The sequence below is a fragment of the Vipera ursinii genome (assembly GCF_947247035.1).
Source record: "Vipera ursinii genome assembly, chromosome: 1".
NCBI lineage: Eukaryota > Metazoa > Chordata > Lepidosauria > Squamata > Viperidae > Vipera > Vipera ursinii.
Genome location: NC_139512.1, coordinates 45,068,145 through 45,212,323, shown reverse-complemented (window position 1 = coordinate 45,212,323; position 144,179 = coordinate 45,068,145). Strand labels below are relative to the sequence as shown.

Here is a 144,179-nt window from a genome sequence, read left to right as displayed (position 1 = left end):
ATGGTTGCAGAATCCCGGGGTCACGTGATCACCTTTCACAATCTTTCCAGCCAGCTTATGAGAAGCAAAGTCAACGGGAGAAGTTGGATTTGCTTAATGGCTGTGTGATTCAGTTAACTGCAGTGATTTGCTTACCAACTGTGGCAAAGAATGTAAAATTTGGCAGAGCTCACTTAACAACTGTTTTGCTTAATAACAGAAATAGTAATCGGAATACATCCAGTACTGAAAATGTGGCCATAATATAGGTTTATTTAAGGCTATTACCATAGTAGGTCATTTTATTTTCTCTTACTTAATAGCTTTCATTTATTAAATTAACACTTACGCTGAACTTCCCACCATAACTTCAAGATCTGTTTACTGGTCAGACATGGTACATGCACCTTATGGAACAGGAGCTGTTACTGTAAGGCATACACTTTTGAACTGGCTTACATTGACTTGTTTTTATAATTTTAAAGCCTAATTTGAAAGGCTGTTATACAGCTCTTCAAAAAAACATCTTTCTGATGTAAATACTCTGATTAACTATAGCCTTGGCCACCCTACTGGTCACCCTAGATTTCACAAACATGTTCACTTACGAAGAAGTTAAACACACTGATTCCTACCTAAATCTTTGGAGGGGTGGTGCTTTGATCATTTTTCCACAGTTCACTTATGACACTTGGCATCCCTCCCAGGTGAAGGCATCCCTCACATTCATACGATGACAGAAGAATGTTACACTTGAAACTACTCACAGTTTAACATTTTAAAATAAAGCCTATTTATTTTTTATTTTGTTTATCTAATTTATATACCTAAATTGCTACATCCTACTGTAAGTTAGATAGATGGTATCTTCTCTGAAATAATAGGCTGATACGTGTAGAGTTCACTCTTTGTCTTGTCAGTAGCAGTAGAAATAATAGTAGCAGTAATAGACTTGTTTTAGTGTTTGATCTATTAGCCACGTATACATAAGATGAGAGAGAGAGAGAGAGAGAGAGAGAGAGAGAGAGAGAGAGAGAGAGAGAGAGAGAGAGAGAGAGAGAGAGAGATGTTTAAATCTCCATAAACTATGCAATTATTGGGACAGTGTTGTAATGTATTGGGCTTTTACTTGAACTGTTTTCACGTGTCTCAATGCTGCTTAAGGTTGCTTAATTAGGGTGTCTGTGTAACGGTCACTGACTACCCAGACATGCAGTCTCCAGGAAGATCATTGGTTGGCTCTGGGGCAGGAATGGGTTCCTTTAAACCTATTGGCTGCTGCCTAGTGGCCAACTGTATAAGTAGCTGCGCAGAAGCCTCTGATTCAGTTTTGTTCCTGTTTGCCTCAATAAAGAAATGTTCCTGTTTGAAACCTCTCATCTTGCTTCCTGCCTCCAAAGAACTCACTACACAAGTGTTGTAATTATCATTTACAAAATTTAAGATATTCTAAAAAACATATTATAACATTTGTAAAATCATAGCTATAGCATAGATAATATACTGCACTAATAAATCCTAGTAATGTGCAAGGATCATTTAATCCCTAATAAAATGAGTGTCCCTATGGAGGATTCTTTTCTGTGAAGTCTTATAATAGATAAGCAATGTGTGCATTTGACTCACAATCCATGTGCATGTTTTCTTAAGAATAAATCTTGCTGATTTCTGTGAGACTCATTCAAGAGGCACACATAGGATTGTCACCCAAGATTGCAAATCACAATTCTGTCCTTTGAGACCAAACTGATAATACTACAAAGAGCATTAAAGACTTTATACTTGACATAAATAGACAGTTATCTTGTTTTCTTCATTGGAATAATTTGTTCAGACTTTTGTAAAGCCACATTTATCCTGCAGACATAAAGTGGTTAATAGCAGTTTTCTCTTCTTAAGGAATCCTGTGTATATGCCTGTATGCCAGTCTATGAGGCAGAGATTCTTAAAAGAGAATCTTCAACAATTCACCAGACTGGAATAAACAGGATTATTTTTCAGTGAACCACGTTCACTGAAGCAGTATAACAAGATAAATTATTATAAAAAATGTATATGTTGAGAAGTAAGTTAACACTTAAAAAAAATGTTGATTCATATGACCTAAATATGCTTACATATCTTCACCGGCATAACTACAATCAACATTTTTGCCTCTGTTTTTCCTCTTAACCGGGCATCTCAAATCAAGAAGCAATCAGTGTGGCTTGAACAAAAATCCGAACAAATGCAGAACAGAAAATGGCAGCAGCAGTGAAGGTCAATATTTGGACATTTTTTTAGAACACATTATGATTCCTCACCTTCTGCCAATACCAAAATGTCTCCTTTCCAGCTGTCAAATCACAAACAGATGCCCCAAAGAAAACAATATTTGCTTGAGCATTTCCTGAAATATGTTCATATTTCAGAGCTTTCAAAAAGAATTTGTACACATTTAAAACAAATGCAACAAATAAGTTCTGCTTTCTTCTTGAAAACTAATGTTAGGATGCCTTTGGCATGCGTGGGAGTAAGATAAGATTTTATATTTCAATCCAGTCTGTCTAGCGGGGGGGGGGGGGAGAAACTAGTGTTTTGCACTCTGGTGTTCCGGTTTTAGTTTCCCATGGGGCTGTTACAGAGAAATTCATGGTCTTTCCTTATCTAAAACCTAAAGTAAATCCAGACAAACCCAGACATCATCTGTACTGCAAAAGGCCCTTTTTGACTAATCACTGCTGTAGACCATTCCAATAAACGTTGGTGTTATTCATGCATGCTGTACAGCAAAAGATAGCACGTGTCTAACCTCTGATCTCTCAGCTGTCTGGAACAAACTAGACCTATGCTGACCTGCCTATATCATCACTTCCTTTCCAAAGCTGTAACAGATGAATATCTTTTCCTAAGCAAATAGCAAAAGGCCTGACCCTTCCACCATCACCACCACCCTGAATCACTCAGTGGTTTCGGGGGTGCTCCATTCTCTATTTTTACAGCTTGTTTCAAGGTCCTTTGAATTCAAAGCAAGGAAGGTGACCAGCCAAGTTAATGCTAATAGGCACGTCATCTGATAAATCCAAGTGTGTTTATAGAGTTCTCTTAAGCAGTAGAGATTTACTTTTCCTGAAATGTTTTCAAAAACTTTGTAAACAATCCATTGTGAAGGTGTCCCATCGATTTCAGCCGGGGAAGCAAAATGGGTCCATCAGAATACAGAGTAAATGATTTCTCAGGCACCATTGTATTGAAAGCAATGCAACAAGGCAGATTTATAGGATCTATGGATATGGCACAAATGTAATCTTAATAGACTACAACAGGTCTTCATCAAGATACTATTGTTTTATCAGGAGTGCAAGACAGAGAGGGGAAAAATGCATTTATAACCTGAATGTAGTGAGTTCTTACATTTTGTGCTGTGGGAAATTTAGCAAAGAGGCTAGCCTATAATGAACTATTCTTTATGCAAAACAAATGGACAGTATATTTAATCCCAGAAACAAGAATCTAGAAAGTCTGCTTAGATAGATAGATAGATAGATAGATAGATAGATAGATAGATAGATAGATAGATAGATAGATAGATAGATAGATAGATAGATGAGAGCGGGGAGAGGGAGAGAGAAAAGAAGCTAATTGTACAATGCAATTTTTTCAGTAAGTACTATACTTAGAATATATACTCTAAGGTAGCAATTATACCCTGGTTTTTCAACTCAAAGTGGAGAAGGTTTATCTTTCTTATTAAGACAGAGAACAATCTACATCTGTTTATTTTCTGGATAACAAGTTTTTTTTACCACTATGAGAATTAACTCTCACAAGAGACCTATGCCAACCAGTCAATTAAGTGAATATTAATGACCTTTCAAATGGTAACAAAGGCACATGACATGCTGCTGACTGGAAATTCAGGTAACTAGAAGTGAATCATTTGATTGTTTATGCTATTTAGTTTAGAACTGGTGTATGAACATCTTCTATCTATACATGCATGCATATAAAGCCACACATACATATGCATATAGTGTATCTTTGATTGGCTTCCCAGCCCACTTGACTTGAATGTAAGGTTCTTGTAAAAGAACCCAAAGCTCCTTCTATCCGCAACACTTCCTGTAGACATCTCTATTCAGATTTCTCCTATCTGCTACCTCCTTTTTTGGTGAGTACACTCAATTGTTCTTGTCTCTAAATTCTGAATTAGAAATCTCACCCACACCCCCCCACACACACACAGTTACATGCAGTTCCTTTAATCCTTTTGTCTCAGCTCTTGGAATCATCTTACTTCTGTGTTTCACCACAAATATATTGGGTTTTGCACTAGGAAAATTATTAGCTGTCAGAAATTTTAATGAAAAAAAGAAAGTATTGCATGACCCCTAGATGGATGTAGTTTGCAGTTTCAGTGTGGCATTGTTCACACTTCTTTTCACTACACAGTGTAGCTTCTAAGTATCTGTTGCTGAATCCATGGCAGATACAAAAAATATTTAACTTTTTACTGCTGACATAAATGCAAGCCTTGGAAAATTGGAACAAAGCAAGATAACTTTGCTTCTATCTAGATTTGTTAATCTCAGTTTGCAACATTTAATGGTCACGCTGACTGGGAAATTCAGGAATCTGAAATCTAAGGATGTTTGAGAAGAATTATAAGGAAGGAGGAGACAATTACAGATCAATCTAAGGCAGGGGTGTCAAACTCAATTTCATTGAGGGCCGCATCAGCATTGTGGTTGCCCTCAGGGGGCCGGGTGGGTGTGGCCTGGGTGGGCGTGGCCTACTGTGTGGGCATGGCTAAAGTGTGTATGGTCTACTGGGTGGGCATGGCCAGCTCTACATCGTTTGCATCAAGAGTGCCTATGGGGGCCTAGGCAGGATTGGGACAGATCTGAGGGTCTCTGGCAGGAGGAGGGTCTCTGGGCCAGGGCCAAGGCAGTGGGGGCCGTTCCCTCACTGTTTCCAGGATGGCTTCGCAGTCCGCATGAAACCACTTCGCAGGCTGGATCTGGCCCCCGGGCCTTGTGTTTGACATGTCTGATCTAAGGGTAATCAGGACATTTTATCATGATCCTTCCCTCCCTCCTTACATAATCAGTCTGAGGATGTAATTTTCAGTGCAAAATGGCATCCAGCACTACAAATGATTATTTTTTAGATAAGATAGTACCAGTTTCGATGATATTGTGGACTTTTGATGACCTGCAGAAACTTAAATATTTGTTTTGAAAAACCAAATCCCAAGGTGCATTGTCATTGTATTATTTGCTATGGCTGTTAAAGAAGCGTGGCTCAAAAAACTGAGTATAAATCTTGGACTATTGTTATTTCTGCTTATTAAAAGATGAAACACAGTTTCACCATCCATACATGCAGAATAATTTATAAGTTACTGAAACAGTTCTGGCTCCAGGTATTGTTTTGCGAGTTCTAAAGTTCTTGTCATGATCTCTCACCACATAAAGAGTTGTTTTTCCTCTCTTAAACATGCATAAGTAGTGCAGCTGTTACAGAAATAGGTCTTCTTAATTCCTCCTCCCCAATCTTGTATTAATTATATGTATAAAGTGAGGGAGGATGGGCCCTCTATTTCACCAGTGGACAAGAAGCCAGCTATGTTGTGAGAGAGAAACAGATAGCCTTTTCCTTATTTGTAAAAGAAGAATATAGAATGAAAGTTCTTAGAGCTCAATTATAAATTCAACTTCAATGCAACAATGGGAACAACTTCAATGCAGCTCAGTGGTGAGAAATGTAATGTTCTGCACGTAGATAAGAAAGGTCAAATGCACAGATAGAAGATAGATGGTACTAGGTTTGGCATCTTGGTAGACTACGGATTAAGCACGAGTCAACAGTGTCCTGAGACTGCCAAAAGGCCAAATTAGCCTTGGACTGCATCAACAGAGTTTGGTGTCAAGATAAACAGGAATACATAGTTCCATTCTATACTGTACTGCTGCAAGCATACCTGGAATACTGTATTCAGTTCTAATTGCCACAATACAAGGATACTGAGGAAGTGGAAAGAGCAAAGAGAAGATCAACAAAGATGGTGAGGAGTTTGAAAGCTAAATCCTTGAAGAACATTTAAAGAAACTGCATATATTTAACTTAAAGAAGAGAAGGCTAAGGGGGGAATAGCCATCTTCCAAAACTTGAAGGGTTGTCAGAGGGAAGAGTATGGACCTATTTGCTGTAGATCTTGAGGGTAGAACAAGAGAAGTATAGGTTTTACAGAGGGGCATCTGAATTTGAAATAATGAGGCATTTCCTGATCATGAAAACTATTAGCAAATGAAACAGTCCTCCATACTATGAGTCTAAGTAAAAAAGGAAAGTATAAAGATAATAAAAGCCGTCCCCAATTAGTTGAAATGCCAAAGTTTAGATGCCAATGTCCAATGACATCAACTCTTACACTTTGGTTGAAGATGTCTTGTCCTTCCTTTGCACAAACAAATTCTCAACCATGCCTACAATATTGATGATTATATTTTTTTCAGATATAAGTATTATATTAACAGAAATATGATATCTTTAATGCAATCAAACAACAACATATGGCTATCCCAAGTCTTTGGGAAGGACTCACTAGATGGATAAAATGCCAAATCCAGGCTAAACATCTCACCTCCACTCTCATCACCTCAGATTAAACAAATATCTCTCAAACCATAGCAAACCTCAATGAACAACTGGAACAGACCATCACATTAGAGCATATGGACAGACTGACCACTACCATCATGACTACTTCACAGAGACATGAGAGAAAAATAAAAAACAAACAAACTGCAGAGTAAATCCCTCAAATTCAACCCTCAAATCAAAGAAGCACCAGAGCCTGAATGGATACACTGATGGTGTTACATAGTTTGGGTAATGAAATGTCTGCAAAAAACCAACTAAGATCAGAGAGCACCAAGGACTTCTCATTTCAACCCTAAGCTAAAAATATTATCCTTTATTAGTCTAAAAACATCTGGCTGACTGTATGACCATTTGTAATCATTCATTAAATATATATACAGTATGTTGCCTGAGTCCCAACAGATTTAGGTGGTTTAAAAATTATTTAAATTAAATTAATTTTAATTTTAATTTAAATTAGTTAAAATTAATCATCATGAACTATAATTTTTAATTATTTTATAAATCAAAGCCTTGTTGGATCCATTATATTAATCCAGCAAAGTTTGTTAAGATAGGACAAACATTTTCAATGCCCTGTGGAATTTTGGACACTCATGGATGGGATTTATACACTTTTTGTCCTCCATCATTGCATAGGTAAGTGGCATTATAAGGTTCTTATATTAAAATGGCCATATAACTTTTAGCTTCTATACACTATCTTTGCCACACACAAGCATATTCATTGCATATCATTTCGAAGAGAGCATTAACTACAGAACTCCTTCCACTAACTCCAGTCTCCTTTGTCAACCAACATCTGTAAAAAATACCTTTGGAGCCTTCCTAAATAAATACCAGGTATTAATGAATGTTTAGGTCACAGTTGAAGGTCACTTTGCCCCATTTTCCTACTCAGCTGTGCCTGAAAGATTTGGCTAGACTCACTGTACACCTCAGTCCTGTCGGTTGACAAGACTGTAGACACTGTTATCCAAGATAATCCCTTTTCCTACATCATAAACATGCCAGGAAGGGAGTATTGCTCCAAGAGATTGCCACCAATTGTACAAGTTGTCAGGCCTGTTGTCACTCCATGGGTAGCTGAAATAAATATGCTGTAAAAATATGGATAATTGCCATGAGCATCAACAACAAAAATAGAGCAGTTAACAAACACATCGTTGTGAGCAACCTAATGACAAAGTGGGTATATTTAAAATATTTGATAGGTTTTCAACAGTTGCATAGAAAACCATAAAGGGATTGCTGAGTTCTCTTATGTTATGATATTTCCCACTTAAAGTATAAGACACTTTTGTTCATATCTTCTTGTTAATAATCATTGATGAATATCTGGAGAGTGCTAGCATCCTGGTGCTTACGCAAGTACAAAAAGAGGAGATTAATCAATTGATTACAGAAGAAGAAATATTCACAGCAATTAAGGAGTTGAAGGTCGACAAAGCGCCAGGTACAGATGGTTTGACTGCGGCCTACTACAAAAACTTACAATTAGAGATGGTTAAACCGTTAAAGGAATTGTTCCAGACAATCCAGAGAGGGGGAAAGGTGCCTCCATCTTGGAGAACTGCCTTTATCTCTCTGATTCCGAAGGAAGACCAAGATGCTACTCAAGTAAAAAACTATAGACCGATATCACTATTAAATACAGACTACAAGATATTTGCTAAGGTGTTGGCTAATAGATTGATGAGGGTTCTGCAACGGGTGATTCATGGGGATCAAACTGGGTTTATTAGTGGTAGGCAAATGAAAAATAACGTGAGGCATATAGTTGATGTGTTGGAATTTTTGGAAAGGAACAACCAGATCCCTGCGGCGCTAATTTTTTTAGATGCTGAAAAAGCTTTTGATCAATTGAATTGGCAATTTTTGATGAAAGTTTTAGATAAAATGAATTTTGGGGATAAATTTTTGCAACCAATTAGGGCATTATATCAAAAACAAACAGCTCGAATAATAGTTAACAATAGTTTGTCAGAAGTATGCAATATTGAGAAGGGTACAAGGCAAGGGTGCCCGCTATCGCCTTTGTTATTTGTGTTAACATTGGAGATACTATTGGTAAAAATACGAAATTCGGAAAGAATTAAGGGTATACAGATTAGAGATCAGGATTACAGATTGAGAGCGTTCGCAGACGATCTGGTTGTTACAGTGACCCAGCCGGAGAGCTCTGTTGTGGACCTGATGGAGATAATAATGCAATATGGGAAGGTTTCTGGATTTAAAGTTAATGTACAAAAAACTAAAATTTTGGCCAAAAACATGACAGCATCGCAAAAGGCCCTTTTAGAAGGGTTAACTGGATTTGAGATTGTTAAAAGGGTCAAATATTTGGGGGTGTTTTTGTCGCCCTCTAACACAAAATTATAAAAGAATAATTATGAAAAATTATGGGGAAAGATCCAAAAAGAAATGGAGAGTTGGGAAAAATTGCAATTGTCTTTGTTGGGGCGGATCGCAGCAGTAAAAATGAATGTCCTGCCTAAATTCTTATTTTTATTTCAAATGATACCGGTTCTTAAGAAAGATTCTAACTTGGAGGAATGGCAGAGAGGTATCAATAAATTTGTTTGGGCAGGGAAAAGGCCACGAGTTAAACTTAAGATTATGCAGGATACTCGTGAAAGAGGTGGTCTTAAAATGCCTAATCTTAAATTGAAGTAGCCTAAGGACCACTCGGGACGACAGGCTAGTTAACAACAGGGTTTATTTAGAACAAGGCAAACATAGAATAACTTGTCCGGCTTTTATAGCCGGCAGCTGTTAGCAAGAGCCAATCAGGGGTGTTCATTTTGGCGCCGCATCTAACCGGGACCAATCCGCGTCGTCTTCTGTTGACAGCTCAGGCTTCCGCATGGTCCGGTGTTTTGACAGCCGCGAGCTGTCAGTGGCTGCGCCTGCGCTGTGCGGGGAACTTTGACAGCTGTCAAAGTTCCCGCGTGTTTTCCTGTCAGACTGTTTTCCTTACTTTATACAATCTGTTAAATGAAGTATATGAGCTGTTTACATATATAACACACCCCTTACCCCTCCCCTGGCGTGTTTCCTCCCCCTTGGGCGTTGGAGCCTGCCCACTGATAGTCTTTTAGGTAGGCGGGGGCTCTTCAGTTCCTGTTGGAGCGGCGGGGGGGTGGGGGATTGTCTGGTTCTGGTAGTTCGTTCCCCTGCTGTTCTTCTTCCTGGTTTGGTATAGGAAGTATTTCTGGGGGTGGTTGTAGCTCGAGTTCCATTGGTTGCTCTGAGTTGTGTGGCGGTTGTCTGGGTCTGAGTTGATCTATATGGCGGCGTATGTTACCATGGGTTTGTGTGGCTATAAGATATGAAATGGGTCCGGTTTGTTTTAGTACTGTCCCCTGGACCCACTTGTTTTTATCCGTGTATGACCGTGCCCATATCAGCTGTCCTGGGTTAAGTGTGCGGGTTGGGTAGGGGTGCTCTTTCTCTTCCGGATATGTGTCAGGGTGCAGTCTGTCGAGTCGTGTTATTAGCCTCCTCCCCCATCTCAGTTCCGCTGGTGATTTGCCCGTTGTTGTGCATGGAGTTGTGTGTTGTGACATGAGGAACTGGCTGAGACGCCTCTGCCAGTTCCCTTTAGCGAATTTTTTCAAAGCTTCTTTTGTGGACCGTACCATAATTTCAGCCATCCCGTTCGGCGATGGGTGGAACGGTGCAGACGTGACCAGCCTAATACAATTCTTCATAGCGAACATCTGAAATTCACGAGAGGTGAATTGAGGTCCGTTGTCTGAAACTATGGTGTCTGGAAGGCCATGTGTGGCGAATATTTTTCTTAAGGCTTGAATAGTGGCTCCAGATGTTGTTTTTCTAAGGGGAGTGACTTCTAGCCATTTAGAATAGCTGTCCACTACAATTAAGAAACTTTGGCCCTGAATTGGTCCTGCAAAATCTAAATGTATACGTGACCAAGGGTTCCTTGTAGTTTCCCATTTGTGGATTGGTGCTTGGGGTGGCTCGTTTCGGGTCGCCTGACAGGTATAGCACCCTCCCACATATTTTTCTATTTGTTTATCTATGCCTGGCCACCATACATAACTTCTAGCCATCGCTTTCATCTTTACAATGCCTGGGTGTCCTTCATGTAAAATGTGTAATGTTTGGTCTATGTTTTTTTCTGGTATGATGACCCTATTTCCCCACAGCAGGCATCCCCTATGGGTGGAAATCTCATTTTTCCTGTTAAAATATGGTTGGAATTGGGGTTGTGGGTTTTGAGCTGGCCACCCTGTTGTGGCCCATTTGAGGATTCTGCTAAGTATTTTGTCTTTAGCTGAATTGTTGGCTATAATGTTTGCAGTCAGGGGGCAATCTGGAAGTTGGGAGATTGCTAGAATCAGACCAGCTGGGGCTGGGTCTGAGTCCTTGTTTTGCATGGGCAGTCTGCTAAGGCAGTCTGCGTGTCCTAATTCTTTTCCTGGTTTATGTATTAGTTGATAGGAATAGGCTGCTAAGAATGTGGACCACCGTAATATTCTCGGAGAGAGAATTTGTGGTGTAGTTTTATTCCAAGTGAATATGCCCAGCAGGGGTTTGTGATCAGTAAATATAGTAAATGGCCTCCCATAAAGGTAGTCATGAAATTTTTTGACCCCTGCAACTATTGCTAGGGCTTCCCTGTCTATTTGTGCGTAATTTCTTTCTGCTTTGGTCAGAGTGCGTGAATAGAAGGCTATGGGTCTTTGTGTACCATCCTTGAATAGATGACTTAACACAGCCCCAATTCCATAGGGAGAGGCATCGCAAGCGATGCATATTGGGGTGTCTTCTCTGAAAAGGGTGATAGTTGAGCTGTGACAGATAATCTTTTTTAATGATTGGAAACTATTCTCATGTATCTTGGTCCAGGACCAAACAGTACCCTTGTCCAGGAGCCTATTCAGGGGCTCAGCGATAGTGGCTTTATGGGGGATGAAGGCATGGTAAAAGTTTAATAATCCTAAAAAAGCTTGAAGCTCTTGTTTATTCCTTGGGCTTGGTGCAGTTTGAATAGCCCTTAGTTTTTCTGTGGTGGGGTGGATGCCCTGGCCATCTATTTTGTACCCTAGGAATTCAGTGGATGTGACTCCAATAGAGCACTTTTCTCGCTTAAGTTTGAGGCCGGCTTCTCTGAGCCGGCTCAGCACAGCTGACAGCCTGTCAGCTAAGTTTGCTTCGTTTTCTCTGGCGATGAGAACATCGTCGAAATAGGGGCAGACCCCGGGTATTCCTTTCAGGGTCTTCTCCATGATACCCTGAAATATACCCGGGGCCGCCGATATGCCGAATTGGAGTCTCTTTACTTTAAAGGCACCGCGGTGGGTGACAATTGTCTGGGCTTCCGCGGTGTCATCAGTGACAGGCAGTTGTAAATACGCCTGCGTGAGATCGAGTTTGGCGAAAATGGCGCCAGAACGGATGGAAGCAAATACGTCCCTTACCGCTGGCACCGGGTAAGCGTGGGGGCTGAGGGCTAGGTTGACTGTCGCTTTATAGTCTGCGCACACTCTCACTTCTCCATTAGGTTTAATTGGGGTGACAATAGGGGTCTCCCAGGTCCCCCCCTCCGTTGGTTCAAGCACCCCGAGGCCTATGAGGCGATCAAGTTCGTTTTCTATTTTTTCTTTTAGGGCAAAGGGTACTCTCCTAGCTCTTATCTTAATTGGTTGGATTGCTGGGTTTAACTGTAAGGAGATGGGGGGTCCAGTGTATTTTCCTAAAGTGCCATCGAAGACGTCTGCATATTTGTTGCAAACGGCTTCTAGGCTGGGTGATTGAATTGTGTTTACCCCCGTTATGGCGATCCCTAGCGGCCCGAACCAGTTTAACCCTATCAAGTTGGTGCGGTTCCCTGGTGTAACTAAGACCTCTAAGGGGCCCTTGAACCCCTTGTACTGCACTACGACCTTAGCCCTCCCTTCCAGAGGAATAGGGGTTTTCTGGAAGTCAGCTAGGTGTACCTGGGTTTGCCTCAGGGGAATTTGTCCCCTGCCTTGCCGACAGATCTCCTGATACGTTTTTAATGAAATTAAGGAGACTGCTGACCCTGAATCCACTTCCATGTGGCAGGGCACCCCCTGAATTTCTACCCAGATCTTAACCTTTGCACTTAGGCTGTTTACCCTGTCAATTGTCTCTACCAGGGGCCCTGGCGGCTTTTCTCTGCTGGCCTGGGTAGCTGGCCTACCTGGGGAGTTTGCCTCCAGATCATGGATGTTGTCACGGCCCTTGCTGCGGCACACCGGTTTGATGTGGCCGGTCTTTCCGCAATTGTGGCACTTAGCGTTTCTGAATCGGCAGCTTCCTCGGGCATGGTTGCCCCCGCAGCTGGCACAGGCGGCCCGTTGCTCATAACGTGGCGGCGGCGGAGGGGGGTTCCTGGAGCTTCGGCGGTCTGAAGTGTCGCCTCTCCTTGGTTGCCTGCGTTCCATTCTGCGCTGCAGGGCTTCTCCGTCGGTGAAATCCACCGACTCTTCGCTGTCGCTGAAGGTTGCGCTCTCTTGGAAGACGGTCGCTGGGCTCTCTGGGGTCGAGGTCGTCGGCTTCTTCTTGTGGCTGTGCTCGTAGGCCATGATTTCTCTGGTCAGCTCTGCCAGGCTCATGTCGGTTTTGGATGTTAGCTTCTTCTGCAGCTTCTCGTCCCTCAGACCGATCACCACCTGGTCTCTGATGCGGTCCTCCAGGTCAGGGAAGCAGCAGTTCCGTGCGGCGTGTCTGACCCCGGCGATGAACTCGTTGGCGGGCTCGTCCGGCCGCTGTTTCTTTTGGGCGAATTGGACCCGCCAGTACAGTTCTGAGCGAGCCGGCATATAGTACTTGTTCAGCTGGTCCACCAGGTCCGCGTAGGAGACTTCTGTGATGGGCACCGGGCTGAACAGGCCAACGGCGGCATCATACACTGGAGGTCCGCTGATGTATAGTAGAGCGGCGGCCTTTGCTCTGTCGTCAGTGATTTTACTGACGAGGAGGAATCCCTCGATCTGGCCTAGGTGTGATTGCCATCTCTCGGGATGGCGGGTATCAAATTCCCTCACACGCCTGAAGTTTGCCATGTCGTCCGGTCCTGGGTTGCTCCTATGGAAGTTAAAACTTCCCGTGACAGCTCTTGCCGGGAACTCTCTTCCTCGGCCGTGACTTCAGCTCCGGAGCGATCCCACCTTCGTCGCCAGTGAAGTAGCCTAAGGACCACTCGGGACGACAGGCTAGTTAACAACAGGGTTTATTTAGAACAAGGCAAACATAGAATAACTTGTCCGGCTTTTATAGCCGGCAGCTGTTAGCAAGAGCCAATCAGGGGTGTTCATTTTGGCGCCGCGTCTAACCGGGACCAATCCGCGTCGTCTTCTGTTGACAGCTCAGGCTTCCGCATGGTCCGGTGTTTTGACAGCCGCGAGCTGTCAGTGGCTGCGCCTGCGCTGTGCGGGGAACTTTGACAGCTGTCAAAGTTCCCGCGTGTTTTCCTGTCAGACTGTTTTCCTTACTTTATACAATCTGTTAAATGAAGTATATGAGCTGTTTACATATATAACACATAAATTATATTATGAAGCTGCTGCGTTAGCAGGTATAAGTGATTGGATTAATTTGACACAAGAGAGATTATTAAATCTTGAGGGCCACGACTTGTTGTTTGGCTGGCATGCATATTTGTTGTATGATAAGAAGGTAGATAATGTGTTTAGAGTGCATATTATAAGACAGGCATTGCTGAGAGTTTGGAAGAAGTACAGACATAAGCTAGACTGTAAGATACCATTGTGGGCAATTCCAAAACACGCAATAGAAAATATACATGCTGGTTTCAAACATGATGTGACTACGTACAAGGAGATTTTAAGCTTGGAAAGAAATGTCTGGTGTTTGAAGCCATATAGTCTCCTGCGAGACGAGAAGATTGTTCAGAATTGGTTTCAATATACTCAGCTACGGGCCAGGTGGAAAGAAGATCAGAAAAATGGTTTCACAATGACTGATGAAAATCTGATAAAGCAAATAAGAAATCAGGGTCCAGCACATATTAAACGGATATATCTTGCATTGATAGAGATTGACTCAGAAGCAGAACTTGTTAAGGATTGTATGATAAAATGGGCCCAAAATATTCAAGAAGTTATTACAATGGACACGTGGGAAAAGATCTGGGTGAGGAACGTAAAATTTACACAAGCTCAAAATCTAAGAGAGAACTTTTATAAAATGTTTTATAGATGGCATTTAGATCCTAAAAAGCTTGCAAGTATGTATCCGAATTATCAACCAAAATGTTGGAGATGTGGTGATGAAGATGCAACATATTTTCATGTATGGTGGACTTGTAAAAAGGTTAAGGTTTTTTGGATAAAAATTTGGTGGAATATGCAGAAGATTTTCAAGCAAAGGATAAAGTTTTGTCCGCAACTCTTCTTGTTGGGAATAATTACAGATGCTATGGTTGTGGACACTAAGTTGATGTTAAATTTAATTACGGCAGCAAGACTTTTAATAGGTCAGTATTGGAAGAAAGAGGAACTGCCGACCATAGAAGAATGGACTTTAAAGGTTTCCGACCTGGCTGAGATGGCAAAGATTTCGGCTTACTTGAAAGATCACTCGCAAGAACGTTATATTATGGAATGGAGAAAATGGATTGAGTATATCCAGAACAAATATAGGGTTAAGAAGTTTCATGTAGCATTTGAATAAGTCTTCCTTCTTTTTTTCTTTTTTTATTTCTTTTTTCTTTCTTTCTTCTCTATATACATTTAATATTACTAAGGTTTGTATTATCTTATATAAGCTAGAGAGTGATGGATTTTAGAGCTTATGGTTGTTAGTATATGGTTGTTTATGATTGTTTTTTTTCTATACCTTGTATTTAGCTCTGGGAAGTTGGGGGGGGGAGGGGGGAGGGGTAGGGAGGGAGGGAGAGGGGAGGGGGAGGGGGGACTGTTAAAGATAAACTGTATGTTAAAACTTTTCAATAAAATAATAATAATAATCAGTGAGTCTATTTGTTTTAATTTCAGGGTTCCAAAAGGTCTGTCTTGTTTAACCAAGATGCATGCATTAAACACTTCATAGATACTCAAATTATCTTTTCCTAAGGGCTGATGCAGTTGAGATAACTTCTTCAGCACCAGCAGCAAAGAGATTATTCTACTTTGGAGAGATGCCCCAAATATAAAATCTACAATCCTGGCTCTGTCATTATCAGTCCATTTCCTTTTTTTATTTTTATTTTTATTTTTGAAGTTTTATGTATCTAATTTTAAAGGCTAGTTATGTAACAATCTCACAAGACATTTACTCAAAATAATCAAATGGCATACAAGCAGTGATTTGGGCCAAACCAAAAGAGGCTGGGGAATATCCCATTTTTCTTCAATGTATTGTCTGATTTTTGTGCTACTCCGTCCTCTTTTATCTCTGAAACAGCCCACAACAACAAGATGCATAGCTTTTACAAGAGGTCTTTTCAAAACAGGTTGAGGGCTACATAAAATTAAGCCAAAGATCTAAACAGTATAATTTCTGACATAAAGTAGGCTGCTGTTGGTACAGCTGCTACTTTCCAGAGCACAGAAGCTCACCATGACTTTTCCATGTGTAATGATATACTTGGAAAGTTTGCATTATATGAGTATAAGTGGCTTTTCCTAACACTGATGATGCCAAAATGATGAAATATGCATTGCAATACTGCAACACTGCCTCTGCCTTTTTTGTATTTGTGACACATGTGGGTTGTATGTATATAAGATATGGTGCTTCTATCACACCGCATTGCATGTTTTGTCCCTTGACATTCATTGTATGAATTAACCAGCATGAACTTGGGAAAGAATTATATGGGTTGCTCCATATTAGACAGGGATCCTCTGGCCTAAACTATTCAGATCTTGCAGATAGTAGCTAAGAATAGATTTGAGGGAGTAAAGAGCACTTGCATTATTAAGGAAAATGATTCATCTCATATACTAAGTTGAATCCTTGGCATGATGACATCGGGAGGCATGTGTCTTCATTTTGATCTCATCATGGTTTATTTTGAGTGCTGCTGAGGTGATGTCATGAAGTGTTCACTGCAATTTCATTGTTACATTTCAGTAAAACATTCCTGTTACCCTATATTACAAATGCAGAGATTGTGAAGAAAGAGAAATGATTGTATTAAGATCATTTAATGGTGGAAGTAAGGCTTTTAGTAAAACCTCTAGTTCACAGCTCATTCTGCAGCTGCAGCCCTCTGCTCATGTGTCTGCACATAAATTCCACCAAATTCCTCAGAATTTTTTTTCTGAGTAGGGGTTTATGGGCCTGTGCTTTCAGTTCTTGTTTAGCACCAAAGAGATCTAGGTTCAAATTCACCCTCAGCAGCTTGCTGCATTATTTGGGACAAGTCATTCTTTCTCCTCCCCACCCATTTTCCAGTGTGGTTGCTGTAGGGGGAAAATAGGAGAAGGAAGTATGATGGTGGACTTGGCTTTTAAGAAAAAGGGAAATATAAATCTAATTTACTAGATATAAATGTAGTAAATAAATAATAAGATCCTGTCTGAGTAAATATGTGGGTAACAAAACTTCCCCAAAGTCATGAATGTTTTGTTGATTCCAATTTTATATGATTAAATAAAAATCTAAGGAAGAGAGAGGAAGGAAAAAAACAGTCTAATTCATTAGAAACATTGTCAGCAACTGTTTTGAAAAATCATGAACTATATCAAGTAATAACTGTGTTTAATGCAGGGAATAAGAGGAGATAAACTATTTGTGACTCAGAGTTACTCAGTGATACATCTGTGTACCATTTATATCTGATTTTTATTTTAGGTTAAATACCTCTGCATTCTATATTTAATTTCTGATGGCTGTCAGAGCTGTTCTTCCAAATGTCATACTTTCAAAGTAAAATATAAGCACATAGGAATACGGAGAGTTATGTAACTGAAAATGCAAGTGTGTGGAGATTTTAAATAAATATGTGGTATCAGCAGGAAAAGGATTGTAACTAAGAAATAGAGTTAATGTCCTTCTCCTCTCATTAAAAACTTGAAACAAAGCTATTGATGCTGGTGGGAGGTAATATTTTTTTTATCCCCCACCCTTGTCAGTAACAAGAACTCATGCTATATGATGCACAACTTTTTTTCTATGTTCAACTTTAAATTTAATTGACATTCAATTCTTTTGAATGGAATTAAATTAATTAAATTACCTTACAGAAGAAAAATACTTTGACTTGAATTTTGATCTGCTTTCAACTCTAAATTTGGTGCAGATCAGCTTTTGTAAGTACAGGACCCAACAAGACATTGAATGGAAGTAGAGTAAGATGATAATATAGTCCTCCTGAAAATAGAAGACATATGCTTTCATAATATTTGTAAGTATTAATTAATATTCATAGATGATAATATAGATTAATTAATATAATCTAAAAAGAGGTACAATGCATTTAACCAGAGTAAAGAAAATTGTAATCAGATGACCTTCGTGCCTGGTCATTCTACTAGGCAGGTGAATTATTATTCCCTTAAAGGATGTGTTGTAATTGACTCAGCAATTAAAAAGTTAATATTTGGGCTTTTTACTAAGGAAGACATTGTTTTCTAATTTTGGTGCCCTTCAGACTATGATCATAAAAGAGTCTCCTTTAAGGATTTTGTAGCTTCAGAAGTTGCTTCCTCTTTGAGTGAACCATGGACATTACAAAGTATTAGCACTGAATGAATGACTCTAAATAGATGACCTTTCTTGGTATTTCTGAAGATGACATTACTGAGGCTGAGACTGCACTTTTCGAAAGGTGTACTATTCCTGATGCCATGACTTTTCCCATAGGTGATACCTCTTGCAGAATCATTAATTTGCTAATGTGAATAACAGAATATTGACTTTTAGAATGTTTGATGGTAAGGACTATCCTCAGCCACTCATAATAATGGGTTAGGCGAGTGATCTCTGGCCTCATAACATTTATTATGTCTATTTTTTATTAGTAGCATTTCATTTTTGTAATTATAAGTACAGATTATGTAAATTTTGATATATATTTTTAAGAAATGAGTATTGTGCTGTTTTTTTTAAAGGAATGTGGATAATCATGACTCAGCTAATATGAAAGTATACATTCATCATATCAGAGTATAGTAATAACCTTTAAATAGAAGTCATGTAGAAATGCATAACCATCATCTCTAAATCATAGTATAAGACTATTTTGAGAAGCAGAGAAGACAAGAATTGCACTTATTTTTCCTTGCTTCTCTCAGTAGAAGAGATCCATAATAGAATATTGATGGATATTGGATTGAGATAGGGAGACTCTCTTCCAAGCCCATGCTAAATCATGGAACTCTACCCTCTGTTTTGGAGCATTTTTTAAAATACTTTTTATTTGTTTTCCCCCTTAATCCTTTTTTTTCCAATGATTATCCTATATTGGAGAGAGGTAGCCTAATCAAAATGGGTTCATATTTGTTGCATAAGGGAAGACATGTCAAACTCGTGATGTCACGTGATGTCATGCAACGTATCGGGATGGTTTTGCCATTGCTGGCAATGGGGTGGGTGCGGCTTCCGGATGATGTGTCCAGCCCGCGGGCTGGCAGTTTGACACCCCTGCCTAAGGGTGTAGAATGAAGTAATCAGGAAGGATGCATATGTTGCTTAAGAATATGCACACTTTTGCCATCTTTTCATGTTCTCTCTCTGTTTTTGTGGGTATGTTCTAAGACAGTGGTAGGCAACCTTGGCTCTTTTATGACTCGTGGACTCATGACTGATGATGCATTTGACCCTCCCTCAGACTCAGCCTGGTCTTCTACACTTACATTAGTTCCTACTCCACATGATTCCATAATCCTCTACACATGGATGATCCCACTTCAGTTCAAGGATCATTGCAATGCTTCCTGCTCATCTCCCCTATTAAGAGAGGAATAAGCATAGTATGCTACTGCCACTGTGGAAAGCTCTTTGTATATTGGTATTAAGCAGACTGTCAATGAGGTTATTACCTTAGGGCTTCAAGACTAAATAGATCTTTGAAGCAAGTAAACAGCTGTCTTGAAAGAATAGAATTTACTTTATGGCCAGGTGACTTATTTCTAAGGTCAATTATTCTCATTAAAGAGCTGTGCAAATTTGATGAGCTCTGTAAAAACAAAATCTCTTTCACACAGAAAAATCCTAAGAAACAGATGTGTTGCAATTAATCTTAACTGAAACAGCTCTCCTCTAACCCTTTTAGATTAGAGATATGATTCTCAGTTTGTGCCAGCTTCAAACATCTCAAGTAAGTAAGTAAGCAAGCTAGCAAGCTATTAATTTCTTTTAAAAAGTGTTGAGTAATATATTCATACAGTTTGACATATGGATAGGAAAGAGAAAAGAAAATGTGCTTTAAATACGGGGCAAGCAAAATAAAGGTTACACTGTGATTTTCTGCATTTGTTTATTTGTTTCTTTAGAAGATGCTTAAGGCAAAAGGAGCTTAACATATAAAAAAAATCTTTTATTTCACAGAAAAAAATGTTATGAAGATGGTGGAGGGAAAAAGTTAGCATAATAATATAGTACCAAGCAGCATAAAGCCTTAGAAGTAACACTTACTGTAGAGGAGAAAAATGGTAAAATCCATGACATGAGAAGCTAAGATATCATTGCTTAATTTTGAAAGAGATTTCAGCTTTCAAGGATATATCTTCAGCTTAAAGTCACCTCATGAAGTCCAAACCATTCCCAAATATCCAGGGCAGTCATGGACATCTAATAACTACAATATTCTGGGCCTGTCAGACATAACCTCACATTATGGCAGGATATCACTAAACCATTCATCCAAGTTTTAGAAATGGAAAGACATATTACAACTAGTGGCCAGATGTTTAGGATCAAATACTAAGAAATCATATCAAGTCTTTTTAATGTAGTACAAATTATGTCCCTTCATTCAGGTTCTAATCACTCTAATAGCATTAAATGATCCAAACATGAGTGCAAGGTAACCTTGGATATCACTACTATAGCATGGAGATTACTGACTGCTCTTAGTTCTATCCTTAATTCCATATTTAGCCTATTAGCATAGTAGAGAAGTGCCTTGTGGCCTTCAGTTTATTTATTTACTGAACTCTCCTATCAGAAAGGGAAGAGCTATTACCAATGTTAAACAGATGTGCAAACAAAGCACATAAAGGCTACATTGCTCAACCAAGGTTACCCAAGAGGAAAAAAAAAGTTCCGTGTTGTTATATAAACTGGTGTTCTAGAAATTAAAGTGCATACATTTCTCACTTATAACATATTTCACAAAACTGACTGAATACCATGATGAAAGAATTCAACTGTATTTCATTCAGTTAGTCTAAGCAAGGATGACTCAACTAATATTCAACAGAAGAAAAACTATAGTAGACTTGCCTTTAACAGCCAGAACTATTACATTCTTAATCCTAGAATATTCAGCTGTTAGATAGTTGAAGATCTGGGAAAGTTGTAATAGGCTAAGAGAATCTAATTACTCTAACATGCAAACATGAATGTCTTTTTATAAAAAGATAATTTGTTTAATGCAGGCAGGTCGAACTGCCAGCCCGCGGGCCAGATGCGTCACCAAAACCGCACCCACCCCATTGCCAGCAATGGGGAAAAAGTCCTGATACATCGCGTGACGTCACGTGATGTCGTGAGTTTGACATGCCTGGTTTAATGCAATGGTTATCCTTTTTTCCAAAAATAATATTTAAACCTTTTTTTTGGAAGGAGGATGACATCAAGTAGCTTGGAAATATCATTTCTTTTTCCTAAAAAAAAGCAATTGGAGGATAAGACAGACTTGGAAAGGATTAGGGATTTCATTATGTTCCCAATCATTGCTTGTCCACTTCAAAAGGAGCTTGGATGTGATTTTTTTTTCTTTTACTGAAAATGCAGCTAGTGGGATAAAGATTATACAAAATTAGAAACAAAAATGTATCTAAAATGGATATATAGTTGAAAATATAAATATTGTCAAGATAATATTGATTTTTGTTAAAGGTATGTCATGTGAATAAATATATTATTTTATCAGAAATGGTTCTATATATAAAATCTTTGGACCATCTAAGTTGTTTCTGGTTATTATTATTGCTAAATGAATTATTAATTATCAGGTCAACGTGGCTGTTAATTGGTCATTATTTGTTCCATTCATTTAGTGATAGCTTATCAAAAATAGAGGAATCTGTCTTTCTCTTTCTCTCTCTCTCATATTAAATTGCTGGATCTGCAGAGTAGGTGGAGCTAAATCTCATGAGAAGCTGAGCCCCTTAGAGTAAGGCATTATTTCTCAGGCCATCATGAGACAAGCCAATTTGGGTTATGACCAGGATTTATCTTCTTCCATCCATCAATGCAGAAGAAAGAAAGAAAATAGTTTTTTCCATGAAAAATGAGCCAGTTTAGGGCAGAACAAAGGTGAGATAGACTACTTTGGAAAATTCATCTTGGGGCTTTATTGTACACTGAATTAGTTTTAATTTAATTTAAATATTTTTGAGGAATATTTGGAAACACTGTTTGATGGTAATGGAGAATTATAGTGATACTGACTTCATTTTTAATTTAAGAACAAATTAAGAGAAAGTAAATGCTGATGTTTGTTACTTTATACCCTTCTGTTGTTTCTTCTTAGTATTTGAAGATGACACTCTTTTAGAAGCTCAGCTCTTTCTCCATAAACTGCTAAGCAAGTACACATGGTCTGAAAATGTACTTAAACAATCTTCATCATTTGTTATTAACAATACATTAACTTAATTTATCAAATAATTTTAATTATCCAATGAACTTGTTTCAATGTGGAATTTGGTGAAGAAACAAAATCACTTTCTCTTTCTCTCTCTCTTTCTTTCTATTTTTCTCTCTCTTCCTCCCTCCCTCCCCTTGCCTCCTTCCCTCTCTCACACTCACTCTCTGTCATTGCTTTTTGTGGTCTAACTATTTTGTCTAAAATGTCATAGCAACCGCAAGTGTGGATTACTACTTCCCCTTTGCAGACTTTATGTTTGCAGTAACAAGGGTCATAGGACTTAAGACACCTTCTCTTGGAAGAAAAATGTGAATACCTTTTAGTTTATATGTTACTGGTACTGAGCAGAGATGAATTCCTGAAACTCAAGTTATCTGCTATAAGCTATTTCCAGTTACTGAAAGGTAAATTCAGATTTATCGTCAACATGAAATTGTTGCCATTTATGACTCCTTAAAAGGATATCTCTTGGACATATGTTTCCAAACTCATGGACATAGGCCATCCAAAGTTCAGTGTTTTAATCCTGCTGATTTTAGTACAAGAGCTATTAACTAACCCAGTTAAATTAATCTGGCTGAAAAGAGTGGCTGTTACATATGTACTTTGCAATATTAGTTATTTCCTTTGATATGTTTAAATTCAAAGTGAATTTTGTTTATTGTAAACAGTGAAATGATGAATAGAATAAGTTGATATAAGACCATAATATATTCAATGGCCTGTGTATGAATGCCATTACAAACATTAATGTCCAGGAAATGTATTAAGAAGTTGATTACAATGGATACTTACAGTATATATAAAGTACAACTAGCATGTGATTTATTATCTCAATATTAGTTGGACACATGAAAGTTCAATAGTAGGTATGGTTCATCATCTTTCTTTGTATATTCAAAGCCTCATCTAATTTAAATCATACAGAGGGAGAGCAGAGATATATTAGGGAGTCTTAGCCCTTCACCACATCTCAATCCCTTAGACTTGCTACTCCAACAGTGGAAGTTGTGGGCCTGCAGCAAAAAGGTTGTCTGATTTGTGGAAGTTTCTGACATAGGTTACAATGTTTTGCAGTTATGGTTTTAAACGTTTTCAAGAGACTTCCTGTTAGAAAGATTGGCTTCAGAGAATGTGGTAGAAAATAGAAAAAGAAAAAAAAAATGAAAATGGGCTGGCATGCCCTCATTCCCCACCTTGGGTGAAGCTTTCAACAACTGAAAGGACTTTATTGAAATCTGATCAGGCGATATCATATCCATTTTTTCCTTCTTCTAAGAGAAAAAAAATTGCTGTTTCATAAATTGAAACAAACAGACTAGGTATAAGTTACAACAAGCAGGAAGAAAAGTTGGACAATTCACCATGAAGGTTCAGGTTTAAAACTGGTAAGCTTTACTGACAACCTAAGCTAAGTCTTTTCAAAATAAAGTGTGTGATTATATACTGCCTTTCCAACTTTCAAAGCAATTGGTATCATTAAGCAACAGGGTGTGCTATTTGTGTTGGGACCAAACTGAGAAAAAAAACAGCATAGTTATCAGCGTTGTCATTTTACAAGCTGATGTCTCAAGACATATCAGGAGAATGGGGAAATTTTCAAAGTTTCAACAATCTGACACATTTGTTACTAGTTCTTAAGATAGTATATCTAGATGGGATGTTCTAACAAAGTAAACTAACGAAATGGAATATCAGTTTTTATTGGTGGTATTACCAAATAACATTCCATTGTGGAGCATAATAGAGGCTTCTTCTGCTAATATAAAACTCATAGATACCTCATACTTTGCAAGAAAATAGCCATACATGGGTCACAACAGTTATGGGAGGATTGCATGAAGGCTGAAAATATATTCCAATATTCTTAAATGTCCATTTTAAGAGGAAAGGAATAGTAAAAGGTATTAGCAGTCTTACCATGAACGCTATTATTCTTCCATGAAAGGTGGCTGGAAGATGACTTAATTAAACTTTCATACCATCTTCCTTTTCTTGGATAATCACAGACCCACATTCCATGAAACACAGCACCCCATATGACTTTCCATGTATTTTCATGACTCCTCCCCAGCAAATTACTCATTTTAATGCAAGAATAAGATAAGGTAATGGTTAAATAGAATGCAGTATAGTCTTAGTAAAAAATATGGATTGGTAGTGAGGGCTGAAGATTTTAACTTGGCCAGATCAATGCTCTTTGGAAGGATTGGGAAGTTGAAACTGTCTCATACATATTCCTGGAGTATTTAAACCTTTGTTCAACATAGGAATCCAGATTAATGCATCCTATCAGACACTATGCAGATCTGCTTGAACATATCTGATGAAAGAGGCCTACAATCGTCCTAGATAATCATATCATTAAGAAATTTTCCTAATTTTCAACTGAAATTAGCTTACCAGTTAATGCAAAAATATCACACTTGTTCTATGTTGTGGATAGTAGCTTTTTTGTGTGTATGTCATTTTTTGAAGTACATAAAAAGTGCTATTTATCTACAGCCCTCTAATCACCTTTGTTCCTTGTTCTGAAACTGTTTCAAATTGTTTCAATATTTCCTGAAATGTGGTACCAGTAAAAGGCATGCTATTTGAATTGTGGTTCTGAACAGTGTAGAATAAAGAAAAAAATATCACTTCCCATGATTTAGTAATTATCTGTGGAATGAATATTTAGATTCCCAAAACACTTCATGCATCAAAGCAGTGTTTCAATTTCCAGGTGTAATTGTATCCATTTCTAGATCCTGATTATAACATTGGACAGTCACCTCAGGTTTTATATATACATACACACACAACACACCAGCCTGTCTTTAAAATATCACATTTAATTATGTGAACTTTTCATACAAAATCCAACAGAAATAATCTAATTGACAGGTTACCTGTGTTAATAAGTGCTTCCATTTGGCTAAATTTGCTAAGGAAATGACAGGTAGTATTGAAATCCCTCTGGTTATTCTTCTTTGAGAGCTAGGGATGGGAATTACTATGCCACAGCTGGGGAGTGTGGGTGACGAAGTTGTCAAGTTACTGGTAGCCAACAGATTTTTGATGTTGTGAAATGGGATGGAGGAGGGAAGCAATTGCATGCCATTTAATTAAATGTTAGTACTATTTAGAACCAACTGAGCACAAAATAGCTCACTTTGCTTATCAAAGAAAAGGACATGAGGACTTCATCACTAGATTAAAGTACCTGCAATGAGGAAGATGTTTTCATTATAAATAATTTAGTCTACAGGGAGCTGTCGCTTAACCTTCACAATTTGGACTAGCAACTCTGCCACTAAGCAATGTGGTTATTAAGTGATATGTGTTAAGTGATGTCCCTGTTGCCATCATTAAGTGAATCACACTTGGTCGTTAGGTGAAGACCTATCAGGATCCAAACCATTCCCAAACTGCTTCCTCCCAGCAATGAGCCTTGTTTGTTCCAATGTAAGGGATTGTTTCCTCTTTAACTGCCCCCCACCTGTCTATTTCCCCCCATCTCTGCTCTCCTGTTTGTCCTACACAGTGTCGGTCTTCTGTATCACTGGTGGTGCCAGTAGCATGGCAGCTGAAATAGAGGCCCAGGGTCTTCAGCAGTCTCAGCCTATCACCACTTGTGGGCTTCTGTTTCAGCCCCAGTACCCACACACCATCACAGCTGAGGAGTGCTACTTCAAGCCTCACACCATAACCAGCTGCCCTAGCATCACAGTGAAAAACCCAAGTGGCCTCAGTCACAGCTGCTGTAGCACCAATCTAAGAAGCCCAGCCATCCCCTCTGCAGCCACTCCCAACACTCTGCACTGCACTCTGCACCTTGCAATCTGCTGCCCCTGCTTTGCCTGGGTTGATCCTTACTATCTTCTTCCTTCCACTGCCCATGAAGAGTACCTGGCCTGGCCCTTTGTGATGCAACTATAGCCTTGAACAGGCCTCAGGATGCTTTGGGAAGGTCTCACACACCCTCAGGAGTTATTACTATGGTTGGTCACACAGTCAATCACAGGTTTAGACTGGGTTTGGCATTCTTATCACCTATCAAGACCTTCTGAAGAACCTGGGATAGGCAGATGTAAATGTTTGCAATTCAATGCTTCTAATTGTAAATGTGAATTTAAGTATTTTGCTAGAAATACAAAAAGAAAACTTTAAGGCAGCAATAGGCAGACTATGATTCTCCAGAAGTCACAGTTCACAGTATGCCTTGTCGTTGGCTATTGGAGCTTTTGGGATTGCTTGTCCCTATTCCTTAATGGACCCTGTGATTTGTTCTTGTGGTCAGCATCTGGATGTTCACAACATTAGCAAAGTGACCCAGATTATTCTTCTGAAAGCCAAGTTATTGTGAAGATCTACTTCTGTTTTTTTTAACTGAAAAATAAATGTAGAAAGCTTAATTTAGTTCAGAATTGACATGCAGTTAGGAGGGTTTTAATCCAAAAGGTACTTTACTTGCCATCCTGGATTGGACCATAGCAAATAGCAAAGTACTACCGCATCTCCATTTTGATGTGAATTATTATTTTAAATAAAAATAACATTCGTGTTTGCATGCTTCCTAGCAGTGGGGTATAGTTCTTAAGGCCTTGGACTGGAAAAGAAAGATCCAAGCTGAAGTCTACATTCAGGCATGGAAAATCCCAAGAAGCTTTCAAGGTAGCCCAGTCGTCATACAGACTTGTGGGGGAAAATGAAAGAAGGGAACACTATATATGAAAGATGTCCACTAAAACAGAATACCAATACAATACAAAATAAATTGCCAATATTTATTTATGAGGGATAACTGGTTTAGAGATATATGCGCCCTTTGGCTTTACACTCAATCAATCAATCAGAATAGAGCTAGAAGGGGTCTTGGAGGTCTTCTAGTCCAACCCCCTGCTCAAGCAGGAGACCCTGTACCATTTCAGATATGTGGCTGTCCAGTCTTTTCTTAAAAGCCTACAGTGATGAAGGCCCTACAACTTCTGAAGGCAAGCTGTTCCACTGGTTAATTGTCCTCAGTGTTAAGAAGTTTCTCCTTAATTCTTAATTAACACTCAAATTAGGTTTTTTCTCCCCTCGTTGCTTCGTTTTTTTAAAAAAACGAACACAATCTTCATGTAAGACACTAGTGACAGTTACAGAGTTGAAAGTGAGGATATAATGGCTGGGAACAACTATTTCATATTATTGAATTTATCTTTTTTTTCTTTTTTCTTTTTTTACCAGTGAGAACAGTTAAACGTGAGTTAACGGGGATGGATTTCACCATGTTAATGGAGAAACATAATTTCTCATCTGGTATGAGCTGATGTAGTGTGTCTCTTCTTTTAAAAATTAATCCCTGACTCCACCTAATACCAAAACTATTGAGGAAACAGACAAAAAAAGAAACCAGAATTCTTAAAATCCCATTCTTGTGGCTTGACCAGACTTCCTCCTATGTTTTGGCACACTGCAGGAGCAGATTGTTTATCTACACAGCCATTCTTGTTACTTGTGTAAACAAGGATATTTTCATAAATTTGTAGAAATGCTAATAAGCATTAGCAGCTTTTCGTGCTTGGAACGGCTTGAAGGTTGTAAGCAATGTTGATACAAGGCCAGGGAAACCAGGGGCTGAGAGAGCCAAAAGCAGTTAGCAATCAGTAATGGATGATCATGGAGCAGTAAATAATTAAAGAGAATTTCAACAAATTCACAAAGACACACAGAGCATTTGAACTGCTAACAGATGACAGACAGCTGAACACAGACAAATGTAATTGTAATTATGACTTTGACAAGCTCTTACAGCATATGACTTACTCTTTGTTCCCGGTAAGACATTAAGTTTTTTTTTAAAAAAAGTCACAAGGTAAGCTATTTTGAACCACTAAGAATGATGTGAATAGAATGGGATTTAAAACAAGACAAACTAGTGTATGTAACAATAGCCCTGTTGTAGGGGGTTATAAGCTTCATGAAATATGAATATTGATAGAATGATAACAAAAGAATATTGTTCAACTAGATATTTTTGTTCCTTTAAAAAAAATCACAGTTCCCTAAAGCTTTCCAGTGTGACCATGACCAAAAATTAGAGTATATTCAAATAGATGTAGACTTGATTTAAATGTTGATGATTTAAGTTTTTATAGCAGAAACAAGATGAATTCTTGTTTCTAACAAAAACCATCACTTTATTTCAAACAGCGTTGCCCAGGTGGTCTCTTGTATAAGGCCATTTACCTTTTTAATAAATAATTTAAACCCCTTTTTAGAGAGTCAGTTTGATGTAGTAGTTAAGGCATCAGGCTAGAAACCAGGATATCATGAGTTCTAGTCCCACCTGAGACACAAAGCCAGCTGGTTGACCTTGGGCTAAACGCTTTCAACCATAGGAAGGAGGCAATGGCAAACCATTTCCAAAAGTACCACAGGGACATGTCCAGGCAATCACCAGGAGTAAAAAAAAAATCTGATTTGAAGGTACAAAAAATTACTTAAAACCTTTTAAAACAAAGTGTACCTCTGAAATTGACTGATAATTGTAAAATGACTATACTGTGAAATTCATGGTAGACTTTGCTCATAGAATCCTCCCTCCTCAACATATTTAGTATTGTGTCACTACACAATATTGAATAGAAAACATCAAAGTTCAGATTTTAAAGAATAACAATTGCTGGGCAAAACAAAGGCTAAGGGTGTGGATTTGTGATGGTAAAGGGCTTACTAAACTGACAAAGTTTAAACGTCATAAAGAGTTAGTGATAATGAGTACTTTATCCAGTCATATCTTTCTACTATTTACTGATAGATCCTGTATTGCTGCAAAAATGGTGCAACAATGAGCACAGCATCAGTCTAAATGATCACTGAGGGATATGACCTACATACTTTAGTTTACAAGTCTGATTAAACAGTTACATGTTTTACCTGGATTCCCAAAAAACAAGGGGGAAAAAATATACGTGAGCTCTTGATACTAGAGAGAATATTCCAGAGTTGGTTGATTCTTAATACTAACCACAGGATTCAAAAGAAACACTGTTGTCTGATTCAACATTATACATTAAAGGTCTAAATCTTTGGATGTTTCGAGGCCAATGTCAACAGTCTCTTTCAAGCCCCCAGAGAAAAATCTTGCTAAAAGATCTTAGTAGCTGTTTCTCTGCTTAAAGCACACAAAGGAAGGGATACACTATGAAATAATAGACTCAAAAGGACCAGACATTTTGATGGAAAACCAGTCTAAGATGACAGTATATATGTTTGCCTGGTTGTGTGTGCCCACAGAGACACACAGTGCATGATATATCATATGTCTCAATAATAAAGGAATCTACTTTATATGCTAAAGCTCTCATGCTCAGTTCAGTTATAGTTTGTGTAATGTATTGGGATTTTTACTTGAACTGATTCACATGTCTGTTTGAATGCTGCTTAAGGTCGCTCAATGGTGTGTCTACGTAACGGTCACTGACTAAGCCAGACTTATTGTTTCCAAGAAGATCATTGGATGATTTGGGGCCTGGGTCTTCTGAATTTTTACCATGCATTCCTTCCTAACAAGGCCACTGGCTCTTAGACAAGAACGCCCCATGGAAGTGGACCAAGGTTCAGGAAAATAGTTTTAAGGCAGTAAAATCACTACTGTCCTCAAATTCAGTGTTCATGCACTTTAATGAAAACTTTCCTGTCTGTATTGCATGTGATGCATCCCCTTATAGGGTGGGGGCTGTACTAAGCCATTTGTCAGATGATGGGATTTAGTCCCCTATTGCTTACTAGTCAAGGACATTGTCCTTGGCTGAGCGCAATTATGCTCAGATTGACAAAGAGGCTCTGGCCATTGTGGCCAAGGTGAGGAAATTCCATGATTATTTGTATGGCAGGAAATTCACGGTCTTCACTGATCACAAGCCATTGTTGGGGTTATTTACCACACACAGGCAGATGCCTCAAATATTTTCCCCTAGAATGTTAAGGTGGTCCATTTTTATATCAGCCTACAGCTACAGGCTGGTTCACAAACCCAGCAAAGACATGGGCCATGCAGACAGCCTTAGCAGGTTGCCATTGCCACACGTGGAGCCAGATCTGGCTCCAGCAGCTCGCATCTTGTCAATTCAAGATTTGCCTGAATTTCCCCTCCATGCTGGGGATGTGGCTGGAGAAACTGCCTCAGACAAAATTTTAAGCAGAGTGTTGTCATGGGTTCACACTGGGTGGCTGGAAAATAGACCCAGGACCAGAGTTCCAGAGCTACTTCACATGTAGACATGAGCTTTCAGCTTACAAGGGCTGCACATTATAGGGGAGCAGGGTTATTGTCTCCAGTTCATTAAGGCACAGTGTGTTTCAGTCTCTGCATGAGGGCCATCCAGGCATAGTCCAGATGAAGGCACTGGCACAGAGCTACCTTTGGTGGCCAGGGTTAGATAAAGCTATCGAGGTGCAAGTTCATGGGTGTTACACATGTCAACAGTCCAGGCCAGAGATGCTGCAGGCCCCTGTCCACCAATGGGAGGAGACTCATACACCGTGGTCAAGGATTCACACTGACTTCACTGGGCCCTTTCAGGGACAGTTATTTTTGATAGTGGTTGACAGCCACTCTAAATGGTTGGAAGTAATTCCTATATCTACTATGACTACTGCTAGGACCATCCAGGTGCTTGGAAAGATTTTTGCCACACATGGGCTGCCGGACGTCATAGTCTCGGACAATGGGGCCCAGTTCACAGCAGCAGAATTTCAGGCCTTCTTGAGGGCTAACCTCATAAGGCATGCAATGTTGTCTCCTTTTCACCCCTCAACTAATGGGCAGGCTGAATGCATGGTATTTATGACAAAAGATTCACTCAAGTGCATTGTGTCTGGGGATTGGCATCATAGGCTGGCTGATTTCTTGCTTTGCCACCACACTACGCCTTTCACAGCAACAGGCAAGAGCCCAGCAGAGATTTTCTGGGGGAGAAGATTACTCACAAAACTGGACAGGTTGCATCCTGACTGGATAGCAGCAGACACCACACACCCAAAGGCACCAAGGGGGTTGCAAGTGGATGATGGGGTGTGGGCCTGGAACTATGGGCATGGGAACTTGTGGGTGCTGGGTAAAATTGCTAAAATCTCAGGACCCCTTTCCTATGAGGTGGCCTTGGATGGGGGGGCAAGTCATGCAATGACATATTGATCAGCTGTGAAGGCGTTTTGCAGAACAGCCACTAAGCAAGGACCTCACGGCAGGTCCGCAACAAGAGCCGGCAACTGGCAGCCTAACAGAGCAGTTCATGTGCTCTGAGGACTCATTCAGTCATTACAGTGGGGAGGTGGTCATAGATGGACACAGTCTGGGAGTGCAACATGGGTCTCCTGACAGGGAAAGTCAACCAGAACAAGGCAGCAGCTCCGCTGACACAGCTACCTCATTGGACTTTGGTCTGGGCTGACCTGGAATGGCCAGCCAAAGGAACTCAAGTCAATCCCACTCACATGAACCCAAGAGTCCTGGTCTACCCAGCCCGGCAGGCAAGCTGGTAGACCAGGAGTTACTTGGATCCCCTAGGCATTCTGAATGGTCGCATACAGTCAGACCACCACAATATCTACAAGATTATATTCTTAAATAATGTGTGTACATTCTAGGGGGGAGGGGTGTAATGTATTGGGATTTTTACTTGAACTGATTCACATGTCTGTTTGAATGCTGCTTAAGGTTGCTCAATGGTGTGTCTATGTAACGGTCACTGACTTAGCCAGACTTCTTGTCTCCAAGAAGATCATTGGATGATTTGGGGCGGGAATAGGTTCCTTTAAACCTATTGGCGCCGCCTAGTGGCCAACCATATAAGTAGTTGCACAGCAGCCTCTGTTTCAGTTCTGTTCCTGTTTGCCACAATAAAGCATGTTCCTGTTTGCAACCTTCCATCTCGCTTATTGCCTGCAAAGAACCAGCTACACAACAGTTTGGATACCAGGTTATCTTGAGGACGGTTTTTTTTTCCCCAGTAGAATCATCTCAACCAACTTGATCTTGTTGAAAGAAGTAGTTGATGGCTCCCTACTTTTGGGAAGGGAGGGGTGAGGCTCTGAGTACTGCTTTTCTGTAGTGCTGCTGGCCCTCCAGAATGGCCTCCAACCTTTTGAGCTGAGGTTAGTTCCAGCTAGTTACTGCCTTTTGAAACCTTCCAGTACCAACTCAAAATGCATTTCTACTGGAGAACACTTGGTCCTGATTCCTGCTTTTGGATTTTGGGGTTTTGTAAGATTTTCATTAATTTAATCTGACAGTAGATGTTTTAGGGCAGACATGTCAAACAGAAGGCCTGGGGGCCAGATCCGGCCCGCGAAGTGGTTTCACGCGGCCCGCGAAGCCATCCTGGAAACAGTGAGGGAATGGCCCCCACTGCCTTGGCCCTGGCCCAGAGACCCTCCTTCTACCAGAGACCCCCAGATCTGTCCCACTCCTGCCCAGGACCCCATAGGCACCCTCGATGCGAACGATGTAGAGCTGGCCACGCCCACCCAGTAGGCCATACACACTCTAGCCACGCCCACCCAGTAGGCCACACCCACCCTGACCACACCCACCCGGCCCCCTGAGGGCAACCGCAATGCTGATGCGGCCCTCAGTGAAATTGAGTTTGACACCCCTGTTTTAGGGTATTCTTCTGAATGTCTGAGAATCCTACAGGATTGGAATAGGGAAGGAAACCAAGCAAACAGACAAGCCTGATGATATCTTCTGGGTGACATGGGTTGCTCTGGTTATTGTTGTTTGTACAATCTTTTGCCATTTTCGGTTCTTTGCTTTTATTATAGTATTATATTATTTTATGTTTTTTATCTGTGAACTGCCAGTGTTAAAAGTAAATAGTAAATAAAAACTGAAAAGTTCATAACTGAAACATCCACTCTTAGTTAGTATACACCAGCGATGGGGTATCTGTGCCACTTCAGATATTGCTGAACTATGATTTTTAATGTCCTTCTCCATTATTCTTCCTGACTGGAACCGTGAAACTTGTGGTTCAGGCATCTGTAAATACAGTCTCTGGAAATAACCTTGTGGGGTTTAGAAAACATTTAACTACTATAGGTAACGAATGTTCTGATTTAGTGAAAAACAGACTCCTATGTGCCGATATCTGAGTGCTTCAGGATTCAAACTGAAACAAATGGGCTTTGATACATGCTCTGTACTTGTTGACCTGAATTAGATATTGTTTTAGGTATTTTCCAATGACTCATCACATCAAATCCAGTGATGTGGCCTACACAAACGTAGACGAACAAGACATAGCTACTTAGCTACATTCCATTCTGCCAGCCATATTTTTGGCCCAATAAAGACAAACTTCAGTAAAAAGGAAAAAAAAATGGAGAATGTAATTTGTTTTAGTCTACCCTGATCTTGTTTAAGCTAACCCTAAGCTCGCAAGCTTTTAAGAAAACTTTGCAAGTGTGTTTACACATCAGATGCCTTTTTTCACCCTCTCAAAAAGCTAATAAAATCCACAGTCTTTCACAATCCTTGTAAAAAATTGTGGAATGACAGCATGAAAAAGAAATGATTCATTTCAATGTTGAAATATTCTCCAATAATATCAACAAGAAAGCTGGTTTTTTACCTTTAAGTTGTGCTTTCCTGCTGCCATATATAGTTCACATGTCATTAAATTAACTCTTTCTCATCTTTCCATTTTCTGAATGGTTGATGAATATTTCAATGACTGAACTGATTTCTGTTTATTTCTCCAATATGATCAACTCACTCTGTTGTCTAAAAATAATGAAATCACAGTACATCTTCTGTATTAATTTAACCATCAGAACTAAAATAAAACAATTAACCAAGACTCTCTTTCCAAACTAATTGGGGAAGATTGGTAAGCTACAGCTTATTGCTTATTCTATGCAGCATCACATCAAACTCTTACACTTACTTACAGTAGCAGCACAAGATTAATTGTCAAAAATATGTAATCTATGCTCCAAATGCCAAGGACTGATCTAAGCTGAAAGTTGGGGTAAACCTTTCCCTTAAAAATTGTGTTCAGTTAAATTGGCACCATTGCCTAAGTGGACTATCCATATTGCCAGCTTACCAAGAAAAAAACTAAAAGACTCATGGGGTTGGAAGAGTCCTCAAATGTCATCTAGTCCAACTCCTTCTCCATGCAGAACCCATTAAAGCATTTTGAACTGATGGTCATTTACCCTCTATTTGAAGCCCTACTTGACAAGGCAGCTTATACCACTGGTTGACATCTCTTATATCCCCAGGAGAGGAGATTCTTCCTAATAGCTAACCTGTATCTACCTTCCTTAGTTGTAGTCAGTCCACTGATTGTGTGCCTGCCTTGCAGGGTAACAGGGAACAAGGCTGCTTCCTTCTCTTTAAAGATCTGAAGACTGCTATGATATCTACCCTCCCTCTTCTGCAGGCTAACCTAACATATCTGGTTTACTTAATCATTCTTCATAAGTCTTGTTTCCAGTCCTTTCACCATTTTGGTAGTTAACATCTGGAAACCCTCCAGTTGATCAATGACTTTTTAAGGCTTCAGTACCCAGAATTGGACACAAGTAGAACCTGACCAAGGCAGATTAGAAACAGACAATTACTCCCTTTGATCTATACTTTATGATTTTGTTAACATATCCTAAAATAACACAGGTTTTTTTCAGTATCTGCCATTACACTGTTGGCTCCTATTCAACTTGTGATTAACAAGGACACCCAGATTATTTTCATATGTAGTACTGACAAATCAAATCTCCCCCATTAGATACAGGACTTCACATTTCTCACTGTTAAATTTAATCCTGTTCATTTTGGCCCATCACTCAAGCCCCGATTCTTTTTGGATCTTTTCTTTATTTTCTAAAGTATTACACAATCCTCACAGTATCTTACAAATTTATTCAATATGTCATTGATAAAAATGTTGAACAGGATCAGGCCCTGGGACACTTCATTCAACACCAGTGTCCAGTTTGCTGTGGAACCAGTTTTGAGTACTCTTGGAGTGGTTGTTCAGTCAATTTTCTAACACTTGTATCATTCTAACCTGTATTTTACTGTTTTATTAATGAGGAAACATGCTGCATTCTAAATGTTCCTAGTGTGAAAGTTTCAAAATACAAATATTATGTTTATCACAAACCTTACTGGTTTCATTCACTAAAAAGCTAGAATTGTAGGAATTAGATTTATTTGTATGCTGCATAGTCAAGAATTCATAGCATTCCATCCAGAAGTTACATAATCATATCATTTTACTGATGTCCTGAATGTTTTGTAAAAAAAAATCCATACAAAAATAGATAACCAATAAATATTGGTTAGTATTATTTTGCAGAGAGAGAGAGAGAGAGAGAATATATCTGTGTATATATAATAATTGACCTTTTCATAAAATAACCACTTTATTTAAACTGGTGCAGTTATATTTGAACAGTGCCAACATAAAATAGTTATTCAAGAACCATTGCATATTGGCTTTTCCACTGTATTAAACCTTATTCTCTTGTATTCATGGTTATGATTGCATAACTAAGAACATAAGGCTTTTATACAATGACTGTAATGAACAGTGGAGCTCTTCCTAAAGATAAAGCCACTGCTAGGCACAACAGTTGAGCAATATACTTAATTATAATGTAGTATATTTAATTTTATTTCAAGGTGAAGAGTTATTGCAGTTTGTGGTTTAATATATTGTACTTGTGATTTATCTAGTAAGTAAACAACAGTTAACATAAATAACATGTTAAGCAAATCCAACTCTCCCCCCCCCCCATCTATTTGTTGAAAGCCAACTGGGAAGGTTGCAAATTGTGATTGCATGACCCTAGGATGCTGCAACCTTTGTAAATACATGCCGGTTGCCAAGTGTCCAATTTTAAGTGAGGACTGATCATAAATTGCTTTTTTCCAGTGCCTTTGTAACTTTGAATGGTTGCTAAATAAAGTTGAAGACTACCTGTAGAAGTCATTTTATTTTTGAAACGTATCTATGATAGTTTTGCTATTTAGTCTTTATTCTAGCAAAGGTGCTTGATCACTCAGAAGTGAGTTATGATATCAAAAGTTGATTTAGAAAGCCTTGCAGTTCATAGATTGAAGGTGACTTTAAGAGTGACAAATGTGCTGCCCTAAACAATAGGCTTTAAAACCTTGTTGCAGTACTGAATCCTTGGCAGCTTAATCAGCAAAGGTTAGTTATTATTTTCCAGTATGCAAAAGATTGTTATAAGACAGTGGTAAAAATAACTTCAGGATGAACTTAGTGTGACATTATCAAGAGAGAATAATAAGATGGCAAGAGTGCACAGTGAGCATGCCCCCTTTTGTGGCTCTATTGGTGTGTGTTTGTGTGTGAGAGAGAGAGACAGAGAAAGAGCACAAGCAAGAAAAATATGCTCACTGAGCACGCTTGCCATCTTATTATTCTCTCTTGATAACACCATACTAAGTCCATTCTGAAGTTATTTTTACCACTGTCTTATAACAATCATTTGCATACTGGAAAATAATAACTAACCTGAGTGTTTGTGTGTGTGTGTGTGTGTGTGTGTGTGTGTGTGTGTGTGTTTAAATATGGATGTAAGCAGTGCCAGATCATCTATCTCAGGGGTCTTCAAACTTGGCCCTTTCATGACTTGTGGACTTCAACTCCCAGAATTCCTCAGCCAGGCACACTGGTTGAGGAATTCTGGGAGTTGAAGTCCACAAGTCATGAAAGGACCAAGTTTGAAGACCCCTGATCTATCTTGAAAACATTTGAAACAACCTCCAAAACTTTAATGAAAGTTGAAATGGTGACAGTATATAGTTCTTGAGGGTAGGAGGGAAGAAACTAAAAAGGTGGGATGTCATGGACAACATTGTTTCACCCTACAACATTTTCTTAGGGACTCTGTTTTCTTATTCTAGGAATTAGAATTTTTGTAAGCTGCCTATAATCACTGAAACGGATTATAGGAGAGAGGTAGGTAGGTAGGTAGGTAGGATGGCTGATTGGACACAAAGCCCTTTTTCCCCCAGATGATATTGCTAATTTTGAACTCTCCTAGGAAATCCTATCAGTTTATAACAGTTGGGTGTTTTTTTTTACTGTCCTTCAGGAGATATTATTTTATTTATGATAAAAGTGACTTCCAATCAAACAAGCACCAGAGGCAATATGCCACAGAAAATGCTGGTTGACTATTCCTACTGCTACTCTGTACAAATTGCAGTGTTTTTAATCTATTCCAAATTTGTTTCTGTTTTCCTTTATTTCAATTGAAGCTATTTTGCATTGTTTCTGATTTCCAAGCAAATGATTACATGTCTGAAATTGGCCAAAAGAAAGCAAAACCTTTTGGATTAGTTCTTGTAACTATCAATAATACTTTAAATTAACTAGTTATCAGAGACTATGAGTGCTACCCTAATGAACCAATTTGGAAGTCATCATCATCTTAAAAAAATTGTTAAGAGTATTTAAACATCTAACTTACAATTATCCACTGTGGAAACTAATAGACTTTGGCAGAAGTAATATGCCCTTTCTTTTAATTAGAAAAGTTTCTCTCTGGCTTTCAATGGGAATATAGATAGAAACATGCAGGTTCATTTTCTTACGACTACTTCTTGTTGAAATTTCATTAGGTGTTCACTAGGTGTTTATTACATAAAATACAAGGCAAACGAAATGAGAACCAAAAAGTTTTCCATTAGAATGAGAATGATCCACCAACGGAATTTTTAATTCTGCTCATTTGAAAGGCAAGAGATTTAAGTCTCTCCTGAGCTAAAATTAGAGATGGGTTAATATAATGCATAACAGATTAAGCATATATGATCAACAAAAGTTTATTTAGTGTACAATGTGATATATATATAAGATTCACTTAACAGCTCTGGAAAGAAAGGGCGTAGAATGGGGCAAAACTCACTTAACAAATGTATCACTTAGCAATATAAATGTTGGACTCAGCTGTGGTCATAAGTTGAGGACTACTTGTACATACAGGTGAAACTCGAAAAATTAGAATATCGTGCAAAAGTTCATTTATATCAGCAATGCAACTTAAAAGGGGAAACTAATATATGAGATAGGCTCATTACATACAAAGCAAGATAGTTCAAGCCATGATTTGTCATAATTGTGATGATTATGGCATACAGCTCATGAAAACCCCAAATCCACAATCTCAGAAAATTAGAATATTACATGCAATCAATAAAACAAGGAGTGTACATAGAACAATATTGGACCTCTGAAAAGTATAAGCATGCATATGTACTCAGTACTTGGTTTGGTCCCCTTTTGCAGCAATTACTGCCTCAATGTGGCCTGGCATGGAAGCTATCAGCCTGTGGCACTGCTGAGGTGTTATGGAAGACCAGGATGCTTCAATAGGGGCCTTCAGCTCTTCTGCATTGTTCGGTCTCATGTGTCTCATCTTTCTCTTGGCAATGCTCCATAGATTCTCTATGGGGTTCAGGTCAGGCGAGTTTGCTGGCCAATCAAGCACAGTAATCCCACGGTCATTGAACCAGGTTTTGGTGCTTTTGGCAGTGTGGGCAGGTGCCAGGTCCTACTGGAAAATGAAGTCAGCATCCCCATAAAGCTCGTCTGTGGAAGGAAGCATGAAGTGCTCCAAAATCTCCTGGTAGACAGCTGCGTTGACCCTGGACTTAATGAAGCACAGTGGATCAACACCAGCAGATGACATGGCTCCCCAAATCAGCACAGACTGTGGAAACTTCACACTGGACTTCAAGCATCTTGCAGTGTGTGCCTCTCCATTCTTCCTCCAGACTCTGGGTCCTTGGTTTCCAAATGAGATGCAAAAGTTGCTCTCATCAGAAAAGAGGACTTTGGACCACTGAGCAACAGACCAGGTCTGTTTTTCTTTAGCCCAGGTAAGATGCTTCTGACATTGTTTGTTGTTCAGGAGCGGCTTGACAAGAGGAATACGACATTTGAAGCCCATGTCCAGGATCCGTCTGTGTGTGGTGGCTCTTGATGCACTGACTCCAGCCTCAGTCCACTCCTTGTGAAAGTTCCCAACACTTTTTGAATGGCTTTTTCCTGACAATCCTCTCCAGGCTGCGGTCATCCCTGCTGCTTGTGCTCCTTTTTCTTCCACACTTTTCCCTTCCACATAACTTTCTATTAATGTGCTTTGATACAGCACTTGGGGAACATCCAACTTCTTTTGCAATTACCTTTTGAGGCTTTCACTCAGTGATGGTTTTCTGCACAACTGTCAGGTCAGTAGTCTTCCCCATGATTGTGATTCCTACTGAACCTGACTGAGAGACCATTTAAAGGCTCAGGAACCCTTTGCAGGTGTTATGGCTTAATTAGCTGATTAGAGTGGGACACTTTGAGCCTAGAATATTGCACCTTTTCACAATATTCTAATTTTCTGAGATTGTGGATTTGGGGTTTTCATGAGCTGTACGCCATAATCATCACAATTATGACAAATCATGGCTTGAACTATCTTGCTTTGCATGTAATGAGCCTATCTCATATATTAGTTTCCCCTTTTAAGTTGCATTACTGAAATAAATGAACTTTTGCAAGATATTCTAATTTTTTGAGTTTCACCTGTATACAGACATACATATACATATATAAACACACTGTGTGTATATATATAAATAAATATATACACATACATACACACATGCATATATATTCTCAAAAATTCCAATGAGATTTAGTTAATAATGAGGAAGTAAAATTTTTGCCTTTCTTTGCCCTCCTTCTGTTTCCCCAACCATGGTGGGTAGAGATATTAAGAGTTGTTCTGTAACAAATAAGGAGAGTTGAGAAAGCTACCCTAACAGTATTATTTCTTGACTTTGATTCAATGGGATTTAATTTCCATACAGTCTTATAAGAGTCACAAATGCACATATGAGGAACTAAGACTTACCGTATACATATGCATATACCTTTTTCATATTTATAACTTATTAAATCAATTTGTACAGTTGCTCAACTGACATGTGACTCAAGGAAGAGTACACAAATAAAAGCAATACAAAACTGTAAAAACAGCAACCAAGAAAACATTACAAATAACATACCTAAAGCAATTTCTACCAACCGAAAACAATTAAGAGCAATCAAGATGGGCACAGAGCTTTCTGATCAATGCCTTGGGGAAAAGTCAGGATTTTAAGTTACTTCTTAAAGGCATGTATATTCAGGGCGATCTGGATCATGGGGAAAAATGCTCCTTTGTAGGGCAGTTACTGTGACAAAGAAGCTTTGACTCTAGTTCTTTCCAGATGACTGCTTAAGACTGGACCAGGAACAAATTTATCTTGAGAAAATGTTTTGGGCAGAAGTAATTGTAGACAGATCATTCCACAAGCAACCAGGCCCTGTGCTTTATAGGTCCCTGAATTGCATCCAAAAAGTTACTGGTAATCAGTACACCTCAGAGTAGAGCAGGAGTGTCAAACTGCCGGCCCATGGGCCAGTTGCATCATGTGGAGGCTGCACCCACCCTAGCTCCGGCAATGTGAAAAAAGTCATGATACTTCACGGCATGTCATGTGATGTGGTGAGTTTCACCCCCATGGAGTAAAGGTACTTCATACAGTAACCACATCAGAAAATGTTGGTAATAATTTACTCTTTCACATTCTGAACCAGCTATAGCTTCTGAATGGTCTTCAGGAGCAGCCCCCTGTAGAGAGCATTTTGTAATTTATTTTGAGTTGTGAATAAAGCATGAATGATTGTAAGGCCTTCCCATCCAGGAATGGGTGCAATTGATGCAGAAGAAGGATTTGTACAATGGTACAAATCTAATTGCTTTTCAAGAAGAATCTGTGAGTTCAGGAGAGGTCCAGGTCTAGATAAACCAATCCCATTTAGAACCAAAGTTGGACATTTCTTGATGTTAGGTGAAGTCAAGATTGTTATAGTTGAGCTAGAGCCTTTTTTTAACTTCCAGATCTCCATAGATATGAAGCAAAACTTTAGTACCATGGCTTGGATGACAAGAATTGAAAGCTGACCAGTTACTTAAGGTACCTAATTTTGTGCAAATGGATAACCTTAGCCAATGGCTTCAGGAAAATGTTAAACAGGATCAGAGAGAGAAATGTGCCCTGAAGTAAGGCTTAACATGGACTAATGGCTGCATGACTCATTCACATCACTCACACACACCTAACAGTGACTGGAACAACTGACTGGAAAAGAACCAATGTGATAACTTGCTTCCTATTCTCAACCCCAATTAGTTTAGAAGAATTTCATGATCAATGGTACTGAGGACTATCAAGTGATCAATGAGGGAGAGGATAGATGTACTCCTACCATGGGCCATTAACAAGACTGTTTTGGTGGCCAAACTTGAAACCAATTAAAAGGATCAAGATAATTTAGTTCCAGAGCCTGCTGAAGCTGTAGGCCAACCATCTTCCTAGTAACCTTCACACAAAAAAGAAAATTGGAGATGGGGAAGAAATTAAGCAACACTGTGGTGTCCAGTGAAGAGGGGATGGACTACCACTTCCTTAATTACAAATGGAATCAATATCTCTCTCATCCTTGAGTTCTCCAATGCTTGGACCCTCTATCTTTCACCTCTTGGAATACCTTGATCAAATAGGAAGGACATGAATCTAACACATCATAATTGTGCTAATTGTGCACAGTCTATATCTTCTTTTCTGAGTCAACAGAGTCAAACAATTCCTTGATAAACTTGCTAGATCCTACTTCAATGAACTCAACAAGGCTTACACAACCCGCCCAGCAAATGTGATGGATTTTCTTTGACAGACGCCTTGAAAAATCCCCACAGTGGCCCTTCAGGTGGCTTTCTGAACCATCCATCCCCAAAATGACAAGATCACCATAAAGGATTGGCAGATGGCAATTCACAGATGCAGTAAAAGTAAAAATAAATACATAAATAAATAAATAATTATGTTTTGCTGCTCTGATCATCAGAATGTAATACTTATTGGATTTATTTTTGGAGATATACCTGTGATTGAATTTAAAGAAAAAAAGGGGGGGAAATCTGCAAGCTGAAAAACTATTAGCATACCCTTGTGAGGTTTTAGAGATGGAATCTCTGCGAGCATCCTGTGAAGTCTATATCCCATGGGAAGAGATATTGAGGAATTGTGAGAAATAATTAACATACGTGAGTATCCATGTTTCTATCAAAAGTTAATTGTTAAAAAGTAAAATCTGTCAAGTGAATAAATTGCTGCACCTGAAGGCATAGAGTGGACTGTAACTAGATGATATCTTTGTAACTTTCTTGCTAAAAATATAATCAAGTAGTATGGAAGGAGGAACAGAAGAAAAAGTGATGATTATTTCAAGAAAAAATAGATATTAGAGCTCCGGTATATTATATGGACGACCAGAAGATTGTGAGTTAATTTTCTCAGTATCAAATGACCAAATATAGCACCTAATTCTTCTCTCTCTGGATGCTCTGGAAACTACTTTTCCATAGCATTCCTATAATTGGCTACTGATATCCATCTGTGTGCTGGGAAGAAGTCTGTCCCCAACAGATGGATAGGTAGATAGGTGGATAAATAACTGGGTGGAGAGGTAGCTGTTGAAGACTGTACATTTCTCATTAGCATTTGCAAGCTGAAGAATTAAGAGAAGCCAAGCTTGACATAGTCACATTCAGAATGTATAAGAATTAACAGCCAATGTAGTATATAATAGTTTCCCAAGAGAAAGAATAGGGACATGTGAAATATCCATCAACTAGGACTAGACTTCAACATGACAAATTCCAAACTAAAGCAAGCCTGGACAATGTTGGGCAGACTTGAATTCTAGCAATCCTGAATTGATTCAAAAACCTTCACCCAACCTTGTTTTTTTTCTGTTCAGGAAGAAGGAAGTCTAGTAGATTCTAGAGCAGGGGTGTCAAACTGCTGGCCCGCAGACCGGATGCATCATGGTGAAACCACGCCCATCCCATTGCCGGCAATTGGAAAAAAGTCATGATACATCACAACACATTACGTGGCATTGTGAGTATGACACCCCTGTTCTAGAGCATCAGGAAGCTTTTACAGAGTCTTATTAATAAAACATATCTTAATATTCTTATATCTATCAGTTTGTCTTTATTTCCCTTCAGTGTGCTAAGCCCTTCTCCCTTACACTGTTTTTTCCTGAAACCTAGCTGATTTTAAAAAGACAAGAAGGAACATATTTAATTAGTACTTGGAGGAGAAATTACCAGGTAGCTGTAGCTATGAACAAATCCTGGAAGAAAGCATTGGTAAAACATATCTGCATTTTTACTAAGAAAGCTAAAGAAATGTGTCTATGAAATTGGTAGAAATTGAGCTTGATTCACAAAAGATCTTCCTTTGCCTTATTATTTAAAATTTTACTCATCTTTCTACTTCTAGAATGTTCAAGGCAGCTAGAGGCAAAATATAAGTAGCAGTCAAAACTCATTAAAAGACAACTACATTTATCCTTAATCCAATTAGAATCTTCATAAACTCCTCTGAAAAGGCCTGGTGGAAGGGGCTGTTTGCTTTAAAATGATGAGTGTGGGTGACTTTCAGTTCCCCAGAGAAGGCCCTGCATAGGTTAAGAAGAGTAATGCAGTAGCTAATTCTCAGAGAGGGCCTACTACATTCAGTCTCTAGAGAGAGTTTGAATAGCCTTCTGTCTAAAATCCTGAGAACCTTTGTCAGTAAACAGCTATGCGAGGAATAACAAGCTTGGCCTGAATTATTTAATTCCTAGTCTATACTATGGATTTGCAGTGTACTGAATCATATGGGTAATGACTCTGGATTCAAAAAAAACATTGTAAGTCATTAAGGTGGGAAAATAACCAAGCTTAATGCTAATGAAGCATTACTATTGTAACTGATCTAATTTAGCAGGGAAGCAAAGCCACGGTAGTTGTCTGTAATATAGAGCAAGGCTGAGCTTCAAAGTTTAACAGAATAACAGAGTTGGAAGGAACTTGGAGGTCATCTAGTCCAACTGCCTGCTCTGCCCAGAAACCCTGTGTGACAAATGCCCGTCCAATCTCCTCTTAAAAAACCTCCAGTGATGCAGCAAGTTATTATTAGGGTTCTGTGTTCTGGTTCAAGTGCAGTACAATATTAATCCTGGGTTCATACAAATAATGCAGACATTTTTTACTTAGGTTTGCCAAGTAAAGAGATAGAAAGTAGTCACTAGTTCATATTGCTCAATAGCAGAGCTCTCAGAAAAAAATATTCATTTATAAAACATATATGATCTGTTTTCATCTAGTCCAAAGCATCCGTACTTGGAAGAAGGCTGCACTGATTTCTAATTCAGCTGAAGACCAGTTGATACCACTTATTTGGTAGCCTTTTGAAGATTACGGTACTTGTTTTCTACTAGAGTAGATGCCTCCCTTTATTTTATTTTAGCAGAAGGAAATCTTTAGTAATAGTTCCCCCTTCCCACACGCACTCCATTTCCATGGTAACAATATTTTCCTCATCATTTAGATCAGGGGTAGGGACAGAGGGCTGAGCTGTATCTCTAGAAGCCTGGCCATTATTGCGAATTGCTGGAAAGGGTAGTTCCCCCACAGCTGTAGAGAGACACAAATCTTCTTTCTCTGCTTTTTATAGACTGATTGAATTTCACATTATTATTTTACATTTGGTTTGGGTTAATTCTTCTTCCCCATAGGAAAGCAGAACTGACTTTCAAACCCCCACCCACCCCTTTGAACAAGAGACTGGATGGCTCTGAGAAAGCTGGGCTGGATTAAACCCAAGAGGGCTTGTATAGAGACGATTGCAGCCTTATGAATGACTTGATTAATCGGTCAACAAAGAGCACCTGTTTGGTCCATTTCTGCAGGCAGCTTGGTTGATTTTTTCTTATGGATAATGGGAAGAGACTATGGGAGTTCAGCCACATCTAGAGGGCCACACATCGCCCGCTGCTGTTCCAACATCCAATTCGACCTTTCCTGGGTGATTCCCTTCTCCTTCCCTCCTCCCCCCCCCGCAACTGCGAAAAGATCCGAATAGAATACAGTACAAAACAGCGCTTGTTTTAAAGCAGGGTTTTAAAAAAGCTAAGCAATCGAGCAATATCCAAGATAAAGAAATAATGCAAAAAAAGCGGGGATCTAGAGAGATAAATCATCCCACATGAAAGCAAAAGAGGGGCGGGGAAGAAGCGTGGGCTAGGCGGCTAAGGAGAACATGTCCTCGCTCGTCGGCTCTCCCCGGCGCTGCGAGCTGCAAGCGAACGGGCGTTCGTCCGGCCTCCGATGCTCTACCGCAGCGTTTCCCAACCTTAGGAACTTGAAGATGCGTGGACTTGAACTCCCAGAATTCCCCAGCCAGCTGCTGGCTGGGGAATTCTGGGAGTTGAAGTCCACGCATCTTCAAGTTCCTAAGGTTGGGAAACGCTGCTCTACCGCCACCTTGGCTAAGGCGAGGGACTTGCAGCGCGACGATTCAAAGCCGGCCAGCCCGCTCGCCTCTTCTTCCCTTGCTCTTCTCGCACAGCGGCCGCACGTTATCAATCCCGCCGTCGTTTCCACGGCCTTGTTAGAAGATGTTCAGCTCGGATAAAAAAAAAACTCTCGAGGCCGACGGGACGACTCCCTCCAGCCTTTCCAAGGGAAACGCAGCGACGGCCCTTCCGATCGCCTGGGTCATCTGCGCTTCCCCCCCCCTCACCCCATTTCGCCCCTTTATTGCAAACAGCCTTCCCTTGCGTCCCGAAGAAACGCGTTGTTTGCAAAATGCCTCGGCCGTTTTTTTCCAGAGACGAATTTCTCTTGAATTCGAAGCTTCCACACCAGCAAATGTACACACGAGTGCGCGCGCGCCCGCCCATAAACACACACACACACACACACACACAAACACGTATCCGAGAGGCAAAGCCACCTTCTTGTCTTCGGTTCGAATTATTAGGCTTGAAAGAGTTATTTGAAAGGAACAGTGCCTCAGAGTTTACAGCTTGGAGATTCCTCCTGTCTATAAATTCAGTTGTGGCTGAATTGGAGAAAGCTCTTTCCGGACTCTCCTTGATGTCCAGGCTGGCCAATGAAGTGTATTGTAATTTGGAGGATAGCGATGTACATGCTGTACACACACACACCTCCTAAACTACTGGCACGTCAAAGCTAACGTGGCCATACAGTATGGGCAGACCGACCAGAAAAAGGGAGGGGGGGTGCTGGTGAGAAAGGATGCAAGAAGCTTAACTATCATGGTTTGGAGCTGAATTAAGCAGGGAAACAATTGTTGCTCTATAAATGGAGGGATGAAATATGGAGTAGAAACGAGTTAACGCCATCAAAGGAGTTTCCCAGGTGTATTCGAGCCGACGATCAATTTTTAATTCGCACCCCATCTCCGAACAGCGAAGCAGAACGAGGTTCAAGTAAAACTTTTGTTTCCTCTTAGGTCTATTAGAAGAGAGGAAGGGAGAGATTTGAGCTAGAACCATGACTGCACAAAACGCCTTCGCAAAACTCTTTCGGCGCGCGCTGCCATGGTTTTGGGGGAAATTAATCCCGGGAAATGGTCGGAATTGTTTTCTTTAACCGAGTGTGCAGACCCGCCCGGCTGAAAAAAATAGTGGGGCGAAGAAATGAGCAGGTGGGAAGGTTCATTAAATCGTGATGTCACTAGATCTCTCCTCCTCCCCTCCTCTCGAGTTAAGGCACAGTTCAGTTCTGCCGTTCATTCCTTCCTTCCTTCCTTCCTTTCGAAGGGACAGCTAATCCGCAAAGCAATTCTGCCCTGGGTGGGGCTTTACTTCCCTCCTCCCCCCCCCCCGGCCTTTTTTTTTCCCTTCCTTCCTAGCGTGTGCTTGCGTGTGTGCGCTTCCTCAAGCAACTCTCTCCAGTCTCGGTGGGGCCAGTCATAACAAAACCCCGTCCGCCGGCAGGACGAACGTTGGAACGCGGCTCGGCTGTTCCTTGAAGCGTCGCGCCCGCAAAGGGTTAATAAGCGGCCGGTGCTGCCTCCCGCTCTTTGCTAGACGGCGGAATTTCGAGGAAGGCGCTGGGCGTTTCGAGGCGGCGTGTGGCTGCTGCTGCTGCTGCTGCTGTGGTAGCTACTCTCGCTAGAAGCCTTTCCGGCTCATTTGGGAAGACCTTCAACTGCGTTTTACTCTTTAGGCCCCGGACCTCGAGCCTCTCCGGAGAAATATTGCTTCGGGAAGGAGCAGAAGATTTCAAAGCGTACCAGCTGGACTTGCGTGGCGGGGCGCTGCGATTGAACGCCCGGGTGAGCCGAGCATCTCTGGGGAATCGTCTCCTCACGCTCGCCCGGAGCTGTGCGATTATGAGGACGAGCTTGGCTCTTGCCAGCTATGGAACCAAGCCAGACCTTGGCGGTGATCCTTAAACCAGTACAATGCCGGGACTGAGCTGCTTCGCTCTCCACCTTCCTGACCCAGTCGGGTTTGGGTGAGATCCAACTGCAGACCAGCCGCGCGACCGTCTTCGCAGGTAAAAACGGCATCCTTTTAAACTCTCTCTCCCTTGCAGGGCTTCCTTTTTTCCCCAACCGCTAGAAGAAAGGACGAGCGAGCGATCCAGAAACGAATAAGCAAAAGGAACTTAGTGGGACGCGTTTCGCCAAAGTTTAAAGTTGCGATTGGAGAGAGGACCGCGGGAAGGTTAGGTTCTTGGTAGCCCCTAGCAAAATCGAGGAATAGTCCATCCAGGAATATGAGCGGGATGACGCTGCTGTGGTGTTCTTGAAACCACTCGCTCCCCGGTTCTTTCTTTCTTTTTTTTGTACGTCAGTGCCAATTTGATTTTTCAGCCTGGCAGGTTCAGTTCGGTAGGGGCAGTTTGGCACGTTGAAATACGCCACGCACCGGCAAGGAGAGGATCTTTTTTTTTCTTACCCTCAAATTCTGTTTTCCTCTCTCCAAAAGAGCCACGATAAGTGGATCCTGGCGTGTGTCGCTAAATCGCCGCGCTTTTAGCGAAGGAAGGGAGGGGGTATTTCTGTTGCACGCTTGTTGGTTGCGCCGCTGAAACCTGGCTGTATTCAGTCGCTGAGCAGCTTGGGTGAGTTTGAAAGGATTTTACAGGCAAGCAGGGGAGGATGAATGGGGGGGGGGGAAGAGGATGTCTCTCTCCTCCTTTCTCTCCCCCTCCCTTATCTCTTGTGTAAAGAAACAAAGACCTTACAAACAAGTGGGCAGGATCCATCAGTTGGAAACAGAGTGCTTCGATCCTTCTGGGACCCTTTTTCCTAGTTAGCTCTTTCCTCTTTTCATCCCAATAGTCTGCGGAAGAAAACAGAACCCCTCCCCTTATCTCCTCTCCCCCCCCATTAGTCACTCTCTTGTCTCGCGAATCTCTTTTTTCCCCTCCGCAAAAGAGAGGTGCCCTGCTCTTAAGGCGGCGATTAACTCCTTCCAGCCCTCCAGGCTCCCATGTTTCCGAGGTCCTGCGAACTAGCAAACCACAATTCGAGCCTCGATCCGGCGGCAGCTTTCCACAGGCAAGCCTGTATTTTTATAACGGAGCCGGGAGGCTCTGTTCGCCAAACTCCAGGCTCTCCCACTGACAGAGCTGGGTGTATCAGCTCGCCTAACCTCCCTCGCCGGACTCGGCAGCGCACCAGCTACTTCGTGTTTCGAAGGAGGTGGGTCGCGTACCCTGAAGGGGGAGGGGGGCGAGGATTCCTCTACACTGGCTAAGGCAGCAGAGCTTTTCCGAAGCTGCTTGTTGCGGCGGGCGGCCAAGTAGTGATCGTGTCTGGCCCCACAGGCCGCTCCAAGCCGGGCTGTGGGATTATTTTTTAATATATTTTTTTGGGTAGGTGTTATATTAGAAAGCCTTTCCCAATCTAGCGCCGGTCAGAGGCGTTGAACTGCTAGTCGTATAAGTCCTGAAACAAATGGGATCTATAGCAAGCTATAGCAATACTAGATACTCCTGGCCCACATGGTGGTCACACTTTCTTAGTTTAGGGTGAGGTTACTGCCTAGCCAGCTATGTGCAAATGGCCATCAATGGGTGGGTCAGCCATCTTCTATTATCAACCTCTATCTCTACATTTTTGTAAGGCCACATTAATAACAGTCTGAAAGTGTCCTCTGACTTAGTTTGCAGTGTTGACCTGGCTGATGGGGGAGGCACTGAGAAGAATTTGTGAACACCTACAAGAAGGAGAAAGTAGACAAGTGAAATATTGCCAACTGTCTCTTAGCCTCAGTGTAAGACTTCTGTTGAGACAGCCTTGGCCATTTCCTCACTAATGATATATGGTGTCATTCAACCATTGCTGCACTGATCTAAGTATAATGAATACACAGTTATACAGGCACAGTGGTGTTAGGATGATGCTATAAATCAGCAGGGAAGAAATGGCTTGTCACAATAAAGATGTTTGAATGTTTTAGGCCTGCTGCAGTGATGTCTGTTGGTTGCAGTTGCTTACACCCTCTCCTTAAAATAAGTTCTAGTAAACTTAAAATAATTTTCTTCCATGGAATTCTTATATTAGCTAACACCTAATATTTGAATATTTGAGAATTGCTGTAGGGTTGATTCTGTGATAGACCTTTCACTTGTTCTGTTTATTAGTTTGATATTGTAGTTGCCAAATTATGAAAATTCATGTAATATATCTCAAGCTTCCCTCAGTGTACCACATTAGAAGGCTAGATGATAGAGGTGAAGACAGTATGAAGAGAAAATAGTAAGGGCCTTTCAATGCTTAAATAAAATCTCTCCAAAAGTTCAGACACATTTATCAGTTTCTCCGATTTGATTTTCTATTACCCCTGGTCTTAAAAATAATGTAAAACATTCAATCTGAATAGCATATATTTTAAACAAGATCTAGCAGGTACACCTCTCTCCTGTCTGTCGCCCACATTAGCACTATAGCTTTAAAATTGTGAGGATATATTCATTTTCCTATTTAGAGAGTGGTTGATGATTGAAAACCTGTCCTCCTCCTCCTCCTCTCCCCCCCCACTGGTTTACTCAAAACAGTATCATTTAAGATAAGGCTTTGTTATTTTATCCCTATTGTTAGGCTCAGAGTGACATGCAGAGAAAATATACATTTGGTTTTCTGGAGATAACACAAAAAAGATTTTAGTCCCTCTAAGGACCCATCAGTCAACACCCTGATTTGATTTTGCTAAATAAAAGAAAATCGGGTAAGTGGAGAGGAAAGAACTCCACTACAGTACAAACCCCTTTGGTGGAGATTCTTTCCCTCAATTTTCCTACCGTAAATACTCTAATGTGGTTTAGTCTACTGGCTGCAAAGCCGTTTCAAAGGATAGTCTTAAACAAGTGAAGTTTCAATCTCTTCCCAGCATCTCAGAATTATGGTAAAATTAAATGGTAGTGGCTGCTGCTTTTGGGGAGGTGAGGAGATTTTAAAATGTTAACACCACCAGAAAACTCTAGGTTCTCTTATACCAAGATTTTTTTGAGAAGGTGGAAGGCCTTTTCTTTTGAACTTCCTTCGTCGAGGAATCTCTGTTGGGTCAATTTAAAGTCCTTACAATTGGCAAGCGCGCACTCGCCGGCGCTCCCCTCCGCAAATAAGGGGCAAAGCCGTTTAGTTAAAGGCAAAGCTCTGAGATACTAGTCAATATCGCCTCCCGTATTCTATCTGAAACATGAGTCCACGGAAAAAAAAAAAGAGAATAAAATGGGCGGAGAGAAACTAATCCAGGCAGAAACGCCGCTTTGGACTTAAAAGAGGTTTTTGGTGAAAGGTAGGTTATAGGTGTTTTTTTTTCCTTCTTTTTTTCTTTCCCCTTTCGTTTTTGTTATTTTTTTTTTAAAAAAAAGGATTTTAAACCGCCTTTGCCTCTTGGAAAGCTTTCAGTTACGGCCCTGCCTTCCAAGCATTTCTTTCAATTAGAAAAATGGGAGGGACTCCAGGAGAGCGAGAGAGAGGCAGAGAGCGCGAGATGGCTATCGGTTGAATTCATTACCGTAAACATCTCCCCGGGGTATCAAGCGAGAAAAAGGGGAAAGGGGCACAGAGCTTCCATTAGCTGGGAAAATAGTCCGATCCGGCACCTCATTATACCGAAGATCAACCTGCGAAGGGGCTTGCTCTCCAGGGCGGGCTCCGGACTTTTACGAAAGAGAAGGACGAGGTCCTCAGACACGCTTCCCGGTGGCTCCACAGGCGGACGCCTGCAAAGCGCCAGGCGCTTCTTGTGATTGCTCCCCGGGTCCTGCCTCCTTGGGCTTCCTCCTCCCCGTGTGATCCGCTCCCCAGATTTCCGAAGACCCAGAGAAAAAAACTCCGCGGCAGCCTCCCGTCTCTCTCTCTCTCTCTCTCTCTCTCTCTCTCTCTCTCTCTCTCTCTCTTGCCTGGACTTGTTGGGGGATTCGACGCCTCTTGCGCGCGCGCCCCGCTGCTTCCCCCAACCGGGAGGTGGGCAAGAGGCGTGTGTGCGCGTGCGCGTGCGTGCGCCTGCCCCGGGCATTCTTGGGGATGCTGGAGTCCCAGGCTCCGCGTTGGAGGAGAAAAGGGGAGGATGTGGTCGCTGCCTCGTAAGAGAGCGAGGCGAAGAAAAGGGAAGGAAGCGCTCCGCAAGAGCCGGAGCTGGCCGCAGCCGCCCCGGAGGCAAGCGCCACCAGCCCTCGGCGGAGGAGAAGGGGACGTTAGGGCGCCGAGGTCGGGATCCCGCCTGTTTTTCTGAGCTGCTGTCGACCTTGCACAAGGTAGCCCGTGAAAAAAACCCGCCGCCGCGGCTGCCAAAGTTTGCTCTGGTCTGCTCGGCCACAGGCGCCCGGGAATTATATAAGCATCGGAGTCGGAGGAGGACTTACCCAGACCTGCTAGGTAGAGTTGAGTGCCTCTTAGGTCTTCTCGTTCCAGCGATTTCTCCCCACCCCACTCCACCCAGCACTAGGCAGGTTGATTCTTTTGCCAGACTATTACAACAGAGCCTCCCCCTCAAAAAATAATAAAATAATAATAATAAAAATAATGAATGGCTGGAGATCAAGTTGGCACAAGATTACCACTTCGTTTCATTAGAAGAGGCGTTTTTTTTGTGTGTGACCTACACACACAGGTGGAAGAACCAGGGAGTTGATCAATGCCTGTGTGACAACTGGAGCAACTGGCAACCATTCGAAGCTAGGCATAGTTCCCTGTTTTTCTTAACCACAGTATGAGAACCCAGGTGAATGTAAGTAGAAGCATGCTGGCTGATTTCTCCTTTTTATTTCCCAGGGCTATTTAGCACCCCACAACTTGTGATATCAGGCTCCAAGGCTATGCATCTTGAATGACTGGGAATATTTCCCAGAATGGTGGGGAGGGGGAGGACAGAGGGAGAAGTTGCAAGGAAGAGACAAATCTAGTAGTTTCAAGCCTAAAACGAGATTTATGAGATTTAAAGGAAAGGGATGCAGGAATGATTTGTAAATATGCCTTGGTATTCAGAGTCTCATTAATAAAGCCAGACTTGGTGGCTTGGGGGAGGAGGCAGAAATGGCATTTCAGGTCCATCAAATGCTCAGCAGAATAATTTCATATAAGTGGTCAGAGTTGATCACTATGCTCAAGCTAAGAGGCAAAAGGGACATTTGAAGGAAGAGGCTGGGGGAAAAAAAAGCTCTGCAGAAAAAGCATACATTAAATAAAATGCCAGCTGAAAACTAACAGAAAAGCTATCAACTTTCTTCCTTGGAATAGAGAATCAGTCAACAGGAGCTTTTAATTAATTTTAATGGAGCAAATGTGTTTTAAGGCTCACAATAAGCTAATGAACTCCAAAGCACAAATCCATGTAAAATCCTTTGCTTGCATATAGAAAGTGCTGATTAGATTTCTGTAGTGGCTGATTCTCCCCACCCCTTACTCAAACACAACACACACACTTTATGGTTATTTTGCTTTGGTTTGGGTTAGAAAGAGGGCATTTTTATGTATGGAAGGAAACATCTGTTGGGTTTTATCCCCCTCTTGCATGAAATCATATTCCAGAAGTTTATTTACTGCCTTTTAGCTCCCCTGCTCTTACAAACCAATCAAACCAATTTAGAACAGAAACTTAATCTTCTCCAGGCAACAGAATCTGACAGTCTTCAACTATGCCTTGATAAAAGAAAGACCGTTCACTGAGTTTATTCATAGATTTATTCCCTGAAAGGTGTGTATTGGGAATCCCCCTCTACATAGTTATTTGGGAATCCATTTGGACAAAAAACAGGCCCTTGGTCAAATTAGGTATATTTTGTCAAACATACCTAACTGCACTCAATATTTTTTTTTAATGCAAGCTACACATCCTTGACATTTACAGCTAAAGAATATGGTGGGTTCTGCTAATTTGGAAGGCAATACAGTAGCAGATAATCTTATGTTCAGCAGAAATAAAACTTGGCAACCCTTCAGTAGTGGTGGCCTTTCTTTTAGAATTGTAGTAACTTACTTAACCTTATGGGAAAAAACCCAAAATATTACTATTATGTAAGGTTTTTTTTATGTTCAGATGAGAGGTTATTGTCTTACAGGTTTGGCTAAACGTAAGATTCCATCTCTGGTTCCTAAAGCTCCTTTTTCTTTCTACTTACTGAGTTTTTCATACCTTCCTTTTGTGATCAGTTTTTTAAAAAAATTCTCCCACTACTGTACTACTCAAGAAATACCACGAAGCCTATTTTGAATCCACCAACTTCCCAAATTTCCTGTGATACCTTATTGAGGCCTAGCACTGCATTTTTATATTTTATATAACCCTAACAAACATATGATTTTTTAAATAATAAATGTAGCTATGAGAGAGGAAGCTATATGCTAGAAGATTAGATCAGTGTATTGCTGTCTGTCCGTCCATCCATCCATCCATCCATCCATCCATCCATCTATCTATCTATCTATCTATCTATCTATCTAATATAATATTTTGCTTCCGGTCAATCTGGTTTCCAGTCATTGCTCAGTTTATGAAAATCCAGTACTTAAAGAATTGTTGGAATGTACACAAGTGGGAGAGGCAGACTGATTGTGAAATGTTATTTTTATCAGCTTTTGGCTTTCACTCTGCAATTTGAATTTGAACTTTTTCTGTAACCCATGATCATATTCTGCTCGGCAGAAGTATTTGATACAGAAATAGTCTTATCTGCAGCAGACAACTTCATCTGTACTCACAACTGAAAATACGAGCCATAAACTATAATTTCAGGCAAGAATCAGGAATACATGTATATTTATAATTGTCTGAAAGCAGATGTAAATAGGAATGTAGGAAAGAAAGACGCCAATATTCAAGAGCAGTAAGTGGAGTTTTTCTTCTGCTGCACCTTCCAAATAAAGGAAATAGTTCCTCTACAAATAAAGTTTTTGTTTTAAGAAGGATAGATTCTTAGTTACTAATATACTCGCTGCTCTTAATCTGAAAATGAATTCATTTTTCCTTGGATTACCTTCATATAACTTTGTGGTTTTTGCCTCAGTGATTCAAATTCAGTCCATTAGTGACCTCTATCTGTGAGAAGTATACAGAATCAATGCATGTTCTCTCCACTTTTTTCTTCTATGAAGTAGATTGGAAGAGAGAAAGTTGAACTGCTTGAGGTCTTCATAACTTAAGGTGATTCCCCCTCTGCTTCTTATTTTGAAGTACATTGTCAGAGTATCCACTGTATTATCAATTAAAAATAGATTAATGCAAGCTAATTTGGGTCCAGTTGACATGTGAAGAAAATCAGCCAGTGGGACAGTGTTGTCTTTAGGTTGTCTTGTCACAGTCAGAAAACACAACAAACTGCAGTTTGAGCTATCTGGCAATCTTTGTTCCAAAGGTTCAGCAGACTAAATGATTTTACATAACATTTACATATAGGAACATATGCATGGAAAATTACTTAGCAAAGATGTACAATAATCAGCATCTGAATACAGGAGAAGTATGATTTTAGGTAATAGCTTTAAAACAAATTTTCCTGTACTGTGAATACAAACTGGTGATCAAGGGAATGCATTGCTATTAACAGATGTTCCCTTTTAAAGCATTATTAAATCCAGCTTTCCAGTACTAATTTGTCTCTTGCCTACATCCAGATCCATATTTCATGACTGAGATAATTAATGTGAATTGAAAATTGAATACATTTACCAAATGATGTTTTGGGTTTACTGCTAAATAATATAGTGGCATTAAATGTTTCAGAAGACACTATTCTTTTTAAGTACATCTGTTCCAAGAGTTTATTCTTTGGCATCTTTCCTTTACTTCGTATCAGAAAAGCTTAAAAATGTCCAACATTAATTATTACCCTTCCCCCCCTATGCTTAAGTAAGAAAGAGAGAGGGGGGAGAATATAGGAACTCATAGTGGCTATTCTAAATAGTGGTACTCCAGACTGATGGTATTAATAATTTAAAGCAGTAAATAAGCTGTATATTCATTTTTATTTTCTTTTTTAAAATAACGAAGTATAAGATCAAACTAATGCTTTTATACCTCAATGCATTTTTTTCATATGAACTAAAAGCAAAACAAACCTTTTGGCTTCCTAGGAAAGACTAGCACCCTGAAGGGAAATAATCCAGTCTTGCCAGAATTTTTTCAAGTTCAGTCAACCCATAAAATGCTTAGTTAGTACAATGAGCTTTATTATTTTCAGTCAGTGGCCCAAGTTGTTGTGATCTTCCTGTTCTTTGGTCTTTGGCTGGTGATTTACACAATTAACTGGCTTTATTTCTCTTTGATTCCTTCTCTTGACATGGTTCTTTGAATGAATCCAAAGTCAGCACTAGTGAGATCTTTAAAACAAAATTCTTTGTTATAGTTAGCATTTTTTGAAGGTGTTTCTCAAGCAATTTTAAAATATCCTTAATTTAAAATATTATAAAGAATAATTGCATGCTTTCCAATCTGCTTCTTAAAAGCGTCTTCTTTTGCTTTCAGCAAGATCAGACCTGCACTGCTTTCTTAGTTTAAAATTATCCCATTAATTTAGTTTAATGGGATACTCTTCCTCTGCATATAAATTAAGGGAAGCAGAATTGGTTTTTTTTTTAAATCTACTTTATTTTCCACATAGATTTTAACTTAAAACTTTATTCATAACAGACCTAATTGTTATATGGGATTAATCCATAGTGACTGAAGCATAGACTCCTGAAAACTTTTGTTGTGCTCTTTCTTCTGAGACTGCTGAACCCACTTCTTCTAAATTCAAATAAAATTTTATGATGACATTACACTTTAGATTCCAGTCTTCCAGTTGTCAAAACCATTGATGAATTATGTATTCCCAATACTTCTGAATACCTATCACCATGTTTTGTTTGTGCTTTGAATAGTTTGTGCTTAACTTTTTACAAGATTAGTGTTTGTTTAACTTTTATTGGAATACATATGGTTTTTTGAGTCCTTCATAATTATTATGGATAGCTAATAAACTGATGAATTAATAGTGTATTTTCCTGTGAAAGTTTATAGAGTGATGACCACTATCACAGAAATTAAAATAGTTTCCCCAAAACTCTTGAAAGTAATATTTAAATAGTTTTGATAATTTATCAAGTCAGTTCTTGATAAACATTTGTTCATGTGGGATTAGAGGCTGCAGAATGTTTTATTTCTGATTCTTTTAAACGGTTGTGGAATCAATTTATTTTCCGATTTTGCTCATTTCAGCATAGATTGTGTATTATTACCACAAGAATCAGTTTACTTACTTAAAGATTAAAGTAACTTTTCAAACTTAAGGAGAAAGTGTCCAGTCTGGAGAGAAGTTATCTTGAACTGAATCCCATTGAACATACTGCAGCTATGAAACTATATATTTTGAACAGGCATACAATTTATAATGTGTTACTCAATTGATTAGAATGTTCTCACATTTAAAAACAGCATCAAATATTTTCTTGAAATCTTATTAAGACTGGCTGAATAAAGTCAAGTGTTTATTCTATATGCTTCCATTCTTTGTATGAATGTATTGGAGCAATTAGAATTGTTAATAACCCATTGTTGAAAACCCATTTGATTATAGTTTTTGTTCCTTTTTAAAAATTCCTTTCACCCCTTTTTAATTTCATTTTAAGTATTGACAAAAAATCTCTAAAATCTGTTTACTTTGCTAAGACTTTTTGGAAGCAATTTTATGTTAATTTGTATGTTCCTTTCACTGATACATGCATTTTCCTTTTACACAGATAAAACGAACTTGACGAGACAATTGCACTGAGAAAATCTAAGATGTAGACTTTTTTTAAAAAAAAATTCTTACCTGTTCAATAAAATTAAAATTAAATTTTATTAGTTTTTATGAAAATGTCCATCCCTTTTCTCTTATATCATTAAAAACATATAATGTCTTCTGTTTTTTAGATGCTAGCATATTTTTACTGCAAGCTTGATTTAAAATTGTAGCTACTTTAAAGTGTGGTAGGCAGCTAAACAGTGATGAAGGGCCAAAGTATAAAATGTAGAAAAGCCACAGACTTAAGGTGCTTAAGACCAGACCAAACCAAGCTTTTCCTCTTCCCAAAGTAATTGCTTATAAATGTGTCAAGCTTTATTTTCCTTTGATATTTTTGCGCCATCTGAATCAATGCATACGTACATGTCTCTGAAGGTAGCTGCTGTAAACTGTCTGAAAGATACACAGATGTAAAAGGTCAATGCCCAGAGTGGAAACAAAATCCAGAATCTCATCAGGACAGAAATGGGTTAATGATATGACTCTCAACTGCAGCTGGTGGAATGTGTCAGTCTCATAAACAGAAGCAAATGGGAAATCATAGGTTGCCTTGTGAGGGAAGGATCATGCAAACTTAGCATACAGATAGTTGATACAGCACAGCATAGATGCCTTGAAAATGGTACCTATGTTTGTTGTGCCATTCAACATTCAAGTTTCTTGGTCACAAACAATTACATGCTACCCTGCTAAAGTATTTGCCAAATGTTTGTTGTGCCATTCAACATTCAAGTTTCTTGGTCACAAACAATTACATGCTACCCTGCTAAAGTATTTACCAAATGTTTGTCAAAGCAACACATGAATCTCTTTTCCTTCAGGACAGAAGCAGAATTCTGGCCCAACAAAATTTGAAATAAATGTGTTTTAAAGTGCAAAGCAATTAGTATTGAATTAGCAACTCAGATCACATTCAGAGTGCTTTGTGTTTCATTAAAGGATATCTGGAAATTGTACGTTAATTGATTAGTTGGGTTATTGATATATTTATTCAAACCTGAAATACCAAATTATTCATTTGGGCAGCTGTTTAATCATAGAAGATATCAATTTTGTTTCCAGACCAATTCTTCCTCTTCCAAAGATCAGACCATCTATTTACTAGATTTTCAGATATCTATAGCAACCATTAAATACTGAAAGATACTTGCAGGTTTTTCCCCCCATACTTATAAGTAGACAAGGTTACTGTTTTACATCTATTTCAGTTGTTTGTAGTGTTCCTCCTCCTCCTCCTCCTCCTCCTGGATGCCTGCTGTTTATTTTATTTCATTTCATTTCTAAGGCCACCTATTTCTATAGCGACTCTTAGCAGTACACAATAGCCAAGTTTAGTCACATGGAACTGGTTTTTGTATTGATGTTGAAAGTTGGCCCACTGAAAAATAAACTCTGTATAATCAGAGTCTTGTACCCTGTGTTAATCATTAATCTTATCTCCTTAGCTCAGTTTTTTTTTTAAAAAAAAATACAGGATCTTACAACCTAAACATCTTTAACATAGTTAGTTCCATTGTTTGTTATTAATTTCTACTACATCAGTGCTGGACAGGGTGGGAGTATATGTGACTTTTTGAGTGATTTGAAAAATCTAAGCAAAGTTTTTCCATTTACAATTATTCGACAAAGGAAGCAATTGAATGTCATTGTCTTCTTCAGAAAGAAGAAGAATAATATATATATTGCTATTTTCAAACTATTCCAATTGCTGGCACTCAAGATTTCAGTAAAAAAAAAGCCGTTTCCACATGAACTTAAACTTCTACCATCTCTGTAGTAGGTAATGATTGAAAAAAATAAAATCATTTGTTTTTTAGTACCTACTCTTCTAAGTCATCAAGACACCAGTGGAATATATTTGTGTTCAATATGTTGGATATTGCCTGGTACTAATTTTATACTTATCTTCTGCTATACTGTTTAATGAATCTGAACATACATACCTAGATAGAAACAGTTTTTGAGGTGCTACAGATATAGAAGTAATATCGAAGTAATAATTATATCCTTCCTTTTATTTATTTGTTTATACAATTTATTGGCCTTGAGACAGTACACTCACCCCAAAGCCTAATCTTAATTATAATACGTAATTATTTTTAGGGATCCTTATTTTTATATGATGCCAAATGTACTTTCTATAGTATAAGAGGGTATTTCTTTTATGTGCATCTGTTCAGATGTATTTCACCAAATTAAAAATGCATAGAATAGCTGAAACACAATGTTTTATGTAGATAGAGAAATGAAAACACCCTGCAAATTCTTTGCATCAGTCCAATCATTCCCAGTGGTAATGCTTGGACTGTATTTGGCTTGATGCCAGAGTGCTAAGTGAAAATCTCTTGCTTTTCTTTCTTTTTTCTTGTTTTTTTTAAAATAAGCTGCTGTTCAATAGATTGTAAAACACGTGTTTGACTGAAATAGGCTGGATTGTTATTGTTATTATTTGATAAATTACTTTTGCCAACTATTGAATTTTCAATACCTTTTCATTATAGGAATGTCATGCTGCACAATAACAGTCTTTACACTGGAATAAAAGTGTCCAGCAGTTTGAAAAATAGCAATAAAGGCTAGGGTAGATAATGGTCTTCTTAAAACCTAAGCATTTTGGAGCAACTTTTTGGAATTTCCCTCGCTATGTATAGGCACTTTTCTTAGTTGTGTTGTGCCACTGTTTTAGGTAACAGTATTGATTTTAATTGCTATGTCCCTGCAACCATTTAACAAAAATACTCTATATATACACTAATATCTCTAGATAAGTAATATATAAATGTCAAAAGCTAGGTCTTGCAGTGTATACAGAGGACCTCTATAACTTTAAAATAAATGAAGTTTTTAGAATTGCTGCCAGCCTGGCAAGAAAAGCAGGGAGGATGGGGGGAGGAGTTTGTTGATTTATTCAGACCTTGTTTTCTTGCAGATTTTCTTTTATCCGTAACACAATTCTGCATGATATAATTCTAGATCTCTAAATAAGGAAATACTTTTTCACTACATGTAGAGGGATTGGACTTAAAGTACAGATTACTGCAATTTAAAACAGCCGAGTCCAGAGTGTGTATGCATTTTCAGCAATCAGCCAAAAGATAAGGAGGTGTCTTGCTGAAAATATTTGGCATAGATTTTTTGCCCTTCATTTGTTCAGCTTTGTACATGCATTAATCAGTTTGGCCATGATGACTTCCGGATTCACAGCCACTCATTGCTCAGTAACATCGATGAAATTTTTATTGGATCAAATGCACTGGATTTTTAATTATGACACTCAGTTCTTTACTGTTTCCTTCCAGTCATCAATATCTCATAAACAATCATATTTTACAAGCTGCAGGATGATAGTTTAGGGAGAAGTGTTCTAACTGGGACACGTTTTTCCCCTCCTCATCCTAACCAAGCAGGAGGAACAGGAAGCAGAAAGAGGGTAAATAGATGAACAATACACTTTCACAAAGTTATTGCCAAATCTGAACTCTGGCATATGTTATAGTTCAGAATCTATATCAATATTTTCCGTACTTTTAATGTTTGGGTTTTTTTATTTTTATTTTTACTTTGCTCATACAGCTAGCCAGCCACCTAGTGACATTAGACTTTTTAAGCTAAAGTGGACTAAGGCAGCCTTCTTCAACCTGGTATCTACCAGCTGTGTTACACATTTGTATAACTATGCCAGTTTATTTATTTATGAAATTTATACACTGCCTACCTCACTAAGTAACTCCGAGTGGTCTACAAGTAAAAATGATAAGTTTGGCATTATGAGAAGACGTTACATTGACTGAGCTAAGGAAAGGAAACTAATACCACTCAAGTTCCATTAAGGAAACAATCTTTGATAGCTTCCCTTCCTGGCTAGCAAATAACATTTTAATTCCTTAATTAAATTAAAGTCACTTTTTTGTCTTGGCCTCACCCATTCATTTCTCCTGCCCTTCCCCCATCTTGGGGATTATGATCCTCAACATGTCACACAAAAGCCATGTGTGGATATATGCTTGAAAAAGTTTGTGTATCTATGCCATACACTAGCTTAGATACATAGATTCACTGATTTACTCTTGACTGTGGGACACTGTAGAAATTTAACATTGTGTCCCCAACTGAGATCTATGGAATGTGCAGTAGGAATTTTCAGTGCCATGTGTGGTTTCTGAGTTTAAACTGAAGTTGAATCCCTACTGAAAAAATACTGTATTCAGTTTAAATAGATGATGATTATGATGATTTGGCTCCTGCTGGGCTCTTGGCAGCTTGCAAGAAATTACACAACAAATTTATGACAAGGCTAAGAGGTTAACCCTACATCTACTTGGTACAGAAGAATTCTCATTCAGCAAGAAGAAGCTGATAGCAATTTTATGCTGCATACCCACATTTACTGGGAGTACTGAAATACTGTGAAATATTTTGAGTAACATTTATGATTCCTTTGAAAGCAACATAACGTGCTTTAGAAAATTCTGAATACGGATAAATACAGGTGACCTTCATAACTGGGATGGAAGAGTAGCAATTTCCTTATGAATCTGCTACTCATTCCAGCATTTTTTTCTACTTGCACACTCAGGCATTCCCCACTTTCATTTTTATTTTTCTCTTACTTTTTTTTCCTTGAGCACAGTGCCGCCATAATCTTCCTACCTTTTAGCAATTTGAAAGGGGACAACTCATTCAGAATTAGGGCTTTGAATAAGTGCCTAACAAAGCAAATAGTATTTAACAGCAGCAATTTTAAACTTCTCCCAAATCCAAAACTGAAGGGAAAGTTTTCAAAGAAAGGAACCAGAAGCTAAGAAAAAGTGATCCCTGTCCCCTGAAACCTTCTTACAACCTGGGATCATTTGCTTCTGTCCTCCCCAAAGATTTGCTGCATGCTCTAAAACAGAGAGAAATCAAAATTAACAATTCTATGAAACAGCTAAAATGTTATGAAGCTGTGTCAGGGATTAAGGATAAAAAAAATATTACTTCTTAAGACATGGTTATTGTTACTGCTAAGAAGAAGCTATTTGGCCAGGAACTGGCCATGCATTCTTAATTTATGATGTGGTAGTAATTTCTTCGTTAGTTTTTAGACCCATTTCAGTTGAATTTTGCAGAGTTCTTCAGCTATTCTTCTGAGGCTTCAAATAAAATATATCTAAATCTTTTTATGCTTTTCATGTAGGATACCATATGACTCATATTAAATAATTGTTTAAACCTTTCTGCAGAATATTATTGCAGCCTCTTGCTTAGACTACTGCCATGCACTGTACATAGGGGCTATTCCTAAAGAACATTGGGAAACTGGGGCAGAATGTGGCTGCGTTGGTAATAAATGGTGCCAGATGTAAGGCACATGCAGTACCACTACTGCGTAAGCTGCATTGGTTATTGGTATGTTTCTGGGTGTGATTAAGGTGCTGGTTTCCCTGTTAAAACTAAATAGCTTGGGACCGCATTACCTGAGCAATTGGCTTTTTCTAAGACTACCTGTCTAATTCTATTTAGCAGACTGGGTATGCTGCAGATCCTGTCAGCCAAATAATGTTGACTGGTAGGGACTAATAGACGGGCCTTTTCCACAGTAGCTCCTGCTGTGTGGAATATCCTCCCTTCAGAGATTAGAATGGCTCCAAGCCTATTGGTCTTTCAATAAGGCTTTAAAAACCTGGCTGTGTTTTGGGCCTGGGGCACTGAATGGATTAAGGGCCCTGTTTCCTGCCCTTTTTGTTAACTGGCCAAGAATCTGGGCTGCTGTGTATATTAATTTTGGTTGTGTTTTATTATTTATTTATTAAATTTATATGATGCCTATCTCCCCGGTAAGCCAATTCTGGGTGTTATTGTTTTAAAATGTTTTATTGTTTTAATTATAGTATTTTTGTTTTAATTGTAAGCCATCCAGAGTCATTGGTTGAGATGGGCAGCTATAGAAATTGAAAAGAATAAATAAATAAATTCTGGGACTACTAACTTCTGGTAAGATTTTTTTAAAATTGTTTTTATTTATACTGCTTTTCTAAATTTGCTGCAGTACATTTCTCTAATCTCTGCATCATTTCTCTGCATTGGTGGAGAACAACTTGAATTTACATTAACGAACAAGCAATGCTCACATGCTTATAGCACATGCAGTTTCAGGTCTACTGATCTGACAAGCAGACAGTCTGTGGGTTGATGTTGTAACAAAAAGCTTTTTAAAAATTAAGTCTGCTATGTGGAGTCCTGATACAAAAACATTATTTTGACAGATACCACCCAAATAGCCATCATTTTAACTTGCTGCTATCACAAAAATCAATTTGGTACTGATTTGGTCCAGAAATACCTGTATTGAATTGAGAGGTGAGAAAAATGAATATATTTTGCAAGCAGACCAAATGTACTGCCACAAACTATGCGTAACTTCCTTTGAAAATGAATAAGGCCATTGACTGTTAAAAGTAATCCTGTATCCTGATATAGAAGGGTGCAAAAGTTCATGAAAATGTTCAAGTCAATGAGGCAGTTGCTAAATACAAGATTGGTGGGGGGAGGTTCCTACCAAAGAAATTTTGAAACACTAAGTGCAGTTCATTTCAGAAACCATAAAACATGACATTCATATTTAGTGGTTGTAAATTTATACTTTTGTTTTCCTTTGCCAATATCTTAATCTTCCAAAAGAAAACATATGGAACTTGACTATTCAGCACAGTACATTGATAAGTTTCAAAGCCACCCAAAGAACAGCAGATTGCACTGTTATCCATATAAGATAAACAAAATCAGCATGGACTTAAAATCTTCAGCTCACTGGACCACTCTTTGTCTCTCTCCACCCTACTTCAGAAAATAGTTTTTTGGGAAAGAAAAAACTGGAATAGGGAGTGCTCTGTATACTGCTTGAACATCTGGAGGCAAGATAGGATAAAAGATCCTCTAGGGAGGGTACATTTCAGATACCCTCCTATGATGATGATCAGAGATTGTGCTTTTTCTGTTGGTGTTCCTCCAACAGTATTCCACCAGTGTCCAGCTCAGTAGCAGCTGTATGAGTGTTCAGGAAAGCTAAGACCTAAAAAATCTTTTTTTAGAAAACTGCAGAAATTAAATATAGATATAATTTGTTTCCAAGAGACACACATAAAAAGAAAATATTACAAGCTGTTGGAATACCCCATAATTGGGAAACTTTACCATGCATCAGCACAACAGAAAAAAAGAGGTGTTGCCGTATATATTGAAGAGACAATAGATTCTAAAATGATTTATTCAGATTAAGAAGGAAGAATTGTGATGGTAGAAATATACTTACATCAAAAACAAACATTGTTGGTAGTAATCTACACACCAAATAATAATCAGGAAGAATTCTATCAAAATCTCCATAGAAATTAATAGAAATGGAGTATCAAAATATTTGTTTAGTAGGAGACTTTAATGCAATAGTGGATGGGACATTATACTATAAAAGTAGTAAAACAGGAAAAAACTGGAATAAAAAAAAATACCTAAGACTTTTTTTAACATGATAGAAGAAATTGGAGTACAAGATGTTTGGAAGGAAATCATTCCAAGAAAATTACAATACACATTTTACTCAGTCATAAATCCTGATCTAGAATTGACGTGATCTGGATGACATCTGAACTGAGGACAAGTATGCAGAAAATTGAGATAGAACCAGACCACAACCCTTTAAAAGTGACATGAAGAGGAATACTAAAAAAATACTAAAAATACTAAAAAAATCAAGGTGGACTTTCAACAAATCTATATTAAAAGAAAGAATTTATAGAACAAGCAAAAAAGAGAGAGTTTTTCTTCAAAGAAAATAAAAAGGAAGATAGAACATTATAAAATGTATGGGATATAGCCAAAGCATACTTTAGAGTTATAGCTATAACATATGTGGCAAAAAAACAAACAGAAAAGACAGCAAAATATACTATTAAAAGAAAAATTTGAAAAACTAGAATCAGAACTGGAAATAAACCCAGAAAAGAAGATTCTGAAAAGGGAAATGGAAACAATAAAACACAAATTAAATCTGTTGGATTCAGAAAAATTGGCATAGAAAATAAAAAGAACAAAATAAAAGTTTTTTGAAAATTCAAATAAACCAGGAAGATGGTTAGCTTATAAGCTTAAAAAACAGGAGAAGAAAATGATAAATAATTTAGTAGATGAAAAAGGTTGCCTACAATTTAAAAATGAAGAAATAAAGATAATTAAAGAATATTACAAGAAACTGTATGATATGGAAGAAATTCCAAGAGAGAGAATGATTCAATATCTGGAAGAAAATAATCTTCCAAAAATTTCAGAAACCTGTAAGATTATGTTAGAGGAAAAAATAACAATGATGGAAATATCAGAGGCCTTAAGAAGACCAAAAACAAAAAACAAAAAACAAAAAAACAAATGAGAAAACACCAGGGCCAGATGGACTACTGGAGGAGTTATATAAAGCTTTACAAGATATACTAAATGAACTGCTGAAAGACGTTTGCAATGAACTTTTGTTGGAGGCTATACTCCCAAATACATGGATAGAAGCAGATATTACCTTAATATCAAAAGATTCAGATTTGAAACAGATAAAAAATTATAGACCGATATCATTACTAAATGTGGATTTTAAAATTTTACTTCAATAATGGCAGAGAGACTGAAAAGATTCCTAACTGAATTTATACATTCAGACAAAAATGGTTTTTTTTTTTACCAAAGAGACAAATAAAAATAATTTAAGAGTGATAATGGATGTATTGGAATATTATGAATTACATCCAGGGAAACAACTGACACTAATATTTCTAGATGCCCAAAAAGCATTTGATAACGTTTCCTGGCAATTTATGATTCAGCAATTAAAAATAATGGACTTTGGACAGAACTTTATAAACATGATAAAAACAATATACAATAAACAAACAGTGAAAGTGATTATGAATGGATATTATACTGAGAACTTTGAGATAAGAAAAGGCACAAGTCAAGGATGTCCATTATCTCCATTGTTATTTATTTTCACCTTGGAAGTTCTAAATAGAAATATTAGACAAGATATAGAAATTAAAGGACTAGAAATAAAAAGTGAAACATATAAATTACAAGCATTTGCTGATGATTTGGTATTTATTTTAGGAGAGCCTTTGGAGATGATTCCTAAACTATTGGGAAAGATAGAACAATACGGAGAAAAGGCAGGATTGAAAATAAATAGAGAAAAAACCAAAGTAATAGTTAAAAATCTTACAAATAAGCAAAAAACTCCCAAATGTCAGAAAAAATAGAACTGCAAATAGTTTAAAAGGTCAAATATCTGGGAATATGTTTAACAGCAAGATGTTCAATGATAAAATAAGATAATTATACAAAACTATTGAATTAAATAAGACTGGATTTGGAAAAATGGAAAAACTTGCAATTGTCAATACTAGGAAGAATTGCTACAGTGAAAATGAACATACTACCAAAAATCTTATTCTTATTCCAAACAATACCTATAAAACTTGAGGAAAAATTCTTTGAAGACTTAAGTTCATTAATCATGAAATTTTATCTGGCAAGGAAAGAAAGCTAGAATTAAGATGAAAATGTTACAAGATGCCAAGAAAAATGGAGGTCTTGGTTTACCAGAGTGAGTTTTATATTATCAAGCATCTGCATTAACATGGGTAAAAGAATGGATAACTCTTAGAAATAAAAGGTTGTTATATCTGGAGGGGCATGATTTACAATTGGGGTGGCACACTTTTTTATGGTACAGGAAAAATAAAATTCATAAATATTTCCAAAATCACTATATAAGAAATGCATTATTAACAACATGGGAAAAATAAAATGTAAAATATATTTGAAAATTCCAGGGTGGTTGTCAACAATAGAAGCATTTGTACACCCAAAGTTAGTGGACTTTGAAAAAACCTGGACATATAGAGATATTCTAAACTCTGAAGGTAATTTAAAATCTAAACAAGAAATGGAAAATCAGGGTATCAATTTATCATGGTGGACACATTTACAAATGCAAGCTAGATATGATAAAGATATTTAACTAGATTTTATAAGGAACAAACTGTTTGATAAGACATTGTTAACTTTTGATGAGAAACTAAGAAAATGTATATTTTTCTATTAATTTTGAAAATGGAAAGCGAACAAGTTAAAGAAACAATGATAAGATGGGCAAAATTTTTGGATACAATATAGAATTAGAAAAATGGTAAAATTTATGGGAAAGAAATTACAAACTGACAATGTCAACTTCCTACAAAGACAATTTATATAGATGGCACTTGCCACCAGCAAGACTAGAAAAAAATGTTTAAAAACATGTCAGATAGGTGTTGGAAATGTCAACATAAGTCAGGCACTTATTATCATGTTTGGTGGACATGTGACAAAGTAAAGAGTTATTGGAAACAGATACGTGCTTGGCTAGAAAAGATGTTGGGAGAACATGTAGATTTTAAACCTTAACTTTTTTATTAGGTATAATGCCAGAAAAGATAATAAACAAAGCATATATTTGATTTTGCACGTTACAAGAATTATATTTGTGTAATATTGGGAAAATGAAGGAATACTATCAGATGAAGAAATAATTAAAAAAATACTAAAATGCACGGAGATGGATAGACTGACTACGAGAAAAAGAAGAAACGGAATATTACTAACCTTGGGACTTATTTTATCGATGGCTAGAGGAAAGAATAAAGGATTAGGAATTAAATATGTATTAGCAAATGTAAACTCAGACAGCACATTTGTGGAAAAAATTATTACTGAATGTGTGGGGAAAAAAACTAAAGGAAAGCTAAGACCTAAAGTTGGCTGTTTTAGAAAGCCTTTCAGGATTGATAACTGGTGAGTCCCTTCTTTATGTCTACCGTTTGTGTATTAGGCCAAAGATTTATTGTTATTGATTTTGAAATGGTTTTTTTTTACTTATTTTTTTTTGCATTATTTTTAGTTGCTTAGAGTCTTTTTGGAATTGAGTGGCGTATGAATTTCATTAATAAAAGATAAAACAAAAAACAAACACTAAGTATAGAGCAGACATGTCAAACTTGTGATGTCGCGCAACGTATCAGGACGGTTTTGCCATTACCGGCAATAGGGTGGGCACAGCTTCCACGTGATGCATCCGGCCCGCAGGCTGGCAGTTTGACACCCCTGGTATAGAGGATAACAATGCAGTAGCTATTACAGAGAAGGATTTGTTTTAGTAATTTCCTGAGTATTTAATTTCTTACAACAATTTGAAAACAAAATATTGAGATTTCTTAAGAATCCTTGATGGCAGGGTGCAGTCATAATCAGTTTAGCACTTCATAATTTGTAACGACGCCTTCTGTTTTGTAAATGAAAGTTATGAAGAAGTGATCGCCCCCACAGTGCTATTACAGAAAATACATTGTTGTATCCACAAATTCATTAGCACATTCATGTTGCTATTGCAATAACTGAAAGCAAGAATAGCCTAAGAATTCAATCTGCTTTTAGATAGATATCTTCAGACTCGGTTGTATACTAGGTAATATATAATTCTAACAACATGTACGATTCATTGTACTCTCAAAGGACATAATTAAGTACGGTAGATATTGAAATAGAATGATTCTTAATTCCTACAGCATTGAATATAAATTTTGTTTGTGCTGTGTTTTTCTTCAAATTTGCTCAGGATGGGAATTTTTGTGTCCCCTCATTTATCATCATTTGAGATTTAGGCCAAAGTTAATTCCTACTCAGTAATCTTAGCTAAACTGGGCTGATTCCACATGTTTTGTTGCCAGAAGTGAGTAGCAGATAGGTAGAGTATCTGGTACCTCCTTCCGAAACTCCTCACCCAGGGTTGGTCAAGTCCTTTGATACTCAGGGGAAAAAATTGTGCAGCACCATGGTAAAACTGATTCTGGTCACAACTGTAATCCATAAACTAAACCAGGGATAGGCAACCTTGGCTCTTTTATGACTTTTGGACTCCAACTCCCAGAATTCCTGAGCCAGCTGGCTCAGGAATTCTGGGAGTTGAAGTCCATGAATCATAAAAGAGCCAAGGTTGCCTACCCCTGAACTAAGCAATGCATTTTTTGTTGCATGCTAACTTTATGGATCTATTAATTTAAAATGGAAACAAACATAATTGTAACAGATCCAAAACCTGAATATGACTTGCCGCATTCAAGCACATTTTGTTTCTTAACAACATAGTTAAAGAGATGCTTCTTTCAGTTAATTGTGTATAGCATGAAGATAGACATTGATGTGTGTTTGACAATCTTTTATAGCAATAAATTAGGAACAATGAAGCTTTGATTCAAGAATTATGAAGATGCTGTCTAATATATGGGGGTTTTGATCCAGGATGGTGAGCCAAATCTCCACAGTACCCATAATATGGGAATAATAGCACCGAGCTGTTTTGTTCAAGAGAGCCAGTTTGATTTACTGGTTAAGGCACCTGGCTAGAAACTTGGAGACTCTTGAGTTCTAGTTCTGTTTTAGGTACAAAGCCAGCTGAGTGACCTTGAGCCAATCATATTCTCTCAGCACTGGGAATGGAAGGGCAATGGCAAACCATTTCCGAAAATCTTGCCAAGAAAACTGTGGAGATTAATTCAGGCAGTTGTCAGGAGTCAACAATGATTAAGAGATGTGTGCGTGCACATACACAAACACAGACAAAAGTTCAAGGGTGATATCATAAATTCCTTGAAAATTGTTCCAGCTTCAGAAACATTTAATTGTTTGAGATGATTGAAACATGTCAAAAGTACCAAGTTAGTCTTCCAGAACTTCATAGCTGCAAGTTGCAAGTCTAGACTATAATTGTAAAATTATGGAAATTATATTTCTTTATACTGATAGTCAAATGTATCAAACATCTTAACCTCAGTTTATATTCCTAAGACATATATTCAAGTGCTAATTAATTCCAGCATTGTGACTGGCTTTTAATAAATTGTGTATTTGTATACATTTCCTATCTATATTGTACTTCTTTTACCTTTTTCTTGAGTATGTTGAACAGTTTTGGCACAAGATTGTTAGGACTCTAAAGAATTTCTGAATGGGGTCTCTACTGAAGAAGAGGAGGAGTTCATATAAACTATCTTAATGGAATTGTATTTATCCCAGATGCTCAAAGAGTTGTGCATCTGGGATAAATAATTTGAATAGGATGTCAGCAGCTGCATAGGCCTGTTTGGCAATAATGATTCCTTAGGTCAAAATGAACTTTTTAAAATTCATTTTAGAGTAAACTGCTCATCTGGGAATAATTTTGAAACTGACAAATTGCATTCAATTTAAAAAGTCCCAATTGGCAGCTTCACTATTATATTTTAAATTAATCAAAAAATTCAAACAATCTTCAAAAACATTTTCCATATTATATATATATAATATGCAGGACAAGAAGCAACGGAAGGAAACTAACCAAAGAGAGAAGCAACCTAGGAGAAATTTCCTGACAGTTAGAACAATTAATCAGTGGAACAACCTGCCTCCAGAAGCGGTGAATGCTCTAACACTGGAAATTTTTAAGAAGAGACTGGACAGCAGTTTGTATATAGGGTTTCCTGCCTGAGCAGGGGGTTGGACTAGATGACCTCCAAGGTCTCTTCCAACTATTATTATTATCGTTGTTGTTGTTATTTATTTACCCAAAAATGGATAGGTATACCAATTCAATGGTCTCTTGCCCTAGGTGTTCATATCTTTATGATTTATATTCTTAATCTGAAGGCACACAATGCAGCCATTCAAAGTTTAACAAATCTGTGTTTGCATATGTTCAGGATAGGAAAATATGTGTGAAAAAAATATGCTTTTTGCCTCAAGAATTGCAGATTCACATTGCAGTAAAACAAACAGGTGCTTCCAATAGCTGATTGATTCACTAGAACAAAATCTATATATTAGTTCCTGTTTCTCAATCATTTTCTCTCCCCTGATCACGCTAAAAAAACAAAAAACAAACAAAAAATTCTGACTATCAGAATGCAGTCTATTATCTTTTTTTTTAGTGGTTTCTCATGCATTTGGTCATTATGGGCATTTAAGAAGGCTCTGAAAAATTTACCAGTCTTTCATCTGTCTGTGAGTCAGAAGATTGCAGGTATAATGGCTTTTATGGACACTGCTGTAGACATATGGCACTTTGCATTAAATTTTAACTGTTTGGGATTAGTGAGTTAAATGTCTTCTCTTGTAAAAAGCATGCCATGGGTTAGAAAATGAAGAACAGTCAGCTTCTCTCTAGTTTTAACAGTCTAGCTTCTCTTCTCCTGCTGTGATTGCCGAATAATACCAGAATGGCTAAGACACTTTTGATATGGTAGAAAGAATTTTGCTGGAAGTCCTAGAAAGGAGCATCTAGAACTAAATCCACATTTCTCAGTTATAGTTCTGAAACTATTTCTGTGACTCTTCTTTTTCACATTTCTACTATCCTCTATCCTGAACATTTTGTGCCAATTGTTACTTTCTTCTTCCTATTTTGTGGGAACTTTCATTTCCCCCATAGTACCTTGAAGGACATTGTTAGGGGCTTATGGTTGCTACAAGAATAACATTCTTTTTTAAAAAAAATAGGACAAAAGGAAGAAAAGTTAATGGTAAGAACAATCCCATTGGAGAATTTCTCATTTCACTGGAGATACTGAATGAAATGGTTCTCCAGATCCTTTGCTCGCAGACAGGGTGGCAAATTTTAAGATGCCATTTTTGCATCACTCATATAGCTACAATATAGTTCTGCCAAATTATGCTTATGACATACAAGCCATTGTTTCTAGAGCAACTGTAATTAGAAGTTGCACAGCTAAATGCATGTTTAAGAAGGGTCTAACTGTAGGGCAGGGAGGTGTTAATAGAAAGTGCTGGAAGCGATGTTTGAGAACTCAGCAAGGTACATTTCCTAGCACAGCTATGTGTGATCTTTTAGTTGAATATTACAGTGATGGAATTTTAAGAATGTAAAAACATTTAATCATATGCTCATTTCTGTTATTGGAGTCAAACAAATCCTCAAGGACTGCCACACAAAAGATGGCAATAACTATTTTTTCCCCTTCAGGAAGCTAGAATTAGATATAGTGAGTTTAAATTACAGAAATATATATGTGGGAGAATATTAAAATGAATGTTTTGACAGACCAATAGCTATGCCACCAATCACCTGTAGAGATGATACTGTCTTTTATTGGAAGTCTTCAGGCAGAGTTTGGAGAATCATCTGACAAAGATGTTATAGTTCTGGGTTTCAGGTTCCAAGTAATGTATAAGGTTTCATATATGAAAAGGCTCCGCACAGTTTTATGATTTTGTAGGGACATTTAGAATTCCTCATATTAGCAGCATCATTGCCACCACAAAGTGTTCTAACCTAGTAATGATAAAGAAATTTTGAGCCTGCCTCTCTAACAATGAGGAAGTCAATAATTTTGTAGAATGAATTTAGAATGGCTTTCTTTCAACAACTACACTTGACCTTTTATTAACTAGGAAGTCCTTATTTTTATACATAAAAAAAGATAAATACTGGGTACTGGCTATACAGCAGTAATATATTCCTCTCGGAAGGAATCTGCTAAATGAGATACACATTTCTAAATAATAAGGTTCTATTCATCCTTTGCATTTCTTGAAGAATTCAAGGACATTCTGGAACATCCATTACTATTCAGTCAAATGTAACATCTAGAATTGCTCCTGGATTTGCTTGATTTTGTCCCTCCTTCCCTCCCTTCCATCCATCCGTCTTTTGTGGTAGAACTATCTAATATTTATTCACGTTATTTTTATCTGTAATACAGAAAATTATAGTAATTAAGGAAAAATAATACTTACATAGTAGAGTATATCAAAACTATCCTTTCAGGAGATCCGGTTGGCTTGCATAGCATGCCTTCTCCATTTTTTTTCCCCTCCTGTATCCCACTTAGGTAGATCGGTCTGAAAGAGACCAACTCACCCATAGCCCCCTAGTGAATTTTTATGGATGAAGCTGGACTTGAATCTGGATTTCTATAATCCTATCACATTAGCCACACATTCTATGGAATAATAATAGTGATAAACCCATAGAGTTTGCCATCTACCATGTTCAGTGCTGCATTTGATTGCAATATATTGAAGCAAGTCTGCCAATTTTAGAATCTGGGGAATATAAAGGCAACACTAGGAATATACTGTATCTGGTGAATTTAAACAACAACAGTTAAAGTCATATGCATATTTTCTTTCTTTATAAGCTGAATTCACAGTACATTAGTTTACAGTGATTTTCAGTGTGTGGGTAGCACTTCACTTTGCATGTACCATGTGCGCATGCATAGTCACTTGCCAGCTTAGCAAAAAAATGGTTGTTGATTTCCCCTTGATATATACACTGAAACATACTTTATGCAGTGATGTGGATTAAGCACCTTGCTCATTATCTGATAATGCCTGCTTGACACAGATGGGAATCATTCTTGCAGTATAATTAAAATCCAGAGAGAATTTGGGTCCCAGTGCTGGCAGAAGGGTCACTGGGGACATCTGTTGAAATGAAGGAATTAAAATAGATTCTTTTGGGCTGTCTTGGGACTCACACCCAGAACAGTGTTTGCTTATGCAGCTTTTTTTTTTACAAAAGGATCCAGTGAATTCAGGGCTGAAATGAAGAGAACTAGTTCATAAAATCAGTTTAGATTCTACTGCATATACTGAGCTTTAGCAGCCAAAATGATGTAGTATGACAATGGAAAATTTATCTTCATCTGCATCTGCTATAGATCATTAGCTAAATTTAGGTTGGTGTAGCTCAGTTATTTACTTTAAACCTATTAATGTTGGATACGGATGGCAAAAGTTTTCATAATTCCCTACCAAATTTGAGGGCAAAGCAGTTTGTGCAAATAATTTTTCTGGATTTCTCCAAAGGAGGAAGGAATTTTCCTTTCCAGTTTAGAAAATGGGTGGAGCTCTGCCTTAACTTGCACCCCACTGTTGAAAAAGGAACAACGAAAAGAGTTCTTTTATAGTATAAAGTCCTCCCTTTAAGAAGTTGGGGAAATCAGAGGCACTGTGAAGACATCCTCAAATATTTTTGACAGTTAATAGCAAAATAAACACACTCAACCCGTGAGAATTTGTTTGAATTCTCTCTTCAGTGAAAATCATAGGGAAAAAAATGCAGAATTGCACTGCCAGACATTATGTAATGTTTCATATCATCTTCGCTCCTGTTCCTTTTATCTGGATTTTTTTACACTGAATCATTTCCCTCTAAAAATTAAATCTGGGATTTTATAACTCTTCTTCCTAACATTTTTCTCTAAAATTCTATAATTTGCTACTGAACTATGGGTCACCTCACCACATCCGGCTCATTTCCAAGAACTGCTTAATTCACTCTTTCTGTTGTTGAGGTTTTAGATGTCACACAACTTCCACCATATCTGTAGGACTGTATCTCTCCACTGGAGTCAGCCTGGTCTCTTGGATTTTGCTAGGAAGAGCACCTGGCCGAATCTCATTTCAGGAAGGGATGGAGAAGGGATGAGGAGACAGAGTCTAGGACTAACAATTTTCACAGTAACCTCTGTGAGATGGGTAGCCATTTAAATTATGTAAATAAAATGGATAGAAGTAAATCACATTTTATATATGAAACCACCATTTCCCATTATCTATATGAAGCTCTCGTCTTGAGCCGAAGCAGAAAATATATCATAAATATTGTCAATTCCATCTTCATTTTAAGATGTTTTTATTATTAGTCTCTGCAAATTAAAAATGACACAAAATAAAAAGCCATAGGAGAGGACAATAAACCACTGGATATTCTGTGTGAAGAAGGAATTGGCTCTAAATAAAGCAATGGTTCATGTGGGAGCTATCAAATTCATTTTTCCTTTGAAGACATGGATAGAAACTGAAATGCAATTTCTTCTCATTATTACAGTTGGTTGCATAGTCAGCCAGATGTTTAGCCTGGATTTGGCATTTTTATCTACCTCTTAAGTCCTTCCCAAGAATGTGGAATAGGCAGATATTGTTGTTTGATGGTGTTAAAGTTAACTGCAGGATAGAAGCTGTTCCAAAACAAAGGTATCTTTTTTCAATTGACTAATGGTGATTTTTGTCATTGCCAATGGTGTTCAAGTGATGCTCCAGAAGTTTTGGGATTGCACTCAAGATGGCTCTTACTATTGGTACTATCTTTGCTTTCTTTTACCACAGTTGTTCTACTTATATTTGCAGGTCTTTATATTTTGTGTTTTACTCTTCTATTTGCCATCTCCAGGTACTGTTATGTCCACTATCCAGATATTTTGTTTTTCTTATTAACAATTGTTAAATCTGGGGTGTTATGTGGAGGTGTCTGTTTGAATTCTAAAATCCCAGAATGATGACTTCTTCATTTTCTATTATGTTGTCTATTTTATGGTCCACCAGTTCTTGCTTGCAGGCAGATCACATTTCTTCCAGATATTAGCAAATCTGTTGCAATTATTAACATAATATTATGATTTTAAAACTACAAACCCTTTTTGTGAGTTTCATTTTGTTTATAGTATTAATTATGGAAATATCCTTTTCTATCCCTGACCCTGTGCATCCAGGGACAGATTATTGCAATTTATCCAATAAGTACTGTAAATAAAATCATTTCCTGAAATGATCATCAGAAGAGTTTTGGCCTTCAATTCAGGGCTATGTTGCATCTTGTTCAGTTATCTCATCAATATAAAATATTCACCTTAAGCCAAATATTCACTGTAAGATCAATCATCATCCTCTGTGTTGCAGGTTTTTTTACTTGTATTGTAAAAGTGCTAAAATAGTTTTACAATTATTTCATGGTCTTAAGAAGAGAGGATTGCTATTCATTCTATTGAATTACGGTATGTATCTTATTTTTGGAAGATAATAGGTGGAACAGAACTCTGTATTTGGAAGAAAAATGAGTGGAATTTAATAAGTAAAACGTAAAAATAAATACTATCAAGGCTGCAGCTCATTTCCGTCTGATTACTCTGATGGGAATAGGAACTTAATTTAAAAGAGAAGGTGTGAAGGGCAATTTCAAATATAATGCCAAACTATAGCTGGCATCAATTTACTGTCTTTTTTTAAAAATTCCACATTTAAAGCAATTTCTGTCTTTTAAAGAAATTTATATCAGCTTAAAAAATAGCCTTGCCATTATGATTGCAAACAAAAACACAGAAAAAAGGAGAGTTGAGGAAGAAGACAGAAAAAGGAGATAAGTTCTTCAATGTAAATACAAAGAAGAAATGTAAAAGCAGGTATTTATATGCAGTTCAATTCAGGCTATGATTCCTTTGCTGGATTTCTTTCTTAGAGAGTGATCAGTAGTTCTTGTGGCCTTGAAAATTCTTTCCATTGGCTGTCAGTTTGAGAACAAATTCAGCCTTTCTGGCAGAGAGAACCTATTTCAGTTGAAGAAGAAGATCTACAATTTCTCTCTCTAAATATGCAGTACGCTCTTTGGCGCCCAGGTTTCCTTGCCTTTGTGCTAAGGGTTTTTATGTCACAACCAATGAATAATTTGAGAAAGGTTCCCATGTTAATCCATTAATATTTTTTTCCCTAAAGCTGCAGATCAGTGTTTCCCAAAATCTGAGGAGGCCATCACTAATTTATAAATTTATTTATTAAGAATACAAGTGTATCTCAAGATTGATATCATTGCAGTTTTCCCCCGTTCCATTCAATTGTGTCAGATTCTCAGTGACTACCTGGAGAAGTCCATACAGTTTTCTTGGCAAGGTCTTTCAGAAGTGGTTGCCACTGCCTTATGGCTGAGAAAAAGGTGATTAGCCCAAAGTTACCCAGCTGGCTTTGTGCCTAAGCTGTGACTAGATGGCTTCCTGTTTCTAGACTGATGCCTTTATCACTACACAAAACTTGGTTTTCATCATTTTAAATAACCCCAAAATACAGAAGCTAACATATCTAGAAGCAGAGTATCCCAAGTATCATATCCTTGGATATTACAAGTGGGATATTATTGTTAAAGGTGTGCTCCTCTAGGTCTCATGGGATTAGGATAATAGGTATATAGGCACAATGACTTACATCCATAATTTGCAGTCAGTTATGTTTTAGCTAATGCAGTACAACACCTATTCATCTTGCCAGTTAGGAAAAGTGTCATCTGTGTACTATTTGAATGTGGTTATATTCTCCTTCTGTATTTGCGTGGTCGCAGTTTTAGTTTTTATTGCTGATATAGAAATGAAGCAGCACCTTTTTCTTCCATACATGTGTCAGTCATGAAAACTGTACAACTTCAGCTTCTCTTATTACATTAATTATTTATCTATTTTAAACATAATCTTGTCACTCTCAACCTTATTTAGGATATGCACTCAAAACTGCAAGGTCCAAGGACAGCAACTCTATAAACTTTTTTTTTCTGGCAATGTATTAGCATAGTAAAGGAATTCATTCAATGAATGAATTTGGATTTCATATCTGGCAAAAAAAACCTAACCATAACAACTTATATTTCCAAATGCTTAAACTTTTTGTTCCAGAGAAGCATTTGATTATAATAAGTTGGAATAGCTCTGTCTTTAGAAAAAAGACCAGCATTCCAACTTCATGTATTTTTCATCATATGGAATTGTTACTGTTAAAGGATGAATTAAACTGCTGAATTAAACTGGAACATACTGATGCCTGAGACAGAAGAGTTAACATAATAGCATATCACTCTCTGTCTTCCAATTCCCCAGAACTATTCTTCATCTGCAGGAAGCTTCTGCTTGGAAGTATTACTTGGATTTTTCCTGGTAGGCTTTTTTAAAGCATAATTTGTGGCAGAGGATATAGGTTTTGTTGTTTTTCTGTTTGGCATCTGCAGCTTCCTTGACTGTTCTTACTCTCCAAATTGGATGGACAAAAGTAAAACCTTGCATGGGTTCTCTTGGGATTTAATGGATTGTGAGAAGCATGTAAATCAGGGGTGTCAAACTGCCGGCCCATAGGCCGGACACGTCATCAGGAAGCCGCGCCTACTCCATTGCCAGCAATGGAGAAAAAGTTCTGATACGTTGTGCGACGTCACAAGACGTCGCAAGTTTGACATGTCTGATGTAAATTGAGAAGCGGTAGAGAAGTTATTGTATTGTACGGTGAAAGGTACATATATTTTTATTGCTTTATAACTAAGATATGCAAGGAACATTCAGCCTATTTGTGAGAATTTCTCGTATAGATAATTTTCTTTGGGGGATTTTTTTTCTTTTGTGCTTGAATGAGAATGGCTGAAAAAAGCAGAAAACATTACAGCATAGCAGTAAGCCCAGTGGTGGGATTCAGCCGATTCGTACCACTTGGCAGAACTGGTAGCTAATTTTTTGTTGCCCAGGCCCAGAATTGACTTCCAGAAGCGGCATCCACACAGAGAACCGGTTGTTCACATATTTGAATCCTATCACTGATTAAGCACTTTTACAAAACTTCCTGAGACTTTATATATACTGTATATATATATATATCAAACAACTCTATATCATTCTCTATTTGGGAAAACAATATTTCTCAAAGATTGCTGCATGCCTCTCTGAAAAAGGTGATTTCCAAATAAATGGAAACACAGACTCACATACGCACACTGCTGCCTCTGGATATGAGTAGACTAAACAAATTAGAGAGGATGCACCATGTTGAGGGATCTGTCACTTTATTGGAATGTCTTCACATTCCTGATAGTCCTGAATCAACCAAAGATATTTAAAAAAGGAAGGGACAGTTCCCATATGGATCTTTTTATACCTGATGGGCAATAGTGAAATAACTGGACATGTCTTTATAAGTGCAATACTTTTGATTTCCTATTTTCCAGGAAAGAAAATAGACTAGATTGGATTTTAATTATCAGCATAGCAAATATCAATAATTGGAGAGAAGTGATAAAACTCAAACATGCCCTATAATATTCTTATGTGTCTTAAGAATAAAGGTAGTTTAATTAAACCAGTATGTGGAACAACTGTGAAAATAATAGAAGATCCTCAAGGAATACCAGAGAACTTAATGTTTGGGCAAAGAAGCAGTAAAACCTGGTTGAATTATTTTCTTGCTATGTCAAAGATGATTTATCTTACTTGGTAATGCCAGTTTCTGGTGATGGAGCAAAACTCACATGCACCTTACAGTTCGATGGAATATGTTAGCATTATATGTTGTCTGACTTTCTCACAAAACAAAAAAAGTTATTAGAACTACTTCTAGATCATATATGCCAGTATTGCATTATCTTCATTGATCAAATGTGTTTGTTTCACATGCACATCATTTTTTAAAAAAGTTATTACATGAGCTGCAGGGGGTTATCCATTAGGCAAAATATCTTTGCAGCACTATTCACTACTTTGAAGTGCAGTACAGGTGTAGGACAGCCAGAATTTACCATGTCTCCTGCTCAGAATGTCAGAGGTAGTTTGAGAAGTGATGGGAGTCAAAGTAGCAGTTTTGTTCTACCCTTTGGAAGTTGTGTGTGTGTGTGTGTGTGTGTGTGTGTGTTGGGGGGGTCATTATGTTCAAAGCATTAAAGAAACAAGACAGCTCTTAAAATTTTACTCAACTTTATTTTCAATTATTATCAGCAAATGCATTTTAATTATTGTGCATCTGGAGTTTTTTCAGTCCTGATATCTGAAGCAATATATGTTTCAATATCAATTACTAGGAAACATAAACAGGCATGTTTTATTATGCTACCATGTCTATGTCCCTCCCCCTTGTGGCTTGACAATGATCTTGGCTATCATCTGTCTGTCTATCTGTCCTTTTACAAGGTTTATTGTCCACTCCAATCATAAGCAACTCAGAGAAAACAGAATGTTAGACTACGTGGGTGTTTGGATTGGTCTGATATTCTTACACAATTTTTGCTTGCTTCTCTGTTCCTTTACTGTACTATACTGTAATATACTGTACTAAGTATAAAACTTACACTCAATTTCTAAATAGTGTCTGTTCTTAAATTTATCTGTGGAAGCAAGTAATCTTTTTGAAGGTCACTTCTTTCAACAAATCATGAGAATGAGTAATCAGTTTGTCAGGTTGATATGAAATGCAGACAGAAGTGGGGGGGGCAGGAAAATGTGAATATGAGTTGATTGGCTTAGTCAGTCTACCAAGATAATACAGTGCTAAACAGAAAAATAACACTATTTTCTGAGCAATAATTTTCACAGTCAGTTACAAGTATCTTTAAATCAGGATTGCATTGGGAGTCATAGACTAAAATGCCCAATTTTAAAGGTATCAAGGTGCCTCCATTGCAGTAAACTATTGTGCTGTAGTTTAGTACTGACCAAATCAGAGTATTGTTTCTTGTACTGCTTTTATGAGACAACCTAGGGAATTTCATGTGTGTCTCATTTCTTGTTAAAAAAATGACAGAAATTTCTATGACAGGAAAGGTTTCTTGTTGCAAAACTGAAGACACATGGTATGGTTATCTGAGACTATCAAAGCTCTCTGTTTGAGGTCTTGTTCATACACTGCAATCTCACTGTGTCTATATTTTCAGGTATCCATGGTCCTATTCTGTATATTTCACAATACAACACACTAGCGTTTTTTTATTCAGTAGTCTACCACATAGTTGGAGGCCAGCATTCTATATTTAAAAATGATGTAAGGCTTTTGAGCATATTAGAATTCAACTAAGGATCTGAGTTGCTATCACCTTCTCAACTGTCAAGTTAGATCTGAGCGCATATTAAAGATATATTCACGTATCCACCAGAGAAAATGGGCTATAATTTACAGTAACAAAAATTACAGCAAACTATATAATTTAAAAGAACTGATTTTTCAGAGGGGAATATTACTGATGGTCTTGAAAGACTGACTGTTTAATAACACAAGTTTAATAATTACATTTAGATTTTTTCAATTGTTACTGGAATGCTTAAATTTAGATAGTAACAAATGTGATATTCTCTCTCTTGTACATACAGATAAACATAGAGATATGCACACAAGACTCCAGATTGACCTCCATAGTTGTAAAAGTGACATGAATCATGCTGCTTTTTAATTTCATTATATTTACTTGGTATAATCTTGAGTATTCATTTCAAGATAACTAACATAGAAGTGTTTGAAAAAGATAGTAGGGATGTACAATATGCTCTAAGAGTATATGGCCAATACTGTAGCTTTTGAATTTGCTACAGTTGACTGATTTTCTTGAGAGTTTTGCACAGCTAAAGGGTGTACAAACTTTTCTCCTGTTACTTATAGATAAGCCATAGAATTTGAACCACTCAGAAATAATTGACATTGTGAATATCAAACTGTGTTCTGTTTGTTCATGTTATGTGTTTATTTTGTCAAGCTTCTTTTTTTTTGTATGACATCCATTAGTTTCATGTGGGATTTGGTGATTGATAATGTTATGTTCTATGGTTAATTAATGTTAACAGACTGACTTAACATTTAGTGAGTACTTGTAATTCAATAACAAATAGAAGAAAAATAATTGTAATTTTAAACACAATGGCTTTATGAATTTTAGTAGAAAATGTATCAATGGACAATACTTAGAAAATGCAAACAGATGCTATGGATGTAGCTTTAACAAAAAGCTACACTTTTTAAATTAAATGAATTAAATTTCAGCCTTTCCTGACTATAAACTGATTTTGGACAGTGTATAATAAAACCAAACAAAAATATAATATAATAAAATTATTAAAAACAAAAGACAGAAAAAGAGAGAGAAAAGAACAACAACCTATGATGAGTCCACATAACAATGCCCACATCCCTAATCCAAGTCCTCGTAGAACATCAAAGTTTTCAGTGCTTTTTGAAATGCTATTAGGGTATAAGCAACATGCATTTCAGGGAAACCTCTTTCAAGAGAGCAGGTACCACAACAGCAAAAAAACAAACACTTTTCAGTCCTGATAGATGACATTGTTTAACTGAAGGAACTCAGAATGTATCAATCTTATTAGTTCATATCAGCTGGACAGATACTATGAGAGATAAATGGTCTCTATGCCATTTTGTTTATTATACATATATTGCTACAAGCTATTTCTGTATATTAAATACCTTTAAACCAGTGGTGGGATTCAGCCAGTTCACACCACTTTGGCAGAACCGGTAACTAATTTTTTGTTGCCCAGGCCCAGAATGGACTTCCGGAAGCAGCATCCACACAAAGAACCGGTTGTTCACATATTTAAATCCCACCATTGCTTTAAGCAGAATTAGTAGATATCTGGAAAAATAGAAATTGCCTTACATGTTTGTTCTCAAAGTATGGTCAGGGGACCTTGGGTATCTCCAAGGTCCTTTCATTAGGTCTGTGATGTCAATTAAATATTTTCAAATGTCTCAGTTTTAATTTATAATATAACAACAATTCAGAGATATAACCCACATGAACCAAAGGAGTCCTGAGATCAAAATGTTTGAGAATCGCTGCTCTACAAGAGACATCAAAGGCCTTCTTCTGGATGATCTGGAAACTAGACTTTTCATTGTAGAAAATCCCCTCTCTGGTTTGAAGAAATAAAGTGAAGCTTTATCTAGGTGTCATCTGAGTCAGCTGTCTAGTGAAGAAATGCTTGAATGAGACAGAACCCATCATGAAGAAGCATTCATTATGACTAAGAATTTTCTAAAGGTCTTTCAGCTGAATCTTGAATGGAAATCAGATATCTCATGTTTAAAAAACTTCAGTTCTGCTAAGCATGATGTTTGAACAATGGACCTTTTTCCATTTGCATCCAACTAAGGGTCAAACATATATTGGCAACTCGTTTTTTCTGCTACATTTCATGTCTTCATCTTGTTCCCAGAAAATGGATCAGACATATTGAAAGTTATCCTTAATGGTACAGGTATCCAAGCATTTCTTTTTAAAATGTGCTGTAATTTTGTTCACGAACAACCTTAGGTTGTGTAAAATCTCTGAGGCTTTGTCACTCATTACTTTGGATAGAACCAGGTGATTGGCATTTTGAGTAAGAACTGAGAAAGCGTAAAGAGGGCAGCAAAAGGGACAGCAGGTCTTAAAAGGTGCTATTTTAGTTTTCTGCCATCTTAAGAGCCACGGTGGCACAGTAGTTAGCATGCAGTACTGCAGGCTACTTCTGCTGACTGCCGGCACTTCAGCAGTTCGATTCTCATTGACTCAAGGTTGACTCATCCTTCCGAGGTCAGTCAAATGAGTACCCAGATTGTTGGGATAATTTGCTGACTCTGTAAACTGCTTAGAGAGGGCTGTAAAATCCTGTGAAGTGGTATATAAGTCTAAGTGTTATTGCTGTTGCTGTTAAGCAGAGTTGGGCAATAGTTAAATTTAGTACTTTATTTACCTAATCACACATTGTTGTCTAGCCTTTTTTACTACTGGCTTGCTTCCTTCTGGAAAAATGTATTTTCATTTTGTCTTGACTCTTATTACTCACTGGGTTCTGATTCACTGTGCCTCAAAAGAGGTCATCATTATTATTATTATTATTATTATTTAAAAAAGGCTTGGTGCAACTTGAAAGCTTGACATAATCTTGTACTTCCACAAATAATCTCAGTGCAACGTAGACATGTTTCTGAATTTCTTACCACCTTAGTAGTTTCATTTATTTTTAATTATTCTTCATCTAATTTATACGGCTGCCTTTTGGGTGGTGAACAAAACAAAAAACAAAAAAAATTCATTAAAGGAAAAGCCAATGAAACTGCATCAAAGCTCAGTAAAACCACAAACGTACTATAGATACACACCCATGTTAACGCTCCCATCTCAATTGCATGGAGAAACATTGATGGGGTAAAACCTGCTTAGCTTAGCAGTAGAAGTGCTTTTGACCTCTGGCAGTGAGATAATTATTACCTCTGTTTTACACATGCAGTTGTTAAAAGACCATTCACAACAATGCAGACATCTATGGATTTCCCAGGCCTATATCTAACATACTAGTCAACAAACCAAATACAAATAAAATAATCTCATTTCATAATTCAAAAGCAAGAATTACTTTTCATGCCAAATTGAAAGGCTTTCTGGTATTCATAAAGATTTTGGGGGGGGAGAATAAAAACTATTTTCTGCCAGTGTTCTATTATGAAGACAAATTAGTTTATTACATAATCACAATAGAAATATATACTTCCTATCTTTTAATAGTAAGAAAAAAATACAATGCAACTCACTACTGTCTGTAGTTTCACAACATCAGTTGGAATTAAGAAATTTTCATAAAGCATTGTATTCAAATAGTAAGAAGTGAGTGTGACCATTTTATAGCTATTTTCTTTTTTCTAGTTGCTGTTATTATGCTAAAATTCTGCCACATTATAACAACACATTAGTCCACCGCATATAGTTCAAAGAGAAGAAGCACCAGTTTCTTCTCTCATTTTTGCTGGTTACTCTTACTGAGCTTCTGAAGTGAAGTCCAGTACCTGTAAGCCAAGGGTCCGCAACCTTGACAACTTTAAGACTTGTGGACTTCAGCTATGCTGGTTGAGGAATTCTGGGAGCTGAAGTCTACAAGTCTTAAGGTTGTAGATCCTGCTGTAAGCCATTAATTCAAAATGTGAGAATTTTGAGGTTCCAGAACAGAGACTTCTAGAGCAGGGGTGTCAAATTGCCAGGCCATGGGCTGGATGCATCATGGAGAAACTGCGCCCACCCCATTGCTGGCAATGGGGGGAAAAGTCACGATATATCGTGACACATCACGTGACATTGTGAGTTTGACACCCCTGTTCTAGAGCTACTATTGAAATGAATTGGCAAAGAAAATCAATCCATGGTTTGCTTACTGAATAACCTTATAATTGTCTACATTCTTGCAACATGCAAAAGCCATAAGCTGTTTGCACAAACTCCAGTTCAGACAATCCTCTAAGCCATGCAAACCCACAGTAGAGCTTGACAGAATCAGAACAATCTGCACTCTTTGGAAGGTCTACAAGGGCTGTAGATGTACAGTTATATATTTTCAGCATTTTCCCCAGATATTCTAAGGGGGAATGAGATGTTAATGTCTAAAACTGCACCTTGTTGCTAAAAGTCAGTAATCCCTGTACTGAATTCAAGTGGCATGATCTGTGAATGTTGTTTGGATCACAAAAATGAGGCTGAGGGTTGCATGTGGCAACTGAGGAAGGAAGGTTTCCGTGGAACCAAATTATGACATATTGTATACTGTACGTCGTATCAAGACACAAGTGACACAACTTATATTTTTTGCATCAGATGTTGTAATACAAGCGTTAAGTACATTGTGTGTCCATCACGTGGTGATGGCATGACAAACCTTGTGTCCTTTGTTGTCATTATAGCTTATTATGATTATTACTGTCTTTATACCCCTTTAATTGATGATGCACTGTACCTTGGGACCTCCGTGTGCTGTGCTTTATTAATATGTTAGGGCAGTTTCTTCTTCCATTCTGCCTTGTTCTCTTTGTATTCTGATTGATAGGCTGGGATTTTTAGATACTGTGGTAGAAGGAGAGAGAAAATCACCATGTCCTGCACTACCTTAAAAATGCCTGAAGACGGTAATTGGCTGCATTAGCAGACCAGAAGAATGTTGGCATAGCTGATTGTTTTCTGACTCCTGTATTATTTATTTATTTATTTAATAATATTTCTATACCGCCCTTCTCCCGAAGGACTCAGGGCGGTGAACAGGGCAAGAATAAAAATACAGAATTACAAAAATTAAAAAAAGATTAAATACATGCCCACTAAAAACAATCAATACAATATTAAAAACCCCAATAAAATAACAATAAAAAACCCACCAATCCCCCATCAGGCCAGGCTGGCTTGTTCGAATAAAAATGTTTTTAGATCGCGGCGAAAGGAGCGAAGATCGGGCGCCATCCGGAGCTCAACCGGTAACTGATTCCATAGTTCTGGGGCGCCCACAGATAAGGATCTCCCCCTGGGGGCCACCAATCGACATTCTCTGATCGGTGGCACCCTGAGGAGGCCCTCTCTGTGGGAACGCACAGGGCGAAGGGAGGTTGATGCCGGCAGCAGGTGTTCCCTAAGGTACTCCGGACCCCTGCCATGTAGGGCTTTAAACACCATTACTAGTACCTTGAATCTCACCCGGAAGACAACTGGTAACCAATGCAGCTCATGGAGCAGAGGTGTAACATGGGAGTATCGGGAGACTCCCAACACAACTCTCGCGGCTGTATTCTGTACCAGTTGGAGCCTCCGGGTGGTCCTCAAGGGCAGCCCCATGTATTAAAAGGTATAACATAGTAAACTTCTATGAATTAATCAATTAATTCATTATGCCAACTTTTCCCAGCTTGACACTCTCCAGATGTGATGGGAGGGTAATTTACAGTTTTTCTCTGCTTTGGCTTTTCTAAACATGTGGAGGATATTGGGTTGGTGAAGAATGCATGATGAGACATTTAATGTTGCAGATGACTGCATGTAATTTGTTTGCCATAGTAGAACAATAATTAAATACAGCATTGGCTGGAGAAATATTCCATTATTCATTAAAATTCATCTTTCACACTAGTAGCGAAAAATGTTCCCCTTAGACCTCACTTTGAAATTTACCTACAAATGACTAAGCTTGGGTAACTGAAAACAGTGATTTGTAAATTCTGACCAAGCTATAGGAATTGCAGGATGATTCTTTGCTTGTAACCTCTACATCTTGCAACTGTACAACCTTGCTTGTGTCATATATTTTGGACCATCAGACAAGGAAAAAAGCTAAAGAAACTGGTGAGGAGAAGTGGGCACACGGGAGCCACGGGAAGTGAAACTGAACCACTATTTTCATCTTGACATTGATAAGGTATTGCATGAAGCAATTAGTTCATCATTTTTTCAGGATAACAGACCTGGAAGTGACCTAGGAGGACTTCTAATCCAACTCCCTGTTCAGGCAGGAAACCCTATACCATTTCAGACAAATGGTTGTCCAATCTCTTCTTAAAATCCTTCAGTGTTGGAGCACTTACAACTTCTGGAGGCAAATTGTTTCATTAATTACTTGTTCTAACTGTCAGGAAATTTTTTCCTTAGTTTTAGGCTGGATCTCTCCTTGCTTAGTTTCCATCCATTGCTTCTTGTCCTGCCTTCAGGTGTTTTGCAGAATAGGCTGACCCTCTTTTCCTTGTGGCAGCCCCTTAGATATTGGAACACTGGTATCATGTCATCTCCAGTCCTTGTGTGTGTGTGTGTGTGTGTGTGTGTGTGTGTGCATGAGAAACTGAATGAATAAGAGTACACATATATTTCAAATTAAAGTGGCTGTGCTTGTAATATATCTATGCTTGTATTTCTTCCCTAAAAAGAGGGGCTACAGTGATCTGAAATAAAGATCTTCTTTTCTATCTTTTAGAGCAGGGGTGTCAAACTCAATTTCATTGAGGGCCGCATCAGCATTGCGGTTGCCCTCAGGGGGCCGGGTGGGTGTGTCCTGGGTGGGTGTGGCCTACTGGGTAGGCGTGGCTACAGTGCGTATGGCCTGAGTGGGCGTGGCCAGCTCTACATCATTCGCATCAAGGGTGCTTATGGGGGCCTGGGCAGGAGTGGGACAGATCTGAGGGTCTCTGGCAGAAGGAGGGTCTCTGGGCCAGGGCCAAGGCAGTGGGGGCCGTCCCCTCACTGTTTCCAGGATGGCTTCGCAGGCCGCATGAAACCACTTCATGGGCCAGATCCGGCCTCCGGGCCTTGTGTTTGACATGTCTGTTTTAGAGTTTTGTTCACACACATGAACAAACACGCACAAATACATAAATTGCCTTAGGACTGGGGAAAATTCTTTAGTATGGTGGTAAATCATATAAATTTTAATAATAATAATAATTAATAATAATAATAATAATAATAATAATAATAATAATAATAATAATAATAATAATATAATAATAATAATATAAATCTGTTTTCAGTTAGGGCCTACTAACTGAATCAACCCTTGGGCAGCAGCCCACTACTTGTGTTCATGCAATTGTGTGTGATCATGTGCATGCCTGTATCCACATAGACCCATCCCCTCTCCCTCCCTGCCAGAAATGTTGGGGACCACTGAGTTAGGGATACATTTCTAAATTATTTCTTTTGACCTGGGTTGTGGGTGGGGAAGGTAATCTGTGTTGGTAACTTGGTGAAGATTTTTGGAATTTTCTGAGACACAAAAACAGGATTTTTTTTTGGCCTTGGCTAATCATTATTATAGGATCTGGATAGACATTTTCTAGAATAAAAATCAAAATAGCATTTTGGCAACATTTCTTGAAAAATAATACTGCTTGAATTTTGAATCTTCAGACATAACATTCACATTTCTTATCCTCAGAGGTAAGCATTTCCTCTGCTAGCTACAACAAGAAACAACCATTATTATGCATTAATATCTGAATTAGCAGCTACCATGTAACTGTTGAAAAACATCCCTTTTCTAAACTGGGCATCTTGCCTTTGTGCATTAGCAAGGCTCAAGAGCAGAAGGTGACAAGCTTTCACAGAGAATCATGCTGTTATAATAACACTCTCCCTATGCTATTGCTTCTGGCATTGGAAGGCACCATGAATTTGAAAATTGCTGTCATAAACAGTCTATGTTGCTAATATTATTTCTTTAAGCCCTTTGAAAGTTGCTTCCTTGGCAAATTCCCATCACAACATAAAATTTTCTTGTAATCTGATTCTAAGGATGTTGAAATGATAACCAGTAGCTTTTGCTGCTAAAACTGTGAAAATGTGATATGTATCACAAAAGCTTGACCTTATTCCTAGGAAAATAATTGCCTAACTTAATAATAATAATAATAATAATAATAATAATAATAATAATAATAATAATAATAATAACAATAACAACAACAATAAAAATAATTTATTGATATTATTATTAATAATAATAATAGAAATTATCTTCTGCTTAACAATTAGTACATATTGGTGCCAATTGTTTCCCTGGCCTCTAAAAAGTCCCTTTAGCTGCTTTACCAATAGTTTCAACTGTGCTTCCTACTTTCAACAGCCTATGATACTGCAGCAAAAACAAAACAAACAAAAAAACCTGGTGAACAAATAATTCAATTTCTCTTGTTACCCTGCCCAAAATCTTAGGAAAGCAGGAAGTTCGGACATAGTTTTATATTTGAGTTCTGTCATTATGAAAGTCAGTTTGGTGCAGTGGTGGAAGCATCAGATTAGAAACACGAAAGCAGTTCTAGCCTGCCTTAGGCACAAAGCCAACTGGCTAACCTTGGACCAGTCATTTTCTCCCAGTCCAGGAAGGAGGCAATGGCAAGCCATTTTCCAAAAATCTTGTCAAAAGAAACTGTAGGGAATTGTTCAGGCAGTCAGTAGGCATCATAAACTGACTCTGAGGCATAAAACAAAATAAGACCTTGTCATTAAGGTAGGACAACATTCAGATATAAAACTGTATCAAATTTTCCTCCTTTTTAAAAGCAGCAGAAGGAATATCAGGGATTGGTTTATTGTTGATATGTGGGAAGACTGCCAGTGAGGCTGGCACTTAGCAATAGCACTTAGACTTATCTACTTCTTCACAGTGCTTTACAACCCTTTCTAAGCGGTTTACAGAGTCAGCATATTGCCCCCAACAATTTGGATCCCTGTTTTACCAACCTTGGACGTCAACCTTGAGCCGGTCAGAATCGAACTGCTGGCAGTCAGCAGAGTTAGCCTGCAATTATAGACTGTGTTTAAACCTAGTGTCACATTATACTGTAGCTAATAATGCACACACACCCTAAAATAGAAGTAGAACTTGAGCTCTAGCAATCCTTCAAACTTTTTCTTAGAAAATTATAGAGAAGGCTTAAATAAAAAAATACCGAGCCTATTAGAAAAGCTAGATGGCAGCACCTACTGATTTTTAACTATTTTTTAAAAAAGACAAGTAGAGTTGGTTAGTACTTTGATGGGGGAAAATCCAGGAAATCCTCAACTAGAGAAGTTGTTGACACAAAACTTAGACATGGCTATGGCAAGTTTAGGACCTTGCTGAGCTTGCTGCTGTATAATGTGTGAAATGACTCTGATGCTGATTGTGATCATTTTTCTGCTGCATAGCTGGTGACAGTCATGTTGATATCTTACTGTGTGAAATCAAAAACTTTAAGCAATTTTCTACATCAATTGTGTACTTATATAGCAGACATGTCAAACTCGCAACGTCACGTGACGTTGCGCAACGTATCAGGACAGTTTTGCCATTGCTGGCCATGGGATGGGTGCAGCTTCCACGTGACACATCCAACCAGCGGGGCCGGCAGTTTGACACCCCTGCTATATAGCCTTGTATATTTAAAAGGGCCACAACAATAACTATTTTGACACTATTATAACACTGAACTATGTACATAATGGGTGATAAATCATTTTTAAACAAAATGTGTATTTTAACTAATGAAGGTGACCCAGACACAAAGTAAAAGCTGCTTTTGTCTTTGTATGCTGACTAGAGATCCAAGAGCTATACAAAGTGATTTTGGTGCTGAATGTAAAATTATTAAGTTTCCTCGCTAGCCAGAACATTTGTAAGCAGCTTTCTGTTCCCATCCCCCTACACACACTAGCAAAATTGATCTGAGAGCTGATAATATTGTATTAGCTATCCTGTTGCCTATAGAAAATCTAACACAGATTATGGCAATTTCCGTAGCTAACGTAATGCTCTTTGAAGGTCACTCAGTAACTTGACTTCATTACCTTATTGGCCAGTCCTCAAGTAATTCTCAAAATTACTCCTGCTTCATTCATGAACTGGAAAGGGCCATTTGATTTCAGGATGCTCCAATGCTTAGTGCCTGGATTGCGAAGCTTTTCATGACCAGAAAGAATATAATAACAGTAATCTTTATAGTAACCATTTAAGCATTCAAGAATACTCTCTCTTGCTAACACTTTGTCAGAAAGTATAAGGAAGATGGCAATAATAATTATAATAATAAAAAGCCCAACTATGACATTACTTAATATACTGCATAAACCTTGATAATTGTGTTGAAATTTAAGAGTACTTCAATCCTACAAATTAGGAATTGAACATTTTGGGACCATTAAATTCCAATTCTGATATGGAAATAAATTGGAAGCAGGTAGTTATTATTGACAGCTAAAAAACATCTAGTTTATGAAGCATTGGCTTTTTAGCAGATAAATAATGTTAAACTGACAACTATTTGCATTTCACTGAAACTCATTATAGGTATACATCACTCATTATAAGATGTGTAAGGTGGCCTTCCCCTATGCAGTAATTTTGCAGACGTGTCAAACTGCAACTTCCATATAGATTATACACTGTTTCTCATTTTATTGAAGAGGGAAATTTAGTTAAACATTGTTTTAAAGAAAGGGCTATATCACTATAAGAATGTTCCCTGCTGGTAGTATCCAAATAATATCCTGGAGATGACTTAGTAATCTGAAATGTATTATAAACAGCTATCTAGGAACTAGGCTTCTTAGTTGGAAGACTAGTGGATATGAACTGGCCTTTTTGTTTGTTTGTTTTAATCAAGCATCCGTCCTTACCACAAAGAGGACCATAAAGTCACAATGCCTGATTCTGTAAATTTGTAATGTTAAAATTATATGGCTATTGGCTGCAGAGAGGATGTATATGCCCTCATGTCTACTTTCATGTATACATAGTCCTTTCTCAACGATCCTAATTAGGATCAGAATTTCCATTGCTGAGTGGTGCAATCATTATGTGAAACATGATGTGACCAGACCACTTACAACAGCAGTTCTGGTATTCCTGGTTGCAGTTGTTGGGCCAGGATGGTGCTGTTGTTAGGTGAGGACCTCGCTCTTCTATCCTGCCATATTTGCCTCTCCTTTAAGTCCCTCCCCACTCACCTTGCTCCTCTCCATCTCTGCTCTTTTAGTTGCCTGGTATTCTGCCACTTCCCTTTGCTGCTCACAGTTGACCATCATCTTCTTTCTCCTCCTATTGCTGAGGCATGTCCACCAGGGCAATTGCTGGTCCTTTGCGAAGCTTCTGCAGGGAGTGCAGGATGGCAAAAGGGAAGAGATGGGCTGGGGGAGAAATGGATGCAGGGGATTTTGAAGTGCACCTGCAATTGTAAAGGTGGGCAGGCTGCCAAGCACCATAATTTTGATCAAGGGGACACTGCAATTGCCATAACTTCCATTTGTTCAGTGCCCTCATAACTTCAGATGGTCACTGAACAAATGTTTGTTAACCAAGGAGACTGCCTGTACTGATTTCTGAAAGGTATAGGAAGAATGGAAGGGAATCAGAAATCAACAATGCAGTCCTACACATATTCATTCATAAAGAAATTAGTGTCACTACACAATCTTACACATCAACTTCCTGGAAAATTGCAAATGAATGCTAGCAAAAACACTGGCAAAACAGAATCAGCAAGCTGGGTGGGGCTATTAAGACAGTGAATCTGACTCCATGCACAGTGCCTGATTCCCAAATTAGCATCACTGACAGGCAGCTAACAACCTTGTGTTTGAAGACATCCAGTGAAGGAAAACATTTTCATTGCATAATTCAAAAGTAGGCTAGGTTGTTGTTTTTCCCGATACGAAAAATGAAGGTGCTGTGCTGTGCTATATCTTCTCGCAAATCATCTTTGTTACATAATTTCTGCCTAGCTACAAATGGCCAGGCTGTACTGACCCAGGAAATATGACAGCAGAATTAAGGCAAAGGTGTCAGAAGGGAATGTTAAATTGCTTAGTCTGTTAAAGAATGGCTTTACTGCAGAATTGGATTCATTTCTTTTAACAGTCCATTTATTGCAGGGAAAGATACTCTACTAGTAAAAGAAAGGAAATGTAAAGTACTGAGCAATCACTGCTCAGTTGAATCCCAGTCCTGGTAGCAGTAATATTGTCCTTTTTCACAGAGGTTATGATAGTTCTTAACTGGTTATTTAGAAATGAAATCAGAGACAATTTTTCTTTTCCTGATTTTCAAGAATATTCCACTGTTTCATGTATTTGCATTAACGATGTGATTTTATTGCACTTTTTTTCTGCGATGTAGTTTGTTAGGAACAAAATGTCCCTACCCAGACATGTTTAAAATGGAGAGCCATATATTTACATTAACGATGTGATTTTATTTCTACAATTAAATATAAACCATTCATGTAGACACACCCAAACATTGTGCACTTTGCTGTCTTATCACTTTTGTAAGAGTACCATCTTCCACTCATGAGAATTTCCTTGGAACTCTCTATGTTTTGAATGAAACTTAAAAAGCAGAATTTCTTTAATCCAGTTGTTGGAAAGAAATCTTTCCTTGTTCATTTCCAAATCAGAAATAAAGAATGTGCACAATTGCTTGAATAAGAGCAGTTTACTCTGAGAATGCAATATACCAGAGGTCCCCAATCTTTTGGGCACCAGGGACCAGTTCCATGGAGGCAGGTTTTTCCACAGACCAGAGGTTTTGTGTGCTGCCTGCATCTCACAGATGGGTCTTTGCTTGTTTGTGTGGCCTGGTTGCTGGCATGCCATGGCCCAGTACTGGTCCATGGACTGGGGGTTGGGGACCCCTGCAATATACAATATACAAAATCAGCTGTCAGAGGCACACACATTGTCTTTTCTAGGAGCCCTTTATATGCTCTTTGCTCTTTGTTCCTGGAAAGGGCGCACTTAGCTGACATTCCAAGAGGCAGCACTTTGTAATCATGCACCCTGCTGAGATGTGGTTTTCCATTTATTTGGCATTTGTTGATTGAAAATTGGTAATCCCTTCGGGAAAGGAGGTTTTTTTTTTCATTTTGACTAAAGAGATCTTAGATAAACAAGGATGAATACTGGAATACTGCATTCAGTTTTGGTCACCACAACACAAAAAAGATGTTTAGACTCTGCAGAGAAGAGCAACAAAGATGATTAAGGGATTGGAAGATAAAACCTGCAGTGAATGGTTGCAGGAACTTGGTATGTCTAGTCAAGCAAAGAGAAGGACTAGGGGTGACTTGATAGCAGTCTTCCAATATTTGAGGGTCTGCCACAGAGAGGAGGAAGTTGGCTTATTTTTCAACCTCCTACTGAGGGCAGGACAAAAAGTAACATTTGGAAACTTATCAAAGAGAGAAGCAACCTAGAAGTAAGGACAAATTTCCTGACAGTGAAAACAATCAGGTAAATGGCTTGCCTCCAGAAGTTGTAAGTGTGCCATCATTGGAAGTATTTAAGAAGAGATTGGACACCCATTTGTCCAGAATGGTACTGTATATAGAGTCTCCTGCATGTGCAGAGAGTTAGATTAGAAGCTCTCTAAGGTCTCTTCCAACTCTTATTATGAGGGCAATTCGGAAATAAACCTCCATTTGGTTATCAGTGACAGACACTCGCAGATACAGAACTTTTATTATACACATTAGAAAACTGCAGCCTTACATTACTTTTCGACATAATCGAGGACCCAGATTGTTGGGGGCAATTAAGCTGACTTTGTAATAATGCCGCTTGGGGTGTGTGTGAAAGCCCTAACAAGCAGGCATATACATAGAATGAAGGCTACTGCTAAGCTTGTAAGCCGCCCTGAGTCTTCGGAGAAGGGCGGGATATAAATGGAATAAAAATAAATAAAATAAAATAATCGCCATTCAGATTGAGGGACTTGTCATAACATCTTACAAGGTTTGAAATTCCTTCTGCAAAAAAAATCTCCCACCTGGGAATGAAGCCACCCTGTAACAGCACTGTGAAGCGCATTGTCATCAAAGTGGTGCAATGCAAGCCACTGGTTCATTTAAAAAACTGGTTCATTTTCAATTGATCTAGCCAATGAGTCAACTGCAACACAGCCTTCTCCTTCCACTGTCTATTGAACTACTGTGCATGGTGCCATAGGACAGGCGTCACTATCCCCACCTATTTCTCGTACATGCTCAAACGGAGATTTATTTCTGAATTGCCCTCGTATATTGTTATACTCAACATTCACCCAATTGCATTGACATTTTCCATTGCATTTTGATCTTTGTCTAGAATTGATTCTATTGTGTGACTTTGAAAATTTTGTCCTGATTATGGTGGAAAGAATATGTGTGTGTGTGGGGGGGGAATTGATTTCTTTCCTACACAGTGAATGAAAACTGGGGAAAATTGCAAACATAAATTATCTGCCTAGACAAAGTAAAAATGTTTTCTCATGCAGCTCCACCAACATCTAATCTGGGATGATTTCTGAATGATAGTAACTTGAATTCACCATTTCAAATGTTCAGTTCCAGAGCAGAACTGTATCACTTTCTTTTCTTCATGCTGTTTTTTGTATTTGGTGTGTCCCCACCCACCACCTCTGCCAGTTTGGGAATAGGAATGAAAGCATTTACATTAAATAAATCTCAGCTGTATTTAACTACCTCATTTGCATTGAAATCTTCTTTTCCCCAAACTTTCCACTTTTCCAAAACCTAGTTGCCCTTTCCAGTGACATCATTGGATACCCCAGTAACTCTTTGGTGGACTGAGCCAAAACATATTATTGCAATCATTTTAACCATTAATTTCCGCCCACCCCCAAAATCAGACCACAAAATCATACCAGTAGACATGCAGTTTACTACCCATTAAGGCCAAATCATTTCTTTAAAATGTTGCCTCCATCCCAGAACAAGTTCTTCGTCCATGGCATATGTCATTGAAGAAATATTGCCAGGTCTCCCCTCAGGAATAGCATTTTCCCTGAAGACTCTAACCTTACTCTTTTCAGACTTGGCTTGTCTGGCAGACCATGATATGTTTTTAAATTTCTTTATGTCACTTTCAGTCTTCCAATTAGGTGACTTATAAAGTGAATGCAACAAATTGCCTCTTATTTTAAAATGTCATTCTCTGTTGCTGAATTGGAATTACATCCAGCTTCCCTAATATTTTAGGTTTTAGTGTTGATTATGACACATGGTTCTCTTCTGTTTGTGCTATATAAAAACTGTAATGAGTTTCACACTTACTTTTCTCACTGAATAAATTGAATTGTTTACAAAAATATTGAATGATTATTATAAACTGAACTATGAACAGTGCACTGAAATATGAACCTTTTACCAATCACATGAGCCATCTATTCCCTGCCCATTTTAATATTCTGAAGTCAAGATAGTGCATAATTTTATCAAGTCAAAAATTCTTTCCTAGACAGTGATGTGGAATGAATTAGAAAAGCATGAAGCTGAAAAGCTGGCCCAGTGCACAGAAACAAATGCCTATCATATTAGAACACTGACACATATCCATTTGAGAAGTTAAATGTTTTCATTCATCCTTCACATTTTCTTCCTGTAGTCACAAAAGAATGCACTCAGCATAGTAACAGCTGGCAATGCCAGAATGTAAATAATGTAGCTATGGCAATCATTTAACCAATATATATTTGAGAGCTTGGAAACTAGAAGAGAACATCCATACAGGGAATAGTTCTGCAATTAGATACAGCAGAGAAATAATAGAGATAGATATCCATACTGAACATTTGGTTCAGGAGAAGAACAGAAGGAAGGTAAATTCACCTCCCTTTTGGGAGGTGGATAGTAGTTTTAATGAGGATTCCATCTTCATCCCATTTCTGTATTTATTCTTTTTATCTATTATTATTTATATATTTATCTATTATTACTATTATTAATTTTAATGTTTCAATTTTTAATACCAAATATTCTAATATTTTTAATCTTATTATTGCCTATCCTGTTATGCCATGAGCTTCCCAGAGTCACTTGATGGTGAGATGGATGGCATACAAAATATTATTATTATTATTTTTAAAAAATGTAAGTACTGTATGTTGATTCAGCACATCTAAAGCTTGTAAATTATTTGGGAAAGAGTTCACAACCTATAGAAAGAATTTTCAAAAGTCACTTTAAAGTGTGTTATCTTCAGTGCAATCAGAGGTGTATTTGATTATACCAACTTTACAATTAAGCTTTTGCCCTTGAATCACCGTCACCATTCCAAAATTAGACTAAATATATTTGTATGTGTGTGCCACATTATGTTTTTTGAACAACGGCTAATGACCCTCTTTTACCGGTCTACTATAGAGATTGTCCTCTCATATGGTATTGTGGTTTGGTATGCTGGTCTGACAGCCGCAGATAGGAAAGTATTACAGAGGGTGGTGAGTACAGCACAAGACATTGTGGGCTGTCCCCTGACACCACTGGATGACATCGCCAGGGCTCTTTGCCTTGCAAGAGTGAAGAAAATTCTCAGGGATGACTCACACCCTGGACGGTATCTCTTTACTCTCCTACCATCCGGTAGGAGATATAGGAGTATAGCCAGCCATACCAACAGGCTGAAAAACAGCTTTTATCCATGGGCTGTTAGGCTTTTGAACGGGAAATAATTTTTATAAACTTTATGCAGAATTGACTTGCGAGGCTGGTGTGTGGTGCAATCAGTTCACATGGTGTAATAAGATGGAGGGTTTGTTGTCACTGTGAGTTGCGGGGGTGGGGGCACGAAGGGAGGCTCAGCCAATCTCAATGTATACATGGTTGTACTTTGACAATAAAAGGTTCATTCAGACATGTATTTTGCAATGTGATGTTTTAATATGACAAGCAAGTCATATTTACTACAGTACATACCTTTATCAAGCGATTGGCTGAAGTTGACTAGTGGAAATGTTCACAGAGGAAAATACAGACTTCTTTCTCTAACGTGTGAATTGGCATTTGACAAAAATAAACTTGAAAAGTCTGTGCCAGATCTTGCTTCTTAGAATGGCTTTTGCTGTGGATTATTAGCAGGATTGACTGGGATATCTGAATGACAAGCTCTTAAATTGTTGGGGCCAACATCCTTTCCTTTCTTATCTGTTTTTGTTGACACTAGTGTCCTCTACACATTTCTTTTGGGACTAAATTGTATAAAAGGTTTGAAACAATCATCTCGCACAAGCTTTTCTGTTGTGTAAGATTTGACACAACTGGCATTTTGTCTCGTGTTTATGTCATTTACAGAGCCTAATTTTAATGTTTTATGTTTTATGTTTTAAAGATATAATTATATTATAAATCTCAGACTTAGAAAAATAATTAAAAGGAAGAATAAGCAGTTTTAAAAGACTGATGACTTTTCTCATTTTGTTTCTGATTTTCAGAAAGCAGTAAAGATAATTTTTGCATTCACTGAAAGACTTTAAAACATTTAGTTTTCCAAAGGGCAGAGTTAATAATCTGACCTTTTAGAAAGCTCCAGTGCCATTTCACCATGGCAAAGGAGGCCTTGTCCTTTGGAGATACACACACAAAAACTTTTTTTAACTAACCAACCAAACTAATATTTTTTATCTGATTTTCCTTTATTTTGATAAAACACTAAAGGGGACACTATTCATTATTCCAGTCTTGAATCTACTTAGTTTGGAACAGCTACCCTTCTGACTGATGAAACTGAATAGTTTGTTCTGAAGAAAACACATCAGCATATGATTATAAACCATTGCTTTCCTTTTTTTTAATCCTGTGACATATTTGCCATAATGATTTTGATTACAAGTGCAAGAACATTATCAAAGTGCTGTTTTCTCTAAATTGGTATTCTATAATTTCAACTTCCACATGACTGGCCATAGCTGAGGATTCTTTCATCCGAAGGCACAACAGGTTGAATAGAATTGGGGTGGATTGTGGAGAGTTTGTCTGGAAGGGACTGTAGTTTATCAGTTCTTGTAAATCTTCATCGTAGCAACAAAGAATATTCTTAACATGTACCACTTTGATTTCTGGGATATTTTTCCCTATCTTAATCATTTTTGCTTATATTCCTAAAAAGGTAAAGGTAAAGGTTCCCCCACACATGCGTGCTAGTCGTTTCCGACTCTAGGGGCCGGTGCTCATCTCCGTTTCAAAGCCAAAGAGCCAGCGCTTGTCCGAGGACATCTCCGTGGTCATGTAGCCGGCATGACTAGACACCAAAGGCGCACGGAACGTTGTTACCTTCCCACCGTAGTGGTCCCTATTTTTCTACTTGCATTTTTATGTGCTTTCGAACTGCTAGGTTGTCAGAAGCTGGGACGAGTAACAGGTGCTCACTCTGTTACGTGGCACTCAGGATTCGACCCGCCAAACTGTTGACATTCTGATCGACAAGCTCAGTGTCCTAACCCACTGAGCCACCGTGTATCCATGGCTCATGTTTGGAAAGATATTTGGTGTACCATAGTTACACGTTATGGCTAACCTAGGCAGCAATACTATGAATAACTTGGAAAGAACTTTCTGCCTTAAATTTATTTTGATCAGGGCATCTGTTTGAACTTTGAAGGATAAGATGGAGGCCATTTTCTAATACTTTTCTTTTGAAACCATCTTGGCAAAATAACTGGATTTTGTTAATAACAAGGAGAACAACAAAAACACAGACCCAATTCTGTAATCTAAGGGACCCTGCTAAGGTTACTTGCTTTAATGTTCAAGGAAAAGAAAAACACTTAGAAGTGCTGCACTGAACCATTATGAATCGAAGGAATACTCTGTTTCCAAATAACACATCATGAACAGGCTTCTGCAGCAAGAGATGCAACTTTGATTTGTGAGAGTCACAATGCAAAAGACAGCAGAGTGGTTTTTGTTAAGCACAATTCATTCTAGGCAAAAGATTATGCTTTGGGATTGCATTATGTATTGAAAATAACCACTGAGGAGGTCAATATTATCAGAAAGACTCCATTCAAGAGCTACTGTTTATCAGGACTGCTTGTTTTCATTGTAGTTCCACCAGTAAATGATCAGAAACCCAGAGATTGTGCCTGTCACCATGTCTGGAGCCAAGAGAAATGAAGGAACAAAGAGTTAAACTGTGTTCAGCAACTGCTGGGGGCCATTACAATATAGTTTGTTTTAAGAGATTATTCAGTTTACTACCCTTCTTTCGTGATTGCTAGGATCATCCTAGCTCATTGGTTATCTCTCCAAGGTTTTACAGGCCATCAACAAAAAGAACCTTTCAGCCAGCACCTTCTAATCTCCAACACATTTTGCAGTTCCCGTGTGCACTGCGAGTCAACATTGCCTGTATGTTTTAGGTAAAGAATTGAATGTTGAACAATTCTGTGGTTTACCTATGTTAAGTGGGATTTTTGCCTTCAAGGACATCCTTGACTCTTAGCTGTTAATAGATATTTATTTCTTAGACGAAAAAAAAAGAGAGCTTTAACACCCATATTGTCAGTAGTGTGTATTTATACCTATTATCATATTTATGCGTACAGTCATTGTCTTTGTAAACAGTGCTTGAAGAATGTCATGGTATGATTACAGCCAACCCTTTTTGAGAGAAAGCTCTTTCTAATGTATAGTCATATTTTATCCTTTCATCAAATAAGATCAAATGAGGGTTGTTAGATTTTATAGACTATGTGATGGGGCATTGCTTCACTAGTTGAATCTTCAGGCTAAATGCTCATTTTGAAGAGCAAATTAAATACTAAAGTATCCTTTAGAAGTGACTAAACCTATTATCTTGTTTTGTTATTTGTGTCTTTAAAGAATCCCTCTAACATTTAAAGACAATGGGCTTGTTTTTAATGGAAATCTTTTTTTATATAATTTTTCCCCAAATCTATAGTTTGTAAGAAACCTACATAACATGCAAACTGAGTATTACCCAGAAGAATTGTTTTTCAATCTTTGTTTTCTTATATTTTCAGTTAATTTTGATAAGGTTCAATCTCTTGATACTGTACAGGTGACTAAAAGGTTTATTTATCAAAAAGTTCATATACAATTTTGAGTTTTAGGCCATTGTTGATGCAATGTCTCTGGTCATGTAGCAGGTAGCCTTGACATGAATGCTGAATATTCTCTCTCCCAAAGCTAGACTAACCCCATTCTCCAAAAGTCTCAAGCCTTAGGTGTAACGATGGCAACAGTGCAAATAGTTATAGCAACAGTACAAATCATTATGGTAAGTAGTGTCTAAGAGTCACCAAATCATAAATCAGCAAGTCCTTGAATAAAGCAAAGGAATAATTATTTCCTGTGACTGACCTTGCTTAACTAAAATGATATTCTGAAGAAACAGAGAAGTGAATAATCAAAGTGAAAGATAAGCAGAACCATCTGACTCAGGAATAAGAATACTTAATTATTCTAGAAGAATACTTCAACTTTACAATAAAGGATGGAATTGCCACACATGAGGTATTCAGAATCAGAAGTAATGTATGAACCGTATGAACATATACTTTCCTTAGTGTGGAATTTGTATTCTCAAGTTGGAGGAGTAGACATGTATGTCTTTGAGAAATCATCATAATATTTTTCCTACCATAATGCCATTCAGATCTTTTGGATTTCAACTCTGATAATACCTCATTAATACAGTCATAACTGAACTCACGCAGGGAGGCTGGAAATTATAATCCAGCTCATCTAGATGGTGACAGATTGTGGGATGATTGCTTTTAACAAATGAAACTGTAGCTTCAGTACTTCAGGAAGTGATTAGAATTAGATTTTAATCTGAACTGATGTTATTGTATGCTCCTGCAATGGATTTCAGTCTATTCTTTGTGTTATTCCTTACAAGACAAGAGATTATTGCTTTATGAACATAAATCAATCTTTCCTCTTGAATAAAATCTGAAATCAACTTGTCTGAGAAGATAAAAAGGCATTGATAAGTATGTAGCTATGCATTTTCTCAACCCGCCTCCAATCCATTTATACTCATTTTTTAAAAAAAATATATTCAGGATTTCAGCTATCAATTTTTATCAGTAATGGCAGTTTCTAAGATTCAAAGTCTGGTTTACATTTGCATGTTTATATTCCTGCAATAAATGTGTGTGTGTTGCAGGAGAATTTGCAAGATGCCTCTGAAAAAACTATAGCAGTTTATTGGAAACTATCTCTTATGAGGCATTCCTATCTCTTTGATCTTTATAGTCCAGACAGATTTGCCTGAAGGAGTATAGGAGATGCATATTTCAGACACTTCTAGAACGTTGTCATTGAACTGTATATCTTATTGAACTTTTAGAATCCCTTTCTGAGAAATACTTTTCACCATTAACAAAAACCATAGCAAATGTATGCATATCATCAGAGAAAATGGCATTTTACAGAGTTTCCAAAAGCCAATCTAAAAATAGATTTGTGTCAGGAAACAACTTAAACAGGTCACAGGGGAGGGGAGTAGGAAAAAAGTACAGAAGTAGATATACAACTGATTCAGTGTGGTGGATAAAACATAATTATTTATTGTGAACAAAATGAACACTTGACCAATACTCTTAATTTATTTAACTTTATCCTTGTTTAAAAGGAATCTGAACATTAAAATGTCATCAGTTCATGATACTCATTGAGGCTTCCTTTTGGAAGATGCACACACTTAAGATATGACTGGAAAACGTCTCCCTGACCAGGTTTGCCCTGTGCACATGTTCAACACATAGGGCCTGGTAATATGGGGCTGTGAAGGCATGTCATGGTGAGATGAGATAGACTGTTTGGTAGGCATGAGGGAGTTTTATAGTGTTTTTTTTAAAGAAAACTATTTTTACCTCAGTGTTTATAGCAAATCATTTACTAATTACATTTCTTTTTTACTCTAGCTCCGATCCTATGTCAGATTGATTCTGGGGGATGGTTCTCTGTGACCTTATTTTTGCAACCTGTCCAGAACATCTCAATGTTCATGTAAGTCTATGGACTGATGACAATCAAGCAGTGTCTTTATGTGATCTGCCCTTTGAAAGGAGAAAGTGAAATAAGAGAAACCATTATTAATAATTTAAAACATGAGAAGCAAAGAGTGTTGTGCTTCACAATGTGGTAGGATTTAGGTGACCTTGTCTGCACCCAGGAGCTAAGCAAAATTGGCCCTGGTTGTTACTTTCATGGGAGACTCAAAGAATACCAAACTTTTAAGAAAAAAATAATGGCAAACCACATCTACACTGTTGCCAAAAAACTACATCAATGAGTCTATGAAGTTCCCCAAGAGAAAACTCAATTTGAAGGAAATTTTACCTTCATTCGCATCATTTGTGCTGATAATGTTGCCTTTCTCTGAATGTCTATAGTACAGCATCCAGGGCAATGGTACTCTCGTTTCATTTTAACCTTGTAAATCACACCGTCCATTTGCACTGTTCCAGGAAACAGAGGGACTTCAGCAAGAGCTTTCATTACAGTCAATTCCCCACTGTGATTTCCATTCCCTGCTTTGTACTTATATTGAATTACTGTAAGATTGGCACAAGAAAATAAAGAAAGGAGAACAGGAACTTTGTAGGGCTATAGGCAAGATAAGCCAAGTATCCCCATCCCATACCAGAATGTGGTTTTTTAGCTGTCTAAAGTGGAATGGTTTTAGCACAAAGTCTGCTTGTAACAGGCTTAAGAACGTTGTGAGACAGACATTCAGTATAGGTGACCTTCCCAAAACCTGGTATAATTCCTATAGGGGAAAATTGTCATGGAGGAAGATAATCTGTGTGGTTCCTAAGAGTCAACACCGATTTGATGGCACATTATCAGTAATCCTTAAATTGCATATAGTCTCAATACATCTGGAGAGCATCAGGATGGGAAAAGCTGTTCTATGTCACAGGGGCAAATGAAATATTGACTGTGTTCAGATAACACAATTGCAGGCAGCCATAATTAAAATATGAATATCCCCAGGAGTTCCTCTCTGCAAAAGACATGAATGGATATCATCTCCATGACTGGTTTTTATGTTGTCATGCCCAACATGGTGTACTGGTTTCTTTCAATTGAAGCTTGGAAGAAAGAGAATATTTGACGTACTTTTAAAATAAACCAAAGATGGTTTTCATATAGGCATATCACTCCTGAAGTAGAAGCACCTGTTGACAGTAAAATATTATACAGCCTGTGTTCAAATGTATCCATTATGCTAACTGGAAGTGAGGAATGAATATATATTGAAGGGAACGAACAAGAACAGGCTCATACCACCTTACAAGAGGGTTAATTATTTTACCCCAGCTTTGCTTTGCTGGCACCTGCACACCCCAGAGCAGAAGTAGGTGAGAAGCTACTGTTTCGATTCTGTGAAGATTACTGTATGCCTTAGTGATTTCTCAGTGTAAACCCTCATTGGCACATAACTAACAATATATAGCCTGAAGAAGTTGTGCTTGGTCTGTCACAGGTTGGTTGAGCACCAGCCCACTGAATACTGAGATAACCCATAGTTTTAAGTAGTCACATATCATACTCACAAAGCTTTCACGTTTCCACATAATTCTAAATGAAAAGGACTCACATATCTGCATTAGAAAGTAGGTAGGAAGTAAATCTGAGTGACAGAGATATCACAGAATAAGAAGGCACTCATTGGACATATACATGTATATTAATTTCTTCATTTAAAACTCCCCTGCCTCCCCCACCTCAAAGGGCCCAGGGTGACATTGGCATTGGATAAATGCTCCAAGCCTCATTCTGCGTAAAGCAAAAATAACCAACGGTGTCATGTATGGCATATACGATTGGAATTTTCTCTGACTACAAGTGTATGAAATTAAAGCAAGGCAGGACAGTTCTTTCCATTCTGAGATGGTGAAATTCATGTAACTAAAGCATTTGCCTTAAAGTAGAAGAGAAAGAGGATAGACACACATCGTGTGTGTGTGTGTGTGTGTGTGTGTGTGTGTGTGTGTGTGTGTAGGTCTTGGCATATTCGGGTCTTTTCCCGTGTAGGATTGAGGGTGTCTTGGCGACGTTTCGACGAGGTTCCACTCGCCATCTGCAGTCTGGTGTCTTCGGTTTCATGCTTGTGCGAGCATGTAACTAAAGCATTTGCCTTAAAGTAGAAGAGAAAGAGGATACACACACATCATATATGTATGTGTATATATATATATATGTGTGTGTGTGTGTGTATGCATGTGTGTGTGTATGCATGTAAGTATATATGTAGTTACACACATGTACATGTACACACACACACACATATTATGATGAGCAAGGAAGACAGCAACAAGGGACAACAAAGTATCACCAAAGAATAAAACTCTGCATCTTCTTCACTCTCCTTCAGATATTCTTCCAATATCCTTTTTTTCTTCTTCACCTGTCTGGTGTCCAGTCCAAACTGTTCTACTATATCTTGGCTACATATACAGACAGTGTTAAGCAGTGCTTCTAATTCAGGTGGTCCTGACTTGTTCAATATTGTTGAAAGAGGAATCAGTGCAAGGACTAATAGTACCAGTGAGCATGAATCTCCTGGAAAGATTTCTGTCTTGATATTCTCCTTTCTCCCATTTATCCCATTCTATCACCACTGACCAGCAATTGGGTCTTGTGTTGTGCCATCAGTCTTTGCATAAAGCTTTTGATGTTTCTTCTGACTGCTATTATTTCTAGACATTTGATTATACAACCATGTTGCAGGAGTCAGATGCCTTCTTTTAATCAGTTCAAGCTACATTCAAGTCAGTCTTCCTTCTCTTTCAATTTTCTAAAATTGAATTGAATTAAATTCATTTTGTCAATTGGAAGCTGATATTTTGTTTCTCAGTACCCAGAACTTCAATGTTTCTTTTTTGTGGACTGGTTCACTGTAGTCCCTCCATTGATGGACTGGTAAAAACATTTCTGATTGGAGATTATTGCCTATAATGTGCAATTCAAGCTTTGTTTCTGATCTTCTTGACTACAAAAGCTCTTAATTTCGATTTGTGGCTTTATTATTTCCAATGCTTCTTTAACCTTCCTTGTTTCCAGGTGATATTTCTTGTTCAGGTATTTTTGGTCTACTTGTTCTTCAGCTTCTTTTCTTTCATCTGTTCTAGTTTTCTTGTATCTGATCTTAGCATGCTATTCTTTTTTTCCAGTCTGGTATTCCATTTGGGTGGTGTGCTGTTTGATATCATATGTTATTTGGCAAATAATATTTTAAAAGTTAGGATGAATTGTGGAGCATGCGGAGTGTGTATTTCTTACAAATTACAACAAATATTTTTGTGCACTAAAATGACCTAATACTTTTATTGTGATTTAACTTTTTCTTGCATATAATAAGGGTCTGTGACTGCTCAAGAATCTCAGCCTTATCCCAAGTCTCTACTCAAGATCAGTCAATTTCTTTTGACACTTAGGGCACATCATTCATTAACAGAGGACAAATAAAATATTCTGACATTCTTTCACAAGGCTGCAAATCAAGTACCTGAGGATAGCAATTGAGAGGGACGTGCTGCCTATCTGGATTCCACAATTTTTGATTAGTTGAAAAAAATAATAATCTAAGTCTAGCAGCCTGTCTAATCAATATAATACTGCCTGGATTGACAGTAGACGTTTAGCCAAACTGCAGTCCTTGTAAATTGCATGGTAATAATAGTGTACATATTCTCTATGGTTGTGAAGCATATGGCAATGCTACCTTGTCTCTCTGTCACTTTTGTTCTCTCTTCTCCAGCAGCAATTAAACATAACTGTCTCAAAATGTTGTCATGAGAATTAGTTCAGCCATAGCTGGCTGAAGTTCAGTTTCATCTGTCCCCTAACCGGAGAGATGACACAAGGTGGCAGTTTTGGTTCATTTCACGGAGAAATTCCTTATCCATATGGCTAATTGTGCAATTGCAAACATACTAGAAAATTGGCTGAGTTTCTCCAATAAGAGTTGGCTAGTTACACAGTATGCTATAGGCAACATGAGTGCCTGTTTATCATGCCCTAATCCCAAACTTGTCCAGGCAAATGGATACTTTATTTACTTAGGCAAGTCTGATAATGATATTCTAAAGCTTGGCCATTTGAAAATGAGATGTGGCCGGGTTTTTATGCTAATAGAAATACTTGATTGTTTGCTTGCAGATGTTTCACGATCCAACTAGTAACATCAGTTGATTGTTTGTGCTGAGGAAACAAAAAGACCGGAAAATAGCCTCTCCAGCAGTCAGATATCACCCAGAAAATCAGGGATTAACACCAGACAGTCAAGCATAAAATGATACCCTGATCAAGGAACTACCAAGGAGAAAACTACACCCAACAAAAGTGGCAGGGCAAGCTATCGTATAAAAACTGGGATCAAACTCCACACTCACTTGCACTGATGTTACCTAATCACAGAGCAACAGAGACTCCACAGTTCAACCCTGAACTACATACATATTGTCTTTTACCTTATGCCTAGTTAGGTTTTTTTTTTTAAATCGTAAGACAGTATTTTGGCTTCTAAACAATTGAGTCCAATGATTAAGAGAAAAAGAGCATGCTGAAGATATACTGCAGAAAATAAAATAGTTCTGTTTAGATGACTATGCTAAAATTGTACAAGGTACTAATGCAACAAGGTATGAAGCATATTCTCTTTTAATTTTAGATTATACTATGTTGAATATAAGCCAGCAAAGGATACTTTTATCTTTTTTTGCTTTCATTACTTTTGCAGTAAGTTATCTAGGACAGGCTGGTTGCAGAGCATAACAGAAGATGCTCTTTAAAATGCTTAGCTTCATTTTACTTCTGCTGTTCAATGAATAGGATGCTGTTACTGTAAATATTTCTCTGGAGAGCATCAGTCATATTTATTTAACTTCAGAAGCATGGCTTTTTTAAAAAAAACAAAACCTTCTTGTTCTTTCAAGCATACTTTTATGACTTTTTCTCTTGGATGGTGGTTGCTGCTCCTGCTATATCTTCCTCCTCCTATTTCTCACCCCAATTGCAAATAGGAAGAAGGAAGAAGGGAAAGAGGAAGTTTTAGTCTAGGTAAAATAGGAAAATAGTGAAAAATGCCATACAACTAGCCATTCCATTTCCTCTTCATCCCTAACACTTGTTCACACCAGTTTACCTTTCCTCCATGCTGTTGTGCTCATCTGCAGACTAGAAACACATTTGACATAATGTTAATTACTATATATGCTTCTGAGACCAGAGATTAGTCTTCAACTGCAACTAATCTTTATTCTGTCAGTGCTAGCCAATAGTTAAATACACAAAACACCAGCCAAATAGTCACTTTGTCTGCATCAAGCTTGCCAAATACAGAGTTTCTGTTCCCACCAGAGCTTCCCTTGCTCCACGAATGAAGTTATTCTGCCTTCCTTCATAAAATAAATAAAAGTGCTTCTATTATTTCCTCCATAGTCAAAGCCAGACATGTATATATGTGTATTTACTGGCAGTTTGCAAAACATTGATAATAATGATAGATTCTTTATAAACTAATTACAAATGCAGTGAAATCTTAAAATCTTCTGCTCACTATGGTGGCATATTGACTGATTTTCTGTTGTGGCACCTGCCTTCTGAAATGAATTCCCCTGAAATTCATATGGCTCCACTTTGATGGTGTTCTGAAAGGCCTTAAAGACCTGGTTGTTTTCCCAGCCTGTATACTGTGTTTCTGTGTCGTTCTGTTCTTGTTCATTATTTATTGAAAATCTTGTTTTATTGTATTGTGAGCTGACCAGAGTTCGTCTGGAATTGGGACAGTGCTGGAATTGGTTAATAAATAACAAATAAATAAATACCTCAGCAAATCCAGAACATGCCACCCTTTATATGTCAGCAAAACTGCATTTGAGGACTTCTCCAAAGCAAAAAAGAGATAGTAGGTTCTGAGTGAAATGCAAGCTAGGAAGTGGCAGATAGTGTGTGTAATTTAAAAAAAACACGTCCAAATACAGGATGAATTTACTGGCATATTCATTTCACTTGTGGCTTAAGAAAGGAAGAAAACAGATCTGGTTTTTCAGTACTGGCAAAGACCTAGAATTTGCAGGTGTTTCACATCACATCAGTGCTGTCTGGCTATCAGCAATATGCAATGGACAGGAGTATCTGTAATAAGAGGAATATGGAATAATTGTGTAGTAGGATTCAGTTGTACAAATACTTACTACAGTATGCATTTAACCTTGCAGGTTTTGTAAAAATACAACTCCCAGAATATATCATGTCAAATCATTAATTGTAAAAATCTGTTCATCAAATGGGATGAAAATGTATCTGATATGAATGATTTGCCTTCTATGGTTTGTGAACCTGAAACATTGAAATTCAGTTTCTGAAATGATTATTGATATCAGGAAAATTAAACAGCATCAGCCGACAAAGACTGACAACAGAAAAGGCAGACGTTTAAAGTATAGAGCTGGAAGACAATGCCAAGACTCTTAGATGATGATGAATATTATTCAAAGTAGCAGTATTGTATTCTATTCCCTCTAATAACAATCTAAAATCTGATGATCGGTGATAACAGTCAGATTTTTTTTCTGTTCAGCTATAGAAGGTGTCAAACAATATGAATCTTATGAAACGTTCAAAATGCATTATATAGACCTTTTTCTCCCCTGTGTTCTTGTACACAGGATGCAGCATTTTCCCGTCTAGCTGAAAGAGCTAGCAATAATTATAGAGAGGTATGAGCTGGCATTAGCTTGCATTTCAAACAGAGAATGTGGTGGTCTCTCTAAGGAGGCAGAAAAGTAGGAAATAACATTCATTTTTATTCAATTCTATGCATAAATATTTCAAAACTGTTTCAACTCAGAAAAAGCTGACCAAGGACAATCTGAGGCAAAAGCCTAAAAGTTTGCTGCTCTTTTCTTTTTGTTACCTTTTAATCAAATATGCAAAGTTCATACTGCATAAATAGATCAGTAATTCTGCACCAACTTCCACTGGTAATTGATTGGCTGAAATGAGTTTAATATAGGTCAGGTTCCAGTCTTCTTTGACATTTATGATTTAAATTGTTTTCCCCCAACTGATAAAATTGGCTGAAGATAACTCCATCCCCAACACTGGAGAGAAATAACAAGTCACATTTGCTAGGACAGAGGAAGAGTGGATCCATTGTGCCAAACACACAATCCTAAATTCCAATGAATATGCAAGCTTTATCTTTGAAATCCAGTTAGGAAACTTTTGGTGTTGAAAAGCTTTTTGCTATTTCCACTAACCTGCTAGATGCTGCAACACAGTGGTAGATAGAGCAACAAAGGCCACATGCAAACACACACACACATAATTCACAGGCATACATCTATTCATCAGAGAGACTGTGCCCAAGCCACACACTGAGCACTGCTGACAAATTATACTGCATGGATACTCGCAGTACACTAAGCCAAAAAATAAACCCTATTTGGCATTTTTGCCCTTCTTGATTTGTGGGCCTGAAAGCAGATATGCATTCTCAGAATAGCTTGAAGAAAGAAAGCCTTTCTTTTTAACCGTTGTTTTTGCGATCTGGATGCAGAGAGAAAAAACCACTTGTTTCTCTACTCTTAAGAGAAATAGTGACACTTGAGCATAAGAATAAAAACAAAGCCGCATTTAGTTCGGCACTTTGGTCAGTCAAATACTTTAAAGGGGTCTCTGGTTAGGTACAGCATGCTCCCAACCCAAAGATAACAATGTGTCTTCAAAACTAATAGTGGTGAATCTTGCATGAATTTATCCAATCCCTTTGTATCTTAGCTAATGGTAATCATCATCTAGTTTTTATATTACAGGACAATCTACTAGTTCATGTCCTTAAACCAGGGTAACAGAAACTAGTAAATAGATAAGGAAAATAGCTTTATTTTTCTTTATTTAATCAGGGTATTATCCACTTCGTTGGCTAAATCCTGGCTTGCAGCCCTTACCCTCCATTTCTTAATTCCAATACAGTAATTCATTTGATGATATGTGAATTTTAATTGTTTATAAGTAACTATAATCAATCTTATAACTAATGTACATTGAGAGAGTGTCAAGCAAAAAACTAGCTATTTATATATAGAAGTCAAAGACTATGGAAGAGGCCATTCTAAATGTTGAAAGGCTTTATAATCATGAAAAAAACTAAGTCATAATACGCTGTTGGCATGGTGAAAATAAAGAAAACATATTATGAAACACAAATGCTGATAAGGGGTTAGAAGCACCTAAGAATAAAATAATTGCTAGACTAAATATGTATATGTTTGCACACACAATATGAAAACTAGTGGTAATTTAAAAGTGTACAGTATAGCAGTCTTCCCCAATCTGTTTTGGGATTGCAGTTGCCAAGCCTCTAGCTATCTCCTAATTGGATCCCTGGGCAATCTCACCTTTGAAGGATGCAGGTTGAGGAAGGTAGGAAAGCTATCAACCACAAGGTATGCATGTTTTTTTTAAAAGTGAATAAGATAGTAAAGGTCAACATAATTATAAGGAATGAATAATGAAAAGCAATTTATGTGTTGGACTATATAATGCTCTATTTTAATCTAAATCAAACATTAAAAACAATATGGTAACCATATTGTGGATTACAATGGGCCATCTGCATTAAAAGGATAAGCATAAATACAGTGCTACAAATAACCATTTCTCTTTAAAGAATTGCTCATGTGTCTTCTATTCCTAGTAACATCTGATATAATTTTCTCTAAGGAAAGAACATTTTCTGGCAAAGTAAGAATGCCTCAATTATCTTTAGTGGTGGCCTCCTTTTAAGATTCTGAAATGTTAATGAAGAGAAAGCAAATATAATTTCCCAAATATCCTTTAAAAATAAGTCCTGCCCTGGAACAACTTTCAATCAAGTAATGTTCAGACTCTAAACAGTAGCTGAATATGGAACAGCACTAATATAGTCTAGGTTTTGATAGCTGACATGGTAAAACTTTCTCGGCATGTTGTATGATTCTTGTTATATTTCATAAAAAAGACACACCAGAATGAGAGTTTTGTAATTGCTAAAGATTTCTCCATAAATCTGATGGGAGAAAAGAAAAGTCTTGACTTTTCAATCACTCTGAAGTCCATAAGATTAACAGAAAACATTTCTCTTTCTCTGGAGTAGCAGTGCTCAGTCATGTCCCAAATTGAAGGCTACCAAATAAAGGGAAAATGGATACAAATTTTGAAAAATATAGATCCCATTCATATCCTACAGCAATTCATATCTCGATGGCTGAGGATTCTATAATTCATGCACATTGGGTTTCTTGCAAAAGACAAAATCTTTTTGCACCGTTACTCCACCATATTAGTTGCAATACTTGTGTAATGGCTAAACATTGCTCCATTTGTATTACCATGTGTATCTTGTCCTAGCAGCAATAAGTAAGACTGTGTATACGTTTCTTCCTCCAGACAACTTAGACCAAGCCGTTGGCAGATTTATTAAGACTGTTGCCTTTTGCTTACAGTATATAGCAGTCCCACAAGCATCACATTTGGTGTAATCATAAAAGTTCTTAGACACTGTACAGCGCTTAAGCTTTGATTTCCAAAAGGTGGAGAAAGAATGAACAATATTGCCTGCCTGAAAAATTTCAAGGCAATATCTTTTTTCCATGGGATTGCACAGATGCCTTCCACAGCTGTTGGATAATTCTGGAAAACAGAACAGATTTATTTGGGCTTATGTGCCAGGGTACCAATACACTTCACACTCAGTGTGCAAAGGTAGGGGAATTGAAAGCCCCAGAGAACAGGAATCCACTTCCTATTAGCAATGGCATCATGGGAATCTGCCTCCCTTGCCAATTTCCCTCTTAATTAAGGTGACAAGAAAGAAGAGAACACAGACTCATCTTTTTGCTTCTCATGGTGCTGTGCACCCCATTAGTAATGCAATACTAGGCTTCTGGCATTGAAGTGTCAAGATCCACCTCTGCTCAGGCCAGAGAAAGTAGCTTTTTCAAATTATCTCTAAACATTTTGCTAGGCTGCCTAGATAAAAGCAAACTGTGTAGAATAATTTATAGGCAGAAGCCAATTTGCTTGCAAAAACACAGCAAGCTGTTTCTTTGCCCACTTCTTTTAAATAGAAATGCACTTTGCCACATACAAAACTAAGCATTAAGGTTAAGAACATATATTTTAATGAATTTGGCCTCATCATCTTACCAAGCAGCAGACCTTGGGGCTTTTTTTTTTTAAGATAGAAAAGCCTAGTTTCTTTGAAACAGGCAATTTTAAAAAAACAACACTCTACTCTGTAAGATCTTGAAAAGTTATTACCGTTTTCAACTCTTGCTTCAGGTATCATTATTAATGCCACCATTTTGATCAGTGGCTTCCTATCTTTTTGCCCTATCATACACACAATAAGAGAATTATCTGTTCCTCACTGTTCAGAGCATGTTTATATGTAAAGCAGGGATTTTAATTTTAACCACTGTAGCTATCTAATCTGAAGCATATTTCATGTTACAGTTCCATACTTTAGTTGGAAATAATGCCAAATCCATTTGTATCAGGAAATGGGACATAATTACGGGGTTAAATGAGGTATCTTTGTAACTCTTGCTTTTTTAAACTACCTTGTTTGATCAGGTTTAAGCAGAAACTCTCTTGACAATTGCGGCCTTGAAGGGAGGTGAATTAAAACACAAACTGACCTATTCCATAGCAGTAGCTGCCCAGACATGAAACCTGGTTTAATATTAGTCCTAAAGGGGATCATCTGTTCCTCTTGGCATTTCAGAATGAAAATATAGTGATGACTATCTGGAGAAAGATAAGAGGAAAGCTGAGATCCACTTGCATGGGCAAACACTTTATCATCATTGACTCTGGGCTGGCATCAAAGAATATGAGGAGGAAATCAGAGGAGGACACTTGAGCACATTTGTTTACAGGAATTGGAACAAATTGTACCTGTGCATCATGTGTTGCTGTGCTCTGCATTTGCTTTTCAATGTACTCTAAAATACTATCTTTGGAAAAGAATCTTTGTTGGCCTGTATCCAACTCATTACTTTCACATTTTACCAAAAATGAAAGCACATGAGTTAAATCACAAAGAGAGAAAGATGTTTTGTTTTTCTAGGAGATAGTCCAAAGGGTGCAATAATCTGGGTCTTAAGGACTTCCTAATTTCCATAAAGCTGATATAAAGAGGATTCTGAGTGTAAAACTTTGTACCACATGTAGTATAAGCATAAAAATTTGATATCCAGTGCAAGAAGTGACTTATATACATTAAAACATGATTTTGTTATTAATAAGGCATGCCACAAAGAAGAACCTGAGGGGATTTTTACTAAGATTTTTAAACAACATTTTAAGGGAATCCAGGAGGGGGGAGGTCCAAGGGATCTGGAATGAACTTGGGAGAGTTCGATCCGGACAACAGTCCAGACCATCGGATGGTCGTGGGGGGGTTAGGGGTTTATTTATTTATTTTTATTTATTTATTTGATTTTTATACCGCCCTTCTCCCGAAGGACTCAGGGCGGTGTACAGGGCAATAAATATCAAAAATACAAGATACAAAAGTTAAAAAACATTAAATAATTGTGCCCGATGCAATAAATTAGTTAAGATCAATGTTAAAACCCCAAACCCATCAGACCAGGCCGGCTTGTTCAAATAAATAAGTTTTTAGATCACATCAGAAGGAGCGAAGGTTGGGAGCCATCCGGAGCTCAACCGGTAAGCGGTTCCAAAGGTCTGGCGCGCCCACAGAGAACGCCCTCCCCCTGGGGGTCACCAGTCAACATTCTCTGACCGGTGGTACCCTGAGGAGGCCCTCTCTGTGGGAGCGCACTAGACGGAGGGAAGTTGACACCGGCAGCAGGTGCTCCCTTAGGTAATCCAGACCCATGCCATGTAGGGCTTTATAGGTCATCACCAGCACCTTGAATCTCACCCGGAGGGCAACTGGAAGCCAATGCAGCTCACGGAGCAGAGGTGTAACATGGGAGTATCGGGAGACCCCCAACACAACTCGCGCGGCTGCATTCTGCACCAGGTGAAGCCTCCGAGTGGTCCTCAAGAGCAGCCCCATGTAGAGAGCATTGCAGTAGTCTAAACGAGAGGTCACGAGCGCATGAGTGACTGTACGCAAGGCATCCTGGTCCAGATAGGGCCGCAACTGGCGCACTAGGCGAACCTGGGTGAAGGCCCCCCTAGTCACAGCTCCTATATGATCTAAGGAGAGCTGTGAATCTAGGAGGACACCCAAGTTGCGAGCCCTATCTATGGGGGGTAATAGCTCACCCCCCATAGTAAGAGGTGGAATAATCTGAATTTCCCGAGATGCCGGCATGCACAGCCACTCAGTCTTGTCAGGGTTGAGCCGAAGCCTATTCCTCCCCATCCAGACCTGGACCACCTCCAGGCAACGGGACATCACGTCGAGGACATCACTGGGGTGGTTTGGGGTCAAAATAAAAAGCTGGGTATCATCAGCATACTCCAAAACCACGAATGATTCACCCAGAGGCTTCATATAGATGTTGAACAGGAGAGGCAAGAGGACCGACCCCTGAGGAACTCCACAAATGAGAGGCCTCGAGGTTGACCTCTGCCCCCCTGCCAACACCGACTGCGAACGTCCCAGAAGGTAGGAGGAGAACCACTGAAAAACAGTGCCTCCCACTCCCAACCCGCTGAGATGCCGCAGCAAGATACCATGGTCGATGGTATCAAAAGCCGCTGAGAGGTCTAATAGGACTAGGACAGAGGAACAGCCCCTGTCCCAAGCCCGCCAGAGATCGTTCACCAGAGCGACCAATGCCGTCTCCGTGCTGTGCCCGGGCCTGAAACCCGATTGGTACGGGTCCAGATAATCAGCTTCCTCCAGGAACAAAGGGAGCTGATGCGCCACCACGCTCTCAACAACCTTCGCAAGAAAGCTGTTTAACACAGCTGTGTTAAACAACGAAAGTTGTTTAACACAGCTGGGTCCAAGGCAGGCTTCTTAAGGAGGAGACTCACCACCACCTCCTTCAAGGCGGTGGGAAAACTACTCTCCCTCAAGGAAGCAGTTATCGCTGCCTGGAGCCAGCCTCGTGTCCCATCCCGAGCCGCATAAACCAGCCAGGAGGGGCACGGGTCCAATAAACATATGGTGGAGCTCAGGTTCCCCATGATCCTGTCCACGTCGTCCAGGGTCACAGGATCGAACTCCTCCCAGATAACATCAAGAAGTCTGCCCATGTCCTCATCGTCAGACTCTGCCCAGTCGGAGTCCAAACTGGTCCGGATCCGAGCGATTTTGTTTGGGAATGGATGCAGCTCTGACTGAGGAGGGTCTTTCTATCCCAACAATGATCGGGAGGGGCAGAGAGTGTGGGAGCAAAGTGCTTTATCATAATCGGGGAACAGGCCACTGCTGTCTTCAAGCGGTGGCCTGTTCCCGCCCTCATTGGTTTTCTCGCTGCCCCGGGGGCATAGGATTACAGGAACCTGGGCTCAGGTTGGTCTATATCAACGCCAGGTCCATGGTGAACAAGGCTCCCCTCATACAGGATCTTATTGAGGAGGAGAGCGCGGACCTGGCTTGCATCACGGAGACCTGGTTGGGCCAAGAGGGGGTTGTCCCTCTCTCAGAAGTATGCCCACCAGGTTTCCGGGTGATTCACCAGCCGCAGGCCCAGGGGTGGGAGGGGTGGCAGTTATTATTAGGGAGAGTCTTTGTCCGCGAGTGGCCACTGTCCCTCAGATAGGTGGGTGTGAGTCTCTCCTTTTGAAGTGGGGTCCTGGAGTTCAGTTGGGCCTATTGATTACATACCTGTCTCCCAGCTGCATGTCATCGGTCCTGCCCAAGCTTCTCGACGTCTTGTCCAGGTTGGCGATTGAGTTCCCCAGGCTTATAGTTCTGGGGGATTTCAATCTGCCTTCCATGGGTGAGGCGGCTCGGGAGTTCATGGCTTCCATGACAGCCATGAACCTGACTCAAATAATTCAGGACCAGACCCATAATGGAGGGCACACACTCGGCCTGTTTTTTTATCTCTGGGCAGTGGATTAATGGTCTGGGTAGGGGGGATTTAATAATCCAACCCCTGTCATGGTCCGATCATTTTCTTCTCCGGCTAGACTTTCAGTACGCCACCCCCTGCCACTGGGAGGCAGAACCAACCAGGTGTTGGAGGTCCAGTGGATCCGAATCTGATCGAACACAGCTAACAACTTATCTTAAGTCTTACCTAGTGGTGATGGAAGCGGCAAAGTGTGTTTACTTTTCTGCTGTCATTGCGTCCACAGATAACTGCCCAGCTGGCCTGTTTAGAGTGACCCGCTCCCTGTTTAATCAGGGACCGAGGGATGACCCCTTGCAGGGTAGGGCTGAGGAATTTGTACAGTATCTGCAGGACAAAATCGCTCAGATCCGAACTGGCTTGGACTCCAACTGGGCAGAATCCAGCAGAGTGGAGAGGGCAGGTCTTGATCCTACCATTTGGGGTGAGTTTGACCCTGTGACTCTGGATGATGTGGACAGAATCATGCATAGACTGAGCACTACAACTTGTTTACTGGACCCATGTCCCTCCTGGCTGGTTGCAGCCGCCTGGGAGGTGATGGGGCTAGCTCCAGGCAGTTGACAATGCTTCTTTGATGGAGGGTGTCTTCCCCTCTGCCTTAAAAGAGGCGGTGGTGAGGCCCCTCCTCAAGAAACCTGCTCTGGACCCGGCATCGTTGAATAACTACTGTCCTGTCACCAACCTTCGCTTTGTAGCGAAGGTTGTTGAGAGTGTTGTGGTGCATCAGCTCCCGCAATTGCTGGATGAAGCGGACTATCTGGACCCATACCAGTCTGGTTTCAGACCCGGCTACAGCACGGAAACGGCATTGGTCGCACTGGTAGATGATCTCTGTAGAGCCTGGGACAGGGGCTGCTCCTCTGTCCTGGTCCTACTTGACCTCTCAGCGGCTTTTGATACCTTCGACCATGGTATCCTGCTGCAACGGCTCAAGGGGTTGGGAGTGGGAGGCACTGTTTTACGGTGGTTCTCCTCCTACCTCTCGGGCCGCTCACAATTTGTATTGGCAGGGGGACAGAGATCTACCCCGAGGCCCCTCACTTGTGGGGTTCCTCAACCTAACTGTTATTTCACTCCTAAAACTGGTATCACCCAATTGCAATACTAATATTAACTCACTTTTTCCCCACTTTTTTTCTTTATCCTGTTATCCATTTCTCGTTTTATCCCTTTATTTTCATTAGCAATATACAGTCCCAAACTTTTCATATTAAAGCTGATTCACAGTACTATATTACAACTCCTATATTTATTTATATTTATTTATTTGACGAGTTTGAGTCAGTTTTGACTCCTGCAGACTATGTCTTGAAGAACTTGCAGTTTTCTTAGAAGATTTGCGTGATTTGGCATTGCCTGCTTCCTAGGGCTGTGAGTGAGTGGTCCAAAATCACCCAGCTGGTTTTCCCTTGAAACAGAATTAGAACTCATGGTCTCCCAGTTGCTAGCCTTTTACCACTACACCATGGATCGGCAACCCGCGACTCCGGAGCCACATGTGGCTCTTTCAGCCATCTGCAGCTCCCAGTCCTCCGCCGCCATCATGTGCAGTCCAGAAAAAAAGGGGGGACTAAAAAAGTTCAACCAATCAATTCAAACTTCTCATGGAAAAAAAAAAACCTTGTGAAGTTTGAATTGATTGGTTGAAGTTCTTTGGTTTGCTTCTTCAGACTGCACGTGGCAGCAGCGGAGGAAGAGACAGGTGGACTGCTGGAAAGGTGAGTGGGTCAGTCAGATGGGGCATGCAGGGGTGTTGTTGTTTCTGAGCAGAATATGGAGTCTTGGACGCTACCAGACCCCCTCCTTTCCCCCCTTCTCTCTCTCTGTCTCTCTGTCTCTCTGTCTCTCTGTCTCTCTCTCTCTCTCTCTCTCTCTCTGTATGTGTGTCTGTGTGAGAGAGAGAGACCAAGTCCATTGATTTTCCAGCGAGCTACCACTGCCTCATCTCCTGTCCTTGCAGCCTCTCCTGTGGGGATGCGTTTGCATCTCTCTGTGTCTCTCTTACCAGACGGGGGCAGGGCTGGTGCATGTTTTGCCTTGTTCTGCACGTGCATGTGCATGCACGCATGCACACGCACATTTTGCGGCTCCCTGTTTTTTTTGTGTGTGTGACGGAACAGGTTACGAGTGGCTCTTTTGCTGTTTCAGGTTGCCGACTGCTGCACTATACCAAACTGGCTCTTGAAAATGTATAGTCTGTATTATTTAAAAAAGTCTGTATAAATCTGTGTAATCAGTTCTTTAGCTACTTTATTCCTCTTTCGTTCTCTTATTCCTTCCAATTATTTTAATCCTATTTAATTTTTATCTGCCTGCTTATCTGTTTCTCTCTTGTATAGTTCTGAGTAATTTTCTATTTCAACATTATCTGAGTGAAGAATCCTCTAAAGAAGCTCCCATCATTGCAAAGAGGAACAAGAAATTTTGGGTGTTTTGATACTTTATTACAAACTATGGTGAAATCGCGTGTAAAGCTTTCCTGTCCGGGAAAAAAGAATAGTTATTTTAACAGACATAATATATGTATATATCCCATGGAATGCTATAACTGTATCAAAAATATGTTTTAAAGGTTTCAGGGTCTGAGAAAGAGCAGAAAAGTGACATTTGTAGCTGTGGAAGAGCTCCCTCTACTGCTGGTTAGAGACAAAATTGTGGTGGACTTTTGAGAGGTTATCTAAATATATTGATACTGTGGTCTTATTTGCATTGTATTATGTTAACATTTGCAAAAAAATAAAGCTTGCAGCATAAAAAAAGACCACAACTATTTGTTTTGTACTCGCAGACAATGAAGAACCTCCAGTTGGGAATTTAGCTAAGTCTATTATATACAAATATTTTGTTAAAAATAACAGTGTTTCAACAAACACTATTGCCTTCAGCTTCTTTTAGAAAGTTTAAAGGTTTTATATATAGGCACCCTTTTCTTAGTGATGAAGGAAGTTCCGGTGACATTACAACACACACACACACACACATACACACACACACACACACACACACACACACATGTCTGTATCCTTATTGTCTGTTGAGTCTGAATACGTTCATCACAATTAGCCACATAAAATACAGTAAGTGTAATTTCAATATTTATATCATTTCTTAGTGCCATAATCGTTTGCTTCCTCTGTTTACTACTGCTACATTCTTGAAGCAAGTATTTGCCAAGGAAGGTTAAAGAAGAGATAGGAAATAGGGCTGGGAGCACTGGATACTTATATTGTACTGCAAATTTGCCACTTGGAGAATTAATTTCATGAACAATGAGGGATGCCTGAAAGCAGAACATGTCAGTTTCTCATGAACAGCATTTCTCTTCTGCAGCTCTGAAAGATGAAACACATTCATCTTCGAAATACACAAGAAAACATTTAGGAGCCAAGAAGGACACAGATTTTCCCCTCATCCATTTTTATTTAACAATAATTATAAGATATTCCCTCCCTAAGGTAATAAATATAGCATTATCTATTCATGTCCAATTTGTTTCTTGAGAAGAATATTAAGAGTCCTGTTTAGGCAGTTATAGTTTAGCTGTACTTTTTATAACGTATGTGTTCTATTTTTCCTTCAAAGACCTGAGACTAATTTCATAACTTTTTTCTCTCCTTGTATCATCACTGTACATTGGGAGATAGTTGTTTGAAAGGGATTAGTGAAATTTTTACTTATAATCTGTGTTCTTACAGACTATACTGGTCTTCCTTCTTTCCTTGTGGTAAAACAGGCTCTGGCACAATTCAGATAAAAGGGCCACTGTCAGATCTGCCATCATACCACTTCAACCTTTCTTCACCTTTGATGGCATCCTGCCATAAAAAGGGAGGATGGGGGAGGGAAATACTAGGAGGGGGGATGACAGGAAACAAAAATGCCAACCTGAGACAAGACACAACAATCGCAAGATCCAAGGACACAGGCGAGAGAGCAGAATGCAAATGCCCACCAAAGAGGTGACAAACTTTAGAACTGTTATCAAAATATCTAGTTTGAATATTGTTAGACATTGGTGAAATGACCAAGGGACAGGCTCCAAGAGAAAGGAAAATCACTGGGTTTACAGGGGAATATTCAGCAAAATTACATATATAAGGTTACAAAAAAAAGAATCATTTTAAAGGGCAACGATTACCAAATAAACTTTTGTGATGGAGAGATTTGATTTAATTTTAAATTGAGTTGATTTGAATTTTGTTTGCATAAAAACATTTTTTTTCAACTCTAGTAATTCAGAATGGAATTTAAGAACTTCTAGCCCATTAAATCTAAGATATATAAACTATTTGATATGGAATCATGTGAAATAATATTAATTTGAATTCAGTATGTCATATATAGAGATATAGTTTGGTTAGGTTTGATAATTGATACAAATAGTTACCTTGATTAAGATGGGAGATCTTAAGTAAAATATAAATGTGGGATTTTTCTTTCTTTTTTTTCCCTAATGCCATGCTATGCAGTTTTCTCATTTGTTTTTTTTTTAATTTCCACAGCTTTAATTCTGATAAGAATGAAGCAATTCTCTCCTAGATTTATTTAAGCTTCTGTATGCATGGGCTTTCTTTAAACAGAAAAATATGCAGTTCTGATTGTCTCCCTAATAAATGGGGATTGAGATATGCTGTTGATCTGCAGTTTCCATGTTTTTTGAATATCTGGAAAGAAATTCTAACCTCAAAATAATCTTCAGCTAGTTTCCATTCTCCCTATTTTAAAATGGGGATCTGAGATGGGAAAGGGGACCAATCATGTTATACACCCAATAGCATTATGTAAATTGTATCACTTACATACAGGCATCAGGGAAGTCTGAGGCAACTGTGACATTTGTGTCTGGTGTGTGTATTACTGCTTTGATTTATTGTGGTTTTTCTGCTACAGAGGACAACTTGGAATCAATTATTTTTGAACAGATGCTACTATAAACATTGAAAAGTGTGCACTTAAATTAAGGTTTCAAATTGTAAACCTGGTCTAGTGATTGTTGTGATTCATGGTAGAAACTGCCATAAATCAGAGCTGCCTTCTGGGTTAAAGATGTGTCTGTCTCTCAGCTACAAACCAAAGGTAATTTTAGAGTAATTTATAAAAATTGTGCATGGCAAGGAAATAAATGCTTATTAAAATATGGAAAAGGGAGAATTCAATAAAAAGAGGGTTTTTTCATTTTAGCAGCATGTTTTATTTAAAAGAGATAATGAAATAATTAAGTACCTAGAACCCTTCCCACCCAGAAAAAAAGTATCAAGGGGGGGGGAACACCAAAGGTCAGACTTTAAAATGGTTAACACACACACACACACACACACACACACACACACACACAGAGAGAGAGAGAGAGAGAGAGAGAGAGAGAGAGAGAGAGAGAGAGAGAGAGAGAGAGAGAGAGAGAGAGTTATTTATTTTGATTGGTATGACAAGGCAATATGATAGCATAAAAAAGCATAATAAAGTGTATTTAAAACTGTTGAATATTACAATGTTAAACATTCACCCAAGTTCTCAGGTTTCAGTGAACAGAATATAAATTAATATTATTAGTTACTTTAAAGTTGCATGTGCAGGGGAACCTTTACCTTTACCTTTTAATATTGTCTAAAGTTTGCCTTATCTTCTCTTCATTCTCTAGCCATCTTAAGAAGCTCTGAGAGTGACATTTCTTGTCAGAGTGTAATACACAAAGAGGCTCTGTTTCTTTTTGTTTTTCAAACTAAAAGCCTAATTTAATGCACAAGGACACTCTCTTTGTTTTAGAGAAGCTTAAAGCCAGCAACTCATTCTTCACAAGAACCAAGACAGTTGATTCTTCTGTTCTTAATAACACTTTTGATTGGCTTCAGAAAAGCTCACAAGAGCTTGAGAATAGGTATATAAGCACAGGGAGATTTAAGTTTCTATAAATATCCCTAAGTATCATCTATCCTAATTTATTTATTTTTATTTAAAATATACAGTGTCACCTGTTTATCTTGGAAAAGTATTCCTTACAAAATGCTCAGCTTTTAAATGCTAACCCTGACAAAAACAACTTGGTCCTTAAATGTTTGCACAGAATAATCAGCCACACATAACCTGATTGTTTTTCACCTTGACTACCTGTGCTTCACCAGGAAGAAGCGAAAAGAAAATAAGGTTATATAAATATATTAATTTCCATATTCTATAATTCATATACTTGGAAATGTAAAATTACAATTATTTAAATACAAATACAATATTTTCCCATTTAATGACAGATTGTGACCAGCTGACCTTGGTATCTTCCCAGTCACTTGCTTAGATATAAAGGCTTTTTTTCCCCAAATAGTGCTATACATACCACAGGGAAGACTAATCAGAATTCAAGGTGAATGCTTGATAAGAACAATGGAGAATCAGACTAACATAAATAAAAGTACATAGAAAAGACCTCTGCCCTGGGTTCTCTATCCACATAAATGTATTTCTGTGTGTGTACACACACACATATTCATACATACATATACAAATATGTACACATACACGTGTATATCTGTGTGTGTGTGTGTAAATTTATGTATCCTAGCTAGATTGATTTTGGCTAATCATTAAAAACTAAGCAAGATCAGACATGTTTTGTATTACAGGAAACTATCAAGAAATATGGTCCTTTGGTCTAGACTGGAACATTAACACACATACACCGAAAAAAGAAAGGCAGTAGCAAATCACTTCTACATTTTTTTTCATGGAAAACAATCACTTCTACTTTGTTGTCATCCAACTTCATAGTTGTGACAATGAAAACTCAGAGTCAAGCTCAACTTGAGAAAGATTTTAATACACTAAATAAGGTCATCCCATAAAAAAATAATCTCTCATCTGTGTACATCAATAATTCTTTCACACATGCAAGCTGTACTAATATAAAGAAGCAAGTAAACATGTCTTCCTTCCTCCCTCCCTCCCTCCCAAAAAGGTCAAGATGGAGAGGAAGGGAAGGGAAAGCCAAAAATAAAACCAACTGATGTTGGACAATAAAATTTTGATAACTCTGCTTCATCTTGACAAAGCAAAGTAAGGATTCAATTAATGTCAGAATACTTTGCCTTCTTTCTGAGGCTTCCTTTGGCCTTTTTAGTAGCTAGAAGGGATTACTGAGTGTGTTGTGAATACACTGAAGAAAAGCTACCCTGGGGTTTGTCTGTGTGGATCAATCGCAACTTTCTGGTGAAGATGTCAAAAATAAGGAAAAAAAAAACAAAAGCAATGCAAGATCTTGACTTTCTTTGGGGGGGGCTATTGCTTTGCAAAGTGGCTTCAAGGAGGTGCTTCATTCTGTTGTCAAAAAGATTCCCTTCAAATCTTTATACCACCATAATGTTTGCAAATGTCAGCATTTCCCACCTACTCCTTAGTTTTGAATAGCATCTTAGTAAATCTTTGGGAAAGTGGCATTCCTATCAGCTACATAGAGTGTAGAAAGATAAAGAGATTGTAATTCTTCTCTACAGTTTGGTCATTTGCTATGCTGCTGGTGTTGCTGTCCTAAATCCTTGAACATTTCTTTGTTTCCAAAATGAATAAAACTGGTAAATAGATTTGACTAGTGTAAAGACATCCCTAGTGTCTGAGAACATTGTTCCTTAAGAACAAATATATCTTGTTTTCTGCAACAAATGCCCTTAAAATATGCTTTCCCACCCCTCTTTTTGATTCTTGTTTTCTCTTACTGATATATCCCCCTCTAGGTTCACCTCTGAAATTATCCTCCAGGGAATGAGACTGTATTGCTTAACACTGCATTCCTGACGGAATACTGCTGATCTTAGAATATGCATTATGTTGCTCAGGGGTAATTCTCAACAATCTTTTGAGCCTATGCCGTATACATTTTCAGTCATCTTATACCGATTTCCATTTGCACTTGATCAGCTCATCCAGGGACCAGTGCTGCTATAAGCTGAAACTGGGTCAGCTATTCTGATTTTAACGGTTCAAACTGTAGGTACTGGTAATTGCCAGTAATATTGTAGCGCTGATCCAACTCGGAGAGGTCAGCATAATCTGACTACTAATGAAAGAAGGAAACAGTGAGAGTCAGGATGAGTAAGAGGGAGGAAACCAATAAAACGTGGGAGGGGCTGGAATCTGTTCCCCAGTGTATTGAAAAATGGGGTGTAGAAGAGAAGAGAAAATTAAAAGGAAACATATTAAAATTAACATCTTTGATTGAGACTTTCCCTCACTAAATATCCATGGTGAGACTTCCGGTGGCTCCGCGGCACCGGAGACAGCCTTCCCGGGCTGCCCGCAGCTCAGCTGTGTGATTTTTCGCCCGAAACAGCGCCGATCAGCTGTTCGGGCGAATTTGAAGCCCCCTCCTCGGGAGAAGAGGAGGGGGTGAGCCCCCAGGTGGGGGTTGAGTTCTCCGGGGCCGCCTGAGCTTGGAGCTTGGGCGGCTGAAGGATTGAACTCCCCCGTAGCCTGGGCTGCTCCCAGCTGACTAGCGTCTCTGCTCCGGATTTTATGGAGCAGAGCCAGGCGTCTGCGACCATCCCTGCTTGAAGGAGAGACTATGAAAGGAAAAGAGCAGGCAGAGCAGTACAAGAGGGAAAGATGAAGAGATGAAGAAGATTATTTTATTTTACTCTCAAGCTTGATGGACTTTGCTTAAAACTTAAAGTGAAAGTGCGTCACAATTGTAAGTAAAAGATGGCGGCTAAACCTCCCCCTAGAACTTTTCGGAGTGCTGGAAATTCTCCGGTGCAACAACAATCATTACTGCAGGCGTTGCATTCTCCTGATGTATTGACTTCGAAGGATCTTGAAAAACATACCCAGTTAATTCTGGAGTCAATGGGTGCTAAATTTGCACAGATGGAGGAGAAATTGGAGAAATTGGAGCAGAGAATGGAAGAAAGGATGGAACAGAAACTTAGAGAGATGAAAGCAGACATTTTGTCCTCAGTGCATAAAGTTGCTAAATGTGTGGAGGTGCTGGATGACCAAGTGCAAGACTTGACTCAAAAGAATGCTATATTAGAAGCAAAAGTTTTGGAAATTGAAGATTTAAAAGACAAAATGGATTGTGAACAGAGTCTGGCCCAATTTTACCAGATGCAGTTTGCTGTGAGAATTAGAGGCCTAAAAGAGAATATTAAGGAAGATTTAAAGCAGCTGGTTTCTGAGGCTTTTGAGGGGGTATTGAATCATCCAGCATCTGAAATAAAACAAGGTATGGACAAAGTGTTTCGTGTGAATTCGTGGATTGCTAAACAGAGAAAGTTGCCTAGAGATGTGGTGGTTTATTTTGTAAAAAGGGAAGTTAGAGATGAAGTTATACAAGCTGCCTATGATACCAAAGTTGTGATTGCTGGTCAAGAAGTTTTGGTTCTAAAAGAAATTCCTCCAAAGATTTTAAAGAGAAGGAAGGATTTTATTTTTCTTGTGCAAGAGCTTAAGCAAAGAGATATAAGGTTCAGATGGGAGATCCCAGCTGGGTTGAGCTTCATGTATGATGGCAAAAGGTACTGTTTGGGTAATGTGAAACAAGCGCATGACTTTTACAACAATGTTTTAAATGTAACCCCATCAACACTTCTGGAAGCTGCAGAGGGATCTGGAGAAGGAGAACATCAAGAGGATGAAGATGGACAGATAGACGAGAAGGGTACAGGAGGAGTTCAAGCTGCAACTCTTTTGGATGATATTAGAGAACAGAGGGTGACGCGCGCTGCCTTAAAACGCTCAAAAAAGACAAAAAAATAAGACCAGCAGAAATCTATGGAACTTCCACAATATACTTATAGACAAGTGGTAGTTGTGTTTTTAAAAGTTTTGGGATGATATGTATGGTAACAGAATCTTTAATTTGGAATTAATGGACAATTTATTACAGAGGAAGAGGAAGAAAGTTTTGTGGGTTAATGCGGGTTAATTTGTGTAAGAACTATCTATTATAGTCTATTTTGGCTAGAGAGGTTAATAGGGATAGGTGTTTGTGATGTGTAAATGAGAATATGTTTAGGTAATAGGGAAAGGTGGAAGAACATAGATGGGAATGATGCTAGTTTTCTTTTATTTTAGTTTTTTATATATATTTAGTATTGTTAAGGATTGGTTTACTCTATATAAGCTAGAGAGTGATGGATTTTAGAGTTTATAATGGTTAGTATATGATTGTTTATGATTGCTTTTTAGATATATACCTTGTATTTTGCTCTGGGAAGTCGGAGGGGGGGAGGGGGGGAGGAGGGGAAGTAGAGGGGGGGAGGCAGGGGAGGGAGGAGGGAGAGGGGGAGGGGGGGAGATAGGGGGGAGGTAGGGAGGGGAGGAGGGAGGGGGAAGGGGGGTTTCTTAAAGGAAAATTGTATTTTTTAAAACTTTTCAATAAAAAAAAAAAATAAATAAATATCCATGGTGACTGTTTGTTTCAGATACAGGTTTTAGTTCACACATTATGCAAAGCCATAGTTTGTTTTACCCATAGCTTTTAAATAACTGTAATGGCCAGATATAAATGTAATACTAAATGCTATACTGGGGGATTTACTACCCAGAATGGCTGGATTCATATATTGTGCTAATTTGAAATCAAACAGGCTCCGCTATATCTTACTGCTTATTCTTAGTTTGTTATTATAGATCTATATTGACTAATCTTTTCCACTCTTGGCACTGAATAACTATTTTTCTCCTGTGTATTTATTTCTCTGACTTGCTTTTATAAATACAGTGGATGATGCAGCTTTTGTCCTGAGGAATGCTCGGTTGACAAAGGAAATTGCAGATGGAAACAATGCAGCCATTGATCAGGCTGACAGTGGACACATGCACAGTAAAGCTATAATGTGCTGGTTATTAGTCCTTCTTCCACTTACCACATTTCCCCTGTGTTCAACCCTCATCTCCCTTTTCTCATTCATCAATTTGCCTTTTCCATCTCATGCCTACGGCTTTGGCTTGTTCCATTTCTAATTCTGAACTCCATTAGTAAATGAGGCAGAAAGACAGGTGTAATTAAAATTGTGTCAAGAGGGATACGAACAAGGAGAAGGTGAATCATCTTTATAGTCTTGCCTCCTAGCATCAGACAATGATGTAAGTTTTAATATCATAAGATCATGTGGTTAAACTACTCCAGATTGCAGTGAGATTTTTAGAAATTTGAAGGCAAAAGAGAAATGCTCCCCTGGTTTTTGTGTATGAACATACTGTTCCTCTCTATACCCACCCACTTTCTGACATTTGAGGGACAACTGAAATATAGGATATCACTTGCTTTCTTATTGAGTTTCATCTTACCAAAAATACATTGAGGGCATCTGATGTGTTATCTCAGTCCATAATATTGAATTTGCTGATTTATTTTCAGAATTTGAACTCTGTGTATGTGTTTGTGTGTGCACGCACATGTGTGCAGCACATGCACATGTGTGTTAATGTCTGGGCACATATATGTCACTACATTACATGGATAATATTAATTTGTAGATCCTCAAAGCAATACAAATAGAACTTTCTCTCTTTCGTCATCACTCAATCCAACAAACAAAAATGTTAGGTTTGACTGAAAGGTAATGAAAATCATCACATAAGCCATATGGCTAAAATCAGCTTAAAGTTTGTCCTCCCATGTCCAACATAACAACTATTACATTATGCTGTACACAATGTGGGAATGTGAGGCAAAAGCAGAATAATTTTATTCTGTTAGTGGCAGTCTGCTGGGTTTGTGCAAGTATAGCAAATTGGAGAAAGGAGTGAATTTTCTTTCTTGTATCCAGATTGTCTTCATAGCAGTTTTAATTTTGAAGTTAAAAGATTTTCATATAATTTTCTCTATTTGTTATATGTAACAAACTTCTAAATCTATGTAAGATCAGTATTTAAGTGTTACATAGTATTGTGAGCTGTAATAAGCAAGATATAGGCTGTAAGGTTTCCCTTTGGTATATATACTTTTTTATATGCCCATGCCTACATATATAGGTAGATAATGCTTACATTCCCCCCATCCAATATAGTTTGCCTATATTGCCTTTTTAAAACACGAGAGAAACTGGGAGTTAAATTTGTGTAACATTTTGCTCAGCATTTCACTTAAATAAATTAATTGTTATACAGTGTTAACTATTAAATATGCAAAATATATAAAAAATAGAAATTATTAGTCCATAACTAAATGGTAAATAATCTTGAATAAAATCTTTATCAGCATGTTTTAAGGAACTAAAAAAATATTTTTAAATTTAAGTAATGGATACAGCCAGAAAGAGAAAGCAAAATTAAAGACTATTTGACATGTAATGGAAAACCTAACAGTGCAGGAAAATGTTCCCCAAACTCTGCAGATTGCAGTGTTGATTCCTAGTGCCTTAATTTTGTGACCTCTAGCTTTGTGCATTCACACAGAAACCTTATTGCAAAGAAGTCTAGCATAAGCTTTTTTGTGGTATAAAATTACTGCTGTTATCCTTGCTGCTTTAATAAAAGTTTAAACTATCATAGCTTTTGCCACCCATCCAATGAAAAAGCTCTCTATCTATAAGATTGATGTGGAGGTGCTTTCTGAAATACAATCTCAGGGAGCATGACCTTTGATTTAGTGATGCTATATAAAATGGATGTAAAGAGACAAACTAACATGAGAAATTCAGGAAGGTGTTTGGAAGACTTGAAATTTAGCAGTCGTCTTAATAGAAACAATTATCTGAATAATATTAAAAGATCTTGAATTACATCCCTCAAAGTCATAAGTGGGAGAAATTGTCTATATTCCGTTCAGCTTCACATAACCTTTGTTTTTATTTTTATGACCCTGTAATCCCTTGCTTGAGGGTGGGGTTGGGACAACTGAATGGAGTCAGCGTTTACCCTTCCTGACGCCTAAATGGAATTTGCAGCAGATATTTTCTCTATGCGCCCTGATGGAGAAACATCTGTTGCTGTCTAGGATTGAACTCTCTTGAGTGAGAGGCTAGAGTCTTCAACTTCTAGGCCATCATGCTGCTTAGCTTCGCATAACCTTATCTACTTTATATTTTCATTGGTTTAGGCTTTTGCCTCGCTACATTTTTTTTTAAAAAAAAAGATCTTCACCCTTTTTTCCTCTGATAATATATTTGGTTGTACTGTATTTTTTGCTCAGATCTTTTTGTCACTGTCCTGATTACCAGGCCAACCTATACTATCAGATAGGTATAAGTTGAGAGTGGATATTGGAGTAAATGCCTTTTAATATAATGAAACCAAGGTTTTACTTTTCTACTTTTGTAGTAATAGAAACAAATTGTATTCCCCAGAACAATGGGGCAGGGGAAGCTGTAATACTAATATGTCTAATCAAATATCAGAAAATAACTCTCCTTTTGTACTAGCAAAACATATGACAACAACACAGATTTACTCCTAAATGATAGGCTGTTGGACAAGTATTCAGTAAACACACTGCTTTTCTGATGTTTATATATATATATATATATATATATATATATATATATATATATATATATATATATATATATATGTAAATTTTTTGGATTGCTGACAAAGAATTAAAGGCCTTGGGTTAGGCTGAAACAGGAAATATATATATATCTTTGGTCATTCGGTTTTTTCCCCACGTAGAATTGGAGGTATCAGGGCAACATTTCTACGAAATCTCATCCGTCATCCTCAGGCTGGTGGCTTCAGCTTCGTTCTTCTGGGAGAAGTGTATGGTAGTGGCTGTTTTTTCTTCTTTTTTAAACTGCCAGAGGGGGTGTGGTCTGTGGGTGTAGGTGTGCTCTGATTGGGTGGGGGGTTAGCTGTGTTCTGATTGGGTGGGAGTGTGTTTTGAATGGGGGCTGTGTTCTGATTGGGTGGGGATGTGTTTTGAGTGGATGGGCTGGTCTCAGCTGCCAGCCTTAGACCTGAACTGGTGAGTTGTGCTGCTTTGGTTCGGCTCCGTGTTTGTGGTGACAGATGAGATTTCGTTGAAATGTTGCCCTGATCAATTCTACGTGGGGAAAAAAACCGAATGACCAAAGATCTACATACAAGCACCCGTGAAAACCTCAGAAAACATATATATATATTCCTATTCCTAGCTTGATTTTTCTCTTGTTTCTACTAGTCACTGTTGCACCTGATTCATTGTCATGCCCACATCATAGGAACCCATTACTCATTCTCATTTCCCAGTTGATTTTTCTGTTTAGTTTGAATTGTTAGTTTGAATTATTTATGAATGTGGTCTGGTTTATTTATGTTACCAATTCACACCATTAATGAACTTGTCTTCACAGAATGTTTGTTAACTAACAAAACAATGCAGCCTTTTTTATTATCTCTTCCCTCTTCTCTCTCAACAGATTTCTCAAATCCAGCTTAAAGCTGAAATGAATGCCTTTTAGACAGAAGGAACCTGAGTGCACTTTCACTACTAATGCCAGAGTGAAAGGAAAAGTTAATCCAACCACCCTGTCTCCTGTCAACGTTTGGAACTTCACACTGAGGATTGGCCTTCTATATAGAACATAGTTACTCTTCCATTTAGCATACATGGAGGAAGGCATCAAAATGTGTAAACCTGGCTAACAGCACAGTGATTTTCAGAAGCAGACTGAAGGACAGTCCAATTATATAAGGATTATTTTGCATTTAGTTTCTAGGAATATAACATCTGCACAGAGGACAAAACACAACATCTATTTTATTTTATTTCTTTTTTTTTCTTCAACTCTCCCTTCTTTCTTCAGTTAGAAATGGGCCCGTGGACTAGAATGTGGCCCATGGACAGGTATGCTTTCTTGAAATCCTGGCTTGTTTTTTTTCTGGGATTGTATGTGCAGTTTTCCAAAGCGCTGGCCTGTCCAAGTGTATGTCGTTGCGACCGAAACTTTGTCTATTGTAATGAACGAAGTTTGACCTCAGTGCCTCTTGGAATACCGGAGGGTGTAACCATACTCTACCTCCACAATAACCAAATTAACAATGCTGGATTTCCTGCAGAACTTCACAATGTCCAGTCTGTGCACACAGTCTACCTGTATGGCAACCAGCTAGATGAGTTCCCTATGAATCTCCCCAGGAATGTCAGGGTTCTCCACCTGCAAGAAAACAACATCCAGACCATTTCTCGGGCTGCTCTGGCACAACTCTTGAAATTAGAAGAGCTTCATCTGGATGATAATTCTATCTCTACTGTTGGAGTTGAGGATGGGGCATTCCGGGAAGCTGTTAGCCTCAAGCTTCTGTTCTTATCCAAGAATCACTTAAGCAGTGTACCAGTTGGCCTTCCAATGGACTTACAAGAACTACGAGTGGATGAAAATCGAATTGCCATCATATCAGACATGGCCTTTCAGAATCTCACAAGTTTGGAACGTCTTATAGTGGATGGTAATCTCCTTACAAATAAAGGAATTGCAGATGGCACTTTCAGCCATTTATCCAAACTTAAGGAATTCTCTATAATAAGGAATTCATTGACATACCCACCTCCCGATCTTCCAGGTACAAATCTACTTAGGCTTTATTTACAGGACAACCAGATATCAAACATACCACTTTCAGCCTTTTCAAATCTTCATCGCCTGGAACGACTTGATATTTCCAACAATCAACTTCGGATGCTGTCTAAAGGTGTCTTTGACAATCTTCACAGCCTGAAGCAACTGACAGCAAGGAATAATCCCTGGCTATGTGATTGTAGTATTAAATGGGTTACTGAATGGCTGAAATTAATTCCTTCCTCCATCAATGTCCGAGGATTCATGTGTCAGGGACCAGAACAAGTCCGAGGTATGGCTGTCAGGGAACTCAACATGAACATGTTGTCATGCCCCACAACTATCCCAGATGTATCATTTGTTACTCATATTCCCACAACATCTTTGCCAACCATGATGGTCCCTACTTCATCATACTTAACCCCAAGTAACAAACAAACAAACATTCTTCTTGCCCCTACTATAACCACACTCCCCATTGTGCCTGAGAGGAATGATGAAGAAAAAATGACCCTTCCCACTGTTGAACGATTTCAGCTGTTTATCCATGTTGTGAATGGCACTTGCATCCAAGTGAGCTGGCATTCCTTCTTTAATGTGATGGCCTACAAGCTTACCTGGGTTAAAATGGGTCATAGTCTGGAAGGAGGCATTATTCAGGAACGGATAGTTACTGATAAGAGGCAGAACATCAGCTTGACAAATTTAGAGCCCAAATCCACATACCGGATTTGTTTGGTTCCCTTGGATGATTTTAATAATTACCGCATTGGTGAGGACACTGTGTGCTCAGAAGGCACAACAAAGGCTTCCCTATTGAATAATGGAAGCAACTCAGCTTCTAGCCATGAACAGACAACTTCTCATAGCCTTGGTTCTCCATTTCTGTTAGCAGGCTTAATTGGGGGGGCTGTTGTATTTGTGCTAGTAGTTCTGCTTAGTATCTTCTGCTGGCACATGCACAAAAAAGGACGCTACACCTCTCAGAAGTGGAAATACAACCGTGGGCGACGGAAAGATGACTACTGTGAGGCAGGAACCAAGAAGGACAACTCCATCCTGGAGATGACAGAAACCAGCTTTCAGATTGTCTCCTTAAATAATGATCAGCTCCTTAAAGGAGATTTCAGATTGCAGCCTATATATACCCCAAATGGGGGCATTAACTACACAGACTGCCACATCCCCAACAATATGCGATATTGCAACAGCAGTGTCTCAGACCTGGAACACTGTCATACGTGATAGTGAGGTATGTGGTGAGGCAATATTACCACAGGCAAAAACCCAGAGGGAACAAGCAAAATTAATCTACTCACACACAAATCAACAAAAATTACATTTGATAAATGTTACACAAATGCATTTGTGCATTTGAATACTCTGTAATTTATATGGTGTACTATATAATGGGATTTAAAAAAGTGCTATCTTTTCTATTTCAAGTTAATTGCAAACAGTTTTGTAACTTTTTGCTTTTTAAATCTTTAAATATATATAAATATATATATAAATATATATATATTGAAGAAGTACTGTACAGGGTTGTACAATAAGAACCCAATGCCATGGCAAAGGAAATACAAAACAAAATGCCTCATTCTTCAAACATTCAATACTTTGATTTTGGAGCTGTTTGGGGGATTTTGGCTCATATATCTATTAGTTTAAGATAAGTTTGTATTACAAGAGGAAACTTTAGGAATGCCTAAGCAGTATTACATGACAGGAAAATAATTTAACCTCATTGGTGATTTTAAAAAGCGTAATTTGTAAAAATTAGATTGGCCACTTTGTACGCCTCTGTCCCTTTAGCTCCCTTTAGCCAGTGACTAAAACTAGGAACTTCCTGGATATCAGGCTTAACAAACCTGTATCCTTCATTTTGTTAATGCTTTTTTTCAAAAAATATATCACTTGTTCATTTCTTCTCAGAAAAGGTGATAAGGCATTTGTTATTAAATTCTCATCAAATTGGGAACGTTTTCTGACCAGCCTTATAAAAAAATAAATAAACTGCATCTAGACTTTGTTTTCTCCAGAAATGCATTTTTGAATTCCCAGTGAAATCACATTAAGTCATAAATTTCAAAAGTTTTATTAGCAATCCAGATAGACCTTTGGCAGAATACAATCAATACTTACATTCTACAGGTAGTCCTCAACGTATAACCACAACTGGACCCAAAATTTCAGTTAAGTGAATTTTATCCCACTTTACAACCTTCCTTGCCACTGTTCTTAAGTGAATCACAGCAGTTGTTAAGACAGTAACATGATTGCTGAGTAAATCTGGCTTCTTCATTGACTTTGCAGTCTTGCACACCCCTTTACAATTACTTGCCAAACTGATTTTGCCAAATGTATAACTTGCATTATTTCAGTTAGGGAGAAATGTCCTTAACTTTATCTGGTTCCCTTCCAGATTATTTTGCTCAGTTTTGTACCTTTGCAAAAGGACTACCTGGGATTCTAAGCTGTACAGTTCTATTAATATGGAAACATGACAAAAAGAAAACCCACCCCTTTAGTGATAGAAGAAGAAGAATTTCCAGTGCATCATATGGAAGATCATATGTTATTGCATGGAGAACCTAGTGCAGCTCTTAGCATTAGGCAAAGATCCACTGATGGTAGATTAGTTAACTCTCCACTCTCCCCATATGTAGTCTCTGCATGAAGTTGAGGACATGACTGATGGTTTCATATACTGGCATGAGTTGGATATTAGCCAGGGGAAATGATGTTGGCTAAGATTATGGAATTGTAGTCCACTAAATGTAGAGAGTACCAGGTTGGAGAAGGCTGGACTATACTACCCATATTTGATTTGATTTTTTTATTTATTTTAATCAATAAACTAGTGTGGCCTTCCCTTACACTCTTCTCTTATTTTTTAATCTAATTAAATTCATATGCAGAATTCTTGAGAATTAAGCACAATTATCAACTCATTCATTTTTTTTAAAAAAAGCTACTTCTCCTCCTCCTACTCCACAATCATATTTATTTGAAAAAGAGGCTTCGAACTGTTTTCTAATAATCAGAAATGACCTACAAAATTATTCATCTCAGTAATATATCCTTCAATTAAAGGCTAACCCAAAATCACCTTTGAAAAAAGGATGATTTAAGGTATGGAAATAAGAACCGTGGTCAGTATGCCTTCTCAGTTTACCTAATCTGTTATTAATCACAAAACACACCTATAATTATATTAATGTTTAACAACAGTCAGTTGGATCATGACTTTGTATGATAGCGGAGTCCAATAATTCCCTAAAGGAATTGTTCATTTTGCAATCAGATTTCAATAATATAAGAATTTCCATTGGTATTTTAGGCAACCTGTATGGATACTGTATCAGTGTAGTTGCTGAAGGTTGCTAACTAAAAGATTGCATATGGTTTCAAATGTATAATTTTAGCTAGGGAATTATTATGTTTTTTTCTGTTGTTTTTGTTTTTGCTTTTGACTGAATTAGCTGTTTGTTGAGAGAAGATATTGTTTAAACATTAAGAAGACACGCAGAGATCTATGAAAAAAGATAGGAAGAAAAGGCTTTCCTGCAAGCAGGATGTCATCCAAGTGGAACAGGGGTAACTTCACAGCAGTTAAATGAAACTAATTCTTTGCATATGCAAGATAATGGAATGTCCTCCAAACTGAATTCCTTTATAGAGCATAAGGCTAAATCTTACTTCCAGCATAAAGAATGCCTCTGAATTTCAGTTGCTAAGAGTAACAGCTGTAATTCTTATTTTCTTCTACTCAGAATCATGTACTTGATGAGAAATATGATGATAGACTAAATAGGCTTTTTTTGTCTAATCTAGTTGTTTTCTAGTTGTTTTTCTATATCATGAGCCTAAGCAACACACACATACACACACTATCTTATCAATAATAAAATGGAGAGTCCAAACAGTAGACCTTGTATCTGTGTTGCAATATATATGGCAGTCATTTACATGAACAAAAGAAAGTAAATCTGATGTTCATCAATGCCATCAGGGTTGAACCTGTTTCATTCTAGTGATTTTTGACAGGGTTTCACCTTTTCCTTTGCATTCTGGAGATTGATGTCTTGTCAGGAGTACTGTGATTTTTGCACCCAAAGAAAGAAATTCTTTGTCTCATCTTTGAAACATGAGCTGGTTTCATTCTGTTCAGAAAGCATAACCATCATTAAGCAGAACACCATTCAAGAAAGCTATGGCTTATTCCAAATGAACATTTTACAACGAGCTCTTAACCAAATCATTTTTCAACTTGCATATGGTATCTTCCTAGTGCTTCTATGAGCAATTTTCAGTTGGTTCCTTCCCTTTGAACTCTTGCTAGTTCTACTTTTCATAAGATAATGGATGATTGGAGGTATATGTAACCAAGCAAAATTACTGGTTTATACAGCATGTGCAAGCCAAACAATGAGACTTTAAGATGGCTAAAACTTAAGAAACATGCTAAGTCAAAAGTTGAGTTTCCTACCACTTTCTGAATTAAAAGCTATCATTTTCAATCTATCTGTTTTAGGTTAATCAAATGTTGTGTAAACCTAGTTAAGGAGACTTATAACAACAATTTAAAAATATCAGGGTTGATTTTATCAACTATTTAAAAAAATGTCCTGGATACATTTACTGTTTTATCTTCAAGTTAGGTTCATGATGGTGCATAACTTAATGGCTTTGGACATTTAATACTTTGTTAAAGACAGCTATTCTGTGTAGAAAATTGACAAGCAATAAGATTTGAAAGATTTGGTGGCGAGCTAGCAGTGTCAATACCACTTAGTGTGGTTTGAGAGTCCATTTCACAATCCCAAAATTGCCCTGATCTAGTTGGATCATTCCAAAGAAAGTCTACTACAACTTGGTTTGGTTGACTGTAAAGAAAAAATGGGTGCTTCATTGTCCCATATTGGAAAAAGAAATGACTGCAACTTTTTCAGCAGGAAAAGAACATTATGAGGAATTTCGTGGAATTATAGAAATGTCAATGGTGGGGAATAACTTGGCCAAATTTCAAATAGTTATATAGTTGGGGTGTTTTTCCTGCAAAGGAACAGGTATATAAAAGAAAAGCATATGATTCTTTCTAAAAGCAGTGGATTTGACTGTTGGTATTTGAGCCATTATACAGAATTAACTTCTATTTTCCATGAAGTAAATCATTTTAGGATACCTATCTAATGTCATGCAAAATCACAGTTTCACAAGAAAATAAGAGACTAGATAGCTAATAATAACATTAAAGATTTCTCCCTGTTCCCATGAGTTTGTTTGACCTGGATAAAATTTGCTCAGATCTTATAAATGAATAAAGCACTAATGATTGCAGAGAAATGTATGCATCTCACAAAACTTTGATATGCAAGTGAATAGCATTTGTTAAAGCATCACTAAATAGTGATTTTGTGTCTTCATTATTTTTCAAGGGTATAAAAGAATTTCCCCAAAATAAAATGATACAGTATTTTATATAGATAACTGAATAGGGAAGTTATATTAAAATTTTTGTGATACTATTAATGGGGAAAACAAAGTAAATTATCATGCATATGAGATCTGGAGATTAGAAACTAATTCTGATGACAAAGTAGCTGGCTGTTTTTCACATATACAATAGCTAATCTTTTTGGAATGATGCTTAAAAGCATGTATTAACTCTGGTAGCTGAATGGGATAATGCAAATATATATATATATTTGCATTAAATTTAAAGTATCTTGTATGTACCAAGAGCTTCTTACAAATCCCACATAATCTCAGAAGGTAAGCAATGTGGGATCAATAGCTTTAAGGCATGATGCCACCCCAACTTAAAAAAATTGTGAATCCAATATTGCATAACTTATTAAGTTGCAGATATCTGCTGTAGTATCCCACTGTAAAATCTTTCTTTAGAAGTATTCTGTGCAGCCAGAAAATGTCAGGAAGAAAAGTAGGACTGTGTTGTTAGTTCCACCTCCAACATCACGATGCTCTGCCTTCTGGTGCTTTCTTGTTTTGCAGATAGGAAAAGAATTCATTTTAGTACTAAAGGTCAATAAAAAATAACAGCCAGTAATCATTAAGAGGCCTCATCTTTGTATACTAGTAGTGTTTTTCAAAGTTGGCAACTTTAAATGTGTGGACTTCAACTCAAGCTAGCAAAACACCAGTTTGCAACACTGCACTACACTTTCAACAACATTTCAGAGAATGAAAATAATAAAAATGCAACTCACATTTTTTTAAAAAAATATGCTAGAAATAAAAGAACTATGTGGTTTTTTTTGCTATTCCCCCTAATAGCATTGCTTTGCTGACAAGCTAATTTTAAGGCTATTTATTTCACATTGTTCTTTATGATTGCAATAGCAATTTGGAAAGTGGAAGACAGAGACTACTCAAAAAACATCCTAAGCTTTGAATGCCCCCACCTCTTTTTTCCAAGCTTGGATTGCTGTTCTGGAAGCTGATCTCAGTTGTTTCCATGTGTTAGGGCCTGCAAACTCACTTAACCTTACTGTTGTAGTTGCATTAAGGAAGTGAGTAGAAATGTTTTGTATAGGCTCCGATGGGTTCATAAGCAGTCTTCTGAAAGTTTTGCACAACTTTTGGACATTAAGAGAATGTATTTGTGGGTTTCATGTTGCTAAGTCTTATGCCCCGTTTGTCTGTAGTTCCTAGAATAATTCCTGCAAATTCTGAGTATGTCCTTCATCCAAAGAAGAGATTTCTTCATTGCCTTTAATTTGCCCATTCCCTCCTGAGGTCCATAAGAATGTGCAGGGTGGTTGAGCATAACAAGTTTATTCCTAACTAGCAATAGCACTTAGACTTATGTACTGTTACTCTGAGCAGTTTACAGAGACAGCATATTGGCTTCAACAATCTGGGTCTTCATTTTACTGACTTCAGAAGGATGGAAGGCTGAATCAACCTTGAGCCCTTTCAGGATCGAACTCCTGGCTGTGGACAGAGTTAGCCTGCAATACTGCTTTCTAACCACTGCACTACCAAAATCATATTGCAGCTCAATGCTCCCCTCAGAAAAGCTATAGAGAATTATTTCAAAATAGGATAAAAGTAAAGTCTCAATTGTTGGTTATACAAGCACACTACAGGAGCGGGGGATCCTCACACTATAGGATATATGTGCACTTCTCAGCTCCTTTTTGTGACCTGAAAACTCTGTGTCCCACATACTCACAAACTGAGTTTCCTTTTTTTTAGTAGCAGACTGCTAAGGAAGATCCATGGATATTCCACCATTTTTACTAGAAAAACAAATGGTATCTAAGGGTTCACCTGAAATATAAACTCATCCCATATTAAGAAATTCCAAATCTTGCCTAGTTCATTAATGTCAAGATTTGTGTTTGTGTGTGTGTGTGTGCCTGCGTTTCTGTGTATTTATCCATATGTCACCCAGTCATCAAAACTGACTGACTGCCTTCTTGGTGGGGGGAAAAAGTTAACAAATTAAAGTAATATAAGTATTTGCCTTGATTGCTGGCTTATATTCGATGAAAGAACATATTGTTTGCAAGCTGAACATCTCAAGTTCAATCCTCAATTGAAAGGATTAAATGGGTGATGGGAAAAGTACTGATTTTCAGGAGGAATTACACAAGAATAAATCTTGGCCCATGTGAGCTGATATTCTTCACATGAAAGGTCTTTATTTGCTTTACCAGAGAGAGAACATCTGGGTATCTACGTAGTATTAGATTCCAGTTCCCAACATGGGTAATACCAGTAATCAAGGATGATTAGAATTACCATTAACTATTACTAGAAACTGAAATGTACTTTGCCCTTATGATACTGAAAATTAGATACTGAAGAATCTATTGCATAGAAAGGGAGATCATCAGTGTCCTATGGGAGCTTACAGAGTCATATTTATCAGGGTCACTATCGGGTTGCAAATGCAGTCAGTGAACTTCACCTGAAATCTCACATCAACTCTTTCATCAGCCTTACAATAGACTTAAAGGTAAAGGTAAAGGTTCCCCCACACATGCGTGCTAGTTGTTTCCAACTCTAGGGGCCGGTGCTCATCTCCGTTTCAAAGCTGAAGAGCCGCTTGTCTGAGGACGTCTCCGTGGTCATGTGGCCGGCATGACTAGACGCCAGAGGCGCACAGAATGCTGTTACCTTCCCACCGTAGTGGTCCCTATTTTTCTACTTGCATTTTTACGTGCTTTCGAACTGCTAGGTTGGCAGAAGCTGGGACGAGTAACAGGCACTCACTCTGTTACGCGGCACTCGGGATTCGACCCGCCAAACTGCCGACCTTCTGATCAACAAGCTCAGAATCTTAACCCACTGAGCCACACCACGTCCCTACAATAGACTTACCTCCATCTAGAAATTCAAGAACAAAGCAATACAGCATAAAATATGGCATGTCCACATGTGAAATGAAACTGCAGGACAGATTGGGCTTCCTATAATAGATGGCATTTTAATTAACATCTTGCAAGCACACACACAGATGACCCTTGAAAAATCTATTTTAAGCTATTAACCTCTACATGTAGTGGTTCTCTTTTAAGCCCCATGAAACAAGTTGCATTATTCTTCAAGTGTTTGTAAAATTGAAACAGTTTTATAAAAAGAACACTAGTTTCTAAAAAAATAAAACTAAAAGGCTAGAAAATGTATTGTCTCTAAAATGTAAAATTTGCATGGCATTTATATTGCATAATTTTGGCTGGATCATTCCTTACCTGCTCTTCAAGCTAAGAGACATTTCTGAAAAGAAAACTATAACAATATGTTGTTTATAGAATGTCATTTTTTAAAAAAATTTTCAGGACCCAGCAACTATATTTTTATGACATAATGGGTTAGGTTTTTTCATAATGGGTTAGGTTTTATTTAATCTTACACTCCTCACTCTTTAAATGCAGTTTTCACCTATAAGCAGAAAACTTTGTTAGAATATGCACAGATGAGCAGATACATATATATGTGATATAGTGGTGATTTGAAATAGAATAAGCTGCACAGACAAAAAATGACAAATGCTAATTTAATAAAATGTTGATTCTTCATACGCTTATTACTCTGCAAGCTAATCATATAAAGTTCATCGTAACTTTCTAAACTGAAAGAATTTCACATAATGTCTCAATGTATTATGATTTTGCTTTAGTGAAATACACTGAAATGTAAGGGAGTGCACTTGAAATCACAAATCAATGCCTACACTTTTCTGCAGCAAATGGACTGTCTTTCCACAATTCAGTGCTCCTGGTGGCAAATAAATACTATATAAAGACATTAAAATAAGTAGAACAACTAGGAAAAAAATAAGAGCAGTGAAATGATAAAATCAGAAATAAAACAATAGTAACACCATTACTCTGAAAGAGCTATTCCTGGAACAGCATTAAATTGTCCCAAAGGTGCTTTTTCCAAAAGACAATTGGTTCTTTCCTTTGAGACATTTTGCTTCTTATCCAAGAAGCTACTTCACTCTGAAGAGTCCTGTTGCCTTTTGGGGAAAAAAGCACCTTTGGGACAGCCATAACCTGGATGATTGAAAATTTCCATAGACATTCAGCATTAAATTGTCCTTATCCTACTACACGTTAGTAAAAAGACACTTTCCAGCAAGATGATCATCTACAGGGAGTTAGTTTAACTATCCTTGGAATCTGTTCTTTAAGATAGGTATATCCAGACATATCAGGTATTATAAAAGTGAGTTTTTCATGTCAGTCAAAATAGGCAAAATGGTCACACAAAGTTCTCTGGGAACTGGAAGTGAGAATGCAATTTTGGATCCCATCTCTAAAGAAAGTGAGATCTTACAAACTTTTGATTGTTTTCCAGGACCACAGCCCTTTAGCCTAAGTGAGAAAAAAATCTGAACCATCCACCTCTCATACGGCCCTATCTAAGCCGGGATGATCTATGCACGGTCACTCACGCGCTCGTGACCTCACGACTAGACTACTGCAACGCTCTCTACATGGGGCTGCCCTTGAGGACCACCCGGAAGCTCCAACTGGCGCAGAATGCAGCCACGAGAGTTGTGTTGGGAGTTTCCCAATACTCCCATGTCACACCTCTGCTCTGTGAGCTGCATTGGCTGCCAGTTGTCTTCCGGGTGAGATTCAAGGTACTAGTTATGGTATTTAAAGCCCTACATGGCAGGGGGCCGGAGTACCTTAGGGAACACCTGCTGCCGGCGTCAACTTCCCTTCGCCCTGTGCGTTCCCACAGAGAGGGACTCCTCAGGGTGCCACCGGTCAGAGAATGTAGATTGGTGGCCCCCAGGGGGAGATCTTTCTCTGTGGGCGCCCCGGAGCTATGGAACCAGTTACCGGTTGAGCTCCGGACGGCGCCGGATCTTCGCTCCTTTCGCCGCGATCTGAAAACATACCTGTTCGAACAAGCCGGCCTGGCCTGAGGGTGGGATTGCTGGGGTTTTTTATTACCATTTTATGGGGTTTTTTATTAATGTATTTATTACTTTTTTATGGGCATGTATTTAATAACTTTTTAATTTTTGTAACTTCATGTTTTATTCTTGCCCTGTACACCGCCCTGAGTCCTTCGGGAGAAGGGCGGTATAGAAATATTAATAAATTAAATTAAATTAAATTAAATACACAAAAACACAGAGAGACAGCTTTTGCATACTTAAATGTTAGCATAGTTAATGTATTACAGCAGGGGTCCCCAACCTGTGGGCCGCGGCCCAGTAGTGGCCACTGGGCTGTGGGACAGGCTGCTCAGTGCCTGCACACCCACCCACTTGTGCTAGTGCTGCGGCCGCAGGGCTCAAAAATGGGGCCCCATGCCATGGGATGCAAAAATGGGGCACCACCACACCACAGGACGCAAAAGGAATGATGCTACCCCACAGGGTGTGAAAATGGAACACTGCCACACCACAGGGTGCAAAAATGAGGTGCCCGTTCGTTTCGCCGGGACCTAAAAACCTGTCTTTTTGAGTTAGCTGGCCTGGACTGAGGGGTTTTAAGGTTTTTAAATTCTAATTTTAAATTTTGGGGCTATTGGTTTAATTTTATTTTAATTTTTATATTGTATTGTTTTAATTTTGCCCTGTAAACTGCCCTGAGTCCTTCGGGAAAAGGGTGGTACATAAATTGAATTAAATAAAATAAATAATAAAATAAAATGGCACTGCACTGCACAACAATGGGGTAGAGCTAGAGAGTAATATGCAGGTGCTAGTGCTGCCACGTTTGTGTCGCACATGTGCTCATGGCACTGTATGCGTGCGCATGCGCGTGTGTGCATGCGGGCATTTAAAGTGCTTCTCCCTCATTTTCCTCTGGTCTACCAACCAAGAAAGGTTGGTGACCTCTGTATTACAGC

At 38.3% G+C, this 144,179-nt stretch overlaps 1 protein-coding gene across 3 annotated transcripts; it reads left to right on the top strand.

The window, feature by feature from the left end:
- Window positions 1–47,293: 47,293 nt before the first annotated feature.
- Window positions 47,294–138,488, top strand: FLRT2 (fibronectin leucine rich transmembrane protein 2). Of its 3 annotated transcripts, none has more exons than XM_083348309.1 (2): window positions 47,294–47,884; window positions 131,688–138,488. In XM_083348309.1, exon 2 carries the CDS (start codon window positions 132,081–132,083, stop codon window positions 134,070–134,072), a length of 1,992 nt encoding a protein of 663 aa, XP_083204435.1. In that variant the 5' UTR covers window positions 47,294–47,884; window positions 131,688–132,080; the 3' UTR covers window positions 134,073–138,488. The 3 variants fall into 3 exon arrangements, with proteins under 3 accessions (XP_083204435.1, XP_083204436.1, XP_083204437.1); XM_083348310.1 differs by lacking the exon at window positions 47,294–47,884 and adding an exon at window positions 51,912–52,572; XM_083348311.1 differs by lacking the exon at window positions 47,294–47,884 and adding an exon at window positions 121,271–121,322.
- Window positions 138,489–144,179: the final 5,691 nt, after the last annotated feature.

Bases quoted from the DNA above. Each gene is read 5' to 3' on its own strand.
- FLRT2 (XM_083348309.1), top strand. From the start codon at position 132,081: ATGGGCCCGTGGACTAGAATGTGGCCCATGGACAGGTATGCTTTCTTG.